The 129936-nt window shown below is 67.4% G+C and overlaps 11 protein-coding genes across 19 annotated transcripts in view; 5 read left to right on the forward strand and 6 right to left on the reverse strand.

Annotated features, from left to right (window-relative positions):
* Positions 1-5518, reverse strand: part of AGAP3 (ArfGAP with GTPase domain, ankyrin repeat and PH domain 3) — a 114297-nt gene extending 108779 nt beyond the window's left edge. The window contains exon 1 of one of the 2 annotated variants that reach the window (XM_036398430.2): positions 5153-5518. In XM_036398430.2, coding sequence (XP_036254323.1) covers positions 5153-5432 — 280 coding nt within the window. In that variant the 5' untranslated portion in view covers positions 5433-5518. The remainder of the gene's footprint in view (positions 1-5152) is intronic. The other variant, XM_036398437.2, reaches the window with a different exon arrangement.
* Positions 5519-12834: 7316 nt separating this feature from the next.
* TMUB1 (transmembrane and ubiquitin like domain containing 1) lies at positions 12835-14801 on the forward strand. The gene is made up of 2 exons (XM_036406327.2): positions 12835-13322; positions 13848-14801. The coding sequence occupies exons 1-2, from the start codon at positions 12949-12951 to the stop codon at positions 14200-14202; spliced, it is 729 nt and encodes a 242-aa protein (XP_036262220.1). The 5' UTR covers positions 12835-12948; the 3' UTR covers positions 14203-14801.
* Positions 14802-15051: 250 nt separating this feature from the next.
* Positions 15052-25520, forward strand: FASTK (Fas activated serine/threonine kinase). The gene is made up of 10 exons (XM_036406116.2): positions 15052-15169; positions 15475-16078; positions 18347-18817; positions 19432-19580; positions 19781-19997; positions 20815-20974; positions 21910-22001; positions 22237-22858; positions 23367-23481; positions 25203-25520. Exons 2-10 carry the CDS (start codon positions 15520-15522, stop codon positions 25287-25289), a joined length of 2472 nt encoding a protein of 823 aa, XP_036262009.1. The 5' UTR covers positions 15052-15169; positions 15475-15519; the 3' UTR covers positions 25290-25520.
* A 298-nt stretch (positions 25521-25818) lies between these two features.
* Positions 25819-43089, reverse strand: SLC4A2 (solute carrier family 4 member 2). 2 transcript variants are annotated; one of them, XM_036406113.2, is made up of 24 exons: positions 42879-43089; positions 42181-42235; positions 37574-37717; positions 34653-34821; positions 34293-34528; positions 34030-34154; positions 33647-33870; positions 32513-32649; positions 32259-32439; positions 32034-32169; positions 31713-31896; positions 31521-31635; positions 31263-31447; positions 30480-30693; positions 30157-30378; positions 29896-30044; positions 29375-29569; positions 29053-29295; positions 28818-28907; positions 28389-28555; positions 28054-28307; positions 27625-27794; positions 27186-27359; positions 25819-27027 (listed from the first exon to the last, which is right to left on the reverse strand). In XM_036406113.2, exons 3-24 carry the CDS (start codon positions 37631-37633, stop codon positions 26947-26949), a joined length of 3711 nt encoding a protein of 1236 aa, XP_036262006.1. In that variant the 5' UTR covers positions 37634-37717; positions 42181-42235; positions 42879-43089; the 3' UTR covers positions 25819-26946. The 2 variants fall into 2 exon arrangements, with proteins under 2 accessions (XP_036262006.1, XP_036262008.1); XM_036406115.2 differs by lacking the exons at positions 37574-37717; positions 42181-42235; positions 42879-43089 and adding an exon at positions 35621-35742.
* A 239-nt stretch (positions 43090-43328) lies between these two features.
* Positions 43329-47182, forward strand: CDK5 (cyclin dependent kinase 5). The gene is made up of 12 exons (XM_036379062.2): positions 43329-43413; positions 43522-43610; positions 43688-43755; positions 43860-43920; positions 44051-44107; positions 44176-44271; positions 45066-45140; positions 45262-45358; positions 45436-45505; positions 45837-45897; positions 45973-46053; positions 46681-47182. The coding sequence occupies exons 1-12, from the start codon at positions 43377-43379 to the stop codon at positions 46765-46767; spliced, it is 879 nt and encodes a 292-aa protein (XP_036234955.1). The 5' UTR covers positions 43329-43376; the 3' UTR covers positions 46768-47182.
* A 460-nt stretch (positions 47183-47642) lies between these two features.
* Positions 47643-55496, reverse strand: ASIC3 (acid sensing ion channel subunit 3). 2 transcript variants are annotated; one of them, XM_036407019.2, is made up of 11 exons: positions 54508-55495; positions 51772-51922; positions 51376-51503; positions 50409-50559; positions 50270-50326; positions 49582-49735; positions 48851-48942; positions 48701-48780; positions 48561-48632; positions 48413-48459; positions 47802-47964 (listed from the first exon to the last, which is right to left on the reverse strand). In XM_036407019.2, the coding sequence occupies exons 1-11, from the start codon at positions 55060-55062 to the stop codon at positions 47886-47888; spliced, it is 1566 nt and encodes a 521-aa protein (XP_036262912.1). In that variant the 5' UTR covers positions 55063-55495; the 3' UTR covers positions 47802-47885. The 2 variants fall into 2 exon arrangements, with proteins under 2 accessions (XP_036262911.1, XP_036262912.1); XM_036407018.2 differs by lacking the exon at positions 48413-48459 and having other exon boundaries at positions 47643-47964; positions 54508-55496.
* A 1128-nt stretch (positions 55497-56624) lies between these two features.
* On the reverse strand, positions 56625-61550 carry ABCB8 (ATP binding cassette subfamily B member 8). The gene is made up of 16 exons (XM_036378968.1): positions 61474-61550; positions 60611-60887; positions 59889-60044; positions 59717-59811; positions 59537-59642; positions 59081-59242; positions 58914-58999; positions 58745-58842; positions 58521-58626; positions 58381-58414; positions 58086-58222; positions 57881-57975; positions 57612-57745; positions 57361-57508; positions 56843-57093; positions 56625-56750 (listed from the first exon to the last, which is right to left on the reverse strand). Exons 1-16 carry the CDS (start codon positions 61548-61550, stop codon positions 56670-56672), a joined length of 2043 nt encoding a protein of 680 aa, XP_036234861.1. The 3' UTR covers positions 56625-56669.
* Positions 61551-63132: 1582 nt separating this feature from the next.
* Positions 63133-69193, forward strand: ATG9B (autophagy related 9B). Its single transcript, XM_036379032.2, has 14 exons — positions 63133-63598; positions 63749-63792; positions 63917-63981; positions 64060-64218; positions 64678-64819; positions 65091-65839; positions 66005-66158; positions 66675-66854; positions 66927-67172; positions 67239-67417; positions 67656-67758; positions 68197-68272; positions 68393-68502; positions 68937-69193. The coding sequence occupies exons 1-13, from the start codon at positions 63469-63471 to the stop codon at positions 68485-68487; spliced, it is 2322 nt and encodes a 773-aa protein (XP_036234925.1). The 5' UTR covers positions 63133-63468; the 3' UTR covers positions 68488-68502; positions 68937-69193.
* Positions 69194-69762: 569 nt separating this feature from the next.
* On the reverse strand, positions 69763-83529 carry NOS3 (nitric oxide synthase 3). Its single transcript, XM_036399363.2, has 26 exons — positions 83393-83529; positions 82269-82371; positions 81562-81710; positions 80778-80940; positions 80275-80366; positions 80062-80203; positions 79693-79832; positions 79076-79250; positions 78395-78496; positions 77981-78175; positions 77363-77436; positions 77126-77270; positions 76883-76987; positions 76497-76564; positions 76294-76410; positions 75368-75542; positions 75116-75245; positions 74512-74590; positions 73774-73961; positions 73102-73280; positions 72613-72823; positions 72303-72390; positions 70976-71097; positions 70474-70622; positions 70070-70264; positions 69763-69972 (listed from the first exon to the last, which is right to left on the reverse strand). The coding sequence occupies exons 1-26, from the start codon at positions 83527-83529 to the stop codon at positions 69850-69852; spliced, it is 3546 nt and encodes a 1181-aa protein (XP_036255256.2). The 3' UTR covers positions 69763-69849.
* Positions 83530-87158: 3629 nt separating this feature from the next.
* KCNH2 (potassium voltage-gated channel subfamily H member 2) lies at positions 87159-115850 on the forward strand. 6 transcript variants are annotated; one of them, XM_054518057.1, is made up of 17 exons: positions 87160-87905; positions 89305-89535; positions 93496-93660; positions 94216-94680; positions 95360-95574; positions 105042-105467; positions 106408-106786; positions 108842-109041; positions 109881-110133; positions 110817-111010; positions 111470-111569; positions 111650-111895; positions 112460-112637; positions 113147-113309; positions 114004-114969; positions 115174-115233; positions 115266-115850. In XM_054518057.1, the coding sequence occupies exons 1-15, from the start codon at positions 87830-87832 to the stop codon at positions 114163-114165; spliced, it is 3453 nt and encodes a 1150-aa protein (XP_054374032.1). In that variant the 5' UTR covers positions 87160-87829; the 3' UTR covers positions 114166-114969; positions 115174-115233; positions 115266-115850. The 6 variants fall into 6 exon arrangements, with proteins under 6 accessions (XP_036255245.1, XP_054374032.1, XP_054374067.1 ...); XM_054518092.1 differs by having other exon boundaries at positions 115174-115229; positions 115326-115850; XM_054518079.1 differs by having other exon boundaries at positions 115174-115203.
* A 612-nt stretch (positions 115851-116462) lies between these two features.
* Positions 116463-121604, reverse strand: AOC1 (amine oxidase copper containing 1). The gene is made up of 5 exons (XM_036399383.2): positions 121244-121604; positions 118953-120496; positions 117980-118268; positions 116982-117114; positions 116463-116843 (listed from the first exon to the last, which is right to left on the reverse strand). Exons 1-5 carry the CDS (start codon positions 121261-121263, stop codon positions 116565-116567), a joined length of 2265 nt encoding a protein of 754 aa, XP_036255276.1. The 5' UTR covers positions 121264-121604; the 3' UTR covers positions 116463-116564.
* Positions 121605-129936: the final 8332 nt, after the last annotated feature.

Below are 129936 nucleotides of genomic sequence, written 5' to 3' on the forward strand. Positions count from 1 at the left end.
TAACTTCCAGCAAATCTGGAGACCCCAGTGTCAGAGTGGTCACTACCTGCATGCAGGGGTAATGCAGCACAAGCCACAGAGCTGCCCAGAATGCCCAGCTCCGGCCCTGGAGCGGGGATGTGCCCATGGCTTTGGAGTTTGCAGCTCCCCCCACGGCACCCCAGCACCATGGCCTGTGGTTTCCCAGCCCTGGGGAACTCACAGGCATACACAAACAGGGCAGTTTTCTGCAGAGGTCATGGAATTAGCAGGGAAAAGCTGGCTAAGCAGAACGCTCTCCTTCCCAAAGGGTGTAATTTACTCGAGGCTGATTCAGCAGAGCCAAGACATGGTGAGCCCTGAGTGCAGCCTGGCAGTGTGGGGCTCCCCCAGCAAGGAGGGTCCTCATCTTCCTCCAGGAGATCCTGCAGCAAAGGCAGCTCCTGCCTCAGTCTGCTCTGTGAATCAGCACATCAGGAGCCAGTTTCAAAAGATGTTGGGAAAGGATGGAGCATGGGGCTGGAAGACTTGTGCTGGAACTGAACAGAATGATGAAGTTCAGCCAATTTAATTCATGAGAAACAGAGACAGCAAAGTGGCCTCAGTAACTGGTGCAAGTGGCTTTAAACAGGAAAATGCCCAGTATCAAAGCAGCCCTTTCTAAGAGGGAAATGCAGAAAATACCCAGGATGTTGGAGATGCCAGCTGGAAAAGTCACAGCACTTACTGACAGCAAGATAGGTTATGATGGAATAAACTCCTGAGGCAGAGGCCCAGGTCTGTTCCTCCAACAGGCCTCAGCCAGAGGCCTTGTTTTTTAAGGCTAAAATCCTGGGAAGGGCTATTTACACCAAGTGACCCAATGGTCCAGCCAACAGGCAGGCCCTGGAGTGAGGCAGAGCCAGCAGTGGGGCAGCCCCTGCCTGGCAGAGCAGATGTGGAACTCATGGACATCCAGGCTGCTCCCAGCCATCACACACATTCTGCAGGGCTTCTCTCATCCCTCTGCCAGAGCAGCAACAGCTGCAAACTGTAGAGGAGAGCTTGCCCAAACTAACCCTGCTTCTTAAACTGCAGAGAGGAACCCACACGGGTCTAGAGGCAGGTGGGAGAGGTGAGGAAGGACAATTAAGGTTAAAAACATGTGCTCCAGGTAAAGCTGACTACAGAGAGATTCCTGGTGCTGCTCCCTGGACACCAAGTCCTCACCATGGCTCAAACCTTCTCCAAGCTTTCCCAGAGAGCTGAGCTTTAGGTAGGCTTCAAGGCATGTGCACAACCACAAACGTCAGAAGAAAATTCCCATCATCTGTTGAGGGAATCTCACCTACTTCTTATCTCCCTTCTACCTCTCCCTCCTGCCTTCACCACTTTACACACCCAGAAAACCTCTGTGTAACCATCTCTTCGGTCCCACATCATGATCTTTGGCTCTTCCACCTTGCTGGTGCTGTCTGTCCCAGCTGTCCATGGGTCTGTGCTGGCTTCTCCAGCCCCATGCTGCTGCAGCCTGTCCTGCATCCCCTCAGGTAACCCCTGCACCAGAGACATCGCTCGTGCTCCTCAAACCCACGCTCTGGTCACTGCTCCAAGTTCACTTCTAGGAAAGAAATTAGGCACTGTGCAATTACTGCTTTAATTACAAACTCTATTAACACGGTTCTGTCTGCAGCCTGTCCCAGAGTCACGACGTTGGAGGCCACATTTACTGCGAGCAGGGCTGCACCAGCCCCAGGTTGGTATGGTTTTGCTTTATGCAGATATGAAATCTTTTATAGAACTCAGCAGCTTGCAGCAGTCTCCACAATTTGGCAAGGAAAGCAGCCTGGGATGAGGGAATCGCTTTTTGCAAGCCCCCTGAAAATCTGTCCAAATTTGGTGGTTAGAAACTACCAAAAGACTCCAGGTCCTGCCTGTGATGCAGCTGATGCTGGCGACCAGCCCAGCCTGCCATCTCCCCAGCCCCAGCGCCCCTCAGCCCCCATCGCCTCCCAGCAAAGCTCCAGCTCCAGGAGGAGACCAAAACAGAGCAGATTTCCCTTCCTTCCCACAGTGGCACCACTGATGCCGACCCATGAGCAGGCGCAGCTGGCTCTCACCCCATCGTGAGCTGCAAACTTCTCAAGAAAGGCTGGTTCCCCAAGCCTGGGGGCTGGCTGGGCTCCGGCTGCAGCAGCCCCCAACACCCACCCCAGCCCCTCCTGGCACAGCCACACTGTCACAGACCCCCCCTCCATCCCCCCCAGTTCTGCACAGCTCTGCCAACGCCCCCGACTCCACTGCTGGCACCCTTGTGGTGACACCCCTGCAGGGACACTGGCGGCCCTGGCCCAGGCTGGGCAGCTTGGACCCCCTGCCCCACTGCAGCACGGTACTGCCTTCCACCTTTCCCCTTCAAAAATGAAGGAATTACCTACAGGAAAGGAATCTGGCAGGAGCACATGAGCAAGTCTTGCAAGACCCAGCGCTCAAGTTTTAGGAAATTGAATTTGGGGTTTCACTGGCAACTTCCGTTGTGGATTTTCAGACCGCGAACTCTGATCTTCAGATCAGGAACATCAACAAACAAACCCCTCTTTCAGATATTTCTGTATCGGTAAGCCCCAAACCTGAAGTTTAAAAGGAAATTCCCTCCAAGACCAAGGCACTCCATGGAATGATAACATCTCCAGCAAGGCTCTTCCAGCCATTAATTAACCCCTGTTAATTCACTCACACACACCTGGTAATGGGTCACAGGTAACTGTGTAAACACAGCACATGTTTCACCAGGATCAGGATCCATCCCAGTGCCTGGCAGGTATTAAGGGAATGCAGCCTAGACAAGGAAATCTGTGGGATTCCTGCTACAAATCCACAGGGAAGGTTCAGAAGAGACAGGATGGGGTCGTGGCTTGAGCAGGCAAGGCCCCCGAGGACGTGCAGCCTCTGGCACCATCCATGCCACAGGCCTGGACACAGGCCAGCCCTGTGGCCACAGGCGAGCAGGGCACCCCTCAGCCCTCATTCTGGAGGACATGGGTGTTTTGGGAAGCCCCGAGCAGCTCAGCAGCAGCAGCAGGCAGGCAGGAAGCCGGTGTGTGCGTTCACACCTTCCCAGCAGCAGAGGAACCACGCAGCAGAGGAGTTGCTAAGAGACGCACGCCTCCCACCCGCGCCCAGCACCCGCTCCGGGGCTGGGGGTGCGGGACGGGACACGCACCCAGCGCCCAGGGGGTTCCTGCAGGGGCACAGGGGCACAGTGCCCGGGAGGGCTCTGCCCACAGAGGTGACCCTGGCAGCACCCCGGGCACAGCCCCGCCGCGTCCCAGCTGGCGGCTCCTCTGTCCCACAGCCCAGGAACCTCACTCACAGTATATCATGTCACCAGGGACCTCGGGGCTCCCACCACAGCTGTCATCAGAGGCACAAAGCAGGGAGAGCTGCAGGAGCCCCATGGGAACGGGCACAGTCCTCCCCCATGTGCCCACTGTGACTCCCCCAGCTGGACTGGTGGGACCCAACATTATCAGACTGAGCCACTGCCACGGCCTGTGCCAGCCTGGCACTGCCACCCATCTCCATCCAGCCTGAGTCCCTTTGCTCTTCTCCTCCAGTTCCATCAACCCAGCAGCTTTCTGTGGCTGAAGACCTCCACAGACGTGGAAAGGCCCCTCCAGCCTCAGCACAGGGTTTTTACATCCTTCCTGTCTTAACCCCACTGAGTGTCCTTTGTCCTTGCACCACAAGGCCAATAAAACAAATTCTGGGATTTACGTTCCCTCAACCCATGCAACCTTTCTTCTTACAGGTCTGACTCTTCTTACAGGCCATCCTCCTTTCCTCCTTTCCACAGAAACCCAAAAGGACCACAGTGGGATGCAGGCCTCTGGAGAAGCAGCCAGGCTGCTGCTCACATGCAGCATCACCATGGTGGCCAGCACCCTTATAGTGGGGCCAGCACTCCCCAAAAGCACCTCGTGTGCCCCTGCAGTGACATTCCTGGCATGAGGCAGCAGGAACGGAGCTGAGCACACTGCCACCAAGCTGGGACAACAAAACCCAGGGCAGGGAAACGGCAGCACCGGGCTGGACCGGGGCTCCTCACGCAGCCCAAAGGCACCTTCCCTGCTGCGGGCCAGCTGCAGAAACTGGAGGGCAGAGGGACCCTTGGGCTGGGGGCTGCAGCAGCCTGCCGGCCCACGGTGGGCCTGAGCACAGCTCGACCAGCCTTCCCCTCCCCTCGGCTCCACCACAGCCGCTCGCACATCCCGGCCTGCAGCTCCATCCCAGCCTCCCTTCATCTTAGCCCATCGGCTGCACCGCGGTCCCTCACCCACGGTGGTCCCCAGGCTCCATCCCAGTCCCCCGGCTCCATCCCTGTCCCCCAGTTCCATCCCTGTCCCCCAGTTCCATTGCATTTCCTCAGCTCCATCCCAGCCCCAAATCCATCGCAGCCCCTCGGCTCTATTGCATTTCCACTGCAGTTGCTCGGCTCCATCCCTGTCCCTCAATTCTATCCCAGCCCCTCGGCTCCATCCCAGTCCCCCAGTTCCATCGCAGCCCTTCGGCTCCATCGCAGCCCCTCGGCTCCATTGCATTTCCTCAGCTCCTCTGCAGTTGCTCGGTTCCATCCCTCCCCTCGCTGCCGGCTCCCGGGCTGCAGTGTTCTGCATTTCTAATGTTAACGGGCTCCGGCGGATCCGTTCCCGTCGACGCCGGGTACGAGCCCCCCCCCGCCCGCTGCCGGACCAGCGCCCGCCCCCGCCCGCCGCTCCCGGCAGAGGCCGCGGGCGGAGTCCCCGGCCCTGCGCAGGCCCGGCCGCGACCACCATCGCTGCGGGGCCGGACGGGGCCGGGGCGGGGGCGGCTGACGAGCGGGTTCCCTCCGCTCCCTCCCTGCCTGCCGCCCGGCCCCCGCAGCTCCGCCGTGCCCGGCCGCGCTGCCGGCGGCGGGGGCGCAGCCCGTGAGCCCCGGCCCGCGCAGGCCGCGCCCGGCCCCCCGCGCCCCCGGCCCCGCCGCTGCAGGGCCCGGCGCGATCCCGGTGCCGCGGGCAGGGCAGGGCCGGGCCGGGCTCCGCCGGGCCCCGCGGGCGGCAGCGGGCGCAGGTGCAGCGGCGGCGGGGACAAAGGCGGCGGCGCGGGCGGGCCGCTCGGTGCCCGTTCCGGTGACCGCTCGGTGCCCGGTGCTCACCCTCGATGGAGATGACGTGCTCGCGGATCTGGCTCTGCAGCGCCAGGTCCTCCACGCGCTCGATGAGGTCGTAGATCGCGTAGATATTGGGGTGCACGGACTCGAAGCGCCCGATTTCGGCGCGGATCGCGGCCGAGTTGGAGAGCCCGAACTGCGGCGGGGGCGGCCCGCCGGGCTGCGGCCCCGAGGGCCCGGGCACGGGCACCGGCACCGGCCCGCCCGGCGCCGCCAGGCTCTGCTGCTGCCCGGGGCTCTGCCCGGCGCCGCCCGGGAAGTTCATCGCGGCGGCGGCACGGCCGGTCAGCGGCGCGGCGCTCCGGGCAGCCGCTGCATGGCCGCAGCCGCGTCCGTCCGCGGGTCCCCGGGCTCCGCCGCCGCCCCCGCCCGCCTCCCGCCCGCTCCGCCCCGCCCCGCCCCGCCCCGCCCGCGTCAGCGGGACCGGCCCCGCGGCGGGCGGGGAACGAGCCGGGAGCGGAACGGCCCCGGGAGGGGACCCGGGCACGGGCAGCCGGAGGGGAGCGGAGGGAGCTGGGACCGGGACCGGGACCGGGAGCGGAGCGCTGTCGGTGCCGCTCCTGCCCGCTCCGCCACGGCCCCTGCCCGCCCGGCACCACGGTGGTGGGCATTGCCCCCTGCCCGGCTACCAGTCCCGGCTGCCGTCCCTCAGCATCCCACCGCGGCCATCCCGGACACCGCTGTTGTGCTGCTGCCCGTGCCCATGCTTCCCCCGGGCCTGCAAACCCCCTGTGCCAGCCTGGAGCCCCCTGTGCCAGCCTGGGAACCCTCCTGTGCCAGCCTGGAGCCCCCTGTGCCACCCTGGAGACTCCCTGTGCCAGCCCTGCCACCAGCTGCCTTCCAGAGATAATTTTGTCATTAATCACCCCAAGTCACTGGTGCAGCTGTGGAACAGGACCGGTCCTGAGGAGTTCCTGTGTGGGGTCTCCTCCCTGTCACCCCCTGCCCACAGGCCCAGTGCTGTCCCCCTGCTCTGCGCCCAGTGCAGGCTGCTCCAGGGCTGGCACGATGATGGAGCTGCCCGGGGCACCAGCTTGGTGCCAGCCCGGCCATCTCAGGGGATGCCTGCTGGGCAGGGACTGGTTACACCCCTCCCGTTGTGCCCATCCCTAAATCAGCTGGCATGGGGTGACTGGGGCACAGGGCTTGGATGGGCACAGGGCTGGCAGCCCCTGGCAGCACCATGGGAGCCAGGGAGCTCGCCTGGGCATCACTGGGGACTAGCTGAAATCTGCCAAATGGCTGAGAAATGTAACAAAACAGGATCATGGGCCCTGGCAGATTAAATGAAAGAGTGGAAACTGGGAGAGGAGAAGGAACAGAAAGGTGAGCAGCTGAGAGAACCAGGATTGCAATGGATTTCTCCCTCAGTCCCACTGGGACCAGAGTCATGGTGTGCAGCAGTGCCCCAGGGCCAGGGGGGCTCAGGGGGCAGCTGGGGGCTGGTTCCCACCCTCTGCCCCTCTCTGGGTGATGGTGGGAGGGGCTGGAGGAGGAGGAAGAGGACAGCAAGGAGGGAAAGGAGGAGGAGAGAGCCCTGGGAAGTTTCTAAATGCCTGCGGCTCTGGAATCCTCTGTGGCTCCTCGGCAGTGGGTGCTGGGTGTGTGGGTGGGAGAAGCACCTCCCTGCCCTCTTCTCCTCCTTCTTGTGCCCTTCCAGGATTCCTTGAGTGCGTCCCTACTGCCTCTGCCACGAGAAGGGATTTATTAGAAAACAATTTTTATGAGGGTTTTTTGAAAGCATTTAGAAAATCTGTATCTGTCACAGCACCGGGCTCCCCTCACCCTGCATGCTCCCCTCACCTACACACCCACCTGCATGCTCCCCAAGGCTCCCAAAGGTCTTTGAAAGATCTGTCGGTCACAGCTCTGCTCCCTATGGAGCTTCCCTATGAGTCTGAGGGGATTGCATCCACGTGGGCTCTGCAAGGCCATCCCACCACTCCACACAACAGTGCTGGCTGAGCAATGGCCTTTCTCAGCCTGTTTTTTGTCTGGGTCTCTTGGTCCTTGCTCAGGGCCTTTTTCTCCATCTTTTGCCATCAGCATCACCAGCATCAACATCATCATCCTCATCATCCCAGGATGGTTTGGGTAGGAAGGGGCCTTAAAGCCCATCCAGTTCCCCCCTGCTGCAGACAGGCACACCTTCCACCAGACCAGGTTGCCCCACACCCCCTCCAACCCAGCCTTGAATTCTTCCAGGGATGGGGCAGCCACAGCTTCTCCGGGCAGCCTGCACCAGGGCCTCACCACCCTGACAGGGAAGAATTTCTCCCCAGTACCCCACTAAACGCTGCCCTCAGTCAGTTATTACACAAGCATTTGTAAATTGTCTCCATTTCAGCACCTTTGAATGTCCAGACACCCCAGGTGCAGCCACCTCCACCACGGCACCCTCTCAGTGAGGGATTCCAGGATTTATCTCTGGTGAGGGAGGGGACATCATCCCTCATCCCTCCCTCACCCTCACCCTCAGCTGGCTGAGGCAGCAGCCCATACCTTTCCCCTGACAGGTGGGCTCTGGCCTCCCCACACCCCCTGCCCTTTTGCCTCCTGCTCCTCCTCTCTTGTCTTGCTCTTTTTCCTTCTCCCCTGGCAGGGATGAGTGATGCCCACCCTGCCCTGCAGCCCTGAGCTGACAGCTGGGGTGTCCTTGCGCCACCAGTGTCCCCAGCACTGACCCCATGGGTGTTTACAGCCCTGAGCTGACAGCTGGGATGTCCTTGCACCACCAGTGTCCCCCAGGACTGACCCCAGGGTCCCACCACCCCCCACAGCCAGCAGGACACAGGGCACAGGGCAGAGGACACACACAGGGCACAGGGCACACACAGGGCACATGGCACAGGGCACAGGACACAGGGCACAAACAGGGCTCTGGACACAGGGCACATGGCACAGGACACAGGACACAGGGCAGAGGACACGGCACAGGACAGAGGACACGGCAGAGGGTACAGAGCACACACAGGGCACAGGGCAGAGGACACAGGGCACACACAGGGCACATGGCACAGGGCACAGGGCACAAACAGGGCTCTGGACACAGGGCACATGGCACAGGACACAGGGCAGAGGACACGGCACAGGACAGAGGACACAGGGCAGAGGGTACAGAGCACACACAGGGCACAGGGCACACACAGGGCACAGGTCACAGGGCACACACAGGGCACAGGGCACACACAGGGCACAGGGCTGGAGCATCACCCAGCCCCAGCGGGCACAGAGGGCCCTGTCCCTGCCAGCCCTGTGGAGCAGGACCCCCAGGCAGCACCAGGACCAGCATGTGGAACTGGAGCCTGGAGTGCTGCAGAGGGATCAGAGCAAACAGATGGAGCTGGGGCTGAGCAAAGGGGTGGGAAAACCCGGGAGAGAATTTCAACATGCTGAAAAGGCAGGAGCGGGTGGGGACAAGCCAAGGCTTTCAGGAGCAAGCATTCCCTCAGGGATGGCCACCACCTGCCTTCTGCACACACAGGCCACTCGAAGATGTAAACTGCTTTTCAGGATGGGTTTCACCCTCAGATCCCGAACTTTCTCTGCTCCATCTGCAGCCCTCCCATCTGATGCTGCAGCTCCTGAGTGCCTCAAACCTGCGCTGCTGCCAAGAGGAGCTGCCTCCTCCTCCTCCTCCTCCTCCTCCTCCTCCTCCCCCTCCTTTTCCTGCCGCTGCTCCCACCCCCAGAGCAGTCACCCTGGTGCCTGTGGTGCCCATGGCAGTGGCGTGGGACAGGATGGGTGTGAAGGTCCCTTCCCACCCAAACCATCTCGTGACACCAGACAGTGCCAGGGCCCGTGGGGGGCAGCAGGAGGGTCCCCACAGCTGAATCCCAGTGTCCACCACAGCAGGAGGGTCCCCACAGCAGAGTCCCAGTGTCCACCCAGGATGGGGGACTGGGAGCAGCACCCCCAGAACAGAGCTGAGGGCAGGCCAGGGCCCAGAGCTGAGCTTCAGTCAGTGTCAGAGCAAAAAGGGCAGAGAGGGGCTCCCGGGGGCTCCCCAGCCCTTTATGGCTTCTCAGGGCCCTGGGACACTGAGATGTTTGATCCCTTCTGCAATAAAAACTGGGGCTTTCTTTCTGTGGGGACACCAATGTTGGGAGAGCTGAGAGCACAGCTGGGGGACCCTGCTGGGGACCCTGCTCCTCTTCCCCAGAGTGAGAGGAGCAGGAAACTCCATCCATCTCCGGGGCTGGGGCTGCCTGTCCCCCTGTGCCCCCACCAGAGCTGTGGCTCCTGCTCCCAAAGGCAGCGCTGCTTTGGGGCCAGAGGTGTTTGATGTCACCCTCCATGGCAGGGACTGTTCTCTGGGCAGGGATCAGCCAGCAGCTCTCCTGCAATGGCTGCAGCTCTCTGATCTCACTCTGGAGCACCGAGGCTGCCCCGCTAATCCCCCCAGATCCGCAGCACGCGGCTGCCAGGGGGCAAACTGAAATCCTCTCCTGTGCCCTGCCCCAAGGCTCTGGGGGAACGTCCCTCTGTGCCCTGTCTGAGGCTGTAGGGGAACGTCCCTCTGTGCCCTGCCCCAAAGCTCTGGGGGAGCAGAGAGGGGCAGAGGGGGCAGAGAGGGGCAATGTCCCACCCAGAGTCATGTCCCTCGCTGGGCCAGGGACACAGCTCAGCTGCTGGCCTCGTGGGGTGGCCAGCATTATCCAAATCATTTGTCATCAATATACTTTCAATTAACCTTCCTCTATATTTCCTAGTATCAAAAACAATAACCAACTGTCATCATCACTCCACAACCACCCCCAAACAAGCATAGAATTAACCCCAGAACTAACCCCCCCAAAAAATACCAAACAAAAATACAAACCATGATGATAAATCATCAACCAATCACCCACCAAATTTTACGTTCTTGTAGCTTATAAAAAGCATGACGCTGAAGGTGTCAAGATGGCTGCCACAGAGACCCAAGGACAAAAGACTTAGTCCTAACCTTACTGTTAGCTTTTGCTAGGTATATGCAGGACCACAGCTGGCTGTGGCCCACGGCTGGCTGTGTCCCTTGTTGTGACCCACTGCGATGCCACCGGCCACCTCAGGCCACCCTGTGGATTTTGGGGACAGTTGGGACCTGTGCCACTCCAGGCACCTTGAAGGGCCCCAGGATCCTCTTGTGGGATGGGTGAATGGCTCCCATCAGCGCTGCCTCTGCACAAACAGGGCCACCACAGGGTGGACTGGATATCTGGGGTGGTGTCCCAGTGCCCCCAGTGCCTCACCAGGGCAGGATCCCTCTGTGACCCTCTCTGGTCACAACCCTGAGCAGCTGGGCTGTCCGATGGTGTGGGCTCTGGGAAAAGAGGCTGACAATGGAACAAGGGGCATTAAACCCTCCTGGGCTCTGTGGAGGCCCTGAACAACAATCCCAGCAAGGCCTGTGGGACAGGAGGGCTCAGCCCAGTCATGGGGGAGAAACAGGGAGAAATGCTGAGGGAAGGTGAAATAGTGAGTAAAGAGGAACCAGGGGGAGGGGGCCATGAACCCTGGCAGAAACACAATGGGGCAGCCCTTCTCATGAAAATATTTTCCCCAATATCCAACCTAAACCTCCTCTGGCCCAGCCTGGGGCCATTCCCTCTGCTCCTGTCCCTGCTCCCTGGAGCAGAGCCCGACCCCCCCGGCTGTCCCCTCCTGGCAGGAGCTGTGCAGAGCCACAAGGGCCCCCTGAGCCTCCTTTGCTCCAGCCCCAGCCCCTGCCCAGCTCCCTCAGCTGCTCCTGGGGCTCCATTCACTTCCCAGCTCCATCCCTGGACATGTTTCAGTCCTGCAGGGGCCGGGCACTGCCGGGTTCCCCTGTGCCCAGGAGGGCAGAGCCACCGTCACAGCCCAGCCCCAGCAGGGCAGAGCTGCAGGAAGGGGCTGGGACACCTTTGGGTGTCACTGTTGGGGTCCCCACCCTGCTGACCCCTGGGACCCGCCCAGAGCCGCCTGCAGAGCCCAGGCAGGGCAGGGCAGGGCAGGATGTTCCCACCTCCAGGACTGGCCATAGATTGGAGCACCAGGCTTTCAGGAGAGCATTGAAAAGTGCAAGGGATTCAGAGCAGCCCTGGGCAGGGCAGCACCAACGCTCCCTGGTTCCTCAGCAGCAGAGTTAAGGAGCATAATCTGCTCTTTCCTGGGTGGCTGGATGGCACTGGGGAAGCACTTTCAGGGAAATATTAAACAGCTTCTTAATCGAGGCAGGGAGGATGGAAAAGTCTCACTCTCTGGGAGCTGAAGCCAGACAAATCTGCAGTGACAAGCAGACAGGGGATTTATCAGGGAGGGGATGAACCGCGGGATAAACCCTCAAATCTGAGCAGACACAGCCCCTCCAGCAGCGGATCCGGGCTCATTCTAACGTCGTCGGGAAGGGATAAATCCCGTTCTGTGCCTGCAGGGATCAGCCATGCTTTAAATCTGCTGCTGTGTCACATCCACTGCTCTGACAGCCCGGGATGTGCTGGGCTCCTCGGCAGCCCCGGCTCACACGGGCTCTGCCTCACCTGGAGCAGGGATCCCTCACCTGGAGCAGGGATCCTTCACCTGCAGCTCCCCCCATAATCCCTGCACAGAAATCAGGAATTCCCTCCTCGGAGGGGCCCAGCCCCAGGTACCCTCAGCAGGAAGGGGCTGCCCTGGCTCGCTGATGCCTCCTGGTTTTGTCCTGATTTCATCCCGATTTTTTTTCCCAGGAAAAATAATATGGAGGAGAAAATCCTCCTGATCTCATCCCAGGAAATATCAGTGCCACAGCAGTGAGGGACCCGTGGAGAGGACACCCTGGGGACAGGGGACATTGTTGCCCAGAATTTCCCCTCCACCCACAATTGGCCATTATGGGAGAGTCAGTTTGTTCCCATCTCCCCCATCCCTGTTTCTGTATTTCCATGGTTGGACCTCTTCACCTAAAAGTAAGAATTTTTGACATAAAACTAAGAACTTTTCACTTAAAATTAAGAATCTTTCACTTAAAATGAACAATTTCTAGCCTAAAATTAAGACATTTTCACATAAAATTAACAATTTTTAACCTAAAATTAAGGATTTTTCATCTGATATAAAATATTTTAATCAGTCTGCAGGTGTCTTTGGGCACTCCTGGGGATTCACAGCTCCAGAATCACTGAGGGCAGAAAACTCTCGGAGATGCCCGAGCCCACCCACCCTCAGCATGGCCATGGCCACGGCCACCACTGCCCATGTCCCCAGGTGACACAGCCACAGGAATTTAAACCTGGCAGTATCTAGAGTATCTGGGTGTGACTGGAGCCGTACTGGGGGTGACTGGTAGCAAATGGAACTACACTAGGGACAAATGGCATCATAGTGGGGTTAACTGGGTTAATTAGAATTACACTCGGAGCAACTGAAACCATACTGGCAGCAACTGGGATCGTATTTGGAGCAGCTGGGCCCATGCTGGGGAGAACTGACCCCACTGGCAGCGTCTGGGAACACACTGCCGGTTACTGGAATAGAACCGGGAGTGTCTAGAAGGGAATGGGATCACCCTGGGAGTAACTGGGATAGCACGGGGCGCGCCTCCGCTGGGCCGGAACTACAGCTCCCGGCGTGCTCCGCGCGGCGGCCACGCCCCGCTATGGCTCCTACAGCCAGGACTACGTGTCCCATGGCCCCCCGCGCCCGGCCGGAAGCGGCGCGATGGCGGCCCGAGCCCGGCCCGGTGCGGCCGTGGCCCCGGCCCCGGTATCCCGCGGCCCCGCGGGCTGAGGCCGCGCCCGCCCACTGCCCTCTCCCGCTGCGCTCCCGGTCCTGCCACCGCCATGGCGCTCATCGAGGGCGTCGGCGATGAGGTGACGGTGCTGTTCGCGCTGCTGCTGGCGGCCGCCGTGCTGGGGCTCGCCTGGGCCTCCACGCGCGCCCCCGAGCCCGCGACGCCGCCGGCTGAGGCGGCCCCGAGCACGGCCCCCGCCGAGCGCAAGGCCTCGACCCCCAACCCGGCCCCGGCCCCGACCCCTGCCCCGGCCGAGGGAGCGGCGGCCTCCGATGAGGCGGAGGGGCTGCGGCACCGGAGCCCTCCCGCGGCCACCGCCGAGGGCCCCGCCGAGCCCACGCTGGTGCTGCGGCTCAAGTTCCTGAACGACACGGAGCGCCTGGCGCGGGTGCGCCCCGGGGACACCGTCGGTGCGCTCAAGAGGTGAGGGCGTGCGGGCAGCGGCGACTCGTCCTGGCCGGGGGTCCCGGGCCCCTCCCCGCAGCACCCGGCAGGGGACAGCGCTGTCCCGGGGCAAGCGGCCCGTGCCCGGGTAGCTGTGCCCAGGTGGCTGTGCCTGTCCCTGGCGGGGCAGTGGGACAGCCCAGGCTGACAGGGGACACCTGGGGTCGCTGATGGGCACAGGCACGCACGGGTGTGTGGGCAGGGCAGGAGGGTCACGGTGGGTGCGTTGGCATGGGATGAACAGAGGGGACTGTCCCGGCAGGTGACAGCTGGGACAGGCACAGGTGTGTGGGGGATCAGGTGTGCAGGGCAGGGCGGGGGTCAGGGTGGGCACACCCATAGGACGTGGATGAAGAAACTGAGCTGGCAGGTGACACTCGGAGCGGCTGATGGGGACACACAGGCTCAGCTGTGCGCGTGGGTGAGAGCTCGGGGTGGGCACAGGAGGTGGGTCAGAGGAGCCTGTCCTGTCAGCGGTGTGACCGCTGTCCCTGTCTCCTGCAGGACCTACTTCCCGGGGCAGGAGCAGCAGGTGCGCTTGATCTACCAGGGACAGCTGCTGCGTGACGACACCCAGAGCCTGGCGGGGCTGCACCTGGGCCACCTGAGCGTCCTGCACTGCCACCTGTCGCCGCCCAGCGCGGCCCCCACGGCCCCCGGCAGCCCCGGCCCCCGCAGCCCCGCGCCCGCGGCACTGGGTGTGGGCAGCCTGGCGCTGCCGCTCTTCGTGCTGCTGCTGGCCCTGCTCTGGTACCTGCAGCTGCAGCACCGGCACGTCTTCACCGCCACCGCCACCACCTGCCTGGCCGGCCTCACTCTGCTCGTCACCTTCGTGGCCTTCGCCATGTACCGCAGATAGCGCGGCTGCACCCGCACCAGGGACGCGCGGGACCCTCAGGGCCTGCCCAGCCCGCCTGGCACAAGGAGGGCTCTGCATTAAGTCCACAGCATATTGGGGCACGTGGGGCCTGCCCTGCACCTGAAGCGGGACTGGCCCCGGACTGTGTCCCCCACGGGCCCAGGTGCCCACCCACACCCTGTCTGCACACAGGAGCTGTGGCGGGAGAGGGGGCTCAGCTACCTCGGGGGGGGTCCCGGTGCCCCCTGTCCCTGCATGGAGCATCTCCCCAGCCACTCCGCGTGCAGAAGCTCCTCGGGTGCGGTCCTGCCCGAGCCGGTGTCCGTGCCCGCGGAGCTTCTCCTCGTGGGAATACGGCCTGGCCCCTCCCGGGGGCTGCTCCCGGGTCCCGGTGCCTGGGGAGGGACATGAGCCCTGGCATGCCGAGGGTCCTGGTGCCGGCGGGATGCGCTCCTGAGGTCCCTGTGCCGGGGGAGCTCAGTGCCCCCAAGCGGTCCCGGTGCTGGGGGTGGCTGCACTCCCCGCTGTGCCGGGGTTCTGATGCTGTGTTGGGGGTGCCACCCCTCGCCGCCGTTCCGATTAAAGCGGAAAGACTGTGAGCGGCCGTGGCGTCCCGGCTGTGCTGCGCCGCGGGTTGGGGGAGGTGGCGGCACCCGGTGTGACCGGGCACCGAGCTGGGGGCGGGGCTCCGGGAGGGGCAGGGCCCGGCTCCTCCCGCCACGCGCTCCGCAGGGCCGCAGCGCGCCTGCGCCGGAGGCACCGCCGTGCGCTCAGCGGCGCTCTCACTCATTGGCGGAGGTGCGGCGCTGATTTGCGTGTAGCGCGCGCCAGCCCCGCCCCGGAAGTGCCGCGCGTGGGGCGGGGCCGCAGGAAGATGGCGGCGGGGCTGCGCTCCCGGGCCGGGTCCGTGTCCCGGCGGCGCTGAGCGGCGGCGGTGGCGGCGGGAGCGAGCGGCCGCCAGCGCCATGTACGGCTGGACCGGGTGGGGGGGCAGGGAGTCCCGCCGGGGGGACCGAGGCGGCCCCGGTGCCGGTGGAGGTCGGGGTATGCTCGGGAGAGGGGCGGGTGCCGTGAGGCGGGAGACACCGGGCGGGCGGGAGGTCCCGGCATCTCGGGGCCGGGCGGGACGCGGGCCCGGACAGGCCGGCGGGCCCGGTGCCGGGGAGTCGCGGGGGCGGGGATCCCGGTGGGTGGGGGGAGTGCCCGTGGCCGCCCGTACCCCTGGCCGTCCCGCAGGTCTCCCCGTCACGGCCCCGCCGCTCTGTCCCGCAGGGTCCTCCGGAGCCGCGGAGTCCCCCGCGCCGCGCCGCCCCCGCCATGCTGTGCCCGCTGCTGTGCCCATGGCTCCGCGCTCTGACCCGGGCGGGCCCGCGGGGCCCGGCTGCCCGTGAGCGCCGCGGTGCCGCGATGTTTCCCGCCTGCTGCTGCGCCGGCAAGGCCAGGCCGCGGCTGCTGCTGCCCCTGGACCCCTACGGCCATGGGCTGCTGCCCGCCGTGCACCCGGACGGCGGCCGGGGCCGGGCCCACGGCAAGAGGAAGAGCTGGAACTTCATCCACGAGAAGATGAGCTACGACACCTTCTTCACCATGAAGCGGCTGATCGAGCGCTCGCGCAGCGTGGGCGAGGTGCTGCGCTGGGTCACGCAGAACCCGGGCAAGGTGTCGGCCAGTCACTACCCCATAGCGCTGCACAAGCTGGGGCAGCTCCTGCAGCAGCAGCCGGGGCCGCCCACGGGGGCCGGGGACGGCCGCGGGCCCGCGGGGCAGGTGCTGGAGCAGCCTGAGTTCCACGTGCTCTGCCAGGCCATCGTCAGCGGCTGCGCAAAGTTCGACAACTTCAGCATCGTCAACTGCCTGTACGCGGCGGCCGCGCTGGGTGAGCCTCCCCGGGGCAACGCAGGGTGGGGAGCACAGCGCTGCCACGGCGCCAGCCCGGGCTCCTGGGCACTGCTGGGTCTGGGGCAGACGGGCTGTGACCCTTGGGGCTCTGAGCAGGGGGCTCAGCTCAGCAGGGATGCTCTGCTCCTCCGGGGCTGGGTGTCCCCAGCTGACCAGGAGGTTGGTGCTGGGCAGCTCTGCTTGGCAGGGAGTGTATCAGCCACTCCTGTGCTGTGTCTAGCTCCAGCTTGAGTTCTGAAAACCAGGAAACACCCTGGAAAAAACCAGGAAACACCCAAGCACTGATGGGAGACACCATGGGTTTGGCTGCACTCTTGGAGGGCATAAGCCCCATGGCACCGGGTGTTGTTGTGTGCGAGAGAGGGTTTGAGGTATTTGAGTACCTGTGCAGCTTCCTTGGGGTGCTGCTGAGCTGGGGAGGCCACATCCCAAGGGGCTGTGTCCCAGGGAAGGCTGCATCCCAGAGGCTCCTCCATCTGTGGACCAGGGTGACCCTGCAAGTTCTCCTGCTGGCAGCAAGGGGATGGGGTCCACATCCAAAGAGGAGTGGACAGCAGGGCAGGAGGGAGAATCTTCGCCTCTGTCCCACTCAGGTGAGGCCCTACCTGCAGTGCAGCTTCCAGCTCTGACGCCCACCAGCAGACAGCCATGGAGTGAGCCCAGAGGAGGCCACAGAGATGCTCTGAGAGCTGGAGAGGGACTTTGGACAAGGGCCTGGAGAGGCAGGACAAGGGGGAATGGTTTCCCATGGCCAGAGGGCAGAGTTAGATGGGATATTGGGAAGGAATTCTTCCCTGGGAGGGTGGGGAGGCCCTGGCACAAGTTGCTCGGAGAAGCTGATGCTGCCCCATCCCTAGAGGTGTCCTAGGCCAGGTTGGAGAGGGCTTGGAGCAGCCTGGTCTAGCGGAAGGTGTCCCTGGTCACGGCAGGAGGTTGTAATTGGATGATCTTTAAGGTGCCTTCCAACCCAAACAATTCCAGGATTCCATGCTCTGGCGGGTTCCTGCCCTCCTTCCCTGGCTCCCCCATCCCGTTCTTGTTCCCGTTCCCCGCAGCCTGGCCGGCCAGGGCTCGGTGGTTGAGGCAGTAACTCGAGCCTCTGCCAGGCTGGGGGGGCCGGCCCTGCCCGCAGTCCCGGGCGGCGGCGCCGGGTGTTTGTTGACACTGAGCCGGGGCTGCCTGCCCTCGCCAGGCTCCCCATACTGGGCCCCCCACGGCTCTGCTGTGCCCCCCACCTTGTTCTGCCCCCTTGTCCCTCATTAACACAAACTCCAGCTCTCTTTGGAGGCCTTTTCACGGAACAAAGCGGCTGCTCAGACCAATTCTGCACGTTCCCCCAGCTGAGTTCTGATTAACAATAACCCGCAGTGACTGGCCCTGCGCTGCCCTGCGGCCTGAGCCCGCCCAAATCCTGGGGTGATGGGGAACTCCAGGGCCCCGCAGTGCTCTTTGCCTCTGCTGAGGAGATCCCTCCTGACAGCCAAGGCACTGAGCCTGTGCCCAGGCCTGGATAACACGTCCTGAGCTGCAGGGAAGTGTTTCCCTGGGAGCCAGGTCTTTAGCACAAAGTAAAGCTGAGCTGGGAAACAGGAGAAGGTCAAAAAAGCCAAAGGATTAGTCCCTGCTGGAACAAACAGGGTTTAGTTTGGTCACATGGGATGGCACAGTTGTTTTCCAACCGCAACTCTTTTTTATGAACTTTTTGAGTTGAATTTTTTGAATGCCCAGAGCCCCTGGAAGTGCTCTGGGCCAGATTGGAGCAACCTGGTCTAGTGGAAGTGTCCCTGCCCATGGCAGAGGTGTGGAACTGGATGGGATTTAAGGTTCTTTCCAACCCAAAACAGTCTGAGATTTTGAGATTCTGTGAGTTCCTTGTCTTTGAGATGTCTGAGACTTAGGAAATGAGCCTCGCCACTGCGGGTGAGCTGCAGCGCTCCCATTGCAGTGGGATGGGTGGGAATGGGAACGACCCCACAGCTCCCTGCAGTGTTTCCCGTGGTGCGGATGCTCTGATGTTCTGCCGGTGCTTTGCCTTCCCCTCCCTTCCCCTTCTCGGTTTGGGCACTGACCCAGCACATCCATCCAGTCACAGCAGTGGCCTCCTGCCCGAGCTCTGAGGCAGTTGTGCTGTGGGGCTGAGCCGTGCCAGGATGCGAGCCGTGCTAGGATCTGACCCATGCCAGGATCTGACACATGCCCGGATCCAAGCCGTGCCAGGATCTGACCCGTGCCTGTCCCCCCGTAGGGCTGCCTGGGGAGTCCCCACTGGTGCGGGTGCTGGAGGACGAGTCCCGCAGCCGCCTGGGCCGCTTCAACCAGAAGGACGTGTCGATGGTGTTCAGCAGCGTGATGCGGCTGCACCCCTCCAGCCCGCACCCGCTGGTCGAGTCGTGCCTCAGCAGCCTGGAGCGGCACCTGGAGAAGGAGCGGCACCCCCAGACCCTGTTCCTGCTGCTCTCCTACTACCGGCTGCGGGCGCAGGCGCTGCAGGGCCACGCGGCCTCCGACCAGCAGCTCATCAACAACCGCAAGATCCTGCGCCTGGTGCGGCACACGCTGGGCCAGGTGAGCGCCATGAGGGAGCACGAGCTGGCGCTGCTGGACGAGATGCTGGCCCTGTGTGCCCAGGAGGCCAACAACAAGGCCCTGGAGGCCATCTTCAGCTCCCAGCTCTTCTACGAGAACCGGCAGGAGCGCTTCATTCGCAGCATGGCAGGTGAGGGGTGCCCAGGAGGGGTCCAGCGTTGTCCCCTCATTGGGGGTGCAGGGCTCTGGTCAGCCAGAGGACATGGGAGCCTCTGGCCAGGTGGGGGGCAGCCTTGCAGATGCTTTCCCTGGCCCTGGACATGTTTGGGTGATGCAGCCTCAGCCGGGACCCTGCTGAACCCCACAAGTGGAGCAGAAGGAGCCCTGTGTCATGGCCACCCTTGTCACTGACAGCACAGCCCTTTGACAGGCTGGGAACCCCCCATTCCTCTACGGCCTGGGAGGGACCAGGAGCCCCCTATTCCTTCAGGGGCTGTTTTCCCACAGTGCCTCCAGGCTGGGCACAGCAGAGTTTTGGTGGGGTTTTGCAGAAGGCCCCACTTGTGCACATTCCAGCTGTGCTCCATCTGTGCCTTCTGGCTGTGTATGACAGGAGTCTGTCTTAGCCTCTCACCTGACCCATACCTGAGGGTTTTAGGACCTGCCTGGCTTTTGAGGTTTCTGGGACTGGCCCTCCTGTTCGGTCCTGTCCTCCCACCTGCCCGGGCTGTGGTGGCTGCAGAGGACCTGGGCTGGGGACAGAGCTGGCCCCTGTGACGGCCTCTCCACTGTGTTGGCTCGCAGAGTGGCTGCCCCGGAAGGCAGAGAACCTGACTCCCTACACCATGGCCCTCATTGCCAAGTACGTGGCACGGCACCGGCTGCGTGAACCGCGCCTGCTCGACACCATCGCCAACTTCCTGCTGAAGCGTGGCGAGCAGCTCGACAGCAAGGTGAGCACTCCCCTCCGTCTGTGGGCACGCCTGGGCACAGCAGCCATGGCCCTTCTCCATCGTGAAGGGGCATTCCAGGGAACCAGGGGCCATGCCCCAGTCCCGGCAGGTTCTGAGCATCCGTCCTTTCATGGCACTGGGCAGGTGGCCCTGACCTGTCCCTTGTCCCAGCCCAGCCCCACACACCTCTCTTGCCGCAGGTGATCCAGAAGTTGGTGTTTCCCTTCAGCCGGATGAACTACCGGCCCTCCAACCACGGCGAGCTCTTCCCCAAGCTGGAGGCCATCCTGGAGCAGAAGGCTGGCAGCTCCCCACTGGCCACCGTCAACATCCTCATGTCCATGTTCCAGCTCAGCCACTTCCCGCAGACCGTCCTGCACCAGGTCTTCTCCCCAGGCTTCATCACCAATGTCATGAGTACGTGGGGCCGTTGCTGGGGTGCTCCCTGCTGGCAGAGCCCCAGCTGGGGTGGGGATGGTCCCTGGTGGCACGGCTGGGCAGGCGGTGCCTCCTGGCTGGCAGAGCCCAGCTGGGTGGGGGCAGTCCCTGCAGCACAGCTGGGCAGGGGGTGCCCATGGGGCCTATGGCATGGGCTCCATGCGTGCTGCCCCGCAGGCAGCCCCTACGCTGCTGGGGCAGGGCTGGGCTGGGCAGGGGGTGCCCGTGGCATGGTCTCCATGCGCACCCTGCCCCGCAGGCAGCCCCTACGCTGCTGGGGCAGGGCTGGGCAGGGCTGGGCAGGGGGTGCCCATGGTGCCCGTGGCATGGTCTCCATGCACACCCTGCCCCGCAGGCAGCCCCTACGCTGCTGGGGCAGGGCTGGGCAGGGCTGGGCAGGGGGTGCCCGTGGCATGGTCTCCATGCGCACCCTGCCCCGCAGGCAGCCCCTACGCTGCTGGGGCAGGGCTGGGCAGGGCTGGGCAGGGGGTGCCCATGGTGCCCGTGGCATGGTCTCCATGCACACCCTGCCCCGCAGGCAGCCCCTACGCTGCTGGGGCAGGGCTGAGCTGGGCAGGGGGTGCCTGTGGTGCCCATGGGCTCCATGCACACCCTGCCCCGCAGGCAGCCCCTACGCTGCTGGGGCAGGGCTGAGCTGGGCAGGGGGTGCCCATGGTGCCCGTGGCATGGTCTCCATGCGCACCCTGCCCCGCAGGCAGCCCCTACGCTGCTGGGGCAGGGCTGGGCAGGGGGTGCCTGTGGTGCCCATGGGCTCCATGCACACCCTGCCCCGCAGGCAGCCCGTATGCGCTGATCGTGCGCCGGTACCTGTCGCTGCTGGACGCGGCCGTGGAGCTGGAGTTCCGCGAGTACAGCGGCCCCCGGCTGGACCCGCGCTACCGCGTGCTCATGTTCGAGCACGCCCTGACTGCCGACGAGGCCAACAGAAAGTACAGGTGAGGGGCCCGGGGGAGCACCCCCTGCAGCGGGGGACGGGGGTCTGTCACCTGCTCTGGCAGCATCCCACAGGGTGCTGAGATGGAGGCCCCTATGGCAGCTCCAAAGCCTGTGGGATAGCACTCTAGAATCACAGAATCATTTAGAATTGCAGAATTGTTTGTGTTGGGAAAGCCTCGGAGACCTCAGTGGAGAAGGGGTGGTATTCATACAGGGAGAACTGGTTTGGAAGGGCCTCCAAGTCCAGCCAGAGATACCAGCAGCAGGGGGCAGAGGCTGGGTGCAGAGGCTCCCTTCCCAAGGCATTCTCAGTCAGTGCCCTCTCTCTGCCACGCCAGCCTCACCACACCCCAGGCATTTCAGGGCATACCACCTGCTGGAAGCAGGACGTACAGGAGGTCAGGAGACTGGCATACAGGTGAAGGCTTTCAGATTGACAAAGAGGAGAGCAAAAAATCAGATGATGGAAATGCATCCTGCACACCCCATTTCCCCAGCAAGACCTGGGCAGAGGAGGAGGAAGGGTGCTTGCATGAAGGGACTGCACATCTGGATGAAGATGTCATAACAGTGCTGGGTCACCTAGCCCCTGAGCCCACCTGCCCCTCAGCACTGCTAAGGCCACCACTGACTATGTCCCCAAGTGCCACATCCATGTGGCTCAGAGATGGGGACTCCCCCCTGCCCTGGGCAGTGGTGCCAGGGCTGGGCAGCCCTTTTGGGGGCTTTTGGTGTCCCAATACTGTGAGGAGCTTTTCTGCAAAAGGAACTGGAGCCCATCCCCTCTTGACTCCCAACAGCAGACCCCAAAACTCCAGGCCCATGCATCCCACTCCTGGGGGTTCCCATCTCCATGTCGATGTAGTCAGCACCAACAGTGCTGGGGGGACATACCAGCCCCTGCTGTGCCCCCCTGATTGTCCCCTCCTTGCAGCTACAAGGGCCTGGTGGCTGAGGCTCTGCGGCAGCTGGTGGGGGAGGAATGCTACCGGCAGGACGAGGTGCTGCCTCCTGGGTACTGCACAGGTAACCCCCGGGCTGTGGGCTGCCAGTGGCATGGGGGGCTGGGGGGTCCTGTGGGGCAGAAATGAGCTCTGGCTGCTTTGTCACTGCCTGCCCTGTGACGCTGCCTTTGGGGCAAAGCTCCCGCTGCAGAAGCGGGGTTCCCCTGTGTCTGTTTGCTGGCTCAGAGTCCCAGCTGGAGCACAGAGTTCCAGAGCCGTGTCCCATCAGTAGCTGATCCCTGTTCTCTCTCCCGCAGACTTCCTGCTGTGGATCAACCGCTCAGGCACGGTGCTGCCTCTCTCACGTGTTCCAGCAGCTTCCAGGGCGCCCCCAGCCACGTCCCCCGTCACCATGTCCCTGCGGTCCAGCGTCCTCGCCCTCACCTCAGATTTGCAGGACTTTGCCCCGTTTGCTGCAGAGGCACCCAGCAGCCCCCCAGGCCCCCGGGAGAGCGGCCGGGCCGGGCGGTTCCTGCCGGCACTCTGCCCGGCCCCGGGGGGGCCCTGCTTCCAGCCCCCCTCGGACTATTACTGCGGGCTGAGCAAGGAGCCCTCCCTGGCCAGCCCGGGCAGCTCCACGCTCAGCAGCCCCTCCGAGTGCCTCTCGGCGCCGCCGCCCGGCACCCCCGACTGCTCGCCCCGCACCTCCGCCGCCTCCCTCTTCCAGTTCCCCATCGGCAAAATCCTGGAGGAGGAGGAGGAGGCCGCCGGCTGCCCTGGCCAGGAGCACGGCTGCTTCCAGGGGGAGCAGGCCCAGGAGCAGGCCGAGGAGCGGAGCCCCCCAGCCAGCGAGGACCCCGGCCCCCCGCCCTCGCCGTGCCAGCCCAGCCCCAAGCGGGGGCCCCAAGAAGGGCTGCAGGGAGCCGAGGAGATCCAGAGGTACGGGCAGGGCCACACCCTGGCTGTGTCCCTGCTCCCCTCCAGCAGGACAGCCACCCTGGCACTGCCCTGGCTCTGCTCCCCTCCAGCAGCACAGCCACCCTGGCACTGCCCTGGCTCTGCTCCCCTCCAGCAGCACAGCCACCCTGGCACTGCCCTGGCTCTGCTCCCCTCCAGCAGCACAGCCACCCTGGCACTGCCCTGGCTCTGCTCCCCTCCAGCAGCACAGCCACCCTGGCACTGCCCTGGCTCTGCTCCCCTCCAGCAGCACAGCCACCCTGGCTCCTGCTCGCTGAGGCACTCAGCCCTGGCCCCTTCCTGCCCAGTGCCGTCGGGCACCCACAGACCCAGTCCCTGGGTGCTGCACACAGCTGTCCCTGCCACCAGCAGGGTCTGGGCTCAGCTGGGTGCTGCTCTTCAGCTGCCACGGTGCTGGGGAGCAGGGTCCATGGGTGGGCTGGTACTGTGGCGGGGGGTGACGCTGCCCTCCCTGCTGTCCCCTGTGCAGGGTGGTGCTGTCGGTCAATGACAAGTGGCACTACTGCCAGAACTCCGACATCCTGGTGGGCTCCCGGGCCATGCGGGACCGGCACCTGCGGCTGCTGGGATACTGTCTGGTGCAGGTAAGGCGGGCTGCCCCCACCTCCTTGGGGCCAGGGGACATGGTGGGTGATGGGCTCAGCGCTGGCATCCCCAGTGTAAACACTCCTGTCCCTGTGAGAGGAAGCAGAGATGACTCATCCTCATGTCCCCTCCCCCACCCCATGCAGGACTTTTTCCATGCAGCTGGTGGGTGACACCAGCCCTGATGGAAAGCAGAGACAAGGGACAGTCTGTCCTGTGAGCTAAGACCCGACCTGAGTGAGGGGAAGTGGAAGGGGAGAATGTTCAGCCCAGGCTGGCAGACACAGCCACAGGGGCAGCATTGGGTGTGGGGCCTCAGGGTGGGATCAGGTGGGTGGGACACACATGGGTCCACCGGTGATCCCATGTGCCAAGGGGGCAGGAGGGAGGTTGTTTCACCTGTGCCAGAGCCCTGCCCACCCTGTTCCAGCCCCAGGTGTTCCCTGCCGAGTGCTGGGACTGGGAGAGCCCTCAGGTGTGCAGCTCCTTTGGCAAACCCAGGTGTTGGTTTAGGATGTGCAGCTCCCACGTGCTTCTCTGTGGGTGGTTTTAGCCTGAGGATGAGTCTTTCTGAGGAGAACAGCGCTGGAAAGGAGCCCTCTGTCCTGTTCACTCTTGCACTGCAGAGAGGACCAGGATTGCAGCAGTGCCTCCACTGTGCCATCCCACAGCCATTCCCAAACAGTTTCACTCCCTGCTGCTGCCAGGCTGTGCCAGCCACAGCTCCCTTCTCATCCTAGAGCTCAGCAGTGTTTGTGCAGAGCTCCAGAGTCCTGTGACTCTGCTGAGGAATCACCTGGGAGCTGCCCAGCAGTGTAGCTGGGCCGGGAGCAGGGCCAGCTCTCCCTTGAGCTGGTGTTTGGGCTGGGCTGTCTGTGTCCCTCCTGCAGAAGGCACAGCAGGGACCCAGCTGAAGGCACCTTAAAGCCCATCCAGTGCCAGCCCCTGCCATGGGCAGGAACACCTTCAACTATCCCAGGCTGCTCCAAGCCCCAATGTCCAACCTGGCCTTGGACACTTCCAGGGACAGCCACAGCTTCTCTGGGCACCCTGTGCCAGGGCCTCCCCACCCTCCCAGCCAGGAATTCCTTCCCAATATCCCATCCAGCCCTGCCCTTTGGCAGTGGGAAGCCATTCCCCAGTCCCTCCCAGCTCTTGACCTAAGTCCCTCTCCAGCTCTCTTGGAGCCCCTTTAGGCACTGGAAGGGGCTCTAAAGGGTCTCCCCAGAGCCTTCTTTTTCCAGGTGAAAACCCGTGGGTTGAGGGGCTCCACCCCTCGGAACCTTTATTCCTCCTCTGTGCTGCCAGTGGCTGGAGCATGGGTCCCAATGACCCTTGGTGCTGCTCTGTGAGTGCTGCTGGTGCCTTCAGGGCTGTTGGACCTGCAGGGTTTGCAGCCCCCCAGTCCCCTGTCACCTTTCATGGAGGGTGCTGGCAGGGGCTCGAGGGTGGCATGAGGCTCGAGGTTCCTCCCTCTCTGTGCCTGCAGCACCTGTCCAGGGCTGAGCTCAGGCTGGACGAGCCTGGAGCTGGGCATTGTCTGCATTTCCTGTGCCATTGTCCACACTTCTGTCCATGCCCTCCTCCAGGGATGGATCTGTGCTCTGGTTCTTCCTCCCACCAGCACAGAAGGCTTGAGTGGGGCTGGGGGCTGGAGGTACTGGGGATACAGGTGGGGCCATGCTGTCACCGCTCTGACATGGTCCCTGTCCCCTCACAGCTGCCCTACACGGAGCTGGAGAAGGTGAGTGGCATCGAGGAGGCCAAGCACTACCTGCGGCAGAAGCTGAGGGAGCTGCGCTTCTGAGGGACGGATCCGGGGGGTGTGGGGGGCCAGGTGGGTGCTGCCAGCCCCTTCCCCTGTGCAGGGGGATACGGAGCTGCCCCCCATCCCGGGGGGTCAGGGGGATATGGAGATGGTCCCCATCTTGGGGAGCCAGGCTGTGGGGCCAGGCCGTGGGCAGTGCTCCTGCTGTGGGGCTGGGGGAGTGTGAGATTATTTATTGCCGTTATGGGGGGCCGGGGTGTGACTTGGGGGTGCCGGGGGGTGGGGGGAGTTACTGGGGAAGGTCCCTCATGGCCCCCCTGCCCTGGCTCTGCCACCTCAGCCTGGTCTGTTGCTGCTGCTGGGCCTGGCCGGGGCACCGGGGGCTGTTCCTGGGTCCCCAGCACGGCTGCCTGGCCCCTCCGGGGGCGCAGGGGGTCCGGGGGCTGTGGTGGAGGATCCTGTGCAGGGCCGGGAGCGGGTGTGCACGTGGGGCTGTTCCCAGGGCCTGGGCCTGGAGGAGGGGGGTGTTAGGGAAAGGGGAACTTTCCAATAAAACTGGTGAAAAGTGTGCAAACTCCGGTCTCTTTATTAGTTGAAGATGGTGGGGGGGCCCCAGCCCGGTAGCACCCCAGGGAATGCTCGGAGCAGGGCTCCCCTGGCAGGGGGGTCCCCCAGCACCTCTGCCCTGGGCCCCATGATCGGAATAAAGCTGTTTATTGCCTTTGAATTGCCTGATCCATAAACCCCGGGGGCTTCAGCCGACGCCTGAGGGTGGGGCAGGAGCTGAGGGGCTGCTGAGGGGCCGAGGGGCCCTGCCCCGGACAGCCCTGCCAGGGGGGCCCTGTCCCGGGGGGCCCTGCCCCGGACAGCCCTGCCCGGGGGTTCTGTCCCGGGGGGCCCTGTCCCGGACAGCCCTGCCAGGGGGGCCCTGCCCCGGACAGCCCTGCCCGGGGGTTCTGTCCCGGGGGGCCCTGTCCCGGACAGCCCTGTCCCGGGGGTTCTGTCCCGGGGGGCCCTGTCCCGGACAGCCCTGCCAGGGGGCCCTGCCCCGGGGGGCCCTGTCCCGGACAGCCCTGCCCGGGGGTTCTGTCCCGGGGGGCCCTGTCCCGGACAGCCCTGTCCCGGGGGTTCTGTCCCGGGGGGCCCTGTCCCGGACAGCCCTGCCAGGGGGCCCTGTCCCGGGGGGCCCTGTCCCGGACAGCCCTGCCCGGGGGTTCTGTCCCGGGGGGCCCTGTCCCGGACAGCCCTGTCCCGGGGGGCCCTGTCCCGGACAGCCCTGCCAGGGGGCCCTGCCCCGGGGGGCCCTGTCCCGGACAGCCCTGCCCGGGGGTTCTGTCCCGGGGGTTCTGTCCCGGGGGGCCCTGCCCTGGACAGCCCTGCCCGGGGGTCCTGTCCCGGGGGTTCTGTTCCGGGGGGCCCTGCCCCGGACAGCCCTGCCAGGGGGGCCCTGTTCCGGGGGGCCCTGTCCCGGGGGTTCTGTCCCGGGGGGCCCTGTCCCGGGGGTTCTGTCCCGGGGGGCCCTGTCCCGGGCCACGGGCAGCAGGTGTCCGAGGGGCTGAGCCTGGGGCCGGCGTCTCTTTGGCAGTGCCCTCCGAGGGCCTGGGGGCCGCAGGGCCCCGTCCCTGCAGGCACGGCCGCGCAGCCGCTGCCCCGGCCCCGCGCGGGCTCCACCGCCAGCCGTGAGCCGCCGGCGCCCTCACACCGGCATCGGCATCTCGTTGTACTCGTCCACACCTTCCCGCTCGTCCAGGATGGGCTCGGCCTCGGCTGCGTCCAGCTGCGGGACACGGCGGCTGAGGGGCGGCCAGCGCCCCCCGGGAGCCCCCTGGCCCCCGGAGTTCCCCCGGAGCCCCCCGGCCCCCGAGAACCCCCCGGCCCCGGGAGCCACCGCCCCCGATCCACCGCTCCCGGGAGACAAGAGACGGCGCCACTTACACACTTCATTTCCCGGTCGGTGAAGATGCGGCTGAGCAGGCACATGCGGAGCGGCACCGTGAGGATGAGGATGAAGGGGAAGGCGAGGGAGGCCACAGTGGACATGACGGCCCAGAGCACGGCCAGGCAGGCCAGCTGCAGCCCGGTGAACAGGTGCATGCGCAGCGTGCGCACCTGGGCACAGAGCGCTGTCAGGGCTGGGGCTCTGTGTCCCCCACCTGGGCCCTGTGTCCCCTTCCCACCACGGGCACAGCCTAGACTGGGGCACCCACACCCCCAGACACAGCTCCCCACTCTGTCCCCCTGCGCCTCCTAAACTAGGCTCTGCCACAGCCTGTCCTGCAGACACCGCCGTGCTCCCACACAAGGGTACCCCAGCCTGGCTGCTGTCCCAGGCAAGGGTCCTCCCCCAAGGATCCTCCCCAGGCCCCCTCCCCACCTTTTTGACATAGGTGACATCAGGGTGGTGCTTGGGGGGCATCAGCAGCAGCTGCAGGCGCTCATAGAACTGGATGCCATTGAGGGAGGTGACGCCCATGTAGAGGAAGATGCCGAAGAGCACGGCCAGTGGGATCTGCCGCAGCAGGTCCCCGATGACGATGGACAGCCCTGGGCCAGAGCAGCGTCAGCCTGGGGAGGGGGCTCAGCACAGCCCTCCAGCCCCACCTCCCCCTTAACCCCCTCCCCTGGGGAGGGTCCTGCATCCCTGTGCCCACTGGGGACAGGATGGCCACACCAATTTGGCCGGGGCTCAGGGTGCCCCAGCTCCGTTCCCCACGCTGCCCCCTCCCCACCAGAGCCCCCCATGGCTCCCCAGCCCCCTCCCCACTGCACTGCAGTCCCCCCAGGACCCAAGGGCCGGACCTACCGACCAGCACGGCCACCAGCAGCCCGGTGACCCGCTGCTCCTTCACCTCCTGAATCTTGGGCTTGTCCCCAGGTGCCACCGCCTTGCTCATGACAGTGAGGGCGTTGGCGTGGGTGACGGAGCGCACGGTGGCTGCGGCGAGCCAGGGCAGCCCAAAGAGCGCGAAGAAGCCGCCCATGGCCACGATGAGCAGGAGGTCGAGGTGGAACCCGGAGCCCTTCTGCAGCATCCGCTCCTTCTTGCTGATGATCAGCCTGGAAGCAGGGCAGACAGTTGGCACAGCACGGGCTCCCCCTGCCCCACCAATGCCCCCTGCCCACCCCCAGTGCACTCACGTGGTGATCTGGGTCTCCATGAAGATGAGGATGAAGACGAGGATGGCGGGGAGGCCGCTGGCCACCATCATCCACACGGGGAAGGCACTCTGCACACCCAGGGGGTTGATCACCCAACCCCGCTTGTCTGGGGCTGTCACCGAGAACCCACTGGGCACACTCAGCTTCTGCAGGGGGAGGGGGACACAAATGCTGAGAGGGCACTGGCTGTGCCCCATAGAGTGAGGGGACCATAGAGGCACCGGGACCCCCAGAAGCCATAGTCAGAGGGAGAGAGGAGGTCAGAGGCTGGCCCCAAGCAGGTGCAGCCCTGCTGGGAGCAGATGGAGCTGCTGACCCACAGCCAGGTCAGTGGGATGGGGCACAGGGATCCCTAGGAGGGTGTGGGGTTAGGTGTGCTGCCCAGGCAGTGGATGGGTGGCTGCTCACCTGTGTGTAGGTGTCCTGGATGCTGTAGTCTACCAGCACCATCACCAGGATGGCGATGGGCACCCCAAAGTCCCCGATGAGCCTCCGGATCTGGGGGAACACCAGTGCCAGCCTGGCCACGGCCCTCCTGGTTCACCCCAGCCCCCCAGGCTCGGCCCAGCCCCCCAGGCTCAGCCCAGCCCCACGGCCCCCAGGGTAAGCCCAGCCCCACGGCCCCACGGCCATCCCCACGCACCCGTCCAGGGAAGAAGCGGCTGTTCTTGAACTTGCGCAGGAAGAAGGCGATGAAGAAGGTGCCAGCCATGAGCACGAGTGAGAGCAGTGCCGTGTTGGGCTGCCCCGTGACCTTGGTGGCACCGCGGGCAACCGGGCTGGTGGCCAGGGCTGTGGTGTTGGCCACGGCCACGGTGCCGTTGCCCCAGACCTCGGCCGAGCTGTTGGTGCTCAGGCAGCTGTGCAGAGGGTGCTCTTGGAAGATCTGGAGCAGGAGGGTGGGTTGTTCAGCCCCATCCTGCCTGGCCCTGCCCCAGCCCGCCCGGCTCACCCCCGCAGCTCACCTTGGCCAGCTTGGAAAAGGTCTCATAGATGAAGATGAGGGAGATGAGAAAGGCAAAGATCTCCTGGGTGAAGCGGGAGACAAAACGCACCAGGAAGCTGCCCTCAAAGGCCACCATGACCAGCACAATGAGGATGAGCCAAAAGCCGATCCAGACACGCCCCACCAGGTACTCCAGCTCATTGGATGTGCAGAACTGCCCAGCCGTGCAGACAGACAGATGGACAGATGGGTGTCAGGAGGGCAACAGGGCTGGACAGAGCCTGTGCAGCGGGGCAGAGCCCTGGCAGGAGGGCTGTGGGGATGTCTGCCCCAGGCAGTGGGGCAGAGCCCTGGCAGGAGGGCTGTGGGGATGTCTGCCCCAAGCAGCGGGGCAGAGCCCTGGCAGGAGGGCTGTGGGGATGTCTGCCCCAGGCAGTGGGGCAGAGCCCTGGCAGGAGGGCTGTGGGGATGTCTGCCCCAAGCAGCGGGGCTGGGGTGGGGGTGTCTCCCCAGCCCCCAGGGCAGACCCCAGCAGCTCACCGTGAAGAAGGCTTCCTCAAAGACGAGCAGCGGCCCTGAGAAGCCGATGACCAGCAGGGGCTGAGCACCCAGCAGGCAGAAGAGGACGCCCTGCAGCGATGTGGAGATGATCAGCTCCGACACCCCGATCAGGTCCTGCGTCTTCTCCCCTGCGGCAGCACAGGCTCAGGCTCACCATCGGGATGGGCCCTCGGGCACGGCCCTGCCCCACAGCACGAGCACTGCTGCACCCCCCTTGGCAGGCTCCACACCCGCACTCACCCAGCAGCCCCCCGAAGGTGATGGCGGGTGACAGCGCAGCGAAGTAGATGAAGATGACGGCAGCGATGCATTGGGGGTCCAGTGCGTCGCGGAAGTCGCTCAGGTAGTGGGGGTACCTCCGCCGCACGTCCCGGATCAGCCCCCCGAAGGGGCGGCCCGTGCGCCTCAGGGGGTCGTCATCCTCCTCGGCCTCGTCCTCCACCACCTTCAGCTTCAGCAGAGCTGGGGGTGAGCAGATGCACAGACAGGCAGACAGACAGTGAGACCCCACCAGCTGGGACACACCCCAAACCCTGTCCTGGCCCCAGCCCCGGCCCTGGCACCTTTCTCCTCAGGGGACTTGGGCTCCAGCAGCAGCCTCCGCTCCTGCTCCATCCTCTTCTTCAGCATCTCGCGCTGGAAGTGGGCGACGCTGCGCAGCAGCTCCTCGCCCTGCACCTCGGAGGGCGGCAGCACCACGCTGCAGTCCAGGAACTCGTTGATGGCATTCAGAAGGTCATGACGGTCGTCGGCCAGGTAGGCGGCCTCGTGGAATTGCTGGGGGCCCATGGCAGGGTCAGTGCCCACACCACAGCCCTGTGGCTCCTGAGAGCCTGGTATTTTGCAGCCCCGAGCCCACAGCATCAGGATGGCCCTGGTCCTGGCACGGCCCTGAGCCCCTAACCCTGGCACAGCCCTGGTCCCCATCCCAGGATGGCCACGAGACCCCAACACAGCAAGGCTAACTGCCAACACAGCAAGGCTAACTGGCATCCTGGCATTGCCCCAAGCTCCCCAACCCCGACAGGACTCCAAGCTCTCATCCTGGCATTTCTCTGAGACCGCAGCATTGGCACAATCTGAGCCCTCCAGCCCATCCCATCTGAGTCCTGAGCTGCTGGCCCTATCACACCCCCAAACCCACAGTTGAGTGCTGTCTCAAGACCATAGTCCCAGCACAACCCTGAAGCCCCAGCCCTGGCACAAAAACCCTGAGCTCCCTGCCCAGCACAGCCTCAAGCCCCTGCCCCAGCAGAGCCCTGAACCCCCATCCTGGCACAGCCCCAAACCCCTCAGGCGGGCACAGCCCGAGCCCCCTGCCCGCCAGGACCCCCCGGGGCAGGGACCTTGTCGGACATGAGGGTGGAGATGGAGCGCCCAATCTCGTGATAGTCCATGTGGGTGCTGCTGGGGCCCAGCAGCACGAAGAGGAACCGCACAGGCACGGGCACCTCCAGCACCGCGTCCAGCTCCACGGCCTCCTGCAGCCGCACGAAGGCCATGGTGGGCTGGTCCAGGAACTCCACACAGCCTGGGGGGCACAGGGGTCACCAGGGTGCCTGGCATGCGGCGCCCACACCCCTGGCCTGCCCACCTCTCCATACCCACGAGCACCACTGTGGCCTCAGCGTTGTCCGGGATCTTCTCCAGCAGCTTCAGCTCGTGCTTTGACTTGGAGCGAGTGATGCCGGCCGGGGGTGTGGGAGTGAGGACCTCCCTCTGTGGGGACAGAGTGGGGCACAGGGGTCAGGGCCCTTCCCCAGGGCACGGGCAGGGCTGGGGGCCGTGGCACCCACCTCCCGCTCCACGTCGATGCGCGTGTCGTGCTCGCCGGCGTGGCCAGCGATGAGGGGCTCGGTGACGGCCGGCTCGCTGCCCTCAGCCACGTGGTTGGTGCTGTGGTGGTGCACGAGCAGGGAGCCCAGGCTGCCCGCCGAGATGTTCCGCGGGAAGGAGAACTCCTTCTCGTCGCTCGGGTGGCTGCGGGACAGGGCCAGGGCTGTCCGTGGTGGCCCGGCGGCACAGCCATTGCCAGGATCCCAGGGACAGCATCAGCCCCACAGCTCAGGGAGCAGAGCCTGGGGGCAAGGGGCTGTGTCCGTGCCCCCAGCGCCCACCTGTGCTTGAGCAGCAGCGCCCGCAGCACGTTGGCACGGTCCTCAGCCCGGATCTGGTCCGTGATCACCATCTGCTCCACCACCTGGTGAGCCACCCCCGGCAGCGTCTTTTGGTCCAGGTCCAGGAGCACGGCCCCTGGACAACAGAGGGGGCGCTGGGGCCAGCAGGGACAGGACTCCACCTCACTCACCGTGGGCCCCACAGGGCGGTCCCCGCCTCCCTACCGTGGGCCAGGGTCTTGCGGAGCTCCAGAAGGCTGCGGAAGGAGAGGGAGGCCACGTGTGGCTTGCCCCAGCGGTCTGTCTCCTCCTCCACGTCCTCCTCAAACTTGATCCAGCGCGCCGTCTCCTTCCACTGCAGCTCCTGGTTCTTGTCCACCACCAGCTCGTTCAGCTCCACAAACACCTGCAGCACAGCCGGGTCAGTGCCGGGACCCCAGACCCCATCCCTGCCCGTGCCCTGGCAAAGGACCCCGCACCTCGTGGGGCTGCCGGTCCTGCTTGCGCTGCCGCGTGCTGGGCTCCTTGTGGTCCTTGCTGACGTGCACCACCTGTGCCTTGGCGCTCTTCCGCACCAGGTGCCGGCGCACGCCCGGCACGTCCTCGAAGCGGTGACCTGGGGGGGTCAGCAATGGGGGGTGCCCGGTCTGTGGGGCCCTGCACCTCAGAGCCCAGCATGGGGGACACTGAGCCCTCAGATGTGGGGCCCTGCACCTCAGAGCCCAGCACGGGGGACACTGAGCCCTCAGATGTGGGGCCCTGCACCTCAGAGCCCAGCACGGGGGACACTGAGCCCTCAGATGTGGGGCCCTGCACCTCAGAGCCCAGCACGGGGGACACTGAGCCCTCAGATGTGGGGCCCTGCACCTCAGAGCCCAGCACGGGGGACACTGAGCCCTCAGATGTGGGGCCCTGCCCAGCTGTGGAGCTGTGGGATGTGTCCTGCCAGGGACAGCTCAGGGCAGAGCCCTCATCCCACTGCTGGGGGCAAGTGCTGCAGCTTTGTGGGGGTCACTGGGTCACTGCCAGCAACGCCACCAATCAAGGTGGCTCCTGGCACCGGGGTCACCTGCTCGCTATGTGCCAAGGCCAACCCGTGGCCACTGGCACATGGGCCCTGCCCTGGCTGAGCTCCCCTGGCAGCTCCACAGCAAAAGCATCACCCATCACCCTGAGAGTCCTGGGCTGTGAATCCCTGGGGCTTCTGAGTGCTCAGGGGAGCCACCATCACTGCTACTGCTGTCACTGGCTCCAGCTGCCCCAGACCGAGCTCCTGGCCATTTCACAGGGACTCAGCCCAGCCCTGGCACCAGGGATGGGTCCCCTGTGGCTGTGCCTAGCACTGGGAGCAGGGTCAGCGCCTGCACCGAGCTCAGCTTGGCTGCAGACACAAGGCAACCTGGCACTGCCAGCCCCAGCAATGCCAGCCCCACCATCCCCAGCAATGCCAGCCCCAGCAATGCCAGCCCCACTGTCCCAAACCCGCCATCCCCAGCGATGCCAGCCCCAGCAATGCCAGCCCTACCATCCCCAGCGCCGCTCCACTGTCCCAGCCCACTCGCCCAACACAGAGTGGCCACCAGGGCAGCCCCAGGGGCACAGTGCCCACTCACTCTTCATGTAGTCCAGGTCAGCCGAGGCCAGTGTCTGTGCCTCTGACTCGTCTGTTGGCATTTTCTGGTAGCGGTCCTGCTCTGCAGCCGTCATGCTGCCGATGCAGCGCCGCTCGTGCAGGTTGTAGCTGCGGTGCCCCGGCTGCGACTTGGGCGCAGGGCGGCCCGGGGACCCAGCCTCGGCGGCTGCCCCCTCCCCCAGAGCCCCCTGCTCGGCATCAGGGCTGCAAGGCAGGAGCCCAGCTCAGTGCTGAGCCCCGCTCTGCACCCCAGTCCTGACACGGGGTACGGGAAGGGGCTGTCCAGCCCCCACCCTGCCGTGGGGCGGCCAGAGGATGCTGCCCACTCCCCAAGAGCTCCAGCATGGCCCAACCCCAGCTCACCTGCTGGCCTGCGCTTCCTTCGGGGCCGTGCCCCCTCGGGGCTCAGGGGGGGAGCCGGGCAGTGCCGCGGGGGCCGCTGGCTCCTCTGCCTGCCGGTCGCTCACCTCATCCTCCTGCAAGAAGAACTGGGGGTGCAGCGGGTGAGCCGGCTGCTGGGAGCCGCGTCTCCCTGGCCATGGATGGCAGCACCGGCCCCGGCTCCTCCAGTGCCCAGCTGTGCCCAGGCACGCTGAGTGCTGCCCCCACCCCAGCCCGGCCCTCACCTGCACTGCCTCGGCCGGCCCAGGCTGCCGCAGCTCCTCCGCCGACCGCTCCGTCTCCGTGTCGCACGCGTCATCCTCATCCTCCTCAGCCTCCTCGATGGTGGGGGTCTCTCCGGGGACAGAGGCACGCCGGGCCTTCTTTTTGCCCTTTTTCGGGATCCCCTTCTTGCGGCGGGCGTCAGAGGGCAGGTGCGTGGAGAGCGGGTGGTGGATGTGGTGGGACGACTGACGGTGGTCTGGGGGGACCGGGAGTTGGTGCTGTGTTCCCTGCCCATTTCCTGCCAGCTCCCCACGCCCTGCTCGCCCCCTGTCCGCTCCCTGCCCGTTCCCTGCTCCGTGCCCGCCCTTGGCCCCGCTCACACTCGAAGTCCTCCTCGCCGTAGCTGCGCCCGGCCTCCTCGGCGTTGCGGGGGTGGGCGTCGTTCAGGATCTCCTCGAAGCGCTCCACGCCCAGGGCCTTGTTCAGGTCCTTCTCCTCCTCCTCCTCTCCGAAGGCAGGTGAGCCGGCGCCCAGCGCCTCCTGCTCGGGCTGCGGGCCGGCAGCGGGGATGAGCGGGCACACGGCGGCAGCACCGGCACCGCCACCCACCGTGGCCCGACCCCAGCGCACCCCGGCCACGCAGCGCCGCGAGATGGCTGCTCCGAGGGGCTGTCTGAGCCCCGAAGGCACCCAGGGGCTGGGCACCCCTGCCCTGGGCTGGGCACCCCCTGCATCATTCCCACCCCACGCACCCCAGCACCCCCGGCCTCAGCGCTTGCGTCGGTGTCACCTCCACGCCACGGTGTCACCTCCACCCCACGTGCCACAGCAGCCCAGCTCCGGGCCCTGGGCTGTGCCCCGGGTACCCCGTGACACGCTTTCCTCCGAATGGGAACCAGCATGGCCAGTGCTGTGTCCCTGGACAGCCCCGGCCCCCCCAGTGCTGTGTCCCTGTACCACCCCAGCATCCCCAGCGCGGTGCCCCGGTGCTGTGCCCCCCCCAGTGCTGTCCCAGCCCCTGACCCGCAGATCCCCCGGCTCCGTGCCCCCCGCCCCGGGCTGCCGCTGCCCCCCAGCCGGGGGTGCCAGGGGTGGGCTCGGGGGGAGGGGCTGCGGGGGCAGGGGGCGGGGCTGGGGGCGGGAGGGGATGCGGGGCTGGGGGCGCAGAGGGATGCGGAGGGTGCGGGGGGGTTGTGGGGGTAACGCGGGACCGGGGGCTGCGGGAACACGGGGGATGCGGAGCTGGGGGGATACGGAGGATGCGAGGCTGGCGGTTGCAGGGGCCTGGCTGGGGGAGTGCGGGAGGAGCTGCGGGGGCTGCGGGGGGCGCGTCCCCGGCCGGTCCTACCTGAGTCATGGCGGAGCCGCTCCCTCCGCAGCTCCCGCAGCGCTTTATCGGAGCGGCGGGACCGGCCGGGGATGGGGCCGGGGGTGGGGGGAGAGCGGGGGGGGGCGCGGGGGAGGAAACCGGGGGGGCGGCGGCTCCGTCCCGGCCTTGCCAAATATTGACGGAGCCGCCTCGCGCCCGTCTCAAGGTGACGGCGAACGCAGAGGGCACCGGCGGCACCGCGGCACCGGCGGCGGCCCCGGAGCGACCGCCCCCCCCCCCCCCGGAATGCACCGGGCCCCGCAGGATGCAGCGGACCCACTCGGGATGCGCCGATCCCCCGCCAACTCCGGCCCCTCGGGACGCACCAACACCCCGGGAACCACCGGCCCCTCCCGCCGAGCCCCGGCCCCCGAACCGCCGGCTCCCCGGGCCCAGCTCGGATTGCCCCGGAGGGCAGCTCCCATCCCCCGGGGCTGCACGGACCCCCGGTAAATGCCCTGCCAGCCTTGCACCCCTCAGCCCCTGCGGGGGCTGCACAGCCGAGCCCCCCGCCACGGCCCCACCCAGGGACCCCGGGACCCCCGGAGTGGGGGGGCAGGGGGGTACAGGGGCACCCCAGGCACCAGGATCTGCCTGCAGGGGCAGCGGGGGAGGAGCTGCCAGCGCCCCGAGTGGGCACCCCAGAAGCACCTGCGGGTCCATGGCTGTGCCATGGCCACCCCACATGAACCCCAGCCCAGGTATCCGGTTTGGGCACAGGTGCCCCATACCTGTTCCCACTGCACAGTGACCCCTGGGCTCCCAGGGGGGTTACCTGGAGGGTGACACAGGGGGTCACTGTGCAGTGGGGTGACCCAGGTGATGGCCCACGCCAGCCCATCACACCCCGGCACACAGGGGCTGCCACGTGATGGCAGCGGCGGCATCAGACCAGTCCTGCCACACCCCTCCCACCATCCCCGTGCCCCCTTTGATCCCCCAGACCCCTCAAGCCCCTTTGGCCGTGGCCCCATGGCCCCAAACCTGCCGGGCTCCATTCTGCACCCCAGCAGCATCCACCCCACCTTTGTCAGGCACCTGGCGTCACCGTGGCACAGGTGGGCAGGGTGCCCTGGGTTAGCAGCGCAGAGAGAGCCCCCAGAGCCCCCCTAGGCCGCAGCTTACCCGGGAGCCCCGGAAAAACTCCATTAGGATGGGGCCGGTCCCATCCCCGGTCACGTGCGGGCGGCGGGGCTCGCCAGCAGCACCGGGCGGCCGCGGCGTGACACGGGGCTCAATCATTAACCCGGCCGGGAACCGCCGCCAGGGCAGCGCTGGCACCGCGGGCACCGCCACGGCCCTGCCACCGGCGGCGCTGGCACCGTGCGGCCCCAAGGGCGCCCGCCACCCTGGCACAGCCGGCCTGGCCTGCCCCGGGGGGCTGAGCAACAGGGCAGGTGGCACTGGGCACTGCCAGCAGCCACAGCCCTGCCCCACACCTGAGCCAGGGCTAGGGCAGGTGCAATGGGCACTGCCAGCACCCCACAGCCCGGCCCCACACCTGAGCCAGGGCTAGGGCAGGTGCAATGGGCACTGCCAGCACCCCACAGCCCGGCCCCACACCTGAGCCAGGGGTGAGGGTAGGTGCCACACAGCACTGCCAGCACCCCATAGCCCTGCCCCACGCCTGAGCCAGGGGTGAGGGTAGGTGCCACACAGCACTGCCAGCACCCCACAGCCCTGCCCCACGCCTGAGCCAGGGGTGAGGGTAGGTGCCACACAGCACTGCCAGCACCCCACAGCCCTGCCCCACACCTGAGCCGGGGTGAGGGCAGGTGGCACACAGCACTGCCAGCACCCCATAGCCCCGCAGTCGGGCATCCCCCAGGCGCGCCGCGGCAGCAGCAGGGGCTGTGCCATGACACCTGTCACCCCTCCAGGCCCTGTGAGGGGCTGCAGCCTCTCATCCCCCCGCCCCGCGGTGGCACTTACGCTCTGGAAGGCTGAGGAGACGATGTGGTGAAGCTCGGAAGACACCTGGGAATGGGTCATGGCGCTGGCACGGCCCCCGGCACGGCCGGCTTAGCCCTTTTCCTTCTCGCGGGGGCTCAGGGGACGCTCTCGGGGCAGCATAACCTGGGGGCGCACAGGGGATCAGGGGGTGCCCCGAGCCGTGCCGCGGGCGGGGGCCGGGGCTGCCCCTCCTCGGGCCGCGCTGGCTCCGGGCTGGTTTGTCTTGGCCACCGGCTGGAATGGGAGAGCTGCGGCCAAGACAAACGCCGGGAGGGGAGCGGAGTCGAGGCAGCGGGACCCCGGGCAGGCACCCAACCCTGCGGGGTGCGGGCAGGGTGCCAGACTCGAGGGGCACCGCAGCTCCCGACCCTCCCGAAAGCCCACAGCCCTCCCGCGTTTCCCCAGCCCGGCCCAGCTTCCACCCACGTTCGCCCCTTGGCAGCTTCCCGGCCCCGCGCTGACCCCTGTGGCACCGGCGTGCCGGGTTTATTGCCACGGGAGGTGGCCCACGTGACGGGGGGACCGAGGAGGGTGGTGACGGATGACTGCGTCTCACATGGGTGGCATCACCGTCCCCGTCACCGGCACCGCTGGGGTGCCAGCACGGTGGCCGTGGTGAGGCTCGAGGAGCTGTCTCAGTGAATGCCGAGGCTGCGGCTCCGAGCCTCACTGCAGCCCTGAATCCCACCTATTCCCAAAATTCGGTGCTACCCTGCTCCGGCTTCTCCCTAATCCCCGCTCCCGTCCGGGGCCGGAGCCAGCACATCCACATTCCAGCAGGCAGATTATCCGCCCTGCCACGCCGCTCTCCTGGGGCGCCCGCCAAGCCGCCGCCAGCACTCAGCCCCCCCAAACTCGGGATGGGACCCTCCCACGGGGGGGACCTGGGGCTGGGCCACCGCCTCGCTGGGTGCACAGGACGGTGTCGCCGCTGTGGGCACTAAGCAGCTTTTTGGGCTTAATCTCGTGGGCAGCTCGGGATTAGTTTGGGAACACACTGGGATTGTTCTCGGGAACGTCGTGCTTTCACCAAAACACCCAACAAGGGGGTCCTGGCCCCCAGGTGCCACAGCAGGAGCCCGGCGGGATGGTGACACTGGGGACATGCGGCTCCCGGGAGCCCGGGGCATGACCCCGCTGGAAAGGATGACGGAGAGCTGGGGGGGCACGGGGGGACACTTCTGCTTTCCATTGCTGAGTCACGGACGAGTGGTGGCCGGGAACGGCTCAGGGCCAGCCCTGTGGAAAGGGGCCAGAACAAGCCCTGATTGGTGCCCCGTGGCCAACCCCACTCCCAGGACGCTCTGGCACCCTGGGATGGGGGGACGGGTCCAGAGCAGACACCCCGGGACAGTCCCACCGGCACCACGCGGCTGCAGCGCCGCCACCTCGCCCTCCCGCCGGGCAGAAGGGTCAGGACACGCACCCGAGGCCATGGCGGCGACAGCACCGTGCCGGTGTCGGTGCTGGCCCTGCCACCGGCCGCGCCCCGCGGCACAATGGCCCCTTGTGCGAGGCCGGGCCGCCCCGATAAGCGATAAGCGGGGCAGGAGCGCGCTCCGGGCGCGGGGAATGACCTGCCGCTGCCACGGGCGCCCAGCGCCGCTGCCACGGCCACTCCCGCGCCGCCGGAGTCACATTCCTGGGACCGGCCCTGGCCTGCCTGAGCTGCTGAGGCGATTACAGGGCTCGGCCCTGGCCCCACACCGCCTCGGGGCTGCCCCAGAGCTCCCGGACCCAGCCTGTGCCGGGACCCACCTCTGGCACCGCCAGCACTGGGCTGAGGGCGGTGGGAAGTGGGACAAGGGTGCTGGCATTCACAGCGGGATACACCTGCCCGCACCTGCACAATGATGTCCTGGACAGCCTGTCCACACCGCGACAACCACATCTGTACTGGGACAATCACATCCTGGGCAGCCACAACAGGACATCCTGGACAATCACAGCCAGGACAACCACATCCACACTGAGGCACCCACGTCCTGGGAAGCCGGGTCACACATCCACACCAGGACGAGCACGTCCATAGCACAGAGCCAAGACCCCATGAGAAGGGACAAGACTGGGAGCGGGGGACCCCAGGGCAGCAAGTGTCCTCCTGCCCACTCTGCCATGCCATGCCCCCACCAGCAGCAGCACCAGGACTCCTGCCAGAACATCTCCTGCCACCACCGTGTCACCCAGCAGATCCCTGGCATGGGCTCAGCGCACACACATGTGCCACCCATGCTTGTGCCCACACTGGCATCAAGGCTGATGGTGACCCCCGTAGCACTTTTCCCAGCCTTGGTGGTGACACCAGCTGCCCCCTTGGTGACAAGGAACAGCACACCGTGTCTGTTGTGGCCTCCCTGCTGGCAGCACCCTCCAGCACGGCATGTGCCAGGCAGGAGGAATGGCTGGGGTGAGGCCAGCACAGCTCAGGCTGTGCCCATCGCCTGGGCAGATGTGTCCGTGGAACAGGGAAGTCAGGAGACCCCCAGTTCCCTGCACCCCAAAATGGAGGAGGCCCAGTGGGTGCTCCAGCACTCTGCCCACCCCCAAAGAGGGGAGGACCCCAGCTCCCTGCAGCCCCTTGCTCCCTGCCCCATCTCACCTGGCTGCTCCAGGAAACCCCTGGGTGTCACTGGCACCCAGTGTGTCCCCAGATGCCACCCAGCAGGACCCTGCAGCCCCTTGTCACCACGGGACAGAGCTGGGCCAGGCACCACTGGCTCCCACCCAGCAGAGCTTCCTATGCTGAAACTTCAGAAATCAACACCAAAAATGTTCGCCTCCCCCCTGCCCACGACCTCAAACCACCGGATCTGGAGATGAGTCACAGCTCTGCACCCACATGGTGCCACCACCGCGGTCATTGCCACTGTCACCGATGTGCCAGGCACCCTCCACCACCCCTCTGCCACCTCAGAGCGGCCAGGAGCCCCCCACAGCGCCAGACCTGCAAGCGCCTCCTGCCACTGTCCCCATCCCAGCCCCAGGAGGGGACAGGCACAGCTGCCCCCACAGTCCTGGGGGGACCCGCACCAGCAATGACAGCTTGGTCCCTGCAGGATGGGATCGTGGAGGGGTGGTCCGGCCACAGGGACAGCCACTCTGTCACCTGCGGCAGGGCTGGACGCCGCCCATCCGCCCTCGGCTGTCGGAGCCCACCGCGGAGGTGTCGCTCCCGCTGTGCCAGCCCCGGTCCCGCACCGGCCCGGCCCCACTCACCCCATCACCCGCGAGCCGCTCAGCCGAGGCTCCGGCAGCTCCCCCGGCCGGGGGCAGGACCGGGACCCCCGGCCCGGCAGGGGCGAGGCCGGTCCGGAGCAGGAGCGCGGGCAGCGGCGCCGTGCCCGGGGCTGCCGAGCGCTGCCCGCAGTTTTATACCGGCTCCGGAGGAAAACAACCCGCGGGAGCAGCGGCGGGAGCGCGAAGCCTTTGTTCCCTGGAGCAGCCCGGATCCAAACACTGAAGCGCTGCCAAGTCCTCCGCCGTGGCTCCCGTGGCGACCCCGCTCCCGCCCCAGGCGTGTTTGGGGACACAGGGGACACGACCCCCTCGGCGAGCGCAGGGTCCCACCCCGGGAGGGCTGTGCCCACCCCCTTGGCCTGGCGCCCCTGGAATGCCCCAGCGCGGCGCCCTCGGGCAGCCAGCCCGGCCCTGCGGCCGCCCCGTCCCGTCTAATGACAGGCTGCGACTGTGGGGGCTGAAACGGGGACAGCACGGGGACACGGCTCCCACGGTCCCCTCCCTGCCGCCGCCCGGGACGGCGCTCAGGCACGGTGGCACCCGGGTCACCCCCAGCCCTGCCCGGGGCACAGGAGGTGGCGGGAGGGTGCCCCAGCCCGTCCTTCGGACCCCTCCCGCAGCCCCATGTCCCGCCGCGTCGCCGCCCGCCCAGCACAGGTGACAAGGCAGGTACAGCGCTCCCCGAGGAGCGGCGGAAGGGCTGCCGGCGGGGAGGCGCAGCCGCCGGTGCCAGCGGATCGTTAGAACGATCAAATCCCGGTTTTTTGGCAAGCGCTTGAAGTGGTGCAGCGACCCCGAAGGGCTCGACAGCAGGTTCCCAGCTGGAGCCCTCTCCGTGCGGGGACGGGGCAGGCACGCAGCCCTTCCCGCAGCACCGGGAGCTGCCAACAAAATTCCACTGCGGAACGAACCCAAATCCTGACAGCGTACCCAAGAGAAAAAGGGTCTCTGCAGCTGGCGAGAGGCAGCCACGGGCAAGGCAGCCCCCAAAACCTGCCCGCACCCCAAACCTGCTGCCCCGTCCCTGGGGAGCGCTCCGGGGCCGTGGGAGCCCACGCTCCGTGGGAGAGCCCCGCGCTGGAGCCGTGCCCGGCGTTGCTCAACCCCGGATGGTTTCGCAAGGGGCAGTGCCCCGGCACCCGGCGGCCCTCAGCGGGCACCGGGCGACTCCCCGGGCCCCTCGGAGCCCCCGTTCCGGGGAGCGGGACGGTGGGGGCGGTTGGATGACCCCAGAGCCCTTCCCGGCCCCAGGAGCCCCCGGAGCGCTCCGCAGGCGGGGAGCGGGTGGGTGCGGGGTGCTCCGGGCGTGTGACAGGGACACGGAGCGGGTCCCAGCCCGCGTCACTCACCTGCCGAGGGCTGCCGGGCTCAGGCGCCGCGGGGCAAGCGCATGGAGCGGCCTCGCTGCAAGAGAGGGACCAGCATGGGTCAGGGGGCTCCCGCTCCCGCCGGGATCCAGCGGCACCCCGAGAGCGGGGCCGGGTGCCCCGGGACCGCCCCGCACGGAGTTCCGGGGCGGCGGGGAGGGACCGGTGTTCAGCGTCCCGGGCAGCACAGCTCCCGGCCGGGGAGATGGTGCCGGGGTGCCCGGGAGGGGTCCGGGGGTGCCCGGGCTTGATGTCGCTCCACATGCAGCCGAAGGAGCCGAGGCAGCCGGAGCATGTACCGGGAGAGCCGGATCCCGGGACACGGCACAGCCGCCCTGAACCCCCGCAGCGCGGCAGGGGCCCCGGGAGGAACCGGGAGAAGCAGAGCCGCGGCCGCGCCGGGACCTGGGGCTGCCAGGGCGGGGCAGGACGGGACCGGGATCGGGACCGGGGCTGCCGCGGGCGGGCGGGCGGGGCGGGAGAGGAGGGAGCGGAATTGAGGTGGCTCGGTGAGAGCAGCGTGCGGGGAGCGGGGACAGCACCGACTGGGACGGGCGGCACCGGGAGGGTAGGGGCACTGGGACGGGACCAGAACCGGGACCGGGACCGGACCAGCCGTGCTGCGCCCCGCCAGCCTCACCGCCTCCGTTCACGATCCCGCTGCCGGTGCCGCTGCTTACCGGACAGTCCAGCCGCGCCGGGCGGGTCTGCGCGTCCCCGCGGGGCGGAACGGCGGGAGCGCGCCGGGGCGGGGCGGCACCGGGCGGGTCCGCACCGCTTCCGGCACCGACCCAGCGGGAGCGGACACCGTCCCCGCAAAGGATCCCCACAGGGCGCCCGCGCAGTGGCGCTGTCCCGGGGAGGGCGGGCGAGGGGACCGGGGGGTCCGGGGGGGACGCGGCGGGAGGAGCCGGGGATCGAACCCGGAACCACGGGGCAGGGGCGGGGCGGGGAGGGCGGGGCCATCGCGGAGGTGTGGCGGGGCGGGGCCGCGCGGGGGCTGCCGGGAGGTGTGGCGGGGCTGCCGGGAGGTGTGGCGGGGCCGCGCGGGGGCTGCCGGGAGGTGTGGCGGGGCCGGGCCGCGCGGGGGCTGCCGGGACGTGTGGCGGGCGGGCGGGCGGGGGCCGGTGGCGGGGCCGGTACCGGGGCCGGGCCGGACCGGGACCGATCGCGGCGCGATGCAGAAATACGAGAAGCTGGAGAAGATCGGCGAAGGTGCGGCAGCGCCGGGGCTGTACGGAGGGACCCGGTGCATGCGGGGCCCGGCGGCGGTGTCGGTACAGGTACCGGGGGCTCTGACATGACCCCGTTTCGTCCCCGCAGGCACCTACGGGACCGTGTTCAAGGCCAAGAACCGGGAGACGCACGAGATCGTGGCGCTGAAGCGGGTGCGGCTGGACGACGATGATGAGGTGAGGGGGGGCCGGGGCTGGGACCCTCCCGGTACCCCCCCGGTGCCCCCGGCTCCCACAACCCGCGTGTCCCGCAGGGGGTGCCCAGCTCGGCGCTGCGCGAGATCTGCCTGCTCAAGGAGCTCAAGCACAAGAACATTGTCAGGTACCGGGCGCACCGGGACTACCGGGGGCTGGGCTCGGGGGCTGCTCCTGCCGGTGCCCCGAGCCTGGCCGGGCGCTGGGGGCTCAGGGACCCCTGCCCCGCAGGCTCCACGACGTTCTGCACAGCGACAAGAAGCTGACCCTGGTCTTTGAGTTTTGTGACCAGGTGAGCACCGGGGGCACGGGGGTCTGGGTGGGGGGCACGGGGGACCCGGGGGCCTTGGGGGACCCTGGGGTCGCAGAGCAACCTGGGGGTCTCTAAGGGTCACCGCTGCTGCCCCCCTTGTTTCCCCCAGGACCTGAAGAAATACTTTGACAGCTGTAACGGGGATCTGGACCCTGAGATCGTCAAGGTGGGTGTGGCGGTCCCGGGGGATGCCCGGGGGGTGCCCGGTGCTGACGGAGCCGCCTGTGCCCGCAGTCCTTCATGTACCAGCTGCTGAAGGGGCTCGCCTTCTGCCACAGCCGCAACGTGCTGCACCGTGACCTGAAACCGCAGAACCTGCTCATCAACCGGGTGGGCACGGCGGGGACACGGAGGGGACACGGGCTGGGACAGGGCTGGGACACGGAGGGGACACGGGGTGAGACAGGGCTGGGACACGGAGGGGACACGGGGTGAGACAGGGCTGGGACACGGGGTGGGACACGGGGTGGGACAGGGCTGGGACAGGGCTGGGACACGGGGTGGGACACGGGGTGGGACAGGGCTGGGACACGGAGGGGACACGGGCTGGGACAGGGCTGGGACAGGGCTGGGACACGGGCTGTGTCACGGGGTGATGGGTTGGGCACTCACACCAGTGAGCGGGGCTGTGCTCAGGGGTGGCACTTGGGAAATGAGGCTGGCTGTCTGTCTTTCCATCTGTCCTGGGCAGTTACACCTGGGAGCAGGGCTGTGCTCAGGGGTCACGCTTAGGAATGGGGGGTGTCTGTCTGTCTGTCTGTCCTGGGCACTTGCACCTGCGAGCGGGGCTGTCTGTCTGTCTGTCTGTCCTGGGCACTCACACCTGCGAGCAGGGCTGTGTTTAGGGGTTGCATTTGGAAATGGGGGCTGTCTGTCCATCTGTCTTGGTTAGTCAAACCTGCTAGCAGGGCTGTCTGTCTGTCAGTCCTGTGCAGTCACACCTGGGAGTGGCGCTGTGCTCTGGGGTCGCACTTGGAAACGGGGGCTGTCGGTCTGTCCTGGTGTCTGTCCAGCCCCAGCTGCATCTCTGCCGTGTTCCCAGTGATGGGCAGGCAGCAGGGCCGCTGTCCCTGGGGTTGGGGGATGCAGTGGGACCCCCCAGGCTGACCCCTCTGTCCCCCCAGAACGGGGAGCTCAAGCTGGCGGATTTCGGGCTGGCTCGGGCCTTCGGCATCCCTGTGCGCTGCTACTCGGCCGAGGTGAGCGGGGCCCTGGGGCTCCTGGGGCTCGGGATGGGGCTCCTGGGGCTCGGGATGGGGCTCCTGGCCCTGCCGGCCGGGGCTGTCCCTGTCCCTGTGCCAGTGTCCCTGTCCCTCCCAGGTGGTCACTCTGTGGTACCGGCCCCCGGACGTTCTCTTCGGGGCCAAGCTCTACTCCACCTCCATCGACATGTGGTCAGCTGGGTGCATCTTTGCGGGTACACTGGGGGCCAGGGGACTGGAGGGGGCCTGGGGGGCCACGGGGGCCTCTGGGAACCACCCCCTGTCCCCCCAGAGCTGGCCAATGCCGGGCGGCCCCTCTTCCCGGGCAACGACGTGGACGACCAGCTGAAGAGGATCTTCAGATATCCTTGGGAATGGGGAACCCAAAGGAACTGGGACTGCTGGGAATGGGGAAAGCCTTGAATGGAGACTTCCCCTGGGAATGGGGAATCCCCTGGGAATAGGGAGCTTTGTGCAAGGTGATCCCTCTGGAATGGGGACCCCAGAATGAGGGACTGGGGAAATCCTGGAATGGGGAGCCCTGGGGAATGGGGAGCCCTGCAGAGTAGGGACCCCCTGGGGAACGGGGAGCTCTGAGAATGAGGATCCCTTGGAATGGGAGCCCCCCTCGGCTGGGCAGGGGGCAGGGGGCAGGTGCTGGGTGTCCCCGTGGTGGCCCTTGACTGTCCCCACGCTGCTGGGGACTCCCACGGAGGAGCAGTGGCCGGCCATGGCCAAGCTGCCGGACTACAAGGTGAGGGCAGGGGATGTGGGGGGTCAGAGGAAATTAGGGGTCTGGGGGAGCTGGGGGTCACCCGTGTGTCCCCAGCCCTACCCCATGTACCCAGCTACCACCTCCCTGGTCAACGTGGTGCCCAAGCTGAACGCCACTGGCCGGGACCTGCTGCAGGTGAGACCCCCGCTCTGTGCCCCTGCCCCTGTGCCCCCCTGCCCCTGAGCCCCCCTGCCCCTGAGCCTCCTGCCCCTGTGCCCCCCTGCCCCTGAGCCCCCCTGCCCCTGAGCCCCCCTGCCCCTGTGCCCCCCTGCCCCTGAGCCCCCCTGCCCCTGAGCCCCCCTGCCCCTGAGCCTCCTGCCCCTGTGCCCCCCTGCCCCTGTGCCCCCTGCCTGTGCCCCCCTGCCCCTGTGCCCCTGCCCCTGTGCCCCCCTGCCCCTGTGCCCCCCTGCCCCTGTGCCCCGCTGCCCCTGTGCCCCGCTGCCCCTGAGCCCCCTGCCCCTGTGCCCCCCTGCCCCTGTGCCCCGCTGCCCCTGTGCCACCCTGCCCCTGAGCCCCGCTGCCCCGTCCCCCTCTGCCCCTGAGCCCCCTGCCTGTGCCCCCTGCTCCTGTGTCCCTGTGCTCCTGCCCCTGTGCCCCCCACCCTGGTGTGTCTCCCAGCCTGCACACCCCCTGCCCCTGTCCCACCGCTGTGTCCCCCACCCGTGTCACCCCTGCCCTCCCCCTCGCAGCCCCCTGCCCGCCTGGGGGGCTGTGGGATGGGGAGGGTGTGTGCCCTGCCCCTCAGCCCCCCGTGCCCCCCAGAACCTGCTCAAGTGCAATCCGGTGCAGCGCATCTCAGCGGAGGAGGCCCTGCAGCACCCCTACTTCACCGACTTCTGCCCCCCCTAGGGCCCCCCGAGGCCCCAGACCCCCTGAGGGGGTGCCAGCCCGTGCCAGCCCCCCTGACTGCAGCCCCCCCAGTATTTATTAGGTTCTGCCCTGGCTGTGGGGGGCTGGCACAACCCCCGAGCCCCCCATCTGGGGGGATGAGAGGGCTGGGGCTCCCCCCGGGGACACAGGACTCACCGGGGCCAGGGGCCTTCCCAAGGACACGGGAGCCCCCAGAGCTGGGGCCACAGGGCTGGTGGAGGGGCAGGACCCTCCGGGACCAGGCGCAGGGACGCCAGGGGGGAATGCACCCCCATCTCCTCTCCCTACTCCCCCTGAGCCCCCCTCTGCTGGGGGGTCCTGGGGGGTGCCCCCCGCCAGGGCCTGCTGTACGCGGGTGATGTGCGTTCCGTGTCCCATAAAGAGCTTCCCCCCCCGTGCTGCCTCCTCCTTCCTGGGGTGTTGGGGACCCCCCCAGACAGCCCCTGAGCCCAGCGCAGCCCTGGGACCCCCCCAGTGCTGCCTCCTCTTTCCTGGGGTGTTGGGGACCCCCATTGCCATGTGACAGACACAGCCCGTGAGCCCAGCCCAGCCCTGGGAGGCCCCAGTGCTGCCTTCTCTCTCCTGGAGCCCCCGGACCCCTGAGCACCCCAGACCCCTGGGCACCCCAGACCCCTGAGCACCCCAAGACCCCTGGGCACCCCAGACCCCTGGGCACCCCAAGACCCCTGAGCACCCCAAGACCCCTGGGCACCCCAGACCCCTGGGCACCCCAGACCCCTGAGCACCCCAGACCCCTGAGCACCCCAAGACCCCTGAGCACCCCAGACCCCTGGGCACCCCAGACCCCTGGGCACCCCAGGCCCCCCATCCCCCCAAGCAGCCTGGAGCCGGGCCTGGGGCACCTCTTTATTTGGGGGGGCCGTGGGGAGGGGTTGCATGTCCAGCGCGGGGGGGCACAGGCAGCGCATGCAGGGAGGTGGGAGCGGGGCCGGGGGGGCCCCTCACCCCCAGCCCCCCGACGCCCCCTCAGGGGGCGGGGGAGGCCTGGAGGCCGCCCCGCGGCCCGGGGGTGTCCCCCCAGCCCCCCGGCCGGCGGGGGGGCGGGCTGGGCTCTGCGGGGGGGCCCGGGGGGGGCCCTAGAGCCGGGTGACGAGGTAGCAGGTTCGGGGCGACGCCGAGACGGGGCGCGGGGCCGGGCAGGGGGGGCCAGGCGCCCTGCGGGGGGGTGGGGGTCAGCTCCCACTGCCAGCCCTGCCCTTGGGGGCCTCTGCCCCCTGCCCCCTCCCCGTGTGCCCCACGGTGGCCCCGGAGCCCTCGCCTTTGGCAGGGGACAGCGCACAGCCAGCCTGGAGCCGGGCTGGCCCTCCCGTGTCCCCACAGGGACCCCCCCCTCCTGCCCCACTGGGACCCCAGCCCGAACCCCCCAGTGCAGCAGGGGTACCCCGGAACAAGGTGCCGTGGGGGATGATGAGGATGGGGGATGTCTGCAGGGAATGCAGGGGGGTCTGCAGAGAATGCGGGGGGTTCGCAGGGAATGCGGGAACGCCACCCCGGTCCTGGCCCTGGGGAGCCCCCCAGGGACCCCCATCTCCCCCCGGGGAGCGACAGCCCCGCACCCCCCGTGCCGGCCCCGGGGGGCTCCGGGTGCCCCCCCCCCGTGTACCTGGGTGGGCGCGGGGCCGTGGGGCTGCCCGGGACCGCCGGGTGCTCCTGGACGGGCGCACGGAGGGACGAGAGAGCGGTGAGCGGGGGGGTGATGGGGTGCGACCCCCGGGCGGGGGGCGGGGGGCGGGGGGGCGCGGGGGGGTTACCAGGGTGCCGCCGTCGCTCCGGGGGCTCCGCTTCTTCTCCTTGTACAGGCTGAGGAGTTTGTCCCGGAACACCTGGGGGGGGACGGGTCAGGGTCCCCAGCCCGGAGAGCCCCGGGCAGGGGGAGGCCGGGGGGGCTCACCTCGTACAGGTAATCAAAGATCTCCAGGATGGTGAGGAGGCTGGCGCCAATGAAGAGCCCCATCTGCCCCCCGATGTCACCTGTGCGGGAGGTGACGTCAGCGAGGGCAGAGCCCGTGTCCCCCGGCACCCCCGGGTCTCCGTCCCTCACCCAGCAGCCCCGCCACCTCGTACGCCTTCTTCTGCTCGATCATCTCGTAGTTGAGTGCCTCGAAGAAGATGTCCAGGACCAGCACATTGTCCCTGGGGAGACACGGGGGCACTGTCAGCTGCAGGGGGGTGCCAGGCCGTGCCGTGCCAGGCTGTGCCGTGCCGCACTAGGGGCTGCACTCTGCCATGGGGTACCGTGGGGCAGGGCAGAGGGGGCACACGGGTGTGCCAGGCCATGCTGGGCCATGCTGAGCCATGCCGTGCTGTGTGGGTTTCCCGTCTCTGGGGCAGGTCTGCACAGGGAGGCCATGCTGTGCCACACTGTGCCATGCCATGCTGTCACGCCATGCCATGCCGTGTCACATGTCACTTTGGGCTGTCAGTTGGTGTGTGATGGGGATGCCGTGCGTGGCTGTGTCGTGCTGCTGTGTCACACTGTCATGCTGTCCCAGTTCGTGTCTGCTGGGGGATGCTGGGTGGGTGTGCCCTGTCACACTGTCACTGGGCTGTGTCAGTTCATGGATGCTGGGGCCCTTGTGTCACACTGCTGGTTCATGCCACGGGGCCATGCCGTGCCGTGTCACACTGTCACACTGTGCCCTGTGTTGGCGCTGTCATGCCGGGCCGTGGGGCTGTGTCACGCTGTGCGCTGGCGAGGCGGCGGGTGACACCGCGGTGACAGTGCGGTGGCAGTGGCAGTGACAGCGCAGTGGAGGTGGCGGTGTCACTCACGCAATGTACTGCTCCGTCTTGTTGAACTTCTTGGCCAGGTACTTGGCCGAGGCCTTGCTGGGGATCTTGACCATGGAGAGCTCCTTGCCGTAGCGCACCATGGCGCAGGGCGTGCGGCACGCGCAGTACTCGCTGTCCTTCGTCACCAGGAAGTCTGGGGGGGCGCGGGTGGCACCGGGACCCCAGACCTCTGCCCGGGGGGGGGGCAGGATGCTCCGGGGACAGAGCTGGGTGCTGTCCCCCCACCCCCCCACCCGGGACAAGTGTGCAACCCAGGACGAGTGTGCCACGGGCACTGTTGGTGGCACAGGGAGGGGGCCCGGCCCTGCACATCTGGGGACAGCAGTGACCCCCACCCTGGTGAAGGCACAGGGACACCGGAGCCGCATTCTGAGTGGTGGGGGCACAGGGACACCAGAGCTGCCCTCACAGTGGTGGGGGCACAGGGACACCAGAGCCGCATTCTCAGTGGTGGGGGCACAGGGACACCAGAGCTGCCCTCACAGTGGTGGGGGCACAGGGACACCAGAGCCGCATTCTCAGTGGTGGGGGCACAGGGACACCAGAGCCGCATTCTCAGTGGTGGGGGCACAGGGACACCGGAGCTGCTCTCACAGCAATGAGGGCATGGGGAGGCTCGGGGGTGCCCGGGGGTGCCCGGGGCCGTTGCGGGGCTCGGGGTACGTACCCAGCGCGGGGTCGGCGCACTCCTTGTACTGCTCCGGGGTGCAGACGTTGGCATTGCCTGCGGGGGAGGCGGCGGTGGCGGGGCCGGGGTTGGTGCCCTGGTGCCGCAGCCCCGCGGCCCCCGGGCGCCCCCCGCTCACCCGGCATGTGCACCATGCGGCAGTTGCAGTTCTCGGCCAGGTAGCGCGTCTCGCAGTCCAGGCGGCACGCCGTCAGGCTGTAGTTGGTGAAGAAGTCGGACTCGATGGGGGTGGCCTTGCAGTCCCCCCACGGCGGGGGCAGGTACACCAGCTGCCGGGCACCCGCTAAGGAAAACACGGCGTCCTGGGACCCCGGGCCAGCCCCGATGTCCCCGCTGTCGTGCCCGGCCACGGCCGCGCCTCCCGGCCCGCGGCGGTGCCGTCCCTCGGGCAGAGCTCACCCCGCACCCCAGCGCTGCGGGTCCTGCCCCCCCCGCGCCCCGGCCCTTCCCGTCCCCTCCTGTCGGGGCACGGGGACGGCTGCTGCAGCAGTTGTCACCTGTACCGGGTGCCACAGCGAGGGCCGGCGGGTGGCACTGGCTGGAGCGGGACGTGCCGGGTGGGGGGCTCAGCGCGGACCCCCGCCCTGCCCTTGGTGCGGGGATGGTGCCTGGTGAGGGCCCAGCACCCCCCGCCCGTGGGTGCCAGGGCCGCTCCTGCTGCCGCCGCGCTCCTGCCGCCCATGTGCCGGCACACGTGGTGACGCCCACCCCAGGCACCTAAATTTAGGTGTCTGGCTGCGGGGGCCGGTGCCGCCACCCCCCGGCGGCTGTTCCGCGGAGCCGGGGGTCGCTGTCGGAGCCGCTGCCCGCGTGGGGCTGCCCCACAGCCTGTGCTGTGCAGTGGCATGGCACCCATGGCACGGCTGGGCAGGGGCGTCCCCATGGGCATGGCTGGGTGCCCGCGGCTTGGAATGTCCCCACAGGGCTGGCTGTGGCAGCACCAGGCCATCCCAAGCCCTGTGAGGGTCCATTCTCGTCCCTTTGGGTCCCATCCCGGGCCCTGTGAGGGTCCATCCCAGTCCCCGCGGGGCCCATCCCGGTCCCTCGGGGGTGTGTGCCCAGCCCCGGGCGCCGTGCCCGGATACCCGCTGCTGCTGGCAGGAGACGAAGGTCTGGAAGCCAGGGGCGACGCCGAAGCCCAGCTGGTCAATGAAGGGAGGCTCGTCCTGGCTGTGGATCTGCACCTTCACCCCCACCTCAAACGAGGTCTCATCTGCCGAGCAGGGGACGGGGGTCAGGTGCAGGGCAGGGATCTCACCTGTGTCCCTCCCAGATGGACACGTACTCACCTGTGTCCCCCCAAAAGGATGGGTACTCAGCTGGGACCCAAGTGCTCTGACCCGTATCCCCCCAGACAGGCAGGTCCCCCCTGTGTCCCCCCAGGTGCAGGGTCCCCCCTGTGTCCCCCAAGTGCAGGGCCTCACCTGTGTCCCCCCAGACAGGCAGCTCCCCCCTATGTCCCCCCAGGTGCAGGGGCTCACCTGTGTCCCCCCAGACGGGCAGGTACTCCTCCTGCTGCACGTTGAGCATGAGCTCCAGGCCGTTGCCGGAGCCGCCCTGCAGCGTGGTCAGCACCTCCCGGCCCGGCCCCCCCGGGTTGAACGTGTAGCACTTCCCCAGGCGGGTGAAGATCTGCAGGGACACACGTGGGACACGGGGACAGGGCGCTCACTGCCACTGCAGGCACCCCTGTGGACATGCAGTGCCACCGTGGGGACCCTGTGGGGACACAGGGACATACACGGGGACATGGCAGTGGGGATTCCAGTGCCCTGCATCACCCAGAGCAGGATCCCAGTACGCCCCAGGACAGGATCCCAGTGCCCTGCAGGACCCAGGATGGGGTCCCAGTGCCCCAGGACAGGATCCCAGTGCCCTGCAGGACCCAGGGTGGGGTCCCAGTGCCCCAGGACAGGATCCCAGTGCCCTGCAGGACCCAGGATGGGGTCCCAGTGCCCCAGGACAGGATCCCAGTGCCCTGCAGGACCCAGGGTGGGGTCCCAGTGCCCCAGGACAGGATCCCAGTGCCCTGCAGGACCCAGGATGGGGTCCCGGTGCCCCAGGACAGGATCCCAGTGCCCTGCAGGACCCAGGGTGGGGTCCCAGTGCCCCAGGACAGGATCCCAGTGCTGCCAGGAGAAGGCGAGGGCGCTGATGGTGCCTGGCCTGTGCTGCTGCGGCTCTGCAGGGATATTGGGTTTCGTCACAGCTCCAGGGAACATGTGGGGACACTTGAGATGGGAAGGCACAAGCCAGAGCGGTGATGGGGACCAGGACTCCTTTGTCACAGCGGCAGAGGCCACCGTGTCCCCCCCAGAGCCGAGAGCCTGCCCTGGGCAGCCCCCCCGGGTCCCGCAGCCCCAGCAGAGCCCTGGGGTGACCTTGAGTTCCCGGGGATGGGAACCCCCAGCCGGGACCCCGGGCTGCCCCTGAGCCCCAGCCGGGTCCCAGGGCCCCCAGCTCCTGCCCCGTGGTGCCGGGGGTGCCCCACCCGGGGTGATGTCCCACGGGGGGGAGCGGAGGGGGCGTTACCGTGGCAACCAGCTGCTCCCAAAGTGGGGACCCGTTGCCATGGCAATGCGGTGCCCAAGGAGGAAAGGGGGGGGCGGGTGTCATGGCAACGGCTGCCCGGCATGGGGATGCTGGGGGGGGCATGGGTGGGGACAGCGATGGGGACGTGTCCCCAGCAGTGCCAGCCCTCCCGCGCTGCACTCGGGGTCACACAGGGACCCACAGCCCCGGGGACCCCCAGCCCTGCTCCCCGAGGATCCCCTGTCCCCACACCCCATCCTGCCCCATCCAACAGGCCCTGGGGGCTGTGAGAGGGGACTCAGCTCACCCCATGGCCCTTGGGCCCCACCACATGTCCAGGAACCTCAGGGACACGGAGCCTGGGCTGGGGTGAGGTGCAGGGACACAGGGCCAGGGCTCAGCACCGTGGCCTGGGTCACAGGATCCCAAGCTGGGGATCCCAATCCCTAAGACTGGCTGAGCTTGGGGATTCTGGGGGGCAGAGCCAGGACCCTGCTGCCTAATCAGGCACTTGCCACCCACCCCAAGTCCCGCCCTGGGGACCCTCAGCCCTGCTGCCACACGTCCCAGCCCTCAAACCCAGGGGCCATCACCACCGCCTGCCGGGCTATGGGGACACTGGCAGAGCAGCTCTGGCCACAGCCACGGGGGGAACAGAGGGAGCACAGGGAGCATGGGGCCACAGACCTGTCAAAGGACAGCTCGTCCCGAAGCTGTGGGGTGAATTCATTAGTGCTCCAAGAGCATTAAGGGGATGGGATGGGACTGGGCAGAGCTGGCATGGCAGACGTGAGCTGCCCAGCGCCCACGCTGCTGCCTGGTGCTGCTGTGGCAGGAGGGGAGTGTCTGTGCTGCCCATGCCGCCATCACTGCCTGTGCCAATGTCCCTGCCTGTCCTGCCCGTGCCAATGCCCCTGCCCGTGCCAATGTCCCTGCCTGTGCCAATTTCCCTGCCTCTCCTGCCCATGCCGATGTCCCTGCCTCTCCTGCCCCTGCCACCACCCCTGTCCACCCTGCCTGTGCCAATGTCCCTGCCCATCCTGTCTGTGCCACCATCCCTACCTGTGCCACTGTCCCTGCCCTGTTCTGGGGGCCGCAGTGGAGCTGCTGAGGGCAGGAATGGGGATGTTGGGGGTCGGGGTGGAGGGTGCTGGGAGCAGCAGCAGGGGGTCCCAGCAGGGCTGGCACGGGGACCCCCACCCATGGAAGAGCTGCCCATGGGAGCCTCTGTGCCAACAGTCGGGGCAGCGGCTGCTGCTGGCGGTGCCCAGTGGCACCTGAGGCTGGCACGGGCGGTGGGGGCTGCACCTGTGAGCACCTGTACAAGTGACACCCCGTGCAGGAGAGCACAGCTGTGAGCACCCTGAGCACCCCACAACCCTGAGCATCCTGTACCCAGCACACCCCTGCATGCCAGCAGAGAGTCCGGGCAGCCCAGAGTGCCCAGCACAGCCCCACTCCATCCTGGCACTGCCCGTAGCCGCCTGGCGCCCCTGCAGGACCCAGGGTGGGGACATCCCGCTGCGGGGGTGCTGTCCTCGGTGGGCCGGGCAGGGCTGAGAGTGCTGCGGGGCTGGGGGGAGAGAGGGGCATCGCCTGCCGGTGCCTGCCCCCAGCAGGACTCCCGGGTCCCTCCGCAGCCCCGGGCCACCCGGCGGGTCCCCTCCCCGGCCCCGGGCACTCACCACGGTGAAGTTGCGGGCAGTGCAGCCGGTGCCGCGGAAGGAGCACTGCAGCAGCATGTCGGCCAGGTCGTGGCCCGTGCGGTTGTAGAACTCGGCCATGCTGAAGGGCTTCGCCTTGAAGTTCTTGAAGTTGGCCTTGTCGCGCAGCGCGGCCAGGACGTGGGGCTCGGCCAGCTGCGGGTTGCTGATCTCGTAGCGCTCGTTGAGCAGCGCCAGCAGCTCGCCCACGTGGTACATGTCGTTGCGGGTGATTTTGGAGAAGCGGAACTCGTTGAGGTTGCAGATGGTGATGGCCGGGAAGGTGAGGTTGCGGGCAGCCACCTCGTCCAGCTTGGTGACGTGCGGGTAGGTGAGGAAGTAGGCGACGCGCTCGGCGCACACGAGCAGCAGCAGCCCCAGCGAGCCCAGGAAAAAGCCGCCCCAGAGCACGCGGCGCAGGGACACGGCCCCGTAGGCGAAGACGTGGCTGATGCCGTGCAGCGAGGAGCTGTGGGCGAACGCCCGCAGGCTCGAGAGCCCCTCGCCCTCCCCGCTGCCCTCCGAGCCCCTCCTCATCCTGTTGCGGCCGGGGCCCCGCGCTGCCCCGCAGCCTCAGCCCATCGCCGCGCGGGGCTCAGGGCGCAGCCGGCGGGAGGGAACGGGGGAGGAGGAGGGTGGGCAGGGGAGAGGAAGGCAGGGATGGGGGGGCAGGAGCGGCCGCCGCGCTGCCCCCGGTCCGTCACGCTGCCGGTGCCGCTGCCGCTGCCGCCCGGCCGGCGCCGCGGAGCCGCGGGCGGCGCAGCGCAGCCCCCGTCCCGCTCCCAGCCCCAGCCTCAGCCCCGGCCGCGGTCTCGGCTCCGATCCCGGTCCCGGTTCGAGCCCTGGTCCCCGATCCGATCCCGATTCCAGCCTCGGTCCCCCTCCTGATCCCGGTCCCGGATCCGGTCCCAGCCCCGATCCCAGCTCCAGTTCCAGCCCCAGCCCCGGTCCCGCTCCCGGCTCCGCTCCCGCCGCGGCGCAGCCGCCGCCGGTCCCCGCCGTCCCCCGCCGCCGCCGCCCCCGCCCCTCCCGCGGCTCCACCCGCCGCCCCCGCCGGCGGCCGCAGCCTTGGGGTGCGGGGGGGCCGGGACCCCCGGGGAAGGGGGGCGGCAGACAGCGCCCCTGCACCGGGCAGCCCGGGGAGCCCGGGGGTCACACCGAGGTCCCCCCACCCCGGGGTCACACAGGGGTCCCCCCACCCCGGGAGGGATGCAGTGGATCCTTCAGCCCAGAAGGATGTGGCAGGGTCCCCCTGCTCCGGGGGTGGCACAGGGGTCTCCCATCCAGAGGCTGACCCGTGGGACCCCCGCCCCGGGAGAGTCATGCAGGGCTAATCCTACCCCGGGGGTCACACAGGGGCTCCCCCCGCCTGGGGGGCTGACACAAGGGTCCCCTACCTTGGGGGCCAGCACAGGGGACAGTCCCTCCAGTGGCGTTACAAAAGGGTAACCCCATTCCAGGGGTCCCCCGTCCCGGGGTCAGGCAGAGGGTCCCTACCCCAGGAAGATGACACAGGCTCCCTCCGCTGCTGGAGGGTGACACAGGCGACCCCCTCGTTCCAGCGGCGGGTCACACGGGGGTCTCCTCACCCCAGAGGTCACCCAGGGGTGACACATGAGGCCCCCTGCCCCGGGGGTAATATCGGGGTCCCCCTGACAGAAATCACGCAGGGGCTCCTCCATCCTGGGGGGTGCAGGGGTCCCCCATCCCGGGGTCACGTAGGGGTTCACCCCTCCAGCCCCCGGGGGTCTTGCAGCGTTTCCTTACTCGGGAGTGACAGGGGTGCCACACTCCCCGGTGACACACGGGACACCCCAGGGTCACACGGGGAACGCTCACAGCATCAGGGCCACGCAGGGGTCCCGCACCTCGGCAGGGGGCTGGCACCGAGCAGGGGTGACACAGGGGGTGACACCGGGGGTGACACAGGGGACACCCCCGCCCCGTGGAGCTGCGCGACAGGGAGGGGGCGGGACCAGCGTCATAGACCACGCCCACCACATACATCACCCACGAGGCCCCGCCCCCTCCCAGAGCCGAGGGCGCCCCCCCGCGGCCCGGAGGACCCTTCGCGACCCCCGCGACAGAGCGCAGCCCGGTCCGCCTGGCAGCGCCGCTTTATTGGGGAGCAGCGCGGGGACCCCTCAGGACCCCTCCTTCGTCTGCCGTCGGATGAGCTCGGCGTAGAGACCCCCCCGCCGCAGCAGCTCCTCGTGAGTCCCCGCCTGCGGAGACAGCGGGGACAGCCGATGGTGTCACCTGCGGGGCGCACCCAGGCGTCACCTGCGGGGCCCGTGCCCACCTGCGCCCGCCTCACCTCGGCCACGCGGCCGCGGGCCAGCACGGCGATGAGGTGCGCGCCGCGGATGGTGCTGAGGCGGTGCGCGATGAGCAGCACGGTGCGGCCGGCGGCAGCGCGCTCCAGCGCCGCCTGCACCGCCCGCTCCGCCTGCGCGTCCAGCGCGCTCGTGGCCTCGTCCAGGATCAGCACGGCGGGGTCCTTGAGCAGCGCCCGGGCGATGGCGATGCGCTGCTTCTGCCCCCCGGACAGCGCCGTGCCGCGCTCGCCTGCAGGGCACCGCGGGGACACCGCGGGGACACCGTGGGGATGCTGTGCTGCACCGTGCCAGGGGATCCCCGCTGTGTCCGTGCCGCAGAGCCCGGGGACGCCGCCCCGGCCCGCAGCCAAGGAGCCCCCACACCCGGAGCCCATCCCTCCTGCTCAGAGCCCAGCGCGGCCACGGCTCCCTGTGAACCTCAGCAGCGACCAGCACCGGGGTCCCCACTGGACCGGGACCACCTCAGCTGGGCTGGCCCCTCCCACCCCGGCCATACCCACGATGGTGTCGTAGCCCTCGGGGAAGCTGCGGATGAAGCCGTCAGCGTCGGCGAGCCGGGCAGCCTCGTACACCTCGGCATCAGAGGCTCCTGGCTTCCCGAAGCGGATGTTCTCCATGATGGTGGTGCCAAACAGCACCGGCTCCTGCAGCACACCCGGCCCTCAGCACTGAGCCCAGCCAGCCCCACCTCCCTCCCCTTGCCCAGGGACACCAGGGGGCCCCGGCCAGCAGCACTCCTGTCCCCACCTGGCTGATGAAGCCGATGACCTGCCCGCGCAGCCAGGAGGGGTCCAGGCCGGCGATGTCGTGCCCGTCCAGGGTGATGGTTCCTGCCGTGGGCTCGTAGAACCGCTCCAGCAGCGCTGCCACCGTTGACTTCCCTGGGGAGGGGACCCCTGAGCCCCCCTGCTCCGGAGCCCTGGGGGGCTCCCAGTCCCTGGCACACACTGGGCGCACTGGGCAGAGGACTGGGCTGCAGGAGGATGTGCCCAGGGAGAGGTGGGGGGTGCTGGTACCTCCTCCTGAGGGGCCCACGATGGCCACGGTCTGGCATGGGGGCAGGGTGAGGCTGAAGTCCTTCAGGACAGGGTAGCCAGGCCGGGTGGGGTAACTGCAGGGAGAGGAGCAGGGGCTGCAGGGCTGTGGGGACATGGTGCCAATCCCCCGTCCATGGGGTGGCTCAGAGCCATGGGGGCCAGGCAGGGGCCTGCTGGGACTCACCTGAAGGAGACGTGGTTGAAGGAGATGCGTCCAAGCAGGGAGTGGGCAGGGATGGTGGCGCCCCCCTGCAGTGGCACGAGGGGCTCCAGTCTCAGCAGCTCCAAGACACGGGCACCAGCACTCAGACCCCGCACCACCTGTGGGGGGACAGCAGGAGCACCTCATGGCCCCCAGACCCCACCTCACTGGCACTCAGACCCCATCTCACCCACAGGGAGGGTGGTGAAAGCAGCCCCAGAGCCCCAAACCTGAATCCCCAGCCTCAGGGGGTGCCAGGACCCCTCACCCCACCTACCTGGCCCATCAGGATGGAGATGCTGGCCAATGACCTGGGATGCACAAGAGCAGAGGTTGAGCTCAGTGCCGTGCCCAGGCACGCTGCAGGGTACAGAGGGTACCAGGGGTTCTGGGGGCACCGCTGGGCCCTGCCCTGACCTTTGCACTGTCTGTGAGGCCACCAGGAAGGACATGAGGTCACCGGGTGAGAGTTGGTCTCCAGCCATCAGGGAGCCACCCACGAAGATGGTTCCCAGGACGATGCCTGTGGGGTGGGGGCAGAGCTGGATTTGAAGGGGACACGCAGAAGGGGCATGGGGGAGGTCCTGCCCAAGGGAGTCCCACCCACCGCCCCCAGGTCGCACTGCGTGACCCCCACTGACCGTTGAGCGCCAGGTTGGAGAGCCCCTGGAAGGCGGCGATGCCGAGTCCCAGCTGCTCGCTCAGATGGCCGGCACGGTCCACCTCGGCACGGAACAGCCTGGGGCAGGGGTGGGCCGGGGTCCCCTCTGCCCCACGCCCACCACCCCCAGGGCCCACCCTCGCCCTTACCCTGCCTGCTGCTCCTCCATGGCGAAGGCGCGCACTGTCCGCACGTTGCCCAGCGCCTCGTCGGCCACCACGGTGGCCTTGGCCACCTGCAGGGACAGCGGGGACATCAGAGACGCCCCACGCCCATGCTCGGGGCCGACAGGGCAGGGGGTCTCAGTGAGGGTTACCTGCTCCTGAGCCTGGCGGGACAGGCCGCGCAGGAAGGCGCCGATGACGGCACCAGCGCCCACGAGCGCCGGCAGCGCCACGAGCAGCAGCCCCGTGAGCTTGGGCGAGAGCAGGTACAGCGACACGAAGCAGCCGGCGGTCTGGGTGCCGCTGCGCAGGCCCTGGGGGACACAGAGGCTGGGGGGACTGCTGGGCTGGCCCAGGAGATGGCCAGGCTCACCTGGGACATGGCCGGGCTGGCCCAGGAGATGGCCAGGCTCACCTGGGACATGGCCGGGCTGGCCCAGGAGATGGCCAGGCTCACCTGGGACATGGCCGTGCTCACCTGGGACATGGCCAGGCTGGCCCAGGAGATGGCCAGGCTCACCTGGGACATGGCCAGTCTGGCCCAGGAGATGGCCAGGCTCCCCTGGGACATGGCCAGGCTGGCCCAGGAGATGAGAGGCCAGGCTCACCTGGGAGACGGCCAGCTTGAAGGAAGACTTGAACTCCTGGATGTCGGCCGTCAGCCGTGTCACCAGCTGCCCCGTGCGCGTGGCATCAAAGAAGGCCACCTCCTGCCTGCCTGCCGGGGGAGCGGTGGGTGGGGGTCCCCGGGCACCCCCTCTCCCGTGCCCCACCCCTGCCGGGGTTACCTGAGCAGGGCGCTGAAGAGAGCCTTGCGCATGTTGCCGGCCACCCGCTCGCCCACGCGGGCCAGCAGCGCGATGTACCCGAAGGTCAGCAGGCCCTGCGGGACAGGGGGGTCAGCGGGGCCGGGGGGCACCCCGGGACCCCCCACCCGCCCTTTGGGGGGTCGGCACTCACCTGCAGGCAGTAGACGGCGAGGAGGCGCAGGGCTGGGCGCCGCACCTCCCGCAGGTAGGTGGCCACGTGGCCGCGGGCACACCGCGCCACCACGTCCACCAGCTGGCCCAGCAGCACCGGGATGCGCACGTTGAGCAGGGCTGCGCCCAGTGCCAGCTGCAGGGACACACAGGGACAGGGACACGGCTGTCACGGCACCGGGACAGCAGCACGGGGTGCCACACCATTGCACTGGGACAGTGGGTGTCACAGTGTGGCACTGGGACAGTGGGGGTCATGCCATATCACCAGACAGTGGCTATCTTGTGTCAGCACTGGGATGGTGGCTGTCACACTGTGCCACTGGGACAGCATGTGTCACACATCAGCAGATACCAGGATGGTGGGTGTCACACAATGGCACCAGGACAGTGGCTGCCACACCATGCCATGGGGACCGCGGCATGCTACACCCTGCACAGGAACCATGGCCATCACGCTGTGGCACCAGGACAGTGACAGGCAGTGGGATGGCGGGTGTCACGCCATGTCAGTGGGACAGTGGCCATCACGCTGTGGCACCAGGACAGTGACAGGCAGTGGGATGGCGGGTGTCACGCCATGTCAGTGGGACAGTGGCCATCACGCTGCAGCACCGGGGCAGTGTGTTACTCCACAGCTCAGGTGTGACACAGGGACAGTGGGGACAAGGGCGGCCATGGCCACCCACTTGCCCTGCTCACCACAACAGCAGCGGAGAGTGCCAGGAGCTGCGGGCGCAGGAAGGTCCAGAACAGTGGCCAGTCAAAGGGGGTCTCCGGGGGGGGCTCTGGCGGCTCGGGAGCAGCAGAGGGGACAGCAGGGACAGTGGTGGCCTCCTGGCAGCGCGCCGCCGTGCGCAGCAGCCCCAGCAGCACGCAGCCCGAGGCCGAGCCCACCAGGAGCAGCCGGCGCGGGGCCGGGGGCGCGGGGGGCGGCCGGGGGGGCACGGCCAGCCCCAGGCGCCCCCCATACCTGAAACTGGGGAGAGGGGTGAGTGAAGTGAACCTGGGTGAGCCCCTAGGGATCAGCCCAGGCACCTCAGAATCCCATCTCCCCCCTCAGGAAGTTGTGTTCCTGCCTCCAAGGGAGCCAGGATCCCCCAGGACCGCCCGGAATCCTGGAGTCCAATCCCCCACCAGGAGTTGGGGTGCCCCCACCCCAAGGGCCCGTGAGTTTGGGAAGCTCCCGGACGCCGCAGGGCTGCAGAGTGCGAGGTCCCCGCACCGCACCGCACCCAGCGGCGGGCTCCTCCTCCCAGGGCAGCCCGGGGCTCCCCAGCACCTGCCCACGTGTTGCCCCCGCTCCGATTCCCGTCCCGCTGCTCCGGGAAGCCCCCGGACCCCATAACCTCCCGGAGCCCCGGCCTCCCCGCGGTCCCCGCGCAGGGATCCCGGTGTCCGGGAGCCCTCGCGGGTTCCCGGTGCCCCTGGCTCCCCCGCAGCCCGACTCGCACCCCCGGGACCCCCGCGACCCCCGACTCGGGGCTCCTGCCAGCAGGAGTTGGGGTTCCCAAGGGAGCCGAGGCTCCGGGATCCGCCCGGGATGCCCCGCGCTCCCCCGGTACCTGCGCCCCGGCACGGAGGGCGGCCGGAGCCGGGTCCAAGCGCCCGCTGCCCGCAGCAAGAGCACCGGCAGCGGCATGGCGGCTCCGGGCGGGGGCGGCTCCGGGGGCGGCACCGGGCGGCGCGGGGCGGGCCCGGGGCGGGCCCGGGCGGGCGGAGCCCAACACCGCGGCCCGGGCCCTGCGCCGGCCCCGACCCGCGCCGGCCCCGCTCCGCCGCCTCGGGCCCTTCCCGGGCTCCGCGCCCTGACCCCGCCGATCCCCGGGCCCGGCACACCCGCTCCTCCCCGGGGCCGCCTCCGGGCCGCCGGACCCGCACCGGAACCCGCGGCGGAGCTCGGAGCGCGCACCGGCACCCCCGACCCCGCCGCTGCCCGGGCTGCTGCCGGTGCGGCCATGGCCGGCGGCGGGGCCCGGGGCGAGCGCGGGGCCCCCTGAGCGCCCGGCACCGGCGGGACCGGGCCGGCACCGAGCGCCAGGTGAGCAGGGACGGGGCGGCGCGTACCGGGGCGGCGGAGCCCCGCTGTGCCCGGAGCGGGGTCACGCCGCTCTTCCCGGGGTCCCTCAGCCCGGCCGCTGCCCCGGGACCCGGTGTGTCCCCTGCGGCCGTGGCGGTCCCCACGTGTGGTCCCGGGGCACTCGCGTGGGTCACTGACGAGCCCCGTAGGCACAGCCATGTGTCACCACCGGGGCTCGTGTCACCGCGGGGGTGTCACCTGCCGTGTCCCCACGGGCAGGTGTCTGCGTCCCCGTGCGGAGTCGCGGGGGTCCCCGCGGCACAGGTGACGCTGCGGAAACGCACGTGTGTCCCGGCAGGGTCACCGGGGCCGCTGCCGGCGGCCACCGTGTCCCTCGGGTGCCACCGTGCCCTGGGCTGTGTCCCTGGCCCCGGGGGTGTCCCGGCCGCCCGGCCCGGGGATCCCCCGGCCCCCCCACCCTTTACCCTCCGGGGCTATTTTCGGGCTCCGCGGGTATTTTTGGCTTCCCGATGCGGAGCTGGTTGGGGACGGGCCGTGCCGATGTCACCCGCCGGGACACCCGATCCCGGGGGACGCGGCCGCTGTCCCCAAGGGGTGTTGCACAAGTGGGGTCGCGTCCCTCTTGCTGCATCAGCCCCGCGCCGTGAGTCAGCCCCGGACACGTGGGGCCGGACGGTGTCACCCGCGGCCACCGGCCTGGCCGGACAGCGGCTGCGGCCACCGCGGGGGACGCTGGTGACGCGCGGCGCTGCGGGGCGGCGGTAAGGGGACCGTGGGGGGGGTGAACGGGGGGCCCCGTTCTGCTCCAGGCGTGGGGGTCCCACCCTTCCCCAGGGAGCGATGGTCCCATCCAAGGGTTTGGGGTCCCGTCCAAGAGTTTTGGGTCCCGTCCTCCCCTGTAGGGGGTTGTCCTCCTGCCCCAAGGTCCGGGGTCCTGCCCTGCCCCAGAGGGGTGGAGGCTCCAGTCCTTCCCCGGGCCGGGGTCCGCAAGGCATTGAGAGGCCACCAGGGCTCGGGACTGGTGCTCAGCCGGTCCCGGCTCCGGGGCGGTGTGTCCGTGCTGGGTGGGGTCTGCGGGCTGTCTGTGGGTACACGGGTCCGTGGGGAGGGGGGCTCTGTGGGGTGAAGGGTGTGGGGGGCTGTGGACACAGGGGTCCGTGAGGAGAGGCGCCCCCCCTCACTCGGGCTGGGCAGCACAGCGTGGCCCGAGGGACGGCTGGGGAAGTATCGGGGTCCCTCGGGCCTCGCAGGGGGTCCCTCCCGGGGAGCCCTGCGGGGTCACGGCAGGCTCTGGCACTGGCCTGGCCGGTGGGACAGGACGGGCCGGTGGCACCTGCAGTGTCACCTGCCCGCGGTCAGGGCCAGCTCAGGCCACCCGAATTCGGGGCACGCGGGCGGCGCTGCGGCACCCCAGCGGCATTTCCGGTGCCCCACATCTGCCCCCGACCCCTCCGCCCCCCGCCTGCCCCATGGCGGCGGCCCCACGGCGGCGGCAGGCGCTCCCGTTCCCCGGCAGGTGATGGCGGAGCAGGGAGAGGAGGACCGGGACTACCGGGAGTACCGGCGGCTGGAGGATTGTGAGGAGGACTCGCCCCGCGGCGAGGAGGAGGAGGAGCAGCTGCTGCTACACGTCACTGAAGGACCGACAGGTACTTGGGTGCCGTCTGGCGCGGGATCCGGGTCCCAAGGGCTGTTTGGGGACCCCAGGAGGTGTTTCTGGGTCCTGGGCGGGGCGCGGGGGTCCCGGGGGGGGGCCGGTACCACATTCCCACCTGACCCCCCCGTGTTTTTCCCTCCAGACTCGTGGCACCACATTAAGGACCTGGACAGTTTCTTCACCAAGATATCCTGGCACAGCCCCTGGTGGCACTGTTGGGGACATGGGGGAGCATGGGGTGACTCTGGGGATGGGAGGGGGGACATGGGGGGTCCATCACTCCTTCATAGCCTCCTTAACCCCCCCGCACATCTACCAGTTCCACCAGAGGAATGGCTTTGCCTGCGTGCTGCTCTCGGACGTGCTGGAGCTGGTGTAAGTGATGCCGCGTTGTCACCGTGCGGTGCCGGGCGGCCGTGACCCCGGGCTCCCGCTGACCCCCCGTGCCCCCAGGCAGTTCCTGTTCGTGGTCACCTTCAGCACGTTCCTGCTGTGCTGCGTGGACTACGACGTGCTCTTCGCCACGCGCCCGCTCAACCACAGCCACGTCCCCGAGCGCGCCAAGGTGACGCTGCCCGACGCCGTGCTGCCCGCCCCGCAGTGCGCCCGCAGGTGGGCAGGGGCACGGGGGACACCAGTGCTGGGGGGGACACGGGGGCTCCCAGCGGCGTGGGTGACACGAGTGTCCCCAGAGGGTCAGCGGTGGTGGGTGGCTACGGCTGCTGCTGCCGCCTGCGCGGCCGTGCAGAGGTGCCAGCGCCACCGGCGTGGCTTTGCGGGGTCAGGGTGCCACTGGTGTGGCTGCATCGCGTCCTGGTGCTGTGGGTGACGTGTCCCCAGCAGTCTCTGAGGCTGCAGATGGCAGCGAGGCGGTTGGTGGCACTGGTGACACCTGTGTTTCAGCAGGCTCACCCATGGCAGTGGGTGGCTGCTGCCTGTGAGGGGTTTGTTGGCCCTGCTGACACTTGTGTCCCCACAGGCTTTGTGTCAGCAGGTGCCTTCTGGTTCTGCTGGCACCGGTGTGTCTGTGGGGGGGTCCCAGTGGCACTGGTGACACCTGTGTCCCCGCAGGCTCCGTGGCAGCGGGTGGCTGCTGTTCCTGCTGGTGCTGGCGGGCGCAGTGTGGCTCTGCCGCCTGGTCACGGCGCTGCGGCGCCTCGTGGGCTACTGGGAGATCCGCAGCTTCTACATCCGAGCACTGGGCATCCCCGCGGTGAGGGGGCCGGGGCTGGGCTGGGGCTGCCGGGGGAACAGGGCTCTGGGCTGCGCTAGAGGGTGCCACAGAGGGGCTGGGGGCTGGGTTGGGCTGTAAGGTGACACTGGGGGGGAACGGGCTCTGGGCTGGGCTGTCAGGTGCCACAGAGGGGCTGGGCTCTGGCTGGGCCATAAGGTGCCGCTGGGCACAGGGCCATGCCGAGTGACACCGGTGCCGAGCGGCGCTGTGCCGCGGGTGCCCCGTGCCCATGCCCGTGCCGTTGCCGCAGGAGGAGCTGTGTAACCACAGCTGGCAGTCGGTGCAGGCCCGGCTGCTGGCCCTGCAGCGGCGCCAGCCCCTGTGCGTGCCGCGCCGGGAGCTGACGGAGCTCGACATCCACCACCGCATCCTGCGCTTCCGCAACTACACCGTGGCCATGGTCAACAAATCCCTGCTGCCCGTGCGCTTCCGCCTGCCGCTGCTGGGCCCCGTGGTGTTCCTGACGCGCGGGCTGCAGTTCAACCTGGAGCTGCTGCTGTTCCGCGGCCCGGCCGCGCTCTTCCAGAACACCTGGAGCCTGCGGCCGCAGGTGAAGCGGGCGGGCGCGCGGCGGGCGCTGGCGCGGGGGCTGGCGCGGGCGGCCGTGCTGCTGGGGGTGGCCAACCTGGCGCTGTGCCCCTGCGTGCTGGGCTGGCGCCTGCTGCTCGCCTTCTTCAGCTACGCCGAGGGGCTGAAGCGGGCCCCGGGCAGCCTGGGCGCGCGCCGCTGGTCGCTCTACGCGCGCCACTACCTGCGCCACTTCAACGAGCTGGGCCACGAGCTGCAGGCGCGCCTGGGCCGCGGCCACGCGCCCGCCACCAGGTACATGGACTCGTTCAGCAGCCCGCTGCTGGCCGTGCTGGCTCGCCACGTCGGCTTCTTCGCCGGCTCCGTGCTGGCCGTGCTCATCGTGCTCACCGTGTACGACGAGGACGTGCTGACGGTGCAGCACATCCTGACGGCCATCACGCTGCTGGGGCTCGTGGTCACGGTGGCCAGGTGGGTGCTGGGGTCACCGTGGCTGAGTGGGTGCTGGGGTCACCGTGGCCAGGTGGGTGCTGGGGTCACGGTGGCTGAGTGGGTGCTGGGGCCAGACTCTGCCGTGCCATGCAGGGCCGGGTGGGCAGCAGGGGGCTGAGGTGGGGCCCCGGCTGTGCCCTGCAGGTCCTTCATCCCGGACGAGCACGCGGTGTGGTGCCCGGAGCAGCTGCTGCAGCGGGTCCTGGCACACGTTCATTACCTGCCTGAGCACTGGCAGGGCCGTGCTGGCCGTGCTGAGACACGAGCAGAGATGGCACAGCTCTTCCAGTACAAGGCGGTGCGTGCAGCCCATCGTCCTCCCCAGGACCCCGCTCCCCTGGGACCATCCTCTCCCCCTGCTCCCCACCACCAGCACCCCACAGACTGGGAGCCCCCCATCCTGGGACTTCCCAGCCCTGGCACTCCCCACATCAGGATCCCCAGCCCGGACCCCTCAACACCGGGACCCCCTGCTCCAAGACCCCGTTGCCCTGGGACCCCCTGTCCCAATCCCCTGCCCTGGTATCCCCCACCCCCGGGACCCCTCAGAGTGGGACCTTCCTGTGCCAGGATCCTGTACCCTGGATTCCCCACACTGGGACCCTCCTGCATCAGGGCTCCCCACTCTCGAGGCACCCCCACCCAGGAGCCTCCTGCTTTGGAATCCCCCAGGCTGAGATCCCTCCACCCCGGGCAGCCCAAGAACTGCCCTGCTCAGGACCTGATAGCCCCGCCCTGGACATCCCACCCCAGGGCTTCCAAATCTGGGCCCTCCGCCCTGGGACACCCCCAGATCCCGCTGCCCCCCCCGCAGGTTTTCATCCTGGAGGAGCTGCTGAGCCCCCTGGTGACACCCCTGATCCTCATCTTCGCCTTCCCCCCCCGCGCCCTCGACATCGTGGACTTCTTCCGCAACTTCACGGTGGAGGTGGCGGGCGTGGGCGACATCTGCTCCTTCGCGCAGCTGGACGTGCGCCACCACGGCAACCCCCAGGTGAGCGCAGGGCCGGGCGGGGCGCTCCTGTGTCCGTGCTGGGCTGGGCGTGCCACGTCCCTGTCCCCGCAGTGGCTGTCGGAGGGACACACGGAGGCGCCCCCGGAGCGCCAGGCGGAGCACGGCAAGACGGAGCTGTCGCTCATGCGCTTCGCCCTGAGCAACCCCCGCTGGCGGCCGCCGCCGCCCGCCCGCCGCTTCCTCGGCCACCTCCAGGCGCAGGTGACCCGCGACGCGGCCACCGCGCCCGCCCCGCGGCACCTGCTGCCCGAGGGGCCGCTGCCCGCGTCCCTGCTGTCCGAGGACTCGGCCCTGGCGGTGAGTGGGGGCGCCTCGGGGGGTGCCCGGGGGTGTTGGCGTGTCCCCTGACGGGTGTCCCCGCAGCCCGAGGCGCTGGTGAGCAGTGTCCTGGCGGCCAGCGGGCTGGTGGCCCGGGACCCGCGCTTCGGGCAGCCCTGCAGCACGGCCAGCGCCACCGCCAGCCTGCTGGCGTCCCTGCGGACCCCCCTGGGCACCTGCGCAGCCCCCGAGAGCCCTGCCGAGCACCAGGGCCCCGAGGACAGGTGGGACGGCGGGCGGCGGGAGGGGGGACAGGGCTGGGACGGGTGTCAGGGCAGTCAGGGGTGTTACTGAGGGGGTGTCGTGGGGACGGCGGTCGGGAGGGGAGAGGAGGGGGTGTCATGGCAGCTCAGGGGTGTCACAGCGGGAAGGGGTGGCGGGGAGGGATGCGGTGGCACTCGGGGGTGTCACAGCGAGGAGGGCGCTGTGGCGGGGCTGTCACCGCCCCTGCCGTGCCCCCAGGCCGGCGCTGAGTGAGTCGCGGCTGCGCAGCCTGAGCCGCTCGGCGCTGCTGGCTGAGGTGGCCTCTGCCGAGATGAGCCTGCACGCCATCTACCTGCACCAGGTGGGTCACCCGCCGTTCCCGGGGTCCCCCTGCCCACCGGGACACAGTCCCTTGGGGTTCCCGGGTGTCTCTCCCCACAGTGTCACTGTCTGCGTGCTCTGCCTGGCCCCGGTCCTTGTGCCCCGTCCCTTGTCCCCAGTGCCATGCCAGGCTGCCCCCACCCTCCCTGGCCCGCTGGGTGACACCCACCCTGTGTTCTCGGCCTCACAGGGTGCTGGTGGTCCCTGGTGCCACCCCTGGTGCCCCTTCTGCCCCCCCTCTGGGGCTGGGGAGTGTCCCGGGCTGAGGGGCCCCTGTCCTGCTGCCCCAAGGGGGGCTCCAGTGCCAGCACGGGGGGCTCTGCTGTGGTGGGGGGCTCCAGCAGCAATCGGGGGGCTCTGGGGGTGCTCCGAGCACTCATCCTGGCTCTCTGCTCTCCCCTGACCCCTGTCCCCCCAGCTCCACCAGCAGCAGCAGCAGCAGCCGCAGGGCCCCCAGCCTGCGGGGGCACCCAAACCCCCCTTCGTGACCACAGGTGAGCCCGGGGGGCGTCCCGGGGGGCTGGGGGACACTGCTGGCACCCCCCCACCACGGGGCCGGGCCTGGAGCCGGGCAGGGGGGGCTCTGGAGGTCCTGACCCCGCTGTGCCCCCCAGGCTCGGCTGCCCGGGCCTCGCAGCTGCGGGAGATGCCGCTGGGCGGGTGGGCCGAGGAGGAAGAGGAGGAGGAGGAAGAGGAGATGATGACGTAGCCGGGCCCGGCGCCGGTGGGTGGAGACACGAGGAAGGGGAACCCTCGGGATGGGACATGGAAACGCCCGGGGTGGGAGATGGAACCCCTCGGGGCTGAGGGTACAGGGACTCATGGCCTGGGACACGGAGGGGCTGGGGCACAGGGACCCCGGGGCTGGGGTGCAGTGGGGCCTGGCTGCCACGTATGCCAGGGTGCCCAGTGTTGGGGTCCCCAAGTGCCAGGGACCCCACTCTGGGATCTCTGCCCTGGGGTCCCTGCTATGGGGTCCCTGCCCTGGGGTGCCTGCTATGGGGTCCCTGCTATGGGGTCCCTGCCCTGGGGTCCCTGCCCTGGGGTCCCTGCTATGGGGTCCCTGCCATGGGGTCCCTGCCATGGAGTCCCTGCCATGGGGTCCCTGCTATGGGGTCCCTGCCATGGGGTCCCTGCTGACACCCGTTCCCCCTGCAGGGTCCTGGTTGTGCCGAGAGCCCCCGGAGGTGCCGGGGGAGCTGCCAGGGGCACAGTGGGGGGCTCGCCGTGCCCACTATGCTGCCAGGGGGGCCCTGTCTGTCAGAGCCCCCTGCTCGGGGCGTCCCTGGTGCCCCCACTATGGTGCAGGGCCAGGGGTGCTGCCAGGGCCCCCCCAGGTGCTGTTTTTGGGGGGCACAGAGCTGGTGCCCCCCGTGGTGCCCCGAGCACCAGCTGAAATAAAGGTTTACAGAGGGGCTGTGCCTGGGGGTGTGCCTGGGGGTGTGCTGGGGGTCCCGGGGGGCAATGCCATGGATGGGGCTGTGGCAGTTTGGGGTGACACTGGGGGTCCCGGGGCAATGCCATGGATGGGGCTGTGGCAGTTTGGGGTGACACTGGGGGTTCTGGGCAGGTGGCAGTGGTGGTGCTGGCAGGGGGTGCCCTTACCTGCAGCCACACAGGTGGGAGCCACAGGACCATGGCTCTCCACCATTTCCCACCCCTCAGAGCCAGAGGACAGTGGCCGTGTCCTTTTGCCCCCATTTCCTGCCCTCAGAGGCACAGGCCGTGTCCTTTTGCCCCCATTTCCCGCCCTCAGAGGCACAGGCCGTGTCCTTTTGCCCCCATTTCCCGCCCTCAGAGGCACAGGCCGTGTCCTTTTGCCCCCATTTCCCGCCCTCAGAGGCACAGGCCGTGTCCTTTTGCCCCCATTTCCTGCCCCGGTGTCTGGAGCGTGGCCAGGTGACCCGGGAGGTGTCACAACGCCCGCCCTTCCCCGTGCCATGTCCCCAGTGCCACCGCAGGAGCCGAAGTGTCGGGCCAGGCGTATCAAAACTAAACCTTTACTGGGGGGTGGCGGGCGGGGGCACGGCCACAGGGCCGCGCTGTCCCCCGTGTGCCCCGTGTCCCCCGCTCAGGGCCCGGGCCCCGGCGGGCGCCGCTCCTGCAGGGAGAAGGACTGGCTGCGGATGCGCAGGGCCACCTCCTGCGTGCGGAACGTCAGCCCGAAGATGTCCTCGTGGTAGCGGTTCTTGTCCTGCGGGACAGGCGTCAGGCCCGGCCACCCCCGCCGTGTGTCCCCAAGGGTGTCCCCCCGCTGTCCCCAAGGGTCCCCCGGGTGTCCCGGCCCTTACCCTCAGCTCGCTGATGACGTCCCCCGCCTGGCCCAGCGTCATGTGGCCCTCCTGGGCCAGGATGTGCTGCACGGTCTGCAGCACCTCGGTGGCCATGGTGACATCCCCGCACACGTACATGTGGCCGCCGTGCTGGCAGAGCACCTGGTGCACCTCGGCCGCCAGCTGTGCCCGCAGCACGTCCTGCACGTACGTCTGGGGACACGCAGGGACCGTGGCAGCCTGTCCCCAGGTGCCCATCCCCGCCCTGACCCCCTGTGTGCTGTCCCTGTCCTTGTCTGTGTCACCTGCAGCTTTGGCCCGGTGTGCCCCAGCAATCCCCGTGCCCTCCGTTTCCATCCCCACCCTGTCCTTGTCCCAGCCCGGTGCCCGCGGCCGCGGTGGCAGCGCTGTCCCTGTCGCACCTTGGGGCTGCCGGGCTCCCGGGAGAAGGCGGTGAGCACCTGGCTGAGGGCGCCCTGCTGCCGCGCCTCCTCCATCTCCTCGCGGTAGATGTGGTCCAGGGCGGAGGAGCGGCACCCGAACACCAGCACCATGGGGCCCAGGGGGCCACCTGCAGGGGGACAGTGGCCTCGTGTCGCCACAGCTCCGCTCAGCCCTGTCCTGCAGCCCCCCTGTCCCCACATCCCCGGTCTCCATCCCCTTCCCCCTGTCCCCATCCCCTTCGTCACTGTCACCACGTCTCCTGTCCTCCATCCCAGTGCCACCCTGTCCCTGTGCCCATGTCCCCATGTCCCACACATCCCTCCCATCCCCAGGTCCCTGTCCCCCCATCCCCACCCCCATGTCACTGTTTCTCCATCCCCTTCTCCCGGGCCCCCTCTGTCCCATGTCCCCAGCCCGCCATGTCCCATGTCCCCCGTGTCCCCCATGTCCCCCCGTGTCCCCGTGTCCCCGTGTCCCCACCTCCGGCGCGCAGCAGCTGCAGCCGGTGCTGCCAGAAGCTGCGGAAGGGCGCCACGCCGGTGCCGGGGCCCACGAGGATGCAGGGGGTGTCGGGGGCGGGCGGCAGCCGGAACGAGGGGGCCCTGCGGCATTCGGGGGTCACCGGGGGGGGGCTCGGGGCCAGCCCCGGCTGGGGGGGGTCGGGAAATGGCGCGGGGCGTGGGCTGGGGGGGGGCGGAGGCTGGGACCTGTAAGGGAGCAGCTGAGGGAGACAGACAGGGACGGCAGGGATGGGGACAGGGACGGCAGGGATGGGGACAGGGATGGCAGGGATGGGGACAGGGATGACAGGGATGGGGACAGGGAAGGGCAGGGATGGGGACAGGGATGACAGGGATGGGGACAGGGACGGCAGGGATGGGGACAGGGAGGGCGGGATGGGGACAGGGAAGGGCAGGGATGGGGACAGGGATGGCAGGGATGGGGACAGGGAAGGGCAGGGATGGGGACAGGGAGGGCAGGGATGGGGACACAGATGACAGGGATGGGGACACGGATGACAGGGATGGGGACAGGGAGGGCAGGGATGGGGACAGGGATGGCAGGGATGGGGACAGGGACGGCGGGATGGGGACAGGGAGGGCAGGGATGGGGACAGGGATGGCAGGGATGGGGACAGGGATGGCAGGGATGGGGACAGGGAGGGCAGGGATGGGGACACGGATGACAGGGATGGGGACAGGGAAGGGCAGGGATGGGGACAGGGATGGCAGGGATGGGGACAGGGAGGGCGGGATGGGGACAGGGACGGCAGAGATGGGGACAGGGAGGGCGGGATGGGGACAGGGAGGGCAGGGATGGGGACACGGATGACAGGGATGGGGACAGGGACGGCAGGGATGGGGACAGGGACTGCAGGGATGGGGACACGGATGACAGGGATGGGGACAGGGACGGCGGGATGGGGACAGGGAGGGCAGGGATGGGGACACGGATGGCAGGGATGGGGACACGGATGACAGGGATGGGGACAGGGAGGGCAGGGATGGGGACAGGGAGGGCAGGGATGGGGACACGGATGACAGGGATGGGGACACGGATGACAGGGATGGGGACAGGGAGGGCAGGGATGGGGACACGGATGACAGGGATGGGGACAGGGACGGCAGGGATGGGGACAGGGAGGGCAGGGATGGGGACAGGGAGGGCGGGATGGGGACAGGGATGGCAGGGATGGGGACAGGGATGGCAGGGATGGGGACACGGATGACAGAGATGGGGACAGGGAGGGCAGGCAGGGGACAGGGAGGGCAGGGACGGGACAGACGGCAGGGCAGTGATCCCTTACCCCCGGATGAAGGCTGGCACGGTGTCCCCCGGCTGCAGCCGCGCCAGCCACGTGGAGCAGACGCCGTAGTGGAGCGGACCCTGCCCGTCTGTGGGGACCAGAGGGAGCCGGTGGGGCTGTGGCAGGGGCGGCCCCAAGGCAGCCCCTCACAGAGACCCCCGCAGGGGATGGGGACTCCTCTGTGCCCGGATGGGGATTTGAAGATGCTCTGGGCACCCTGGAGATGTTCTGGAGCCCCTGGAGGTGCCCTGGAGGTGCCCTGGAGCCCCTGGAGGTGCCCCCCGCCCGTGCCCAGCCCCGGCCCGCTCACTCTCGCTGTGGTAGGTGACCACGGCCACGGTGAGGTGGATCTCGCCCGGGTGGGCGGCGGGCGCGGAGCTGATGGAGTAGTAGCGGGGCTGGAGCAGCGGGAGCTGGGAGAGCAGCAGCGCGGCGGGCAGAGCCACGGACGGGAACTCGGCCAGCACCTCGGGCAGCGTCGGGCACCGGAACCACTTCCACTCCTCGTACAGCCGCGCGTCCTGCGGGCACCAGGCTGGCACAGCGGGCACCCCCAGCGCCGGGCACCGGCCCGGGGAGCGGGGCAGCACCCCGGGATCCAGTGAGGCAGCGGATCAGCGTCCCGGGATCAGGGACGGGATCAGCATCCCGGGATCAGCATCCCGGTATCCCGACTGCGAGGTAACTGCCATCCCAGCAGCCCAGCATCGCAGCCAGAGAGGGGGAGTCGGCACCCCCGTACCCCAGCCCCCCCAGCCCCCCAGCCCCTCTTCGGGCGGTGTCCCCCCACCCCCCTGACCTGCGCCAGGCGCTGGAGCCGCTCCCGCTCCGCGGGGTCCCGCGCCAGCGAGCCCAGGAGCTGCAGGAACTGGGGCGTCGGGGGCGCCGCCACGTCCAGGTAGAAGGTGAGAGCCTGGGCCAGGGTGCAGGGCGGCAGCCGGGGCTGCAGCACCCAGCGGGGCCCGGGGCTGGACCCGCCTGGGGACGGGGGGGTTGTGGCGCTCAGTTCTGTCCGGGGTCCTTCCCAGGGCCCTTCCTCTTTTCCGTCTTCCTTCCCCCCTTCCCCCCGCCAAGTCCTAACCCCTTTGTCTTCCTCTTCCTCAGTCCCTTCCCATTCCTTTCCCCAGCCCCTTCTCTCACTTCCCCTGCCCCAATTTATTCCCTTTCCCCTGTCTCTTCCCAAGCCTCAGCCCCTCCCCATCTTCCCGCGGTCCGGGGCGGCGGGACCCCCTCCTGTCCTCTCCCCTCCTGTCTCTCTCCTGTCCTCTCCCCTCCTGTCTCTCTCCTGTCCTCTCCCCTCCTGTCCCCTCCTGTCTCCCTCCTGTCCTGTCCCCTCCTGACCCTCTCCAGTACCGGTGGAATCTCCACCACCCCCCTGTGATTGGGATTCCCCCAATCCCCCCGTGTCCCCCCGTGCTCCCCGTACCAGATGGGTTCCCCCAATCCCCCAGTCCCCCCGTGCCCCCCGTACCGGCGGGGTCCCCGTCGCGGCTCTCCAGGCCCAGGGGCTGCTCGGGGGCCGGCGGGTCCTCCACGCGCTCCAGCACGGCCCGCACCAGCTCCTCGCGGTTGGCGGGGAACACGCCCAGGTGGTCCCCGGGCAGGTGGCGCAGCCCCCCCTGCTCCGCGCAGCCCACCCGCACCAGCAGCGTCTGCCGGCTGCGGGCAGGGGTCAGGGGCACGGGGAGCACGGGGGGCACGGGGGTGCCAGGGCACCGCGGGGCGAGGGAGGGATCAGGGGGCACGAGGGGCACGGGGGGTGCCAGGGCACCGCGGGGCGAGGGAGGGGTCAGGGGGCACGGGGGGCACGGGGGTGCCAGGGCACCGCGGGGTAAGGGAGGGGTCAGGGGTCAGGGGGCACGGGGGGTGCCAGGGCACCGCGGGGCGAGGGAGGGGTCAGGGGGCACGAGGGGCACGGGGGTGCCAGGGGCACCGCGGGGCGAGGGAGGGGTCAGGGGGCACGGGGGGCACGGGGGTGCCAGGGCACCGCGGGGTAAGGGAGGGGTCAGGGGGCACGGGGGGTGCCAGGGGCACCACAGGGTGAGGGAGGGGTCAGGGGGCACGAGGGCAAAGCGGCCCCGGGGGTCCCGGCAGTGGGGGCGTCCTGGGGATGTGGGGACCCCGCGGTGCCGGGAGAGCGGAGGGGGACGGGAAATTCCACGGGGTGGGCGGGGGGCAAGGTGGGGATCCCTGTGCGGGGGGACCTCACCTGGACTCCTCACTCTGCAGGTTCTCCACAGACAGCACCGAGCAGGGGAACACCTGGCGCTTGTGCAGCTGGGACAGTCCTGGGGGGCGCGGGGGGGTCACGGGGGGCTGGGGGCACGGAACGCGCAGGGAGGCACCGAGGGTTGGGGGACACGGGGGGGACACGAGGGGACACAGGGGGACATGTGGGGCTGGGGGACATAGCGGGACTGGAGGGACTGGATGGTGATGAGGGGACACGGAGGGGCTGGGGAGGGACAGGGGTTTGGGGGGACACAGGGGACTGGGATGGAACAGGGGTTTGGGGGACACAGAGGGGCTGGTGTAGAACAGGGGTTTGGGGGACACAGAGGGTCAGGGGGCTGGGAGTTATGGGGTCATGAGAAGGCTGAGGGGAACCCAAGGGTCTTGGGGAGGGCATGAGGGGGCAGGAGGAGTCCCTGGGGGGCTGGGCGCTGACCCCACAGAGCTGTGTGGTGTGAGGGGATCCCGCAGGGTGCTCGGGGGGTGCTATGGGGTGTCCCGGGGCAGGACTCGGTGCGAGGTGGGGGTGACACGGGGGGCCGGGGGTCCCGCAGGGTCTGGGGGTCCCGGGCAGTCGGTACCGGCCAGAGTCTCGGTGGCCTGGGGCTGTGGCACCAGCCGGTGCCTCTGGCGCTTCCAGCCCTGCGGAGGGGCGAACAGCTCCTCGGCGCCCCCCGCCCCGTCCCCCACGCAGAACGTCTCGCAGGCAGCCTGGGGGCACGGGGGGACGGTGGGTGCCAGGCGGGGGGCGGTGGGTGCCCCCCAGCCCTGGTACCTGGAGGAGCGGGGGTGCCCAGGTGCGGAGCGGCCCCCCAGCCCCCCAGCCCCCGTACCTGGAACACCTGGCGGGCCCAGGTGCGGAACGACTCCTCCTGGGCGCACAGCTCGTCACCCTCGCCCAGGGGCAGCACCCGCTCCCCGCCCAGCTCCTCCAGCCGCGTGTCCACGGCCCGCGCGAACGCACAGAAGTGGGGGTACGCCCGGGAGCCCAGCCCGAACACCGCGAACCTGGGGACAGGGCGGGTGAGGGTCCCCGGGGCAGTGGGGGCGCGCCCGGGAGCCCAACCTGGGCAGGGGTCCCCAGAGTCAGAGGGGCCTGGCCATTATCAGGCCATTACATGAGGGGGTCACAGGGCGCCTCGGGGCAGCTGCTGCCCCCACCCACACCCGCAGGGCAGTCAGGGCTGGAGCTTATAGTAGAGGTGGCCTTTGAGTCCTAGCAAAATGCATGAATTGTACTTGAATATCTGTACAGAGGCTTTGCCCCGGGAGGTCCCGGTTGTCCTTGATGGGCTGCAGCTGCGATGTCCTTAATTGGGCTGCAGCTGTGGCCAATGAAGAGAACTGGGATAAAGGGGGGTGGGTTGGCCAGTCAGGGAGAGCCTTGAAGGAGCCCTCAACTAAGAAAGAGCAACATGCAGAAGGAGTCTGTGCTGTGAAGATCTGCAGCCATAAGAATGCACCGAGGAAGTATGGGACTTTAGAGATCTGATAACAAGGGTATGGGACTCTAGAATTAGGACAACAACAGGAGCTGATGGTGCCGGTGTGAGCCCCTGTACGGGGCAGCGTGCCCAGGCAAGGAGCCCATCCCTGTTCTGTGGCCATGGCCATCCCTGTGCCCATCCTGTGGCCTGGGTACTGCAGGACTCCTGGCATGCCCAGGCTGAGGAGCCCATCCCAGTGCCCATCCCTGTCACTGTCCCTGTGGCCGTGCCCATCCCGTGCCCATCCCATGCCCATCCCGTGCCCTCGGTACCGCAGGGCTCCCAAGGTTCCTGCACTGTCTGTGTTGCTCAGCTGCCGCCGCTTCTTCTTCCAGGAGGACACGAGCTGGTCGGACTGGGAGACGCTGTTGAAGCGCAGCTTGTAGCTCCTGGGGGAGTGTTGGGAGGGTCAGGGGGCTTGGGGGAATCCTGCCCCGGCCCCAGCAGGGACCCCCGGGACCCCCAGGGTGCTCACATGGGCGGCTCTGCCTGGGAGGTGCCAGTGTAGGGCGATGTCATCTCCATCAGGGCCTTGGAGAAGCTCTGTGGGGGCAGGACGTCACCCCCACGTCCCATCCCCACCCCATCTTCATCCCATCTCCATCCCCAGCCCCATCTCATCTCCAACCTCGATCCCATCCCATCCCATCCCTATCACACCCCCATCCTCATCCTTATCCCCATCTCTATCACATCCCCATCCCATCTCCATCCCCATCCCATCTCCAGCCTCAATCCCATCCCCACCTCATCCCATCTCTATCCCCAGCCCTATTCCATCTCCAACCTCAATCCCGTCCCCATCCCATCTCCATGCCCAGCCCCATCCCATCTCCAGCCTCAATCCCATCCCATCCCTACCTCAGCACATTCTGGAGGGTCCCCATTCCCAAACGTGCTGGTGACCACCAAGACCAGAGTCTCATGCTCCAGGGCCACCACGTCATACTCATCCATGCACAGCACCTTCATGGGGTTGCGGGGTCAGGATCCCCCCACAGCGCTGCACCTCCCCTCACCCAAACCTCCACCCCAGGGCCTTTGGGGGGCGGTGGGCGAGGGGAGCGGCCCCAGCCCTGCGCCTCTGTCCCCTCTGTCCCAGACCTTGGGGTCGAAGGCGCGGCGGAAGAGCTGGCACAGGTTCCAGGCGTAGGTCCGTGACTTGCCGGTCTCGGTGCCGTACAGGATGGTGGCCTTGACCCGCCGCGCCATCACGTGCCCCATCAGCTTGGCCGAGATCTTCACGGCGCTGTGGGGTCCCCGGGGCACCCTGGGGTCAGCACGGGATCCCCGGGATCCCGGAACTCCCACGGGCTCCCCGGGATCCTGGGGTTCACCTACTTGGCCACCTCCTTGAAGGTCTTCCTCCGGGTGACGGTGGTGCCCTTGGACACGTAAACCTTCCAGGCATCGGGCTGGGGGCGGGAGGGGGCGGTTGTGGGGCGAGAGGGGGCGGTTGTGGGGCAGGGAGGCCAGGGGGGCACTGTGAGGGGAGGGGTTGGGGTCTGTGGGATTGGGGAGTGGGGGCGTTGGCTGTGGGGAAGAGGGGTCGGGGGTCTGTGGGGCCAGACCCACCTGGTACCAGAATGTGAACTGGGGCTCATGGGGGGCTGGAAGGCTCAGGGAGGGGCTGGGGGAGACCCCAGCTGGGGGCTGGCCTGTCCCAGGGGGTGTCCCAGGGCAGCTGTGGGGTGGATGCCAGTGCAGGGTGATGCAGGGGGCTGGGGGTCCCGCAGGGGTCGGTGGTGCCCAGGGCAGTCCCAGAAGGTCCTGGGGGTCCAGGGGGCTCGGTGCCAGCTGACCGAGGGTCTCAGGGCCCGGGGGCTGCACCTCCATCCTGGGAGGGGGCACAGGGGCTGGGGGGGCAGGGAGGATCTGTGGGTCCAACCCCACACCCCGCAGCAGGAGGGGGCTGTGGGGCAGGACCTGTGGGGCAGATCTGTGGGGCAGGGGTCCCACCTGGTAGCGGAAGGTGGGGCTCAGGTGGTAGTTGACCATCTCCTGGTGGAAGACAGGGGTGAGGCTGCCCGAGAGGGGGGGCACGATCCAGGCCCAGTCCGCGGGACACCCGCCCCGCGCCCGCCCCTCGGCCGCCAGGTGCTTCATGAAGGACTCGGTGGCCGCGTGGTGGTCCACGATGGTCACCTGGGCCACCTGCGGGGGACAGGGCGCGGTGGAGATGGGGGCTGCCTCTGGGGATGGGGGGCACAGGGATGGGGGGATCCCGTAGCCTGGCGGGGGAGGCTCCAGCACTGAGAGTGTCCCAGTGTGGGGGTCCCGGCAGTGTGGGGGTCCCAGCACAGGGGATCCCGGCAGTGTGGGGGTCCCAGCACAAGGGGTCCCGGCAGTGTGGGGGTCCCACGGCGGTCCCACCTGGAAGCTGTGCAGCACAGCCACGTTCACCTCCACAGCTGCCCGGTCCTTCCAGAGGGACGAGCTGGTTCCTGTGTCCAGCCCCATGCGCTGGGCCACCTCCTGCGGGGTCAGCAGGGCAGGGTTGGCCGGGGCTCAGCCAGGGGGTCCCCGAGGGCTCCCGGATGGGGTCCTAGTGGGGTCCTGTTCAGGGTACCAGAGGGCTCTGGGGGGAATCCCTGGGGAGGTCCCAGGAGTGATCCAAGCATTGTCCTGGTGGGGGTCTCAGGGGGGCTCTGATGAGGGTCCCTGGATGGGCCTGAAGGGGGTTCTGGAGTGGCCCCAGCGGGGATCCCTGGGGGGTTCCAGGGGGGCTCAGTGGGGGTCCCAAGGGAAATATTGGGGACTACCAGGGGGCTCCCAGGAGGGGTCCTGGGGGGACTCCAATGGAGTGCCAGGGCTGTCCCTGTGGGGTCCCAGTGCAGCCGCGGGGGTCCCAGTGCAGCCCCAGGGGTCCCAGCGCTGTCCCGTGGTCCCAGTGCAGTCCCGGGGGTTCCCAGTGCAGTCCCGGGGTCCCAGTGCAGTCCCGGGGGTCCCAGTGCAGCCGCGGGGTCCCAGTGCAGTCCCGGGGTCCCAGTGCAGCCCCAGGGGTCCCAGTGCAGCCGCGGGGTCCCAGCGCTGTCCCGCGGTCCCTGTGCTCACGGGCAGCACATCGTAGCGGTGTCGGTCGCAGAGGTTGCGGGAGCCGATCTCGGTGCCCATGTACCAGCCATTGAAGGGCGCCGCGGGGAACTCGAGCCCCCCGATCTCCAGCAGCAGGTTGGCCACGGCCGGCAGGGCGTGCCAGCGCAGCCCCAGCTCCGAGAACCACTCCAGCCTGGGGGCACGGGGGCTGTGGCCGCTCCCGCACACCCACAGCGGCCCCACAGCCCCCAGCATGGGCACCCGGCCTTCATCCCCCCGCATCCCACCCGGGGAGGGTCAGCACACCCATGGCTCCCTCAGGGGGGATCAGCACCCCAGTACTCCAGGATCCTGGGGTCAAGAACCCGGTATCCCAGCCCGGGAAGGCGCCGCCGTTCCAGTGCCCGTCAGGGATGGGATCAGACCCTCGGCTGCTCCCTGTCCCCAGCGCTCATCCCCACTCCATCCCCTCCCAGACCCCACAGCTGCTCCCTGTCCCCAGAACGATTCCCCACCCTTATCCCCTCTCCATCCCCTCTCCAAACCCTCCCCAGGGGTGACCCCTGGGACTGCAGCCCCGGTCACCGGGACAGTCCCTTGGCGCGGGAGGTTCCGGGGGTCGCAGCCGCACTCACGTGGGGTGGTGCAGCGGCACCTCGAGCACCAGCTCCGGGGGCAGCGGGAACAGCTCGGGGGACTCGTCGGGGCTCTGCAGCAGCAGCGGCAGCACGTCGAAGCGGCCCCCGCCGGGGGTCCAGCCGTGTTGGATGCACAGCTGGGGGGGGACAGCGTCAGGGAGGGCCTCCAGGAGGTGTTTGGGGGCGCGGGGATCGGGGGCAGATGAAGGGATGGGGGGGTGGAGCAGTATGGGGGGGAGAAGGAAGAGAAACGGAGTGGGAATGGAGGGGGGCGTGGAGGGAGGGAACACGAGGTGGGGATGGAGAGGGAAGAGAGGAGGGGTGGGGAGGTGGTGGGGGGCCCCGGGGGCGCAGGGGTGCCCCCACCTCGGTGATGTCCACGTTGGCAGGGTCGCCCCGCACGGAGCCGTCGGGCTGCCGGTAGCCCGCGTAGCGGATCAGCTGCGGGTTCCAGATGCGGAAATCGCCGCGGCCCGGAGCCCGCGGGGGGAAGATGGTGATGGCGGACCTGGGGGGCCGGGGGGGCCGTCAGGACACCCTGCGGCCGCGGGGGCCGGGGGGCGCCGGGGGGATCCTCACCGGATGTTGCCGCGGTTGGTGGCGAACTGGATGTGGGAGCAGAGGAGGCTGAACATCTCCGCCAGCCCCGCGCAGTCCCGGGCATCGAACACCTGCGGGGGCACAGGGGGTGTGGGGACCCCTGCGGGCAGCTGGGATGGGGGAGCCCCCGGGGCAATCTGCGGGCTCCCTTGGGCTCCTCCAATCTCCTTTGGGACGGGGTCCCCATGGGGCGGGGGTGCCGTGGGGTCTGTGTTGGGGCGGGAGCTCCCCGTGGGGAGGGGCTCCGTGAGTCAGGGTGCTCTGCTGCAGGTGCGAGGCAGAGTCTCTGTGGGATGGGGGTCACAACAGGACACAGGACATGGGATGGGGGTCCCCGCGGTGTGGGGGTGACCATGGGGGCGTTGGTGCCTGTGGGTACCCGTGAGATGGGGTGGGGTGAGTTGGGCTGCCTCTGCTTTGGTGTCCCCAGGAGGCTGAGGTGTGCGGTGTCCCCGTGGCCGCGGTGGGTGAGGCTCCCGCACCTGCAGCTTGTTCCACTGGATGCGGCCGACGCAGCGCGCCGCGTTCCGCCAGGCCTGCTTGGCGCCGAACGTCAGCTCGGGCTCCCGCAGCCGGTACGAGCCCGAGGCCGCGATGTCCGCGGCCACCTCCCGCAGCCGCTGCGTGTGCGCCGGAGAGTTCTCCCTGCGGGGGCACCCTCAGCACCCACAGACTCCGGGAGCGCCCCCAGCACCCCCAGGCACGGGCACCCTCGGGGGTAAGGGGGCCAAGCAGCCACAGGGGTGTGGGGTGCTCTGGGGTAAGGACGAGGATATGGGATGGCCCAGGGCAGGGATGGGGGATCTGGGGGTACTTTGGGGGAGAAGTGGGGCTGTGGGGCACCCCAGGGCACGGCAGGAGCTATGGAGATACTCTGGCGTGCAGCTGGGGATGTGGAGTGCTCTGGCCAGGGGCGGGGCTGGGGGTGCTCTGCGGCAGGGGTGGGTTTTGGGGTGTCCCAGGACAGGGATAGGGGTACGGAGGTGTTTTGGGCAGGGGTGGGGCTGTGGGGTGCCCCGGGGCTGTGGGGTGAGTTTTTGGGGTGTTCCAGGACAGGGATAGGGATGTGGAGGTGTTTTGGGCAGGGGTGGGGCTGTGGGGTGCCCCGGGGCTGTGGGGTGCCCCGGCGCAGGGCAGGTCCAGGCTGTGGGGTGCTCTGGGGTGGAGATGGGGCAGGGCTGGGCTGTGGGTGCCCCGGGGCGGCGGGGTGCCCGTGCGGGTTGTGGGGGTCCCCGTGCCCGCTCTGGGGGTGCCGTCCGCGCTCACCGCCGCAGGGACACGTAGTACTGGGTGATGAAGTCCCGGGCCAGCTCCAGCAGCTCCTCGGGCGGTCGCGTCCCCTCGGGCGTGGGGGCGGGCAGCGGCCGCGGCAGCACCAGCGAGCCCAGGCAGCGCAGCCCCGAGCAGGGCAGCTCCTGGGGGGCACCGGGTGACCCCGGGACAGCGTCCCCGTCCCTGTATCCCCTCCCACACCCTGCCCCGCCCACGTCCGGCACCCCACAAACCTGCACCCCCTGACTGCCCCCCATCTGCCTCCTGTCCGCAACTCCAGCCTGCGCCGCCATCCCCGGCCGCTATCCCTGCCCTCCTCCCGCCCGTGCCCCCCTTCAGCCGCACACCCCACTCCCGTGTCCCTGTGCCCGTGCCCCTGTGCCCGTGTCCCCACTCCCGTGTCCCCGTGCCCCCACTCCTCATGTCCCCATGCCCATGTCCCCACACCCGTGCCCCCCAGCCATGGCCGTGCCCCCACTCCTCATGTTCCCATGCCCATGTCCTCACTCCCGTGCCCCCATTCCCGTGCCCCCCATGCCCATGTCCCCACTGCCGTGCTCCCACACCCGTGCCCCACTCCTCATGTCCCCATGCCCAGTCCCCACTCCCGTGCCCCCCAGCCATGGCCGTGCCCCCACTCCTCATGTCCCCATGCCCGTGCCCCCATTGCCGTGCCCCCCAGCCGCTCCCTCGCCCCGGACCTGCCCGGCCGTGGCACAGAGCGTGTCGTAGCTGATGCTCCCGGTCTCCCAGTTCTTCAGGCGGGCGAAGCGGGGCGGCTCGGCCGGGGAAGAGGGCACCGGGCTGGGGGTGACACGGGGCACCCCTGAGAGCTGCCCGGGCACGGGGGGCCCAGCCGGGGGTCTCGGGGGGCTTGGGGAGAAACGCGTTCCCCCCCTGCCCTTGCTCCCGCGGCACCGGGACCCCTCGGGTGCGGGGGTGGGACAGGAGGGCTCCGGGGCGGGGAGCAGGGGCTGGGCTGTGACCCCCGGGGACAGCGGGGCAGGGCCGGGGGCTCCCCAACATCTGGTGCTGCTGGGGGGTCCTGATGTAGCCCCTGGGGATGGGGAGGCTCAGAGGCTGGGGGGGCTGAGCCGGGGGGATCACGGGGTGCGGGGATCAGGGCACGGGAGAACAAGGAATGAGGGGCTGAGCTGGGGGGGTCAGGGGATGTGGGGATCAGGGCTCGGGGGATCAGGGGATGGGGGCTGAGCTGGGAAGTCAGGGAATGTGGGATCAGGATATGGGGGGCTGAGTCGGAGGGGTCAGGAGTTGAGGGGTCAGAGGATGGAGGGGACGCGGGGCGTTCCTGGCCCTCGTGTGAGTGTGAACAATGGCCATGAGTCAGAGCGGGCTCCGGGCCACCGCGGGGGGAGGACACGGCACGCCCCCCGTCCCATGCCCGTCCCTTCCGAGCCCCTCCGAGCTGAGGGGTCCCCGCGCCTCCGTCCCCACCGGACCCCACAGACCCCTCCCCATATGTCCCCCATGTGCCCCCAGATGCCGTTCGCCCCAGCGCAGCCCCGTGGGCCCCCGGGCCGTGCCGTGGGACAGCAGACACTGTCACGACGCCACGGGCAGCGGGTACAGCGCTCTGCTGCCGGCGGGCTCCGTGTTGTGCCCCGGTGCCCCACGCCAGCCACCCCATCGGGGACACCTCCGCGGCCGGGACACGTCTCCGGTCGACTCGGGCCATGTGCGAACGTCCCCCCGAGCGAGGAGGGGGTCCCCGACGAGGCTCGGAGCTGCGGCAGGTGAGTGCCGGTGCCCGCTGCCCCGTCCGTCCTTCCCAGCCCGTTGCTCCCCGTCCCACCCGGGCACCTACCTGGGGGGCTCGGTGACAGCGGCGGGGGCGGCGGTGCCAGGGGGGTCCTCGGGCGCGGGGCCGCGCGGGCGCGAGCAGAGGCCGAGGCCGGGGCAGGCGCGGGGGGCTCCGGGCAGGACCCCCGGCAGGTTCCCCATCGCGGCCCCTCTGAGCCGGGAGCGGCCGCTTCCCGCTTCCTACTGCCCGGGGAAGTGGTGACGAGGCCGCGACGCCCCCGCCCCGCACACAATGGGCACCGCCACCTCCACCGTCACCGCCACCGCCACGCGGCGTGGGACACGCCGGGGACCCCGCCGGGGGGAGTGGAACCCAATCTGCCCCGCGGGCCCTGGCATGTGGCCTTTGGGAGGGAGCGGTGGCACCCGGAGAGGGGACACGGCACTCATGGGGGAACATGGCCCTTGGGGGGACTTGGGAACACACATGGCACCCGGGGGGACACGGCACGGGAGAGGGGATATATGGCACTGGGGGGGGGATATATGGATATATGGCACTGGGGGGGGATATATGGATATATGGCACTGGGGGGGGATATATGGATATATGGCACTGGGGGGGGGATATATGGATATATGGCACTGGGGGGGGGGATATATGGATATATGGCACTGGGGGGGGGGATATATGGATATATGGCACTGGGGGGGGATATATGGCACTGGGGGGGACACAGCACTGAAGAGGACATGGCACCCACGGGGACATGGAACTGGGGGGACACACGTGGCGCCGGGGGAACACACACATGGCACTGGGGTGGACATGGCACCCTTGGGACACAGCGATGGCACCCAGAGGGAGTACACAACGCTCATGGGGGACACACAGCACCTGGGGGGCCGCGGTGGTGGCATGGACCCCCACCCTGGGCACAGGACACTGTACCCCCCCACCTTTTCACCGGGCGATTGGGTGCCCCGGGGGGGTTCCCGGGCCGCCCCCAGCCCCCCGGCCGTAGGGCGGATGTCCTGCGGGACCCCCCCACTTCCCGCTGCTTCCACCCAGTTCCGGCCATTGACGCGCTGGGCGCTGCCGGGGACCCCCGGGTCAGCGCCCCTGGGGGAACCAGGCGGGGGGGGAGGTGCACCCCACGACCCTCCCGGGGGGACCCCAGGGGGGTCGGACCTGGGGCTCACCCCAGCTGCCGGCGGGGAGGGTCCTACGGTGACCCCGGAGTGGGGCGGGGGTCGCGGGGGTCGCGGGGTGGGAGTCCGGGACGGGGGTGCTGTTGGGGTGCGGGGTGCCCCCAATCCCGGCGGGTGAGACCCCCGGAGGTCGAGGAGGGGCGCAGCCCGCAGCTCACGCAGCGACGGGAAACCGCGCCCGGTGCCGGCCTCGCGGTTCCTTCCTGCGGGGGAGAGCGGGGCGGGGGAACCGGGAGGCGCGGGGCGGCACCGGGGCACCGCACGGGGGCACAGCCGGGACCCCCGGGGGACACGGGGTGCGGTTCCATCGCCCCATCGGGGGGATCCCGGGCCGCCGCCCCCGCGGGCCGTGGGGCGGGACAGGCGTGTCGGTCACGGCACAGCCGCCACCGGATCGCCCGCCCTGCCCGGGGGCGGGACTCGGTCACGGGCGGGCGGGGGTGATGGGGGTCAGGCCTTGACACCCCACAGGTCCCCCCGCCCCACAGCCCCTCCAAACCCACAGCCTCCCCCGTGCCACGGCCTCGTCCAGCCCCACAGACACCCCCGCACCCCACAGACACCCCCGCACCCCACATCCCCCCGTACCCCACAGACACCCCGCACCCCACAGCCCCATAGAACCCCCCGTACCCCACAGAGCCCCCGTACCCACAGACCCCCCCCGCACCCCACAGCCACCCTGTACCCCACAGACACCCCCGTACGCCACAGCCCCCCACAGCCCCCTCCGTACCCCACAGACACCCCCGCACCCCACAAACCCCCGTACCCCACAGCCCCCCCGTGCCCCACAGCCCTTCCGTACCCCACAGATCCCATCGCACCCCACAGCCCCCCCGTGCTCCACAGCCCCATAGAACCCCCCGTACCCCACAGACCCTCGCGCACCCCACAACGACCCCGTACCCCACAACCCCCGCCTGGCTCGGCTGAGCCCTGCTTAGTCTGCTCTGTCCGGTCACATTTGGTCGGACTTGGTCGGTCTGGTCAGTCCAGTGGATCCATTTGTGTCCGGTCGGTCCGTTAGGGTCCGGTCGGTCCATTCGGGTCTGGTCGGTCCCAGTCAGTCCATTCGCGCCCGTTCGGGTCCCTTCGGGTCCGTTCGTGGCCACTGAAAGCCGCTCGCAGCCGGTCGGTCCAGCCGGTCGTGTCGGGATCGGCCAGATCCGGTCGGGTCCGGTTGGCGGAGCCAGCCCGGCGGACCAGCCGGTTCCGTCGGTCTACTCGGGGCCTTTCGGGTCCGGTTGGTCCGTTCGGATCCGGTTGGTCCGTTCGGGTCCGGTTGGTCCGTTCAGTCCCGGCGGTCGCGGCCCCGGGCCCGGAGCCAGTTTCAGCACCTGGGACAGAGACCGGGAGCATCCAGGGCAGCGCCGGGCTGGGACTGAGGCCGGGACCGGGCTGGGACGGCGCGGAACCGGCACCGGGACTTGGGCTGGACGGGGCTCTGACCGGGACTGACTCCAGGGCCGGAAGAGAACTGGGACCGGACTGGGCTGACGTGGGACTGGGATCGGCACTGGGACAAGAACCGTGGCTGGGACTGGGATTGGTCTGGACTGGGACAGGACCGAGACCCTGGGACTGGGGCTGGTCTCTGGTTGCGACTGGGACCAGGACTGGGCCAGAAACGGACTGGGAATGAACTGGGATTGCATTGGACTGTGAAGGAACTGGACTGGTCTGGAAGTGGAGAGGGCTGGAATTTGAACTGGGACTTGGACTGGACTGGAACTGAGATTTGGACTGGATGGAGACTGATACTGGGACCAGACTGGACTGGGTCTGGACTGGAAAGGGGACTGGGATTAGGATTTAACTGGGACTGGGACCACAACTGAACAGGACAGGGACTAGATGAGGTCTGGGTTGAGATTGGGACTGGACAGGACTGGGAGTGGGACAGGAACTAGGACTATGACAGAGACTAGAATTAGGATTGGATAGAGATTAGGATTAGGCTGGGATCGGGCCTAGGGCAAGGGCTGGTCTGGGCCTGGTACTGGGGCTGATGCTGGAACTAGCCTGGGAAATGGGTTAGGCTGGGCTGGGATGGCAGGACTGGGACGGGGAGGCTCCCCCAGGACCCAGCTGGGGCTGTGCCGGGAAGCTCTGCTGCTGCCCCACATGGCCCCGTGTCCCTGTGTCCCACTGTCCTGCTGTGCCAGTGTCCCCACATCCCGATGTCACAGTGTCACGGTGTCCCACTGTGCTTTATTCTGGTGTCTTGGTGTCTAAATGTACCCGTGTCCGTGTGTCCCAGTGTCCCAATGTCCTGGTGACCCAGTGTTCCCATGCCCCCATGTCCTCATGTCCCCGTGTCGCGGTGTCCCCTCGTCCGGGTGTGTGGCCCCGTTGCAGAGCGGGGCTGTGGCCGGAGTGTCCCCCGGGGGTCGCGGGGCGTTGCGGGGATCCGGGGAGGGGGCGTGGCCCGGTGCCGGTGGGCGTGTCCGGGGCGGGGCGTGGCCAAGGGGCGCGCTGGGCGCCCCCGGGCGGGGCGGGGCGGGGGTCCCGGGCCCCCCCGCGGCCATTGGCTGCGCCCGCGCTGGCCCCGCCCCGGCCCCGCTGTCAACACGCAGCGCCCGCCGCGCCCGCGGGGCCGGGCCGGGCCGGGCCGGGCCGAGCGCAGGGACCAGCCCGAGCCGAGCCGAGCCGAGCCGAGCTCAGCCCAGCCCGCCCGAACCAGGCCGCGCCCGCCCGAGCGCAGCCGAACGGGGCCGGGCCGAGCCGAGCCGAGCCGAGCCCGGCCGAACCGAGTGCAGCCGAGCACAGCCGAACCCGGCGGAACCGCGCCGAACCCAGCTGAGCCCACCCGAGCTCAGGCCGAACCGAGCCGGGCCGAGCCGACCCAGCCGAACCGAACCGAACCGAAGCGGGCCGAACCCCGCCGCACCGAACCGGCCGAGCCCAGCTCAGCCCAGCCGTTCCGAGCGGAGCCGAGCCGTTCCGAGCTGTTCCGAGCGGCGGCGAGCGCGCGGGGCGGGTCCCGGTCCCCCCCGGCCGCTCCGTGACTAAATAAGGCCGATGGCGCGGCGCGCACCGGGCGGGTAGCGCGGGGGGGCTCGGCCCCGCCGCCCCCCTCCGGCTCCCCGCCCCGGACCCCCCCGGCCCCGCAGCACCGCGCCGGGGCGGGCGGGGTCCGGCCGCGGGCCGGGAGGGCCCCCCCGGTGCCGGGGCCCCCCCGGAGCGGCGCCGTCCTTGGCTCAAGGGCAGCGGGACCCCCCGCGGCGCGGGGCCCCCCCGGCCCCGGCCCCCCCGCCCCGCCGGCGCTGCCCATGGGCCCGGCACGATGCCGGTGCGGCGGGGGCACGTCGCCCCCCAGAACACCTTCCTGGACACCATCATCCGCAAGTTCGAGGGGCAGAGTGAGTGGGGGGCGCCGGGGGGCACCGGGGCCGGGAGCTGGGGGGCCCGAGGGGGATCCGCGCGGGGGCAGGGGATCGGGAGACACCGGGGAGCACCGGGCGGGGAGGGGAGCGAGGGGACAGTGGCCCCGGGTGGGTTTGTGGTGACAGGGTCAAGCCCGGCAGGAGGGACCCTGCTCGCCCTGGCGTCCCGGAGTCCCCAGCTCGGGGTGGGCTTGGGGTGGCCGGGACAAACCTGGCTGGTGGGGGATTCCTGCGCGCTGGTGGGGGACCTCCAGCAGCCCCCGGCTCTGGGCTGCCAGGACTGGGCCTTCCTCAGTCCCCGAGGTGTGGAGCCCCCAGCACCAGCTCAGGCTGCTGTGGGACTGGGGGTCCCCCTGGCCTGTGCCCCCCCACACTGCCCAGCAGCTGCTGCAGGGCGACCTGGCAGAGTGGGGGCTCCGGGAGACTGAAAATCGGGGGGTTCCCAGCGCCCCTCTGGGGTCAGGCCCTGGGCATCCCCCGGACTGGAGACAGGGCAGGGATGTGGGTGGATACTGCCCCTGGGCCGGGCTGGGGCTGTCACCTGCTGGGGACAGGCTGTGCTCGGGCGTCTGGCCTGGCTGAGCCGCTGCCCTCAGGGTGGGGTGCTGGGGTCCCAGGGTCCCCGTGGTAGTGGTGTCCCCAAGGGGTCTCTGCAGTTGTGGGAGTCCCTGTGGTGATGAGGGGGTCCCAGAGTCCCTGCTGTTGGGGGTCCCTGTGAGGTGTCCGTAGCTGTTGGGGGATCCCTGTGAGGTGTCTGTAGCTGTTGGGGGTTCCCTGCTGTTGGGGGGTCCCTGTGAGGTGTCTGTAGCTGTTGGGGGGTCCCTGTGGGGTGTCTGTAGCTGTTGGGGGGTCCCTGTGAGGTGTCTGTAGCTGTTGGGGGGTCCCTGCTGTTGGGGGATCCCTGTGAGGTGTCTGTAGCTGTTGGGGGGTCCCTGCTGTTGGGGGATCCCTGTGAGGTGTCTGTAGCTGTTGGGGGGTCCCTGCTGTTGGGGGTCCCTGTGAGGTGTCTGTAGCTGTTGGGGGGTCCCTGCTGTTGGGGGATCCCTGTGAGGTGTCTGTAGCTGTTGGGGGGTCCCTGCTGTTGGGGGGTCCCTGTGGGGTGTCTGTAGCTGTTGGGGCCCTGCTCTTGGGGGTCCCTGCCGTGCTGGGAGCCCCTGGGTCCCCGTGGTTATGGGGTCCCTATGATGGAGGGATCCCAGCAGTTCTGGGGTCCCCATGGTGGTGATGGCACCAGCTTAGGGGGTCCCTGGGGAACCAGCAGGATGATTCATGGCGTGGTGTCCGTGGGAAACCCAGAGCAGTGGGTGCATGGGTGGGTAGGGGGGACCCCCGCTCGGGGGGCTCCGGCCTGACCCGCGCCCCCCTGTCCCTCCAGGCCGCAAGTTCATCATCGGGAACGCGCGAGTGGAGAACTGCGCCGTGATCTACTGCAACGAGGGCTTCTGCCGGCTCTGCGGGTACTCGCGGGCCGAGGTGATGCAGCAGCCCAGCACCTGCGACTTCCTGCACGGGCCCCGCACGCAGCGCCGCGCCGCCGCCCAGATCGCACAGGCGCTGCTGGGCGCCGAGGAGCGCAAGGTGGAGATCTGCTTCTACCGCAAAGATGGTACGGACCCGCCCTGGGGGACAGCGGGGACAGCGGGGACAGCGGGGACAGCGGGGACAGCGGGGACAGCGGGCTGCGCTGAGCACCGCGGCAAGGGGGACACTGACCCGCCGGGGGCCTGCGCTGGGGACAGGGGCACAGGGGCACGGCTGGGTGGCAGGAGATGCTGGCACAGGGACACGGCTGGGTGGCAGGAGATGCTGGCACAGGGACACGGCTGGGTGGCCGGGGCTGTGGGCACAGGGACACGGCTGGGTAGCAGGAGATGGTGGCACAGGGACACGGCTGGGTGGCAGGGGCTGTGGGCACAGGGGCACGGCTGGGTGGCAGGAGATGCTGGCACAGGGACACGGCTGGGTGGCAGGAGATGCTGGCACAGGGACACGGCTGGGTGGCAGGAGATGGTGGCACAGGGGCACGGCTGGGTAGCAGGAGATGCTGGCACAGGGACACGGCTGGGTGGCAGGGGCTGTAGGCACAGGGACACGGCTGGGTGGCAGGGGCTGTAGGCACAGGGACACGGCTGGGTGGCAGGAGATGCTGGCACAGGGACACGGCTGGGTGGCCGGGGCTGTGGGCACAGGGACACGGCTGGGTGGCAGGAGATGCTGGCACAGGGGCATGGCTGGGTGGCAGGAGATGGTGGCACAGGGGCACGGCTGGGTAGCAGGAGATGCGGGCACAGGGGCACGGCTGGGTGGCAGGAGATGGTGGCACAGGGACACGGCTGGGTGGCCGGGGCTGTGGGCACAGGGACACGGCTGGGTAGCAGGAGATGGTGGCACAGGGACACGGCTGGGTGGCAGGGGCTGTGGGCACAGGGGCACGGCTGGGTGGCAGGAGATGCTGGCACAGGGGCATGGCTGGGTGGCAGGAGATGCGGGCACAGGGACACGGCTGGGTGGCAGGGGCTGTGGGCACAGGGACACGGCTGGGTGGCAGGAGATGGTGGCACAGGGACACGGCTGGGTGGCAGGAGATGGTGGCACAGGGACACAGCTGGGTGGCAGGAGATGCTGGCACAGGGACACGGCTGGGTAGCAGGAGATGCTGGCACAGGGACACGGCTGGGTGGCAGGAGATGTGGGCACAGGGACACGGCTGGGTGGCAGGAGATGCTGGCACAGGTGGGACCCCGGGGTCCCTGGCAGCCCCGGGGGCTCGCAGCGCTCTCCAGCCCCGCGGTGGCTCCCAGCAGGGTGCGAGCCTGGCGCTGGTGGCTCCAGATGGGCACCAGCCTCCTGCGAGCCCTCAGCCCCTCCTGGTACCACGGTGGCCGCCAGGTGGGCCCAGGGAGGCACTACGTGTCGTGGGTCCGGGGTTTCGGGTTGTGGGGTGCGGTGATCCCCACAAACGGGGGTGCGGGGGGCCGTGTCACCTGGAGCGGGCTGAGCTGGTGTCACAGTGCCACCGTCCCCGCGGGGTTGTGTGGAGCGCCCTGGCAGGCAACACCCCGAGGTCCCTGTGCCGGGAGGGGTGAGCTGTGCCCCGCAGAGCCCGGGCAGGGCTGGCTCCCGCCTTAGTGGTGCTGGTGCTTCCCCTCCGCGTGGCCCCGTGCCAGTGCCAGGTGTCCCGGCTGTCACCACAGCTGTCCCCGCTCTGGGCACACGGCCCCGGTTCCGGTGCTGGAGTAAACAAAGCCGGTGCCAGCTGCCGGCGTGGCCACAGCGCCGAGCAGAGCCCTGTGGGGTGGGCCGGGGCCAGAGGCCCCCTCCCGGCCCTGGGACCCCCACCCTGCTGCACGGCTGTGCCTGGCACGCCCCTGTGCCCCTTGGACTCTGCGGTGCCGGGGCTCTGGGGCACAGGGGGGGACACGGGTGCCCCCCTGGAGCCGTGTTGTGCCCTCATTAGGGTGACACTGATTGGCCTGCCCGGTGCCACAGGCGTGGGGGAAAGGGGCCTCCTGCCTGGGGCCTTCCCTGGGTCCCCAGAGACCTCGACACCCCCTGAGCAGCGTGGGGGTCTCACCCCTTACCAGCCCCGTCTGCTGCCAGGGAGAGGTGGGACAGGGGGGTCCCAGAGGTGATGAGGGGTCCCTGCCCCTGCCAGCCCTTGGGAGCTTCTGTGGGGCCCAAGGGTAAGTGTGGTGGGGGCTCTGGGGGTGCTCTGGCAGCCCCCTCTGGGACAGGGGCAGTCCATGGGGTCCGCCTGTCCCTTGGGACGGGCAGGGACCCTTGGCAGTGAGTTGGCTCTGGGGGTCCTGGTGCTGCAGTGATGCCGCCGCGGGGGTCTCCTCCCCGTGCTGCCAGCCACGGTGTGAGGGTGCTGGGGGCTCCCCTCACTGCCCTGGGCCCCCCAGGCTCCATGGGCAGGGACTCCCGGTGCCCCCGGTGTCGCTGCCATGCCACGGTGCCCTCGGGATCGTGCCGTGGTGCTCACCGGCAGCCTGCAGCCCCCGCCCCGAGCCCCAGGGTTGTGCCGGTGCCCGGTGCCGTGTCCTGCTGCCTGGAGCCGCGGTGGAGCCCTGGAGCCGCCGCGGCTCCGCGCTGCTGCTGCTGCTGCTGCTGCAGCCATTTGTCTTTGCGACGTGTTGTTTACGGTACCGGGGACGCGCGGAGGTCACGGCGCCCCTGGGGCACCTGTGTCCCCACAGGGACACCTCAGGGACCCCGGGCTGGCTGGGGACAGGGAGGGGGCACCGGCACCCCCGGCGGCCTTTGGGGACCCCCGTGCGTGGCCCCTGGTGTCGGGGCGGGGTGGGAGCACCAAGGGCTGAATCGGGGCTTTGTCACTGTGACACCTCGGGGTGCGGGTCCCCCCCGTGTCAGAGGGGCGTCCCCAGCCTGGCTGCCGGGCTGGGGGTGCAGGTGGCTCCTGGAGCGGGGCTGCGGGTCCCAGGGCAGTGGGTGCAGTGGGGGGAGCAGGGATGGGGGAGCAGGGATGGGGGCCAGGGGCGTCCCCCCGCTTTGGGGGTCCCGGTGCCCCGTGCAGTCACAGGGAGCGGTGTGGGTGCTGGGGGTGCAGTGTGGGGGTGAGGGGGGGTTTGGGGCGCAGCTCTGGGGGTCGATGGTGCACCGAGGGTGAGGGGGGCGAGGGGGACAGTTCCCGTTGCAGCGGGGTACCCCTCCCTGTGCCACTGCGGTCCCCCCGTGCCCGCTGTGCCCCGGGAGCAGCCCCCACCGGCAGCTGGACCGGAGCTCTCGGCCCCGCGGGGGCGGATGGAGCCGCAGCGGCCCCGGCTTGGTGGCACTGATCCCCTCACAGTGCTGGCTCTGCCAGGACCCCGCGGCAGCCCGGTGCCACCCCGTGCCACCCCGTGCCACCCCGTGCCACCCCGTGCTGGCCTGCGGCCCCGCGTGCGTCAGGGAATCCCCCCGCCGCGGGCACGGGAGCGGGGACGGTGCCAGCTGGCACCCGCCGTGCCAGGCTGCCGGGCCCGGTGCCAGCCGGGGGGACACCGTCAGCGGGACTCGGTGCTTGGCGTCACCCGCGTGTCCCCCGGCACCTCCCACCTGCGTCCCCTTAGGGTGAGGGGTGCCGGGGGCAGCAGGATGCCCCCCCCGTCCCCCAGAGGTTGCCCCGGGCTGCCCTGAGCACCCCCAATCCCCCCCCCGCCCCCAGCTGCGGCACCGGATTAACGCCACAGCTGTTAACGAGTTCCGAGCGGATTAACCCTGCCCGGCACCCCCAGAGCCCCCCCGGCGCCGCTGCCCACGCACAGACACGCCACGGCATCTGGGGGGGGGAGAAAGGGGCACCCCCCCTTCCGTGCCTCAGTTTCCCCCGCGGTGGGGCTGCACTGGGGCTGTCTGGTGGGGCCAGCGTTGGGGGGCAGGCAGAGGTGATCCCGGGCGGGGCAGGAGGGGGGGTCAGCAGGAATGGGGGGCAGCAGGGGTCTCCCCAGGAGGGGGTGCCCAGCAGGGACAGGGGCAGCGTCTCCCGGGATGTCTGGGGCCAGGCAGGGGTGCCCTCCCGGGTGGGGGTGCCACCCCCCCATGTCACTGTCCCCCCTCCCCGCAGGCAGCTCCTTCCCGTGCCTGGTGGACGTGGTGCCAGTGAAGAACGAGGATGGCACCGTCATCATGTTCATCCTCAACTTCGAGGCCGTGAGGGAGCCTGAGCCCGGGGAGGCCCCGACCCCCAGCACCAACCACTGGGTCACCCCGGCCCCCTGGGGCCCTGCAGGTACGGGGACAGGGACACGGGGTCACCCCAGGTATGGGGACACAGGGACACGGGGTCACCCCAGGTATGGGGACAGGGACACGGGGTCACCCTCAGGTATGGGGACAGGGACACGGGGTCACCCCAGGTATGGGGACACAGGGACACGGGGTCACCCTCAGGTATGGGGACAGGGACACGGGGTCACCCCAGGTATGGGGACACAGGGACACGGGGTCACCCCAGGTATGGGGACAGGGACACCAGGTGACCCCCACGTATGGGGACAAGGACACCGGGTCACACCCTCCTCCTGGGTTCCTGCAGGGGCAATGGGGTCAGTGCCACCGGGCTGGCATCAGCCCGTGTCCTGCTGACCTCACGTCCCAGGTGTTGCTTTGGGGCACGTGGGGACAGTGGCAGCACCGTGAGGAGAGGGTCAGACCCCGCCCCCGGCCCCAGCCCTGACTCCGGGGTGCAGCCGATCCCTGTGGCTGGAGCAGCCCCGGGTGGGGGTGTGGAGCTGCTCCTGCCCCTGTCCCCAGCCCGGGTGTGACCCAGCGCTGTCCCTCTCAGGGCGCAGCCGGTCCCTGCGGCTGAAGCTGCTGGCGCTCACGGGCAGCCGCCAGTCGCTGCCCCCGGAGCCGCCGGACGTGGTGGTCGTGGACCCGGGGGTTATGGAGCCGCTGGCCACGGAGCCAGCGCCGGCCGCCAGCGATTCGGGCCCCGAGGACGCCTCCTCGTCGCTGGAGCCCGGAGCCGGGGACCGTCCCGAGGACGAGGCGGTGCTGATGGGGGACCCTGAGCCGCCGGTGACGCAGTCCTCGCCGCGGGCCGAGCGCCTGGCGCTGGCCTTCGCCAACCACAGCCTGGCCCGGAGCCGCTCTCGGGAGCGCCGGTCCCGGGAGAGCCTCCGCAGCCTCCGCCGGGCGTCGTCCGTCGATGACATCGAGGCCATGAAGGGGGACGGGGACAAGCGCTGCCACAGCCGCCACGCCAGCGCCAGCGCCGGCACCGGCCTGCACCGCGGCTCCAGCACCGGTACGGGGACAGCAAGAGGGGTGGGGACATGGGGACACGGGGGACAGCCACCGGGGCGGGGGACACAGGGACAGCCAGCGGGGTGGAGACACAGGGACAGCCACAGCCATCGGGCCTGAGGACACAGGGACAGCAATCGGGCCTGGGGACACGGGGGCAGCCACCGGGGCTGGGGACACGGGGACAGTCACAGCCACCGGGGCTGGGGACATGGGGACAGCCACAGCCAGGGACACTGAGGACTCCCATCCCACCACCCCACAGCAGGGGCTGGGGACACCCCCCCAATCACCCCAGACGCTCCTGGCCCATCCTGCAGCCCCCTGAGCCACAGGGTGGAGTCACCCTGGGAATCACCTCGGAGTCACCTCGTTGGCCCCAGAGCTCGTTAAGGGTAATAAGATAAGGGACAGTTATTGTAATGACATTAAAGGTAACTGAGAGCAGCTCTGCAGGCCCCTGGGGGGGCCGGTGGCACACGGGCCGCTGGCACACGGGCTGGTGGCACACGGCTGGGGGTCTGTCCCCGCCCTGGGGCTCCACATTCCCTTCACCTGCCGTGGGACCCCTGCCGCAGGAGCCCGGGGGAGCAGTGGGAGCTGCCCCGCGGATCCAGGCTCTGTGCCGGGTGACGGTGCCCCTGCCGTGTGACAGCACGGTGCCGGTGTGTCCCCTGCAGGCGCGGTGGCCGCCGTGCGCAGCGCGCTGCTCAACTCCACGTCGGACTCGGACCTGGCGCGGTTCCGGGCCATCGGCCGCATCCCCCAGATCACCCTCAACTTCATGGACCTGCAGCCGGGGGGGCTCCTGGCCCCGCCCCCGGCCCCCCGGCCCATCATCGCCCCCACCAAACTGCGCGACCGCACCCACAACGTCACCGAGAAGGTCACTCAGGTGAGACCCGGACCGGGGGACACGGGTGACGCGGTGAGCCCTGGGGCTGTGGAGGGCCCCGGGGTGGGTGGGAGCTGACTGGGTGATGCTGGAGGTGATGCCAGAGGTGGCCAAGCGGTGACAAAGGTTACCGGGGAATGCCACGGTGGCCAGGTGCTGCTGGAGGTGGCCAGGTGAGGCCAGGTGCCCGGGAGGTGCCAGAGGTGGCACGTGGTGCAGACATGGCTGGGCTGTACCGAGGCATCCGGGCGGTTTCAGTGTGGCCAGGCCGTGCCAGGATGGCCCAGCAGTGACAAAGTGTCCGAGCCATGACAAGATGTCCAGGCAGTGCTGGAGGTGGCCGAGTGCCGCCAAAGTGTCTGGGTGACGCCAGAAGTGACCGAGTGGTGCCAAAGTGACCAGGCGGTGCCAAGGTGGCTCGGTGATGCTGGGGGCACTGGCCGGGCGTCGTGACCGTGGTGTTCTGGGGAGGTGGGTGCCGTGGCTGGGGGCAGCCAGGTCCGGGACAGGCCCTGGGGGGCTCCAAGTGAGATGCAGGGGACAAACACCCCCCCGGTGCCATTGTGCCCCCGGCCCCGGTGCCGTTATTCCCCCGGCCCCGGTGCCGTTGTACCCCTGGCCCCGGTGCCGTTGTTCCCCCGGCCCCGGTGCCGTTGTTCCCCTGGCCCCGGTGCCGTTGTTCCCCTGGCCCCGGTGCCGTTGTACCCCCGGCCCCGGTGATGCCGTTGTTCCCCCGGCCCCGGTGCCGTTGTTCCCCCGGCCCCGGTGCCGTTGTTCCCCTGGCCCCGGTGCCGTTGTTCCGCTGGCCCCGGTGCCGTGCCTGCCGGGTGCCAGGCACTGGCGGCCGCCGCTAATCCGCGGCCCGTTGTGTAACCGCCATCTGCCGCGGGAGCAGGAGGCGCCGCTTAATTACACCCTCATTTCCCTCCGCTAATGATCCGGGGGGGCCGGCGGCTCCGGGCATCCCCGGAGGGCCGTGCGGGGTGGGGACCCGCTGTCTGTCCCGCCCCGCGCCGCCCCGGCCCGGGCTGTCCCCGGGGTCCCCGGCAGCTGGCGGGGGACGGAGCAGCCCCGGCGCATCTGCCCGGCCCCCTCGGCTCCCCCGGCCCCGCACCTGCCCGCACACGTGAGGGGCCCCGTGGGGATCCCCGCTCCCGCACGGAACTCCAGGCCCTGCCGCCGGTGCTGGAGCAGCCGCAGGGCCCTCGGTGGGGCGGAGGACCCTTTCTGTGGGCCGGAGCGACCCTCTGCGGGCTGGAGGGACCCTTGTGGGGGTGGCACCCCCCTCACTCTGCATCCCCGCCCCCCAGCTCCTCTCGGAACCTCTTGATTGCCCCGGCCGTGGTTAACTGTGCCGCCAGGGTGACGCTGCGCTCCCACTTCCCCGCCGGAGCCACGGGGCCGTGAGGGGACACGGGGGAGCACGGCTGCGGTCACCGGGCCGGGCTGTGCCCCCGGCACGGCGGGGGAGTCTCGGGGTGCCCCGGCTGGGGGAGTCTCGGGGTGCCCCGGCTGTGTGCTCGGGGAAACGGGGGACACGGCCGCAGGGGACACGGCCACAGGGGACACGGAGGCAGGGGACACGGACACAGGGGCCGTGGGGCTGTCCCCGGCTCAGGCACGGCTCGGCCCCTCGGGTCGGTGGCTCTGGGGGACAGGGTGTCCCTGCAGCGGCACCGTGATTCACCCGCGGGGCCGGAGCCAAGCGCCCGTCAAGGTCACCGCGCTCTAGGTGACAGTGACAGGGGCCTGGTGTGGCCGTGACACCCCCAGGGCTCATGGGACCCCCGGGAACTCCTGCTCCGTTCTGGAGGGGATCCCCGGGTGGAGCAGGATAGGGCGGGGGGACCCCAGCCCCATTCAGGGGGTGTGGGGACCCGGCGGTGCCACCAGCCAGGACGTGTCACTGGGGATCGCTGGCTGTTGGGGCGGCTTGGGGACACCAGGGCCCCCAGTGCAGGACGAGTCCTGCCGACCCCGGACCCGCTGCCCCGCAGGTCCCTCTCGTCGGGGCTGGGGGTGCCCGGGGGGGCCGGGCGGGCGCAGCCGTGGGGCACTGCCAGGGCTGGGCAGTGGCCAGGGACACGGGGACATCGGGAGCCGTGAATCAGCCGGGGCTGCCAGGGCCAGCTCACCGCTACCGTCACCGTGCGTGTCCCCGTCACCGTCCGTGTCCCCACCACCACTGTCCCCGTCATCCTCCCCGTCCCCATCCCGCGGTGACAGCGCTGTGCCAGTCACACTTCGGGGATCCCTCCCGGATCCTGGGGGGCCGCGGTGCCGCGGGCAGGGGGTGGCTGTGGAGCAGGCGGGGAAGGCACCGGTTCCGCGGGCCCCCGCGCCCCACCTCGGCCCGGAGTCCCCGCGGGGCCGTTCCCGGGCGCTCCCGGTCCCTCCCCCGGGGAGTGGCGAGGGCTGGAGCCGGGGGGGCCCGGCGGGGGCGAGCGGCGGGGAGGGCTCGGGGGGTCCCGCCCCGCTCCATCTGCCGCGCGCAGGGCCGGGGGGGCGCGGGGACCCCCGGAGCGCGGCCATGGCCCCGGCGCGGCGCGACAGCGGGGACCGCGCCGAGCGCCCCGACGGGGAGCGGCGGGAGCGGGTCCGCCGGGCCGTGCGGGTCTCCAGCCTGGTGGCACAGGAGGTACGGGCCGGCCGGGGCCGCGTTCGGCGGCGCGGGAGGCGCGGGGGTCCCGGGGGTCCTCGCCGGGAGGAGAGCGAGACCCCCGGTTTGTAGCGGCGCACGTGGGCTCGGGGTCCCGGGGCGTCCCCCGGCGGCACAGGGGAAACGGAACGGGGCGGGGGGGCACCGGGCGTTGTGGGGAGCGGCTCTGGGGGTCGCCGGGGGATCGGGGAGCTCTGGGGAGGGTCCGCCCCCCCCGGGGACCGGGGTCCCATTGTCTTTGCGCCGTGCGCGGGCTCGGCGTGCCGGGGCTGTCCCCACGGCGGGATGGAGGGCACGGAGCGCTGGGGACAGCGGTGGGCGCTGCGGGCGGCTCCGGGCGGCTCCGAGGGTCCCCCCGCGCTGGGAACGGGGCCCCGCCGTCGTCCCACGGCTCGCGGGCACGGGGGTGTCCCCATGTCGGGATGGGGGACAGGCACCGGGGATCGCGGCCGGAGCGTTGGGATGGGTTTGGAGGTCCCGGGATTTTCGGGGGGCTCTCCCCCCACGGTGGGAACAGGGACCCGCGATTTCTGCTGCCACGCGTGGGTGCGGGGTGTCCCCACGCCGGGCTGGGGCACACGGAGCAGGGCTGGCACGGGGAGTGGCAGCAGGCGGCTCTGAGAGGCTGCGGGGGGCTGGGGGTCCCGAGGGGGTCTGGCGTGTCCCCGCTGGGGAAGTGGCTCCCGCAGGGGCCGTGGGGTACCGGGGGTGCCGGGGGTACCGGGCACTGGCGGTTGTGGAGGGTGGCTCTGGGGGTCCAGGGGGATCTGGGGTCCCCCAGTGCCCCCGGGGGTTGGGGGCATAACCCCCTCATGGGTCCGCACTGCCCACCTGGTGCCACGGCCGGGCCCGGCGCCGTGTCCCGCTGTGCCGCGGTGCCTGTGGTGTGCCGCGGGGTAACGGCTCGTGCCTGGCGCGGCCTCTGCTGTGTCCCCGGCGGTCCCCAGAGTGTCCCCGGCGGTCCCCAGAGTGTCCCGGCTCCTTGCAGCCGTTCCCTTGCCGTGGCCGTGGCTTTGGGGTGGGTGTGGGTCAGTGCCAGCGTCACTGGGCAGGGGTCGGGGCTGGGGCGGGCGCGCCGCCCCCAGGGACGTCACCCCGTCCCCCAGGGACGTCACCCTGTCACGGGGCCTGTCCCCCACCGTGCCACGGGCGCCAGAGGCAGCGGGTGCCAGTGTCGCTGCCCGCCCGGGCGGCCCCGTGTGCCCCGTGCCCATGTCGGGGGGTCCCGAGGGGGCTGCGACGCCGCAGCTCAGCGCCGTGAGTACCCCATGGCACGGGGAGGGGACGGCGGAGGGGTCCCCAGCACGGGATGTCCGTGTCAGGGTGTCCCCACACTGCTCTGGTGTCACCTGGCAATAGCTGGCAGTGCCCCGCTGTGCCCGCAGCGGGTGACAGCTGCCGGGTGGGGACATGGGGGTCAGTGTCCCTCGGGCTGGGGGTGTCCCCGGCCCCCCAGCGCCTCAGGGGCAGTGACAGGGTGGGTGTCAGTGTTCAGGCTGGGGACGGCTGAGGGTCTTGGACCCTGGTGGGGCATGGGGTGGGTGCCCGGGCCTGGTTAGGGCCCGTGTGGGGTACCCAGGGAGGTGTCGGCTGCCCAGGGAGGGGTGGGGTACGTGCCAGGGCTGGTGTTGGGCGCCTGTGGGTGCTGGTACCTGCTGGGGCAGGATTTGGGGCTCTGTGGCTGTGGGGTCTCTGCTGGAGCAGGATTTGGGGCTCTGTGGTTGTGGGGCACTCACTGGGGCAGGGTTTGGGGCTCTGTGGCTGTGGGGCACTCACTGGGGCAGGGTTTGGGGCTCTGTGGCTGTGGGGTCCCTGCTGGGCAGAGTTTGGGGCTCTGTGGCTGTGGGACACTCACTGGGGCAGAGTTTGGGGCTCTGTGGTTGTGGGGCACTCTCTGGGGCAGGATTTGGGGCTCTGTGGCTGTGGGGTCCCTGCTGGGCAGGGTTTGGGGCTCTGGGACTCTCAGGTCCCTGCCAGAGCAGGGGTGGGGTCCCTGCTGGGCTGGGGGGGAGCAGGGACGGGGCAGCGACAGAGGGGGGGTCGGTGCCCCGGGGGGTGCTGAGGGGCCCGGCCGGGTGCAGGGGGGTCAGCCCGGGTGTCGGGGGAGCAGGGGGGTCGGTCAGGGTCTCGGGGGGCTCTCGGGGGGTGCAGGGGTCCCAGCCAGGGTCTCGGGGGGCTCTCGGGGGTGCAGGGGTCCCAGCCAGGGTCTCGGGGGGCTCTCGGGGGGTGCAGCCTGTCCCTGTCCCTGTCCCTGTCCCGGCCGGTATTTGGGGTGCCCGTGGGCGCAGGTGTCTGGGTCGCGGCAGGTGCGGCGCCGGGTGTCCCGGGGGGGCGGGGGGTGGCGGTGTCACCGCAGGTGTCGGGGACGCGTCACCGGGGCGGGACGTGTCGCCGCGTGTTGCCGAACGTGTCACCGGCACCGCCGCCATCTGTGTCACCGTGACTGACGGGTGTCGGGGCGGGGGGGTGGCACCGGGCCCGGGGCGCTCGGGATGTCGCCGCATATCGGCTCTGTCCCGACATACGCGCCACGGGTGGGGGGTCCCAGCCGTGCTTGGGGTGTCCCCAACCCCTCTTCATGGCACCCCCGAGCCCTGCTAGGGTGGGGGCTGCCCCCAGGGCTCGGGGACACGCTGGGCTGGGGGCTGTCCCCGTGGCGGGGGGACACGCTGGGCTGGGGGCTGTCCCTATGGAGAGGGGACACGCTGGGCTGGGGGCTGTCCCCGGGGCTCGGGGACACGCTGGGCTGGGGGCTGTCCCTGTGGAGGGGGGACACGCTGGGCTGGGGACTGTCCCCAGGGCTCGGGGACACGCTGGGCTGGGGGCTGTCCCTGTGGAGGGGGGACACGCTGGGCTGGGGGCTGCCCCGCCATTTGGGGGGCTGGAGACCCCACGGCTGCGGCCAGGGGGACTCTGCGTGTCCCCCGTGCATGCGGGGGGCTGGCACGGGGAGGGGGTGCCAGGACAGTCCCTCGGCCTCGCTGGGGCCCCCGGGAAGGGGCAGGGGCTGCGCTGGGTGTATCCTGGGGGGCTGTGCCTGAGCGGGGGTCCAGGTTAGGGGTCCCGAGCTGAGGGCGAGCTCAGGTGGGCTGCGGGCCACCCCCAGTGGCTCGGGGGGGGGCGGGGGTCTGTCCCTGTAGACGGCGGGACCCCCCCCGCCCCCGGGGCCTGCCGCGGCCCCCGCCCCCCACGCCGCAGGCCGGGCTCTGTCCCACTTTGCCGCGGCAGCTGCGATAAATTTAGCGGCGGGAGCGGCTGGTGGCTGGAAACGCCCCCCGCCCCTCCCCCGCTGTCCCCCCTGCCCGCCCCTCCCCCCGAGCCAGCACAGCCAGGGGGGCTCGGGGCTGGGGTCCCCCCCAGGGGACACCCCCGGGCTCCCCGCTGGCACCGGGGGGGGCTCCGTGCACCGTACCTGTCACCCCCCGTGTCCCCGTACCTGTCACACCCCCCGTGTCCCCGTACCTGTCACCCCCCGTGTCCCGGTACCTGTCACCCCCCGTGTCCCCGTACCTGTCACCCCCCGTGTCCCCGTACCTGTCACACCCCCCGTGTCCCGGTACCTGTCACACCCCCCGTGTCCCCGTACCTGTCACACCCCCCGTGTCCCCATACCTGTCACACCCCCCGTGTCCCTGTACCTGTCACCCCCCGTGTCCCGGTACCTGTCACACCCCCCGTGTCCCCGTACCTGTCACCCCCCGTGTCCCTGTACCTGTCACCCCCCATGTCCCGGTACCTGTCACACCCCCCGTGTCCCTGTACCTGTTACCCCTCGTGTCCCGGTACCTGTCACACCCCCCGTGTCCCGGTACCTGTCACCCCCTGTGTCGCCGTACCTGTCACACCCCTCGTGTCCCCGTACCTGTCACCCCCCTGTCCCCGTACCTGTCACACCCCCCGTGTCCCCGTACCTGTCACACCCCCCGTGTCCCGGTACCTGTCACACCCCCCGTGTCCCGGTACCTGTCACACCCCCCGTGTCCCCGTACCTGTCACACCCCCCGTGTCCCGGTACCTGTCACACCCCCCGTGTCCCGGTACCTGTCACCCCCCGTGTCCCGGTACCTGTCACACCCCCCGTGTCCCGGTACCTGTCACCCCCCGTGTCCCGGTACCTGTCACCCCCTGTGTCCCCGTACCTGTCACACCCCCCGTGTCCCCGTACCTGTCACCCCCCGTGTCCCCGTACCTGTCACACCCCCCGTGTCCCCGTACCTGTCACCCCCCTGTCCCGGTACCTGTCACCCTCCGTGTCCCGGTACCTGTCACCCCCTGTGTCCCCGTACCTGTCACCCCCCGTGTCCCGGTACCCGTCACCCCCCGTGTCCCGGTACCTGTCACCCCCCGTGTCCCCAGGGCCCTGTGCCATCCGTGCCACCCCCGGGGGGCGCGCCTGGGGCTCGGGGGGTGTTGGGGTGCAGCCCCACCAGGAGGGGGTGGCAGCGGGGACCCCCGCACGCGGGGCAGGGGTGGCCTCGTCCCTCTGTCACTCGGTGCGTGGGGACACGGGTGGCAGCGGGAATCCCCCGCGTGGGGGTGGCGGCTGTGACGCAGGAGCTGCCGTGTGTCCCAGTGCTGTCATCGCGTGTCACCGCGTGTCCCGGCGCTGTCACCGCGTGTCGCGGCAGCACCGCCGTGTGTCCCAGTGCCATCGCTGTGTGTCCCTGGGGCGGGCTGGGCTGCCTGTGTCACTGTGTGTCACCGCGTGTCCCGGTGCCAGCACCGCGTGTCCCAGCACCCCGTGGCTGTTCCCCGCGAGGCCACCGCGGCTGGTGGCCTCTGGGGACAGAGGTGACGGGGCCTGTGTCCCGGGGGGGCTGTGGCAGTGGAGGACATGTTCTGGCTGGGATGGGACCCGCATTCCAGTCTGTGGGCACCGCACGGGTGGGGGACATCCCTGGCGTGTCCTGGTGTGTCCCTGGTGTGTCCCCTGCGTGTCCCTGGCACGGGTGTGGCCCCTGACGCCCCGCTCGTTGCCATGGGCAGCGCTGTCCCCGCACACCTGGGGCAGGTGGGGGTTCCTGGGTGCCCTGGGGGCGCCCGGGGGCTGTCGGGGGTTGTGACATGTCGCAGCCCGTGCCGCGTCGCCCGAGGGCACCCGCAGCCGCAGCGCTGTCCCCGCGCTGTCCCCGCAGCCGGGGGGCCCGGGGGGCGCTGGGGGGCCGGGGGGGCAGCCCTGGCCGTGGCCGTGGCGGCGGCAGCGGAGCAGCCTGGGAAAAATTTCCGCCCCAATAATTCCTGTCGGCTCGGGCGGAGCGCGGCTGGCGCACCGCGCCGGGGGTCCCCGCTCCCACCGGGGGTCCCCATCGCCGCCGGGGGTCCCCGCTCCCACCGGGGGTCCCGGGGCACGCGATGGGCGCGGGGCCGGGCCGGGGGGGTCCCTGGCAGCCCCGGGCCGGCGGGGGCTGACCCCGCTGCCCCATCCCGAGGATGCTGCCCGCGCTCCTGCAGCTGCTGCAGGAGTTCCCGGGCGCCTCCCCCGCGCCCCCCCGGGCCGGGCCGCCCCCCGGGCCCTGCCCCATGCCCGGGGTCCCGCTCTGCAGCGCCTGCCTGGGGCTCCGCCGCGATGGCACCGGGCACGGAGGACAGCAGGAGCAGGTACCGGTGCCGGCCCTTCCTGCGCCCCCTGACCCGGCCGGTGGGGCGGGGGTGCCGCGGAGGTGGGGGCTCTGTGCCCACCCGAGACCTGGCGGGGGCTGTGGGGGCCGCGTCCGTGTCCTCGGCATGGTTCGGGAGGGTGCGGGGCTTACATAAAGCTCTGGCTCTGCGTGACGGGGGCACCCCGGCCCCCCAGGGGTCCCCTCGGGCTGGGGGCCGATGGGGGAGCGGGGGGGATGGCGCCCATCCCCTCCTGGTGCTGCGGCAGCAGATGGAGCCCCACAATGGGCCCGGGGGGGCAAGGGGACCCCGGGGCGGCAGGGGCACTGTGACCCCCACAGGGCAGAAGGGAGGCTGTGACCCCTGTGGGGCACAGGGCGGGGGGCGTGGGGCGCCCCTGTCGCCTCTCACCCTTGCCATGGGGCTGTGCGGGGTGATGGACCCTGTGGAGCACCCCGAGGGTGACCAGGACCCCACAAGGACGTGCAGGTGCTCTGCACAGGGACTGGCGCGTGGGGAGGGTTCTGTGCCCTCCTGGTGGAAATGCCAGGGGGAGGCTGTGCCCCCCGATGGGGGTGGGGGCACAGAGCTGGGGCACAGGGCAGCACCGTGGGGTGGGAGCTGCCCTGGTGCTGTTTGTGGGGCACGAGGGGGTTGTGGGGTAGCTCTGTGCTGTGCAGGGCCATGGTCCCCCCTGTGACCCCCTGTCCCCCCCTGTCCCCCCTGGTCACACGTGGTGGTGTCCCTGCACCCCTCATTGCCCGTGCTGGGCTCCCTCTGCCCCCCCAGAGTCACAGAACGTTGGTTTTGGGAAGGACCTTTAAGACCACCAGGTCCAGTGATGAGCACCCAGCGCAAAGGCAGGCTGGGCAGGAGGGTCAGAGGGGTCGGGGCAGGAGGGTCAGGGGGGTCTGGCCAGGAGGATCCTGACCCAGGTGCTCACCTGTCCCCAGGCTGGGGGTGTGAGCCCTGCAGCAGCACTGCCCCCCTGCAGCCCCCCACATGCCCTTGTTGGGGTCACACCTCACCCCAGAGTGTCACAGCACCGCTGAGGTTGTAAAGGCCCCCCAGAACACCTGGGTCCAGCCCTGACCCAGCCTGGCCAAGGCCACCATCCCCTGGCCCGGGCACTGGTCGGGGTTGGGGTGGCCGGGGCAGAGTGCTGTGGGGTGTTGGGGTGCAGGCTGAGCCCCGTGTCCCCCCGTGCCAGGTGCTGTCCCTGGGCGCTGATGTGCTCCCCGAGTACAAGCTGCAGGCGCCGCGCATCCACCGCTGGACCATCCTGCACTACAGCCCCTTCAAGGCCGTGTGGGACTGGCTGATCCTGCTGCTGGTCATCTACACGGCCATCTTCACGCCCTACTCGGCCGCCTTCCTGCTCAGCGACTCGGAGGAGGCGCAGCGGCACCACTGCGGCTACTCCTGCAGCCCGCTCAACGTGGTGGACCTGATCGTGGACATCATGTTCATCATCGACATCCTCATCAACTTCCGCACCACCTACGTCAACTCCAACGAGGAGGTGGTCAGCCACCCCGCCAAGATTGCCATCCACTACTTCAAGGGCTGGTTCCTCATCGACATGGTGGCCGCCATCCCCTTCGACCTGCTCATCTTCGGCTCTGGCTCTGAGGAGGTGACAGGGGACACGGGGACACGGGCTGCCAGCCCCGCTGGCCGGGCAGTGCTGCTCTGGGGGTCTGGGGTGTGTCTAGGGGTCCCACCCATGCCCCCAGTGCTGGGGTGGATGTTGGGGTGGTGGGGGCTGGTCCTGGGTGCTGGGTCTGCCCACAGGGAGTGCCTGGGGGTCCCGCATGTACCCCCAGGCCAGGACACCACAGTGCCTCTGGTGACCCCCCTGAACCCCCTGCCCAGATCCCCCAAACCTCCTGCCCAGAGCCCCCTGAACCCCCTGCCCAGATCCCCCAAACCCCCTGCCCAGAGCTCCCCAAACCTCCTGCCCAGACCCCCCCAGAACCCCCTGCCCAGAGCCCTCTGAACCCCCTGCCCAGACCCCCAGAACCCCCTGCCCAGAGCCCCCTGAACCCCCTGCCCAGGCCACCTTTGCTCTGGGTGGGACAGCAGGGACACTGGGGCTGGTATGGGGAGGGGGACAGGGGCTCATGGCCCCCTCTGCCCTACCAGGGGTCTGTGGGGGCTCTCTGGCTCTGGTGACCCCCCCTTTCCTCCCTCCCCAGACACCTTCAGCCTGGGGGGCACCTGGGGCAGGGGGAGACCCCAGAATGGAGGTGCCTGGCTTGGGGCAGGGGCCCCCCACCCTTTTGGGGTCCTGAGGGTGTCTCTTCACTGTCGACCCCCCACTTTTTCCTGTCCCCCAGACAATGACACGGGTGGGGCTGCTGATGGGGGGAGAGAGGATGAAACCCCCCCAGGCCCCCTCTCCCTTCTGTGGGTGCCCTGGGTTGGGTATCCCCAGCCCTGTAACCCTTTCCCTGCCGCTCCCAGACCACGACGCTGATCGGGCTGCTGATGGGGGCAGAGAGGATGGACCCTCAGCCCTCTGCGTGTCCCCAGGGTCTCTCCGCCCCCTGTAACCCTTTCCCTGCCGCTCCCAGACCACGACGCTGATCGGGCTGCTGAAGACGGCGCGGCTGCTGCGGCTGGTGCGGGTGGCGCGGAAGCTGGACCGGTACTCGGAGTACGGGGCGGCCGTGCTGTTCCTGCTGATGTGCACCTTCGCCCTGATCGCGCACTGGCTGGCCTGCATCTGGTACGCCATCGGCAACGTGGAGGGGCAGCGCACGGGCTGGCTGCACGCGCTGGGACAGCAGATCGGCAAGCCCCTGAACGGCAGCTTCGGGCCCTCCATCAAGGACAAGTACGTCACGGCGCTCTACTTCACCTTCAGCAGCCTCACCAGCGTGGGCTTCGGCAACGTGTCCCCCAACACCAACTCCGAGAAGATCTTCTCCATCTGCGTCATGCTGATCGGATGTGAGTGCCCCGGGGTGTGAGTGGGGGCGCCTGCACGCCTGGGGGCGTGAGCACCTGTGAGTGAGTGTGTGTGTGTGTGTGTGAGAGCTGTGTGTGTGAGAGAGAGCTGTGTGAGTGTGTGTGTGTGTGTGTGTGTGAGAGAGAGAGAGCTCTGTGTGTGTGTGTGTGTGTGAGAGCTGTGTGAGTGTGTGTGTGTGAGTGTGTGAGAGAGCTGTGTGAGTGTGTGTGTGTGTGTGTGTGTGAGAGAGCTGTGTGAGTGTGTGTGTGTGTGTGTGTGTGTGTGAGCACCTGTGTGTGTGTGTGTGTGTGTGTGTGTGTGTGAGAGCTGTGTGAGTGTGTGTGTGTCAGCACCTGTGTGTGAGTGTGTGTGTGTGTGTGTGTGTGTGTGTGTGTGAGAGCCCCGGGGGCCTTGGACCCGTCCCCCAACACCAGCTCCAGGAGATCTCCATCTGCATCGGGTGATGGGATGGGAGGGGCCATGGGGTGTGAGAGCCCCTGTGAGTGTGCAGAGCTGTGTGTGTGTATCCCCACACCTGTGTGCAACACCTGTGTCTGTACCCACACACATGGGGGGTGTGGGAGCACCCCCAGGCTCAGTTTGGGGGCCAGCCCTGTTTGGCACCTTCACTGATGCTCTGGGGACCAGAGCCCCTCGTGGCCTGTCCTCAGGTGACGCGGCTGGGTGGGAGGTGGCTCTGCTGGGGGACAGGAGGCTGGGCAGAGATCCACGGGCTGGGGACACCTGTGGGTCACACCAGCCCCGTGGAACCTCCAGGCTGGGCACAGGGGCTGGTGACAGCAGCTGGACACGAGCCCAGGGCAGGGATTGTCCCCTGTGCTGGCCCTGCTGAGGGACCCCCTGGAACCCTGGGGGCAGCTCTGGGCCCCTCCAGCAGGAGAGCCCTGGAGGGGCTGGAGCGAGTCCAGGGAATGGAGCTGGGCAGGGGCTGCAGAATCCCTGAGGAGCTGGGCAGGGGCTGGGGAATCCCTGAGGGAGCTGGGCAGGGGCTGGAGAATCCCTGAGGGAGCCGGGCAGGGGCTGCAGAGTCCCTGAGGGAGCCGGGCAGGGGCTGCAGAATCCCTGAGGGAGCTGGGCAGGGGCTGCAGAGTCCCTGAGGGAGCCGGGCAGGGGCTGGAGAATCCCTGAGGGAGCCGGGCAGGGGCTGCAGAATCCCTGAGGGAGCCGGGCAGGGGCTGCAGAATCCCTGAGGGAGCCGGGCAGGGGCTGCAGAATCCCTGAGGGAGCTGGGCAGGGGCTGCAGAGTCCCTGAGGGAGCCGGGCAGGGGCTCAGCCTGGAGCAAAGGGGGCTCAGGGGGGACCTTGTGGCTCTGCACAGCTCCTGCCAGGAGGGCACAGCCGGGGAGATCGGGCTCTGCTCCAGGGCACAGGGACAGGAGCAGAGGGAACGGCCTCAGGCTGGGCCAGGGCAGCCTCAGGGTGGAAATTGGGAACAATTCTTTCCTGGAAAAGTCTGTCCGGCCCTGGCACAGCTGCCCAGGTCATGGTGCTGTCCCCATCACTGGAGGGATTTAAATCTGTGTGGATGTGGCACTTGGGGACATGGTCAGTGGTGGCCGTGGCAGTGCTGGGGGACAGGTGGGCTCAGGCATCTGAGAATTCCCTGGATGACTCTTGGCACCAGTGTGACAATGATGCCCCTCCATGACCATGGGGACCCTCACAATTATGGGGTCTGGTGACAGTGGGAACCCGTGTGGTGATGGGGACTGCTGTGACAAGGGGCACTCTGTGGTGATGGATCCCCCCTGTGACAGTGGGGACCCCCAGTGACAAAGGGCACCCTCCACAGTGATGGGTACCCCGCACTACAGCCCTGGCAGCAGTGAGGGTTTGGGGGGGGGGTTGGGGGCTTTGGGGGTGCAGAGCCCCCCGACACGGCCCCCCAGCACCAATGCAGGGCAGCGTCCTCGGGAGCGCCTCGGCCACCACCGGGTGCTCGTGTCTGGGGACACGGGGACCCTGTCCCCCAGGCCGGGGGGTGGCAGTGGGGGTCTGGGGGGCTCGGGGGTGCCATCCTGACGCTGCCCCCCCAGCGCTGATGTACGCCAGCATCTTCGGGAACGTGTCGGCCATCATCCAGCGGCTGTACTCGGGCACGGCGCGCTACCACACGCAGATGCTGCGCGTGCGCGAGTTCATCCGCTTCCACCAGATCCCCAACCCGCTGCGCCAGCGCCTCGAGGAGTACTTCCAGCACGCCTGGTCCTACACCAACGGCATCGACATGAACGCGGTGAGGCCCTGAGAAACCCCAGAAACACCCCAGAAACACCCCAAACCCCGTGGGAGCCCTAAACCGCCCCAGCCCTCAGCCCCTCTTCCAGCACGCATGGTCCTACACCAACGGCGTCAACATGAACATGGTGAGACCCCAAAAACACCCTAAAAAAACCCCAGAAACATCCCAAATCCCCACGGGAGCCCTAAACCCCCCCATCCCTCAGCCCCTCTTCCATCACGCCTGGTCCTACACCACTGGCAGCAACATGAATGCGGTGAGACCCTGAGAAACCCCAGAAACACCCCAAAAACACCCCAAAACCCCACGGGAGCCCTAAACACCCCCAGCCCTCAGCCCCTCTTCCAGCACGCCTGGTCCTACACCAATGGCATCGACATGAACGCAGTGAGACCCCAAAAACACCCCAAAAAACCCCAGAAACACCCCAACCCCCCCGTCCCTCAGTCCCTCTTCCAGCACGCCTGGTCCTACACCAACAGCATTGACATGAACGCGGTGAGACCCCGAGAAACCCCAGAAACACCCCAAAACACCCCAAACCCCCCCGGGACCCCTAACCCCCCCTCCTCAGGGAGCATTTCCAGCACACCTGGTCCTGCACCAACAGCACTGACATGAACACGATGAGACCCCCAAAAATACCCCAAAACCCCCGTGGAACCCCCAAACTCCCCCCTGGCCGTCAGCCCCCCTCCTCAGGGAGCCTTTCCAGCACCGGCAGCATCGGTGTGACCACAGCGGGACCCTCCAGGACCCCTAAAACCTGCCCTGCTCCTGACCCGGGGACCCCCCGGCCTCTGTGCCCCCCGTGAGCCCCCGGCTCTCCCCAGGTGCTGAAGGGGTTCCCCGAGTGCCTGCAGGCCGACATCTGCCTGCACCTGAACCGCAGCCTGCTGCAGAACTGTGCCCCGTTCCGCGGCGCCACCAAGGGCTGCCTGCGGGCGCTGGCCATGAAGTTCAAGACCACCCACGCGCCCCCCGGGGACACGCTGGTGCACGCCGGGGACGTGCTCACCGCGCTCTACTTCATCTCCCGCGGCTCCATCGAGATCCTGCGCGGCGACGTCGTGGTCGCCATCCTGGGTGAGCCCCCCGAAGGGACCCTGGGGTCCCGCAGTGCCCCGTGGGGCAGCAGCCGCTGCCTTTGGGGGTCCTGGGTGTCCCCAGGGTGACACCCCACCTCCTGGAGACCCCCGGTGCTCCTCGGGTGACACCAGACCTGCCTGCCGAGGGATCCCCCCATCCCGGGACACCCCGGTGCTGGGGGAAGCCCAGACTGACCCCCCCCATCTCCTGGGGACCCCCCCAAAGCCCAGACTGACCCCTGCCTATTGGGGACCCCCCAAAGCCCAGACTGACCCCCCTCTTGGCGACCCCCCAATACTGGGGAAAGCCCACAGTGACCCCCCATCTTCTGGGGACCCCCCAGTGCTGGGGGAAACCCAGACTGACCCCTCCCATCTCCTGGGGACCCCCCAAAGCCCAGACTGACCCCCCTGTCCCCAGGGGCCCCCCAGCCCTGAGCACACCCTGAGTGTCCCCCCCAGTCACACCCTGGCTCCCAGGCACCCCGAGTGCCTCCTGCCCCTCCCGGATCCCCCCCAGCTTTGGGGTCACCCCTTTGGGTTCCCCCAGCGCCGCTCACAGCCGGCTGCCCGGGGGTGACCCTCGGTCCCTCCCTGGGTGTCCCCAGCTCGGAAGGACCCCTTGGGGAGCCGAGGGGTGGCGGGGGCAGTGCTGAGCCCCGGTGCCCCCGTGCCCCCCAGGTAAGAACGACACCTTCGGGGAGCCGCTGCACCTGCACGCCCGGCCCGGGAAGTCGCGGGCGGACGTGCGGGCTCTCACCTACTGCGACCTGCACAAGATCCTGCGCGAGGACCTGCTCGAGGTGCTCGACATGTACCCCGAGTTCTCCGACCGCTTCTGGGGCACCCTCGAGATCACCTTCAACCTGCGCGACGTGAGGGGGGGCCCGGGGGGCTGGGGTTCCAAAAAACGGGGGGGGGTCCCCTCCCCGCAAGCCGGGAGGTCCGAGTGAGCCGGGGGGTCCCCGGAAATGGGTGGTCCTGAACCAATAAGGGGGTTCAGAGCAAGCTGAGGGGGGTCCTGAGCGAACTGGGGGTCTTGAGGGAGTTGGGGGAGTTCGGAGCAGTTGTTGGGGGGTTTCGAGACGTCTTGGGGGATTCTGAGCGAGCCGGGAGAGCCCCGAGTGAGGCTGGGGGTCCTGAGCAGGTTGTTGGGGGGTCCTGAGCCGGTTGGGGGGTCCTGAGCAGGTTGGGGGATTCTGTGCAATTTTGGGTGGGGGTTCCTGAGCAAGGGAGGGGGCGCTGAGCGAACTGTGAGGGGCTGGGAGCTCGGGGGGTCCTGAGCTCGGGGAGGGGTCCGGCCGCCCCCGACGGTGCCCCCCGTGCCCCCGCAGACCAACATGATCCCCGGCTCCCCGGGCAGCGACGAGCTGGACGGAGGCTTCTCCCGCCTGCGGCGCCGCAAGCTCTCCTTCCGCCGGCGCCCCGAGAAAGGTGCGGGGCGGGGGCCGGGACCCCCGGGGGTGGCCCCAGCGTCTCGTGGCCCGGCCCTGACCCCGCTCTGTGCCCTGCAGACGCCGCCAGTCCCGGGGAGTCCCGGGCGCTGCGGGGGGACGGCGGCGGGGGCCAAGCGCCCGGAGCCCCCCGAGGCCCGGCCGAGTGGGACCCCCCCAGCCCCTCCAGCTGCGGCTCCAGTGACGAGGAGGAGCCCCCCGCGCCCCCTCCGGGCGCCACCGCGCTGTCCCCGTTCCGCAGCGCCGCCCCGGCGCCGCCCGAGCCCGAGGAGCGGGAGGGCAGCGACATGTGCAACCCCCTCTCAGGTGCGTGCGGGCTCCCTCCGCTCCTGCCTCGGGGCTCAGAGGACGCCCCAAACCCTGGCGCTGCCGTCCCCATCCCTGCCCCCGTCCCCGTCCCCTGTCCGCTGCTCCCCTCGCCCCCCTCAGCTGCGGCTGGGGAGTCCCCATTCCTTCCCTCCGTGCTCAGGGTCCTGCAGACCCCCCCAAACTGCAGCACGCCCTGGCTCCCCAGCCCTGGGCCCCCTCTCACGCTGCCCCTGCACCCCTGGAGCCCTCCAGGTGAAAGTTGGGCTGGGGCAGGGGTTCCCCTCTCCTGCTCTCCTCACTCAGGGTTCCAGAGCTGCCCCCCAAACCTTGGATCCCCCTCCCATTCTCAGCCCTCCCCCCCAACTGCCCCTGCACCCCCTCAGGTGGGGATAGGGGTCTCTGATTGGGCAGGGGGGTCCCAATCCTCCCCTCCCTGTTTAAGGCTGTGGAGCCCCCCAAAAGCCCCAGCCCCCCCCCCTCCCCCAGGCCCCTGGATCCCCCAAACCTCCCCCCTCATTTCCCCACCCCCCCCCAAACCCGTTCGCCCCCCTCCTTTTCCAGGCGCCTTCTCGGGGGTCTCCAACATCTTCAGTTTTTGGGGTGACAGCCGGGGCCGCCAGTACCAGGAGCTCCCCCGTTGTTCCCACGGGGCTCCCCCAAATCCCCCCCCGACCCTGACCCGCCGCCAGCGCTCCGACCTGGAATCCCGCTTGGATCTGCTCCAGAAACAGCTCAACAGGTAAATCTGGGGGGTCGGGTGGGACCCGAGGGGGGCCTTGGTCAGTGGGACCCCGTGGGAGCCCCCCCATTGCCAAAGGGGTCTGGAGAACCCTGAGCAGGAAAAGAAGGAAGGGGAGACCCCCAGGTCAGGCTGAGCCCCCCGAGTCACCTGAGAGAGGGGTGGGACAGGGGCAGTGCCGGGGGTCCTGAGGGGCCAAGGGAAGGGTGGGCTGGGGGTGCCGGGGGTCCTGGGGGGCAATGGGAAGGATGGGCTGGGGGTGCCGGGGGTCCTGGGGGGCAATGGGAAGGGTGGGCTGGGGGTACCGGGGGTCCTGGGGGGCAATGGGAAGGATGGGCTGGGGGTGCCGGGGGTCCTGGGGGGCAATGGGAAGGATGGGCTGGGGGTGCCGGAGGTCCTGGGGGGCAATGGGAAGGATGGGCTGGGGGTACCGGGGGTCCTGGGGGGCAATGGGAAGGATGGGCTGGGGGTCTCCCGTCTGATCCCGCGGCGGCCCCGCTGCCCCGCAGGCTGGAGTCCCGGCTGAGCTCGGACATCTCCTCCATCGTGCATCTGCTGCAGCGCCAGGTGCTGGTGCCCCCCGCCTACAGCGCCGTGACCTCCCCGCACCAGCCCCCGCCGGGGCCGCTGCCCCCCACCCTGCCCATCACCCCCATCCGCCCGCTCGCTCAGGTGAGGAGGGACCGGGGGGCGCCTGGCCTGGGGGGTTCCACTGCCCGACTCTGGGGTAGGGGTCACCCCGGAGCCCCCGGACTGGGGGTGTGCCTGGTTTGGGGGGCATCACTTTGTCTTAGTGCCCACCGTGTGTTAGGGTCACCCCCGAGCCCCTCAGACTGGGGGTGTGCCTGGTTTGGGGGGCATCACTTTGTCTTAGTGTCCACCGTGTGTTGGGGTCACCCCCGAGCCCCTCAGACTGGGGGTGTGCTGGTTTGGGGGTACCGCTTCTCTTGCTGTGCATCATGGGCTGGGGTCACCCCGGAGCCCCTCAGACTGGGGGTGTGCTGGTTTGGGGGTACCGCTTCTCTTGCTGTGCATCATGGGCTGGGGTCACCCCCGAGCCCCTCAGACTGGGGGTGTGCTGGTTTGGGGGGCATCACTTCGTCTTAGTGCCCGCCGTGTGTTGGGGTCACCCCCGAGCCCCTCAGACTGGGGGTGTGCTGGTTTGGGGGCATCGCTTCGTCTTAGTGCCCGCCGTGTGTTGGGGTCACCCCCGAGCCCCCGGACTGGGGGTGCCGCCCTCCTGTGCCTGCCCCCTTGTCCCCCTGCCCCCGGGGGGTGTCGGTATCGGGGGGGGCGCACCCCGGCCCCCCCCCCGTTGCCGGTGCCCCCCCCACTGACCCCCCCCCCCCCCCGCCCCGTTCCGCAGGTCCCGCGCCCCCCGCGCGCCCCGGACCCCCCGGACGTGGTGCTGCTGCTGGAGCCGCCCCCCCCGCGGCGCCGCTCCCTGCCCGGGGCGCTGCCCCCGCCCGCGGGGACCCCCCCGGGGACCCCCCCGCTGCAGAGACACTGCTCCGACCCCGGCAGCTAATGGGAGCGCCGGGGCGCGGCGGGACCCCCGGAGCCACGGGACCCCCGACCCCGGAAAGCGGGACCCCCGCAGCCCTCGGAGCCCAGGACGTGGGACCCCTGGGGCCCTCAGAGCGCGAGACACGCGACCCCCGGAGCCCAGCACGGGGGGCCCCCGAGCCCGGAGTGTGGGAGCCCCGGAGCCCTCGGCCCTGGACGCCGCCGCCCGGGACCCCCGGAGCCACGGGATCCCCGGCTCCGGACCGTGGGACCCCCGGAACCCTGCAAGTCCTGGAGCCCTGGGACCCCCAGCTCTGGAAGGTGGGAACCCCAGAGCCCTCGGAGCCCCCCACCCTGGCACCTGGGAGCCCTGGGAGCCCTGGAGGCTGGCACGTGGGACCCCCAGAGCTGCAGGACCCCTGTCCCCAGCATGTGGGACCCCCAGAGCCCAGGCCGTGGGACACGCAGAGCCCTGGGGCCCCTGAGCCCGGAATGGGGGGACACAGAGCCCCCAGCCCAGGGTCCCCAGAGCCCTGGGACCCCTGAGGGTGGGGACACAGAGCCCCCAGCCCTGGGGTCCCCAGAGCCCTCCCGGGCCTGCCCCGCCGGGGCTCCGGCCCCACGGACACTGCCCTCGGTGCCGGCGGCCCGCGGGGGAGCTCGGGGCCGCCGGGACGCCCCGTAACCCCGCCTCACCCCAGGGCCCCTGCCCCGGACTGTCAGACTGTGCTGCTCTTCCTCCTCCTCCTCCTCCTCCTCGTGCTGCTCCCCGAGCCCCGGGGCGGCGGGGGGGTGCACAGGTGTGTGTGTGCACAGGCGTGCACAGGTGTGTGTGTGTGCACAGGTGTGTGTGTGTGTGTGTGCACAGGCGTGCACAGGCGTGTGTGTGTGTGTGTGCACAGGTGTTTGTGTGTGTGTGTGTGTGTGTGTGTGTGTGTGTGTGTGTGTGTGTGTGTGTGTGCACAGGTGTGTGTGTGTGTGTGTGTGTGCGCAGGTGTGTGTGTGTGTGTGCACAGGTGTGTGTGCGCAGGTGTGTGTGTGTGTGTGTGCACAGGTGTGTGTGTGTGCGTGCACAGGTGTGCACAGGTGTGTGTGTGTGCACAGGTGTGTGTGTGTGCACAGGTGTGTGTGCACAGGTGTGTGTGTGTGCACAGGTGTGTGTGCACAGGTGTGTGTGCACAGGTGTGTCCCCAGGTCCTGTCCCCAGGACGTCACGTGTGTGTCGGGGGGGTCCCGCTGCGCTGGGACACGCGTGTTGCCCCCCCGTGTGTGTGTGTGTGTGTGTGTGTGTGTCCCCGCCGTGTCCCCGCCGTGTGTCCCCGCCGGGACCCCCCCGGTGGCTGCAGGGCCCGGTGGCTCCGTGTGTGCCCCCCGTGTCCCCAGGGACGGCCCGGCTGAGGGAGGGTCGGGACCCTCCGTGTGCCCCCACCCCGTCCGGCCGGGCCGTGCGTCCCCGAGCCCCCCACCCCGCACAAACGGGGGACACACGGCAGTGTCACCCCCGCACAAACGGGGGACACACGGCAGTGTCACCCCCGCACAGGGAGGGGACACACGGCAGTGTCACCCCTGCCCAGGGAGGGGACGCAGGGCTCCGGGGGCTGCACTGCCCGGCCGCCCCGTAGCGTGTGCTGTGTTTGTCCCGTGTCACCCCTGCATGTCACCCCCGCGTAGGTGCCCCCAATAAACCAGACAGAGACCCCCGGCTGTGTGTGTCACCTCCTGGGAGCTGGGGGGAGGGACAATGGCCTCGGGTGGCACCGTGATTGGCTGTGACACTGGGGACGGGTTGGGCCACAGCACTGGCAGAGACGCGGGGACAGGGGAGGTGACATCGCCTTTACTGAGCCCAGCACACGGCATCATGTGACACGTCCCACACCGTGGTGTCCCTGTGACACTGGGGTCCCGTGTGGTGGCAGAAGGGGCGGCATCACCTTTACTGAGCCCAAGAGGTGGTACTGTGTGTCACAATGTGACGTGAGCCATGCCGTGGTGTCCTGGTGGCACCAGAGTCCTCGTGGTGCCAGTGCCAACAGAGGAGGTGACATTGCCTTTACCGGCACTGTCTGACACTGTGTGTGACACTGTGTGATGTCCCACAGCCGGTGTCCTGGTGGCACCAGTGACCCACGTGGTGGAAGGGTTGGCATGGCCTTTACTGAGCCTGACAGGTGGCGCAGTGTGACACATCTGCCACCGCAGTGTCACTGGGGTGCCACACGGTGCCGGGGTCAGAGGAGGTGACACCGCCTGTGCTGGGCCTGGCCCGTGGCAGCGTGTGACACAGTGTGACGTGTCCCACGCCCCGGTGGCACCGTGTCCCCCTGGTGCCGGGGCCGGGGAGGTGACACCGGCTCTGCTGCGTCTGTCCCGCGGCGCACGGCCCGGCGCCAGCGGTGTCCCCTGTCCCTGTCCCCGTCACACCTGGCGGTAGGTGCCGTTGTAGGTGAAGGGCTCGGGGTGCACGCAGGGCCCGGGGCTGGCCGGGGTCCAGCGCTGGATCTGCAGGCGGGAGCAGGCGGGGGGGTCCAGAGGCCGCACGATCACCGGGGCCCGCGACGCCACCGACGGGTCCTCGCTGAAGAAGTTGAAGGGGCGCAGGAAGAAGCCGACGGCGTTGCCGGGGGTGGCCGTGTTGGGGATGTCTTCGGCGTGGGGCACGTGCAGGAAGCCCACGGTCACCCAGGCCACCAGGTCCTGGGGGGACACACCGCGGTGTCAGTGGCACCATGGATCCCCGCGGGAGCTGGGGAACCCCCAGAGATGGCCCCGGTCTGGGGATGGAACCCCCCAGCGGCCACCAGCCGCGCGTGCCCAGCGTCCCCCGTGTGTCACCTGGTCCTCGATGGTCTCGTTGTCGCGGATGAAGCTCTCGAAGGTGACCGGGGGGTCCCAGGGGTTGTTCTGGGTGTAGATGCTGCTGCTGCTGGGCTCGCTCTCGTGGCGCCGTGTCACGGCCAGGTGGTACCTGCCACAGGTGAGGGGTGGGGTCAGCCCGGGGGCGGGGGGTTCCTGTCCCACCCTGCCCTGGTCCTGCACCTGTGCCACCCACAGGGGACATAGGGCTGGCAAGGGTGGGGGGGTCCCCAGCTTTGTGCGCTCCTCAGCTCCTGAGGGGCTCCCCAAGTCCAGGGGGATTCCCCAGGTCCCCTGAGGGACTCCCCAGCTCCCGAGGGATTTCCCAGCCCAGAAGGATCCCCAGATCTTGAGGGGGTCCCCATTTCCAGGGTTTCCTCATCTCCCAAGGTGTTTCACAGCTCCTGAAGACTCTTCAGCTTCCAGGGGTTCCCAAGCTCCAACAGCCCCCTCGGCCCCAGGATGTCCCAAACTCCCAAGGGCTGCTCCAGCTCCAACAGCCCCCTCAGCCCCGGGGTGTCCCAAATTCCCAAGGGGGTTCCCCAGCTCCAACAGCCCCCTCGGCCCCAGGATGTCCCAAATTCCCAAGGGAGTTCCCCAGCTCCAACAGCCCCCTCGGCCCTGGGGTGTCCCAAACTCCCAAGGGCTGCTCCAGCTCCAACAGCCCCCTCGGCCCCAGGATGTCCCAAACTCCCAAGGGCTGCTCCAGCTCCAACAGCCCCCTCAGCCCCGGGATGTCCCAAACTCCCCTGTGCTGCTCCCAAGGGGTTTCCCCAGCTCCAGGGGGAGCTCCCAGCTCTGGAGGTTCCCCGGCTCCCAAGGACCTACTCCAGCTCCAGGGCAGCATGGGGAGGTGCCAGCAGGGAGAGGCGCCACCCCAGGACGGCGTGACCAGGGCAAGGACGCCGTGCCCCCGCAGGTGACACGCTGGTGACACGGGAGCCCCATCCCTCACTGCAGACGCCCCCGGTGCCCACCTGGCCCAGGTGACGCCGCGCTCCTCCTGCCAGCCGCGGGGCAGCACGGGCCCGGCGTGGGAGCTGAGCTGCAGGCGGAAGGTGCGGCGGTGGCCCCAGCGGTTCCGCCGGCGCGGGTTGGAGAAGAGCAGGTAGCGCGGCGCGGGCCGGTGCAGCGGCAGCGCGGCCTCGCGCTCCCGCCGCCGCGGCTCCCGGTGCAGCCAGGGCTGCACCACGCGCGCCCCCGCGCTCCAGGGGTTGGAGATGTTCTCGAAGCGGATGTCCATGGTCTCGAAGCTGTTCCCGGAGCCTGCGGGGACCGCGCGTCGGTGGAGGGGACACGGTGGCACAGCCCCACCCCAGGGTGAGAGTGGGACACCGCAGGGGTGGCACCGTGAATGTGGACTGGGACCTCATGGAGATGCCAACATGGAGGGCTGAGATGCCACCCCCACGGAAGTCTGTGACCCTACAACCAAGCCATCACGGTGGGCTGGGGTCCAGTTTGGTACACCAGCATGGAGAGGAGGGCCTTTGAGGAGATGCCACCATGGAGATGCCACCACCACAGGGGGCTGGGGACACCTTGGAGATGCCACCACCACCACCACAGGGGACTGAGACGCCAGGAGATGCTACCGTGGATGTGGCCTGGGAAATATCACCCTGGGGGACTGGGATTCCACAGAGATGTCACCATGAGGGGCTGGGACCCCAGGCAGATGCCATCACCCATGGGGGGCTGGGACCCTGCAGAGATGCCACAGAGGGCTGGAGCCCCGGATGTCACCAGGGCTGTGAGATCCCACCACCACGGAGGCGTGTGACCCCGCAGAGATGCCACCACGGAGGGGATCATCATCTCAGGGTGCGGGTGACGCCCGGGTGACGCCACCCTTCCAGAAACAAGGCACCTGAGCCCCCGGAGCCCCCCGTGGGTCCAGCCTCTCTCCCAGCGCCCTCCCCACAGCCAGGGGGTGTCGGGAGCCTTCACCTGCGACATCCAGGTCCACCTTGTAGTGCACCAGGTGCGTGTGGATGTTGCCCAGGAGGTGGCTGTGCACGCGGCTGCCGTAGCGCCGGCCCTCGGGCGTGTAGAAGGTGGCGTGGATGTAGCCGGTGGCGTGGACCTTGGTCTCCAGGACGCCGTTGGGGTAGAGCAGGAAGTCCCAGATGTAGTCGTAGTTGTAGACGGTGGAGGTGGTCCTGAGCACCAGCGCCCGCCCCTCCAGCCCCGCGTAGAAGTGGAAGCCGCCCTGGAAGTCGCTGTCGAAGTGGCGGCGCAGGGGCACGCCCGTGGGCAGCTCGAACACGCAGAGGGCGCGGGGGAAGCGCACGGGGCCGTCGGCGTCCAGGAGGTGGTGGGCGTCCAGGAAGGCGGCGGTCTCGGGGCAGTCCACGCCGCGGGCCAGCTCGTAGCTGGAGGCGCCCATGGCCCAGCCCGCGTCCATGTACTTGGTCTGCATGGCGGCGGGCGAGTGGCCGCCGTAGAAGGCGATGGCCTCCTGCACGCTCAGCTCGTAGGCCACCCGCTCGCCGTCGAAGCGCACGTCGAAGAGCTGCAGGCCGGCCGAGGAGCGCAGGCGGAAGGCCAGGCTCCAGCCGCCGTACTCCAGCCGGTTCCCGCGCAGCCGGTAGCGCCGGCCCTGCGGCTCGCACACCTTGGCGCCGTGCACCTCGGTGGGCGTCCCGCTGGAGAAGCGCCCTCGGGGCTCGTAGCTGGAGAAGAGCTGGCGGGCGGGCGGCTCGGGCAGGCGGGCCAGGGGCAGCGCGCCCCGCGCGTGGCTCTCGGCCAGCTCCCGCACGCTGCCGAAGTAGCGCCCGTTGTACCAGAGCCGCAGCACGGCCCAGCGCCGCGGGTCGGGGTCCCGGTGGTCCAGCAGCACCTCCAGCCCCGCGGGGTGCAGGAAGAAGCCCTCCACGAAGCGCTGGATCACCAGCCACGTGCGGCGCTCGCCGGGGCCCAGCCCGCGCGGGGCGATGTCCGAGAAGGTCAGGCAGCGCTCCGAGCAGTTCTGGAAGCCGAAGCCGGTGGCTTCGCGCAGCAGCGGCTCCAGCGGGGCCAGGGCGGCCACCAGCGCCTCGTGCAGCAGCTCGTACTCCAGCCGGGTCATGGGGCGCGCCCAGAAGGGCACGGCGCGGCCGCCCTTGAAGGGCAGGGGCCGGTAGGAGCTGGGGCGCGGCAGCGGCCCCACGGCCAGCTCGGTGATGTTGGGCTCCGCCTGCGCCCCGAAGAAGATGACGGCCCGAGCCTCGCGCCGCGGGCGCGCCCCGCCGTGCTCCAGGAACCGCAGCGCCGAGCGCTTCTTGGGCGGCAGCAGCTCCACCAGGAACAGCGAGTTCTTGGCCAGGGGGCCCCCCCGGCTCGGGGACAGCCCCAGCTCCGGCCGCTCCATCAGGAAGGCCCGCACGGCCCGCAGCTCCGCCGGCGACAGGTCGGCGAAGATGGACGCGGGGTCCGCGGGCTCCGCCGAGGCGCCGGAGCTGGCCGCGGTGAGCAGCAGGGCCAGCGCCCAGGGGAGCCCCAGCTGCCACATCCTGGGGGACACGGGGACAGGGGGTCAGCCCCGGAGAGGGGATGGGGCTCAGCTGGGCACCCCCCGCTCCAGCAGCGCCACGATCCCGGCCGAGCTGGGGTGACCACGAAAAACCGAGGGGGACCAAGGCAGGACCCCCAGCACAACTGGAACCGCCACGGGGAGGAGCAGAGCGCCCAGAAAAACCAGGCGGACCCTGGGCTGACCCCCAGTGAAACCAGAGACACCATGGATGTCCCCGGGGGAAATGGGGACACCATGGGATGACCCCCGAAAAACTGGGGACACTATGGGGTGAACCCCAAAAATCTGGGGACACCATGGGGTGACCTCAAAACCCTCCCCGCAGCCCGGAGTCCCTCAGCAGCCCCAAACCCCTCTGGCAGTGCAGCTGCTGAACCCCCTGGGTGGGCCTGGGGACCCCCCGATGTCGGGGCCCCCGGGTGCCCCCCCCACCGCAGGGAGCCCCCACGCCCCCCACTCACCCGCGCTGGCTCTGCCGCCCCATCCGAGCAGCGCTGCCGCTCTGTGCCCGGCCCTGGGGCTCTGACCCCCCCTGCCCCCCCCGGGGCACTGACCCCCCCCTCCCCTCCCCGCCCCCAGGGGCGCTGCCCCCTCCCCGCCCCCTCCCCGCCCCCCGAGCCGGCCCGGGGTCAAGGCCACCGGCAGGGCCGTGTCCCCGCTGTCCCCCCGGGCTGCCCCCCCGGGCTGCCCCCCCGGGCTGCCCCCCCGCACCCCCAGTCCGCACCTTCGCTGTCTCCGCTGCATCGCGCCCACGCGAGGGGGCGGGGTGGGACCCCCCGGTACCGATCCCGGTACCGACCCCCGGTACCGATCCCGGTACTGTCCCGGTACCGATCCCGGTACCGCCCCCCGCCCCCCCGCGGGTTAATGATCACCGGGGCCGCCCGGTCGTTGTCCCCCCCCCGCGCCGGGGGCGCTCCGAGCGATCAAATTCCGGGGATTTGGCGAGACAAGAGCCCGCAGATCCCACGGGAGCCGCGGCCGCCCGGAGCTGCGGGGGCGCGGCGCGGGCTGGGGGCGCTCCGGGCCCCCCCGGAGCCCCTCGGGCTCCCAACAGCGCCCCCGACCCCCCCCACCCCAAAAAATCCACACGGAAACGGGCTCGGGGCCCTCCATCCCACGGCCGCATCCCGTCCCCATGGCAACGCGTCCCCGGCCCTCCCGTTGCCATGGAAACGGGGCGCCGACCCCCAGAATCCGCATGGAAAGGGGTCCTTGACCCCCCCCCCCCAAAACTCCACGGCTGCATCCCGTTCCCATGGCAACGCATCCTCGGCCCCTCCCTCCCGGACCCGGGATGAAGGGGTTAAAAAGCCCAAAGGGGGAAAATTGGGTGAAAAAGGCACAAAAGAGGGCGTCGGTGGCTTGAACCAACCCAAAATTCCGGGGGGAGTGGTTTAAAAAGCAAAATAAAATGGGATAAGGGATTTTAAAAGCCAAAAAAAAAAAAAAAAAAAATAAAAGCAAAGTGGTTTTAAGAACAAACGAAACCCCAGGAAAAGGCTCTGAAAAGCCCTAGAAATGGGTTTCGGGGTTTTCAATATCCCCGGAGTGGGATGGGGGTGGTTTTAACAGCCAAAAAACCCAGTATAAGAAATTTTATATACAAAGAATGGGGTAAGCGATTTTAGCATGCCCTGGAAATGGGGCGGGTGGTTGAAAAAGCCCCAAAACTGGGGTGAGCGTGGCTTTAAATCACCAAAAAATCCCAAGATAAGTTATTTTTAAATAGGAAAAAAAAAAAAAAGAGAAGTGATTTTAAGACGCCCGCGGAAAAGGGATAAGGGTTTAAAAGCCCCAAAGTTGTGGTGAGTGGTTTTAAAAGGAAAAAAAAAAAAAAGAAAAAAAGAAAAAAAAGATAAGTGGGTTTTAAAGCCACAAATAAAAAAAAAGTGGGATAAGAGGTTTTCAAAAACCACAAAAAATGGCCTGAGTGGTTTCAAGGGCCCCAAAACCCAGGATAAATGGATTTTAAAGTCCCAAAAAATAGGACAAGGGGTTTGAGAAGCCGTTTTTAAAAAGCCACTAGGATAAGTCATTTTTAAAGCCAAAAAAAGGAGAGAATAAAATGTTTTGAAGCCTCGAAATAATGGTATGATGTTATTATGATATTTTCTGAAAGTTTTTTTTAAGCTAAAATTTTTCCTTGGGAAGCTGAGAAGCCTCAGAGAGGAATGAAAACAAAAATTATTTGATTGTTGGTCCTGTGTTTGCTGCTTTGGAATGTGCTTTGGAGATGGTTTATTACCAGATGTATGTTTGATTCATTTTATGCGAATTGGGTTTTTTTAATAGCCAATTACTGCCAGCTGTGCCAGACTCTGAGTCAGTTATGGGGTTTTATTATTCATTCTTGTTCAGTTGTTTGAGGTATTTTTTTAAGTATAGTTTTAGTATAGTATTTTTTAAATATAATATAAGTACATAGAATAATAAATCAATTTTTTTTGAAACATGGAGTCAAATTCTTCTCTCTCACCTCGTCCTGGGAACCCTCACAAACATTGCAGTTTAAGTGCTTTTAAAAGCATGGAGGGAAAAAAAAACCAATACAGGGCATGTGTTTTTTAAAGCCAAAAGGACAAAAGCAACAAGTCATTAAAAAAAAGGGAAAAAAAAAGAGAAGATAAGAGGTAATTGGTTTATGAAACTCCAAAAATTGAGATAAGTGGTTTTAAAGCAAAAAAAAAAAAAAAATCCTAGGATATATTATTTATAAAACAAACCCAAAAAAGGATAGCTGGCTTTGAAAGTCTCAAAAATGGGAAAAATTATTTTAAAAGTGAAGGGAAAAAATAGAAATTATTTTAAAAGCAAAAAAAAAAAAAAACCTTCAGGATGGGCAAGTTTAAAAGCCAAAAAATGTAAAAGCCTCCAAAATGGTGAAAGGCCCCCAAAACTGGGGAAAGGAGAGGAGGAAGGAAAGAAAAAGAGAATTAAATAATAAGTGCTTTTAAAGCAAAAAACCAGAAGGAACGTGTGGTTTAAAAGCCCTGCAAAATGGGGTGAGCAGCTTAGCACACACACACTCCCCTAAAAAATAATAAATAATTTTAAAAGCCAAAAAGTGAATTCGAAGCCACAAAACTGGGAAGAGTGGTTCCAAAAGGCCCCAGAATTGGGAAAAGTTCCCCTAAAGGCAGAATAAGCTGCTGAGAGCTCCCCAAAAATGGAATAACTTGTTTTAAAAGCAAAACTTTTTAATAAAGGGGATGAGCAGTCACAAGAGATTCAAAAAAAACCCCAGAATAAGTGGCTTTAAAGGAAAAACAAAACAAAACCAAACCAAACCAAACCCAGAACCAAAACAAACAAAAAACCACACACACAAAAAAGCATAAGTGGTTCAAGGGGCTTTGAAAGCTTTGAAATGGGAGGAGAGTTTTTAAAAGCAAAAAAACCCCAATGTAAGTGATAGACAAAGCAACAAAACCAGGGATTGGTTGTTCTAAAAGGCCCCCAAAGCCAGGACCAGCAGTTCTGAAAGCCTCAAAAATCGGGTTAAGGGGTGTGAAGAGCCCCAGAAATGGGATAAAAGGGTTTAAAGCCCCTCAGAAAAGGAGATAAGTTATTTTAAAAGCTAAAAATGGATAAGTGGTTTTAAAGCTCTCAACTTGGGATAGCTGAGTCTAAAACTCCTCAAAAACCAGAATGAGTGGTTTTAAATGCAAAAAAAACCCAGGATAGGCCCTTAAGTGGCTTTTAAAATATCAGAGAAGAGAATGAGGGATTTTAAAAGCAAAACAGAACCAAACCCAACCCAACACCCCTCAAAATAATCCAAAAACCCACCGGGATAAATGATTTTTAAAGCCAAAAAAATTGGGATAAATGGTTTTAAAGCCCCCAAAATAATGGGATAAGTGGTATTAGTCAATATCATCAAAAAACAAACAAACAAAACAAAAAAAGAACCCCAGGAAAAGTATTTTCAAAGGCCAAAAAAATGGGACAAGTGATTTTAAAAGAGAAAAAAGAGACAAGTTTTTTGGTAAACAACAAAAAAATTGAGGTGAGAAGGTTTGATGCAAAAAAACCCCGAGATTAATCATTTAATTTAAAATAAAATAAAATAAAGTAAAATAAAATAAAATAAAATAAAATAAAATATGAAATAAGATATATAAAATAAAATAAAAAATGAAAAAAAATATTGTACTTGGACCACCGCCCACCATACCATACATAAATATATAAAAAACGTTTCTTGATATATACATCCATTTATAAATATAGAAATACCATTTATAAATATATAAATTTATAAATGCAAATATATAGAAATATAAGTAAATATATAAATATATAAATAGATTTATATACACATATATACATCTATATAAATATATAAACATACAAATATACATAAATATATTTTTAAATTATTTTAAGTAATATGATATTTGTATATATTTGTATTTCTTAAAATATATAATAAAAATGTTTCTAAATAGAAAATTGTATTTTAATATAAATATATAAATTTATATAAATATATAAACACACAAATATATAAAATATATTAATAATATGTTAAGTAATATTGTATATAAATATATAAATATACATATATAAAATATAGAGTCATAAATATATTTAAATATATACATGTATTTATATATAAATATATATAAATATATAAATAAAATTATGTTAAGTTATACAGAATATAAATATAGACATAAAGAAATATATAAATGTATACAAATATATAAATATGAATATATAAATGTAATTTTATAAAGATATATACATTTATATAAATATATAAATATACAAATATGCATACATATATAAATAAAATTATGTTAAGTAACAGTCTATATAAACATATCAAGATACACCTGAAAATATATAGGATCATAAATATATTTAAATATATAAATGTATTTTATGTAGATATATGCATCTATATAAATATATAAATATACAAATATCTAAATAAAATTATGTTATGTTATATGGAATATAAATATAGAAATATATAAGTACATAAATAAAATTAGTTGAAGTTATATGAAATATATATATATATCAATATGTGAAGAAATTCGGGAGTGAAGGAACCTGAGCCCCTCCCCATGTCCATGGGCAGCTCCCTTTGAGCTGCTCCCCAATGGCTGCTGATCCCTTTGCCAGCTTTACCACAGGCACCTCCATTTCTGCAGTGTTTGTGCTGTGCTGTGATCCACTGGCACTTCTTCAGGTTTGTGCTGGGGAGGGTTTGTGATTAACATCTTCCATCTGTGATTTCCTGTCTGTTTAATAAATAATTCATTTACAGACAGACCTGATTCACCATCACTAGCGTGAGTTCTGAACCCCATCCGGGCTATCCCTAAAATGCACAGCACATATTAGACATGGTTAAACATATGTATTAAAATCACCTTATATACACATATTAAACACAGTTAAATATACATATTAAAATATATGTTAAATAGTTCTATTAAACACAGTTAAATATACATACTAAAATATATGTTAAATACACGTATTAAACATGGTTAAATATATGTATTAAAATACACGTTAAATACACATATTAAACACGGTTAAATCTGTGCATTAAAATGCACATTAAATAAAGTACTAAACACAGTTAAACATATTTATTAAAATACCCATCAAATACTCGTATTAAACACCATTAAATATATGTATTAAAATACCCATTAAGTACATGTATTAAACATGGTGAAATATACGTATTTCAATACCCATTAAATACTCAGATAAAACCCGCTGTGTGTCCTTTGGCCAAAGGGATCCCTGGGGTTTGTGTAAAATCGATCCTGTTTGGCACTGGGTGGGTGTGGGTGGGTTTGTGCTCAGGGATCTCCCTGCACACCCCACACAGAGCTGGGCATTGGATGCGGTGTATGGGGTATATGGGGTGTGTGGGGTGTGTGGGGTGTATGGGGTGTATGGGGTGTATGGGGTGTATGGGGTGTATGGGGTGTATGGGGTGTGTGGGGTGTGTGGGGTGTATGGGGTGTGTGGGGTGTGGGGTATATGGGGTGTATGGGGTGTATGGGGTGTATGGGGTGTATGGGGTGTATGGGGTATATGGGGTGTATGGGGTGTATGGGGTGTGTGGGGTATATGGGGTGTATGGGGTGTGTGGGGTGTATGGGGTGTATGGGGTGTGTGGGGTGTATGGGGTGTGTGGGGTGTATGGGGTATATGGGGTGTGTGGGGTGTGTGGGGTATATGGGGTGTGTGGGGTGTGTGGGGTGTATGGGGTATATGGGGTGTATGGGGTGTGTGGGGTATATGGGGTGTGTGGGGTGTGTGGGGTGTGTGGGGTGTATGGGGTGTGTGGGGTGTGTGGGGTGTATGGGGTGTATGGGGTGTGTGGGGTATATGGGGTGTATGGGGTGTGTGGGGTGTATGGGGTATATGGGGTGTATGGGGTATATGGGGTGTATGGGGTGTGTGGGGTATATGGGGTGTATGGGGTGTATGGGGTATATGGGGTGTATGGGGTGTATGGGGTGTGTGGGGTATATGGGGTGTATGGGGTGTGTGGGGTGTATGGGGTATATGGGGTGTATGGGGTGTATGGGGTATATGGGGTGTATGGGGTGTATGGGGTGTGTGGGGTATATGGGGTGTATGGGGTGTATGGGGTGTGTGGGGTGTAGGGTGTGTGGGGTATATGGGGTGTATGGGGTGTGTGGGGTATATGGGGTGTATGGGGTGTATGGGGTGTGTGGGGTGTGTGGGGTGTGGGGTATATGGGGTGTATGGGGTATATGGGGTGTATGGGGTATATGGGGTGTATGGGGTGTGTGGGATATATGGGATGTGTGGAGTGTGTGGGGTGTATGGGGTGTATGGGGTGTGTGGGATGTATGGGGTGTATGGGGTGTGTGGGGTATATGGGGTGTGGGGTGTATGGGGTGTATGGGGTATATGGGGTATATGGGGTGTATGGGGTGTGTGGGATATATGGGATGTGTGGAGTGTGTGGGGTGTATGGCACCTCTGCCCCCCACAGACAATAACCCCTGGCACACGGGGGGCTGGTGGTGCTGATGGACAGGGAGCGAGGGGTGAGGGGGTCTGAGGGGCTCAGAAGGGTGAGGGGTTCAGGGATCTGTGAGGGGTTCAGGGGTGTCAGGAATTGCGGGGTGTGGGGGACTCGGGTTTAAGGGTTCAGGAATGTGAGGGGCTCGGGGAGGTGAAGAATTTGGGGTGGTTTGAGGGGCCCAGGGGTGTGAGGAGTTGTGGGGCTGTGAGGGGCTCGGGGAAGTGAGGAATTTGGGGAGGTTTGAGGGGTTCAGGAGCTCTGAGGGGGTCAGGGGATGTGAGGGATTCAGGGGTGTGAGGAATTTGGGGAGGTGTGAGCGCCTCAGGGAGGTGTGAGGGGCTCGGGATTGCGAGGAATTTGGGGGTGAGGATTTCCCCTCAGCTTTGGAGAGGTGTGAGGGGTTTTGGGGATGTGGGGGATTCAGGGGTGTGAGGGATTTGGGGACATCTGAGGGGCTCAGCGGTGTGAGGGGCTCAGGGAGGGCCGAGGGGCTCAGGGCTGTGAGGAGGAGCTGTGGGGCTGTCAGGAGCCCAGGGGGCTGAAATGTTCCCCAGCTCTGTGCCCGTGGGATGTGGGTCCTACATGTAAATTTTTTCACGTACAAAAGTTCTCATACAAAACACAAAACCTTTTCATATAGAACTATGAAAAACCTTTTCATATTAGACATGCACGTTTTTATTTCAGGCCTATGCTCCCCAGGGGTCAGAGATCACAGTTCTGATTTAATTTTGACACAAAAACTGTGGCTTTATTGCCATTGAGGTTATAAATAGAATTAATTCCTTTTCAATCTTAGTTGTTGCTTTCCCTCCCTGTTTTTAATTTCAGTGGGAAATTGCCCCATCCCATCCCTTTACAGTCGTGCTGCCGGGAGCTGCACCCACAGTTTGGAAACGTGAGGTGCAGAGCAGAGCTATAATTACCATTAGAAAATACAGGATTTCAATTTGACCCCGCTTCCTTCTGAGGACACGCAGCAGGAAACCCAGCTGCACCTCAGACGTGCTCAGGTGGGAGTACAAGTGTTTCCAAAAATGGTGTCAGGGCTCGAGAGCTGCTAAAAGGATTTTCTGCATTTCATCCATCCCCCCTCTGGTGTTTCCTTCTGTTAAAATCATTCCATTCACTCATTAATACTTATTTTTTTTAATTACCCAAATAATCATAAATTTAAATCCTTCTGGGCAGGCCTAGGAAGGTTAACACAGGTTTGCATGATCCCAAATACGCATCAATTCTCACACCAGCTCCCAGTTTGGTTGGATTTTCTGATTCTTCATTGGTCGAAACAAAAGAATGAACCCACAAGATTACAGCTTTTCTCACGTTATTCTCTCTTTTCCAGTAAAAAGGCCAAATAAAATCAGCAAAAACCAAACTAACAACACGTAAAATGGTTTGTTTTACATAATTGTGTTAATATTTGGTCTCCTAACAAGTTGCTCTGGATGAAAACACAAACAAATCACCAAAATCAATAAACTGTAATACAAGTGATGATGGGGGCGGTTAAAAGTCCCCTCGGTTTCTGTTCCTGTAAAAGGAAAAGTGAAAGTTTGACCTGCTACAAACAGATCATTATAAAAATAAAAAAAGCAAACAAAAAAACCAAACCAACAACAACAACAAAAAAAACCCCAAAAAACCACAAAGCAAACAAAAAACTAAAAAACAAACAAACAAAAACCAACCAAACAAACAAACAAAAAAAAAAGGGAACTATCCACAGGGTGTTGATTCAGTTCCGCTGCAAAACCACAGAAGTCACTAAAAGCGCCTAAAAGCCGTGATCTCATCTGGCTCTGGCTTTTCTCATCCAAACCCATCAGCAGCTGCCCCACTGCAGCTCCTGGGTTCCATTTTCTGTGCCCGGGGAGCGTTGGCATTCCCAGGAAAAGAAAGAGAGAGCAACCAAACCAAAGGCTCCCGGGATGGAAATGATTCATGTTTAATGATTAACGTTTCATGTTCAATGTTTAATGCTTCATGTTCAATGTTCAACGTTTCATGTTTAGTATTTAATGTTTCATGTCTCATGTTCCATGTTTCATGTTCAATGTTCAGTGTTCAATGTTTCATGTTCCATGTCCAATGTTCAATGTTCCATGTTCCAAGTTTCATCTTCCATATTCAATGTTCAGTGTTCCATGTTCCATGTTTCATGTTCAATGTTTCACATTTCATGTTCAATGTTTCATGTTTAATATTCAGTGTTTCATGCCTCATGTTCCATGTTTCACGTTCAATGTTCCAAGTTCCATGTTCCTTTTTTCATGTTCCATTTTTCATGTTCCATGTTCTATGTCCAACATTTCACATTTCATGTTCAATGCTCAATGTTTCATGTCGAATATTCAATATTTCATGTCTCACGT

The sequence above is a fragment of the Molothrus ater genome, chromosome 1, assembly GCF_012460135.2.
Source record: "Molothrus ater isolate BHLD 08-10-18 breed brown headed cowbird chromosome 1, BPBGC_Mater_1.1, whole genome shotgun sequence".
Lineage (NCBI taxonomy): Eukaryota > Metazoa > Chordata > Aves > Passeriformes > Icteridae > Molothrus > Molothrus ater.

What these genes read in the sequence shown, in the direction of transcription:
- NOS3 (XM_036399363.2), bottom strand. Translation starts at nt 83,529, where the DNA reads ATGGGGAACCTGCCGGGGGTCCTGCCCGGAGCCCCCCGCGCCTGCCCC. An exon ending in GGTCACCTACCACAGCGAGA is followed by an intron (nt 72,391 to 72,612) that starts GTGAGCGGGCCG and finishes TGGTCCCCACAG; the next exon opens with ACGGGCAGGGTCCGCTCCAC. An exon ending in GGGAGCCCGGCAGCCCCAAG is followed by an intron (nt 70,265 to 70,473) that starts GTGCGACAGGGA and finishes GCGTGTCCCCAG; the next exon opens with ACGTACGTGCAGGACGTGCT.
- KCNH2 (XM_054518003.1), top strand. Translation starts at nt 87,830, where the DNA reads ATGCCGGTGCGGCGGGGGCACGTCGCCCCCCAGAACACCTTCCTGGAC. An exon ending in TCGGCTCTGGCTCTGAGGAG is followed by an intron (nt 105,468 to 106,407) that starts GTGACAGGGGAC and finishes TGCCGCTCCCAG; the next exon opens with ACCACGACGCTGATCGGGCT. An exon ending in CCGCCGGCGCCCCGAGAAAG is followed by an intron (nt 111,570 to 111,649) that starts GTGCGGGGCGGG and finishes TGTGCCCTGCAG; the next exon opens with ACGCCGCCAGTCCCGGGGAG.
- CDK5 (XM_036379062.2), top strand. Translation starts at nt 43,377, where the DNA reads ATGCAGAAATACGAGAAGCTGGAGAAGATCGGCGAAG. An exon ending in AGAACCTGCTCATCAACCGG is followed by an intron (nt 44,272 to 45,065) that starts GTGGGCACGGCG and finishes CTGTCCCCCCAG; the next exon opens with AACGGGGAGCTCAAGCTGGC. An exon ending in CAGCTGAAGAGGATCTTCAG is followed by an intron (nt 45,506 to 45,836) that starts ATATCCTTGGGA and finishes GACTGTCCCCAC; the next exon opens with GCTGCTGGGGACTCCCACGG.
- ABCB8 (XM_036378968.1), bottom strand. Translation starts at nt 61,550, where the DNA reads ATGCCGCTGCCGGTGCTCTTGCTGCGGGCAGCGGGCGCTTGGACCCGG. An exon ending in CTCTTCAGCGCCCTGCTCAG is followed by an intron (nt 59,643 to 59,716) that starts GTAACCCCGGCA and finishes CCCGGCAGGCAG; the next exon opens with GCAGGAGGTGGCCTTCTTTG. An exon ending in CCCGCGGCCGCGTGGCCGAG is followed by an intron (nt 56,751 to 56,842) that starts GTGAGGCGGGCG and finishes CTGTCTCCGCAG; the next exon opens with GCGGGGACTCACGAGGAGCT.
- ASIC3 (XM_036407018.2), bottom strand. Translation starts at nt 55,062, where the DNA reads ATGAGGAGGGGCTCGGAGGGCAGCGGGGAGGGCGAGGGGCTCTCGAGC. An exon ending in CGAGGTGGCGGGGCTGCTGG is followed by an intron (nt 48,781 to 48,850) that starts GTGAGGGACGGA and finishes CCTCCCGCACAG; the next exon opens with GTGACATCGGGGGGCAGATG. An exon ending in TCTTTGATTACCTGTACGAG is followed by an intron (nt 48,633 to 48,700) that starts GTGAGCCCCCCC and finishes GTCCCCCCCCAG; the next exon opens with GTGTTCCGGGACAAACTCCT.
- FASTK (XM_036406116.2), top strand. Translation starts at nt 15,520, where the DNA reads ATGCTGTGCCCGCTGCTGTGCCCATGGCTCCGCGCTCTGACCCGGGCG. An exon ending in GTACGCGGCGGCCGCGCTGG is followed by an intron (nt 16,079 to 18,346) that starts GTGAGCCTCCCC and finishes GTCCCCCCGTAG; the next exon opens with GGCTGCCTGGGGAGTCCCCA. An exon ending in CTTCATTCGCAGCATGGCAG is followed by an intron (nt 18,818 to 19,431) that starts GTGAGGGGTGCC and finishes GTTGGCTCGCAG; the next exon opens with AGTGGCTGCCCCGGAAGGCA.
- AOC1 (XM_036399383.2), bottom strand. Translation starts at nt 121,263, where the DNA reads ATGCAGCGGAGACAGCGAAG. An exon ending in CGCGGCGTCACCTGGGCCAG is followed by an intron (nt 117,115 to 117,979) that starts GTGGGCACCGGG and finishes CACCTGTGGCAG; the next exon opens with GTACCACCTGGCCGTGACAC. An exon ending in ACGAGACCATCGAGGACCAG is followed by an intron (nt 116,844 to 116,981) that starts GTGACACACGGG and finishes GTGTCCCCCCAG; the next exon opens with GACCTGGTGGCCTGGGTGAC.
- ATG9B (XM_036379032.2), top strand. Translation starts at nt 63,469, where the DNA reads ATGGCGGAGCAGGGAGAGGAGGACCGGGACTACCGGGAGTACCGGCGG. An exon ending in AGCTCTTCCAGTACAAGGCG is followed by an intron (nt 66,159 to 66,674) that starts GTGCGTGCAGCC and finishes CCCCCCCCGCAG; the next exon opens with GTTTTCATCCTGGAGGAGCT. An exon ending in GCCACCACGGCAACCCCCAG is followed by an intron (nt 66,855 to 66,926) that starts GTGAGCGCAGGG and finishes CTGTCCCCGCAG; the next exon opens with TGGCTGTCGGAGGGACACAC.
- TMUB1 (XM_036406327.2), top strand. Translation starts at nt 12,949, where the DNA reads ATGGCGCTCATCGAGGGCGTCGGCGATGAGGTGACGGTGCTGTTCGCG. An exon ending in ACCGTCGGTGCGCTCAAGAG is followed by an intron (nt 13,323 to 13,847) that starts GTGAGGGCGTGC and finishes TGTCTCCTGCAG; the next exon opens with GACCTACTTCCCGGGGCAGG.
- SLC4A2 (XM_036406113.2), bottom strand. Translation starts at nt 37,633, where the DNA reads ATGACCCATTCCCAGGTGTCTTCCGAGCTTCACCACATCGTCTCCTCA. An exon ending in ATGTCACCTATGTCAAAAAG is followed by an intron (nt 27,360 to 27,624) that starts GTGGGGAGGGGG and finishes CTCTGTGCCCAG; the next exon opens with GTGCGCACGCTGCGCATGCA. An exon ending in CCGACCGGGAAATGAAGTGT is followed by an intron (nt 27,028 to 27,185) that starts GTAAGTGGCGCC and finishes CGTGTCCCGCAG; the next exon opens with CTGGACGCAGCCGAGGCCGA.